General features: G+C 39.6%; 9 protein-coding genes across 15 annotated transcripts in view; 5 read left to right on the plus strand and 4 right to left on the minus strand.

The window, feature by feature from the left end:
* The first annotated feature begins 13,518 nt into the window (after positions 1-13,518).
* On the plus strand, positions 13,519-29,789 carry pcsk1 (proprotein convertase subtilisin/kexin type 1). Its single transcript, XM_063011650.1, has 14 exons — positions 13,519-13,831; positions 15,423-15,527; positions 15,807-15,932; positions 19,033-19,179; positions 20,323-20,399; positions 23,642-23,730; positions 23,900-24,072; positions 24,147-24,359; positions 24,539-24,639; positions 25,916-26,149; positions 26,585-26,742; positions 26,829-26,962; positions 27,536-27,697; positions 27,877-29,789. Exons 1-14 carry the CDS (start codon positions 13,646-13,648, stop codon positions 28,279-28,281), a joined length of 2,310 nt encoding a protein of 769 aa, XP_062867720.1. The 5' UTR covers positions 13,519-13,645; the 3' UTR covers positions 28,282-29,789.
* Positions 29,790-32,726: 2,937 nt separating this feature from the next.
* On the plus strand, positions 32,727-35,076 carry LOC134330850 (histo-blood group ABO system transferase-like). Its single transcript, XM_063012120.1, has 3 exons — positions 32,727-32,805; positions 33,421-33,483; positions 34,037-35,076. Exons 1-3 carry the CDS (start codon positions 32,772-32,774, stop codon positions 34,966-34,968), a joined length of 1,029 nt encoding a protein of 342 aa, XP_062868190.1. The 5' UTR covers positions 32,727-32,771; the 3' UTR covers positions 34,969-35,076.
* A 1,202-nt stretch (positions 35,077-36,278) lies between these two features.
* On the minus strand, positions 36,279-63,885 carry ell2 (elongation factor for RNA polymerase II 2). Its single transcript, XM_063011184.1, has 12 exons — positions 63,697-63,885; positions 52,442-52,492; positions 51,398-51,519; positions 51,134-51,297; positions 48,440-48,699; positions 43,096-43,220; positions 42,929-42,995; positions 42,065-42,623; positions 41,800-41,860; positions 41,481-41,652; positions 39,330-39,374; positions 36,279-39,229 (listed from the first exon to the last, which is right to left on the minus strand). The coding sequence occupies exons 1-12, from the start codon at positions 63,823-63,825 to the stop codon at positions 39,113-39,115; spliced, it is 1,872 nt and encodes a 623-aa protein (XP_062867254.1). The 5' UTR covers positions 63,826-63,885; the 3' UTR covers positions 36,279-39,112.
* A 10,284-nt stretch (positions 63,886-74,169) lies between these two features.
* On the plus strand, positions 74,170-78,134 carry glrx (glutaredoxin (thioltransferase)). The gene is made up of 3 exons (XM_063011161.1): positions 74,170-74,485; positions 75,842-75,964; positions 77,765-78,134. The coding sequence occupies exons 1-2, from the start codon at positions 74,279-74,281 to the stop codon at positions 75,953-75,955; spliced, it is 321 nt and encodes a 106-aa protein (XP_062867231.1). The 5' UTR covers positions 74,170-74,278; the 3' UTR covers positions 75,956-75,964; positions 77,765-78,134.
* rhobtb3 (Rho related BTB domain containing 3) lies at positions 76,066-93,887 on the minus strand. Its single transcript, XM_063011162.1, has 12 exons — positions 93,725-93,887; positions 93,210-93,483; positions 92,014-92,206; positions 88,399-88,556; positions 87,990-88,098; positions 86,219-86,605; positions 83,150-83,259; positions 82,934-83,036; positions 82,367-82,540; positions 81,694-81,860; positions 80,705-80,801; positions 76,066-77,884 (listed from the first exon to the last, which is right to left on the minus strand). The coding sequence occupies exons 1-12, from the start codon at positions 93,745-93,747 to the stop codon at positions 77,766-77,768; spliced, it is 1,914 nt and encodes a 637-aa protein (XP_062867232.1). The 5' UTR covers positions 93,748-93,887; the 3' UTR covers positions 76,066-77,765.
* A 493-nt stretch (positions 93,888-94,380) lies between these two features.
* Positions 94,381-106,616, plus strand: nudt2 (nudix (nucleoside diphosphate linked moiety X)-type motif 2). 4 transcript variants are annotated; one of them, XM_063011384.1, is made up of 3 exons: positions 94,381-94,404; positions 105,663-105,789; positions 105,874-106,616. In XM_063011384.1, the coding sequence occupies exons 2-3, from the start codon at positions 105,666-105,668 to the stop codon at positions 106,194-106,196; spliced, it is 447 nt and encodes a 148-aa protein (XP_062867454.1). In that variant the 5' UTR covers positions 94,381-94,404; positions 105,663-105,665; the 3' UTR covers positions 106,197-106,616. The 4 variants fall into 4 exon arrangements, with proteins under 4 accessions (XP_062867454.1, XP_062867451.1, XP_062867452.1 ...); XM_063011381.1 differs by lacking the exon at positions 94,381-94,404 and adding an exon at positions 100,617-100,635; XM_063011382.1 differs by lacking the exon at positions 94,381-94,404 and adding an exon at positions 103,115-103,220.
* Positions 97,551-100,931, minus strand: rfesd (Rieske (Fe-S) domain containing). The gene is made up of 5 exons (XM_063011380.1): positions 100,584-100,931; positions 100,422-100,462; positions 100,120-100,293; positions 98,209-98,243; positions 97,551-98,089 (listed from the first exon to the last, which is right to left on the minus strand). Exons 3-5 carry the CDS (start codon positions 100,277-100,279, stop codon positions 97,799-97,801), a joined length of 486 nt encoding a protein of 161 aa, XP_062867450.1. The 5' UTR covers positions 100,280-100,293; positions 100,422-100,462; positions 100,584-100,931; the 3' UTR covers positions 97,551-97,798.
* Positions 106,617-107,980: 1,364 nt separating the features above from the next.
* Positions 107,981-117,119, minus strand: ube2r2 (ubiquitin-conjugating enzyme E2R 2). Of its 2 annotated transcripts, XM_063011457.1 has the most exons (7): positions 117,094-117,119; positions 116,513-116,754; positions 114,039-114,242; positions 112,503-112,589; positions 112,314-112,411; positions 112,074-112,208; positions 107,981-111,262 (listed from the first exon to the last, which is right to left on the minus strand). In XM_063011457.1, the coding sequence occupies exons 3-7, from the start codon at positions 114,213-114,215 to the stop codon at positions 111,007-111,009; spliced, it is 753 nt and encodes a 250-aa protein (XP_062867527.1). In that variant the 5' UTR covers positions 114,216-114,242; positions 116,513-116,754; positions 117,094-117,119; the 3' UTR covers positions 107,981-111,006. The 2 variants fall into 2 exon arrangements, with proteins under 2 accessions (XP_062867527.1, XP_062867526.1); XM_063011456.1 differs by having other exon boundaries at positions 116,513-117,104.
* Positions 117,120-119,161: 2,042 nt separating this feature from the next.
* Positions 119,162-124,831, plus strand: part of ubap1 (ubiquitin associated protein 1) — a 9,675-nt gene continuing 4,005 nt past the window's right edge. For 2 of the 3 annotated variants that reach the window (XR_010015023.1, XM_063011927.1), the window contains exons 1-4: positions 119,162-119,295; positions 121,860-121,908; positions 121,996-122,120; positions 124,293-124,831. The exon at positions 124,293-124,831 is cut by the window's right edge and continues 268 nt beyond it. Coding sequence is in view for 2 of the 3 variants with exons in the window: in XM_063011927.1 (XP_062867997.1) it covers positions 121,869-121,908; positions 121,996-122,120; positions 124,293-124,831 (704 nt within the window). In the remaining variant the exon portion in view is untranslated. Of the gene's footprint in view, positions 119,296-121,807; positions 121,909-121,995; positions 122,121-124,292 lie in introns of those variants that run through there. The other variant, XM_063011928.1, reaches the window with a different exon arrangement.

Here is a 124,831-nt window from a genome sequence, read left to right on the forward strand (position 1 = left end):
GCATTAGTTTGGAAAAGGCCCTTTCCTATTCCAGCATAACTGTGTCCCGGTGCGCAAACCAAGGTCCATGGTTCAGCATGGAGGAACTCCAGTGGCCCGCACAGCCCTGACCCTATTCACCATGTTTGGTAAGCTATGTATAAGAGCATTGATTGTCAGCCAGGTCGTTTTGTACTACATGCTCAACCTCACAAATGCTCTTTTTGACTAAATGCGCACAAATCTTAATATACACACGACAAATTCTTTTGGTAAGCCTTCCCAAACAGATGGAGGGTGGAATAGCTGCAAGGAGGGGTTAACTTCGTATTAATGCCATATTTTTAATATGATGTCCAAGCTGTCCATATACATTTGGCTGTATATTTTACAAGGATCGTAATCCAGCAGTCTTTTAAAACCTTATAAAACCTAAACAACAAGCAAACGTAAGCAGAAAAGGGTTTGTATTTACAACTTGATGTCTGTTTGTTGCTATACAAGGGCTCCCCCTGGTGGTAACAGCTACACCCTTACATTTTGCTAAGCTGATCCAGTTTAACCAAGTAGATAAGCAGGTGAGGGTTACAGACAAATACACCGCCGAAGTGAAGAGTTTAGGACAATTTAAGATCCTGGACCAACAAGGGACTTTAGCATGGGTACAGTTTGTATTTGTTGTATATGATTCTCATGTTAACATCATGTTTCACACTGGTTACATTCATAACAGGAACGGTAGTTACTCATTACACAAGATTCATCAGTTCACAAGTTTAATGTCAATCACAGTCATGGACGATTTTGTATCTCCAATTCACCTCACTTGCACGTCTTTGGACTTTGGGAGGAAACCGGAGCTCCCGGAGGAAACCCACACAGACACAGGGAGAACATGCAAACTCCACACAGAAAGGACCTTGACCACTCCACCTAGGGATCGAACCCAGGACCTTCTTGCTGTGAGGCGACAGTGCTACCCACTGAGCCATGATGCCATGATTTTTATGTTACTTAACATTTATTTCACCAGGTATTGCACGTGTATGTTAGGAATGTGGAAATATTTGGCTTAAACTAATATTATTTGAAAGTTAATACAGCTATCTAGTATTTGAGGAAAATTTTGGGGAGCTGAATACTTTAAGAAGCTGAACATGAGGAAAGCTTTTAAACTTGTACAATAACCTGGTAGCTCAAAAACAAGAGAAAACTAAAGAAAAAAAACGGGGTCCATAAATGTGTCCTGTTTGATTGAGAATTGTTTTTAAAATAAGGAAAATTTAGTACATTTTATTTTTTGTTCCATAAAATTATTCCTTTATGGGCCATAACTATAGACAGTCATTCTCTGACAGTTCTGGAATTCGAGGTCACTGGCACCAAACTTTATATTATAGTCTCCACATGGGCACGAAGAATTAATATAGATTTTTTATTCAATATTTCACACTGTAAAAAATAATTGCCTGAATTAACATAAACTGTGTTGGCAGGTTAGTTATTAGTTTTCATTTGTTTGCAGATCTTCCAGAAGATTTTTCCATCATAAATTAATCACAACTTTCTCACCACCGCGACTCTGACCAGGGTAAATCGATTGAAAAAATAAAATGAATGATAAAGAAATCTGTCTCGGACTGCGTTCATTTTGCATTGACCAGACAGTGATGGTGAGATCTGGTAGTGGTGTATGTGTGACTCACCTCTCTCACAGCAGCCCAAAGTGCTGAAATGAATTCCAAACAGGGCTGAGGGGAAATCAATTTCAAGCTGCTGACAGTTTGGAGAGGAGACCTGATGGCCAGTTGAATGTGTGTGTGTTTGTGTGTGTGTTTGTGTGTGTTTGTGTGTGATTGCGATTGCTAGATGTGCTGAATAAGTGCAAGCTTCAGTGCTTCACGGACTGTGAGTCAGATAACATTTAGCTACATGAAAGCACTAGCAGCCATCAGTGTGTATTAACAGTTCAGCTCTTTATTGGTGTGTGTATGTGCAGAAAGGTCCTCCACACCACAGATAAGAGGCAAAAGCATTGTCCACCCACTGTTAACGTGGGTCTCTGCAAGGAAACTATCAGCAGTCACTAGATCTTGAGCACTTGCTATCTCTTCTAACCAGGGCTGGAGGTTCTGAGACTGATCTTGACACCACTGTACCTGAAGTTAGTCTTAACCTACTGGTATTAAACCTATTTTCTCTTGGCCTTAAACAAAATGATTGGTGGAGGGGCATGTTTACTACTGTTACATGATCTTTTATATGAAATATCCGTTGTAATCATCAGGGAAATTAGGATTCAAATTTTTGCAGCACATTCATGCTTAATACAAGATACTAAACAGTCCATGGTTGCAGTAGTGATTATCTTACCTATAATGCACCATATATGTTTAATAGAAGACAGATCTGGACTGCAGACAGGCTAAGTCTCCCACTAGCCAAAGAGAACCACATCTTTGTTGAAAACATGCAAACTGTAAATTCCTAAAGATAATTGTTGGGTGAAACAAAGCTGTGCAGTCTCATAAAGACAGGCAAAATAGAGAGCTAGCCAAAATTTTACTAACAATATATCCTTTATCCTACATGTACACCTTGCATTGACATTTGCTTCACTGATTTCACTTCAGAATTCACACCTCCTGATTATATGCATACTCTTTCCCCTTATTCTCTATTCATTGTGATGGTATCTAGTTTCCTCTGCTTAATATGCTAATAAACCTGTGAGCTAGGTAGACTGTGGGAAATTGAGTACATGTTAAAGTGGAGAATTGAGATCTTATTCCTATTCATAGGCCTACAGTGATCGGACCATAAGAAGGCATGTTCTGAATTACTGGCATTGGTACACATGGGTCTAGCAATTATAATGTCTGTGTTTAATTAGCTAAATCTTACACTAAATAGTATTTAACCTTTAATTGTAGTAAACATCACAAGAAAATCGTTCGGTCAGTCCGTCTGCAAGATGTTCCACATGTTTTGTGTTTGTCCACATGGGTTTTCTAATACTCTGCTTTCCTTTTACAAGCAGAAAGTGGATGGTTGGATTTTCAAGAAGGAAATGTTTAGTTACACAGATACAGTACTTAGTACCTACACACAGAAACTATGGAGAAAGGAAAATGCATTATTGTTTGTACTTTACAGGATTGTGTATTTCATAAATGTCAGCCTTTTGTCACTCATTCCTCTCTGAAAGGTGTCCGTTTCCATTATCTGTCGGTCTGAAAGGTCAAAAATGACGCTGGAACCTGTGAGGTGTTCACAGATGTCAAATGATCTGAACTGAGCAACCAATTAGCTGGCTGAAAGCAGGACTGCGTGATGATTTCTGTAATAGAGAGGAGTAGCAGAGATACAGGTGACCTTCTGTCAGCAGATTATGGCTTATATCATTGGCTTATATTATAATATTGGGACTTGGAAATGGCTCTGGTGGTTCAAAACAGACCACAGCCATTGTTTTACACAGTCATGTAAAATACTGGCATAGTGACGTGTTTATGGTTCCCTGGTGTGTTTTATTCATTTTGTTATTGATCTATTTTTTAAATGGAGACAGATAATCGCCAGAATAGAAAAAATGGATATACATACAAAAAATGTATATATATATACAGTGTATCACAAAAGTGAGTACACCCCTCACATTTCTGCAAATATTTCATTATATCTTTTCATGGGACAACACTATAGACATGAAACTTGGATATAACTTAGAGTAGTCAGTGTACAACTTGTATAGCAGTGTAGATTTACTGTCTTCTGAAAATAACTCAACACACAGCCATTAATGTCTAAATGGCTGGCAACATAAGTGAGTACACCCCACAGTGAACATGTCCAAATTGTGCCCAAAGTGTCAATATTTTGTGTGACCACCATTATTATCCAGCACTGCCTTAACCCTCCTGGGCATGGAATTCACCAGAGCTGCACAGGTTGCTACTGGAATCCTCTTCCACTCCTCCATGATGACATCACGGAGCTGGTGGATGTTAGACACCTTGAACTCCTCCACCTTCCACTTGAGGATGCGCCACAGGTGCTCAATTGGGTTTAGTCCATCACCTTTACCTTCAGCTTCCTCAGCAAGGCAGTTGTCATCTTGGAGGTTGTGTTTGGGGTCGTTATCTTGTTGGAAAACTGCCATGAGGCCCAGTTTTCGAAGGGATGGGATCATGCTCTGTTTCAGAATGTCACAGTACATGTTGAAATTCATGTTTCCCTCAATGAACTGCAGCTCCCCAGTGCCAGCAACACTCATGCAGCCCAAGACCATGATGCTACCACCACCATGCTTGACTGTAGGCAAGATACAGTTGTCTTGGTACTTCTCACCAGGGCGCCGCCACACATGCTGGACACCATCTGAGCCAAACAAGTTTATCTTGGTCTCGTCAGACCACAGGGCATTCCAGTAATCCATGTTCTTGGACTGCTTGTTTTCAGCAAACTGTTTGCTGGCTTTCTTGTGCGTCAGCTTCCTTCTGGGATGACGACCATGCAGACTGAGTTGATGCAGTGTGCGGCGTATGGTCTGAGCACTGACAGGCTGACCTCCCACGTCTTCAACCTCTGCAGCAATGCTGGCAGCACTCATGTGTCTATTTTTTAAAGCCAACCTCTGGATATGACGCCGAACACGTGGACTCGACTTCTTTGGTCGACCCTGGCGAAGCCTGTTCCGAGTGGAACCTGTCCTGGAAAATTGCTGTATGACCTTGGCCACCATGCTGTAGCTCAGTTTCAGGGTGTTAGCAATCTTCTTATAGCCCAGGCCATCTTTGTGGAGAGCAACAATTCTATTTCTCACATCCTCAGAGAGTTCTTTGCCATGAGGTGCCATGTTGAATATCCAGTGGCCAGTATGAGAGAATTGTACCCAAAACACCAAATTTAACAGCCCTGCTCCCCATTTACACCTGGGACCTTGACACATGACACCAGGGAGGGACTACGACACATTTGGGCACAATTTGGACATGTTCACTGTGGGGTGTACTCACTTATGTTGCCAGCTATTTAGACATTAATGGCTGTGTGTTGAGTTATTTTCAGAAGACAGTAAATCTACACTGCTATACAAGCTGTACACTGACTACTCTAAGTTATATCCAAGTTTCATGTCTATAGTGTTGTCCCATGAAAAGATATAATGAAATATTTGCAAAAATTTGAGGGGTGTACTCACTTTTGTGATACACTGTATATACTGTATATATATATATATATATATACTGTATATATATATATATATATATATATATATATATATATATATATATATATATACAGTGTATCACAAAAGTGAGTACACCCCTCACATTTCTGCAGATATTTAAGTATATCTTTTCATGGGACAACACTGACAAAATGAAACTTTGACACAATGAAAAGTAGTCTGTGTGCAGCTTATATAACAGTGTAAATTTATTCTTCCCTCAAAATAACTCAATATACAGCCATTAATGTCTAAACCACCGGCAACAAAAGTGAGTACACCCCTAAGAAACTACACCCCTAAATGTCCAAATTGAGCACTGCTTGTCATTTTCCCTCCAAAATGTCATGTGATTTGTTAGTGTTACTAGGTCTCAGGTGTGCATAGGGAGCAGGTGTGTTCCATTTAGTAGTACAGCTCTCACACTCTCTCATACTGGTCACTGAAAGTTCCAACATGGCACCTCATGGCAAAGAACTCTCTGAGGATCTTAAAAGACGAATTGTTGCGCTACATGAAGATGGCCAAGGCTACAAGAAGATTGCCAACACCCTGAAACTGAGCTGCAGCACAGTGGCCAAGATCATCCAGCGTTTTAAAAGAGCAGGGTCCACTCAGAACAGACCTCGCGTTGGTCGTCCAAAGAAGCTGAGTGCACGTGCTCAGCGTCACATCCAACTGCTGTCTTTGAAAGATAGGCGCAGGAGTGCTGTCAGCATTGCTGCAGAGATTGAAAAGGTGGGGGGTCAGCCTGTCAGTGCTCAGACCATACGCCGCACACTACATCAAATTGGTCTGCATGGCTGTCACCCCAGAAGGAAGCCTCTTCTGAAGTCTCTACACAAGAAAGCCCGCAAACAGTTTGCTGAAGACATGTCAACAAAGGACATGGATTACTGGAACCATGTCCTATAATCTGATGAGACCAAGATTAATTTGTTTGGTTCAGATGGTCTCAAGCATGTGTGGCGGCAATCAGGTGAGGAGTACAAAGATAAGTGTGTCATGCCTACAGTCAAGCATGGTGGTGGGAATGCCATGGTCTGGGGCTGCATGAGTGCAGCAGGTGTTGGGGAGTTACATTTCATTGAGGGACACATGAACTCCAATATGTACTGTGAAATACTGAAGCAGAGCATGATCCCCTCCCTCCGGAAACTGGGTCGCAGGGCAGTGTTCCAGCATGATAATGACCCCAAACACACCTCTAAGACGACCACTGCTTTATTGAAGAGGCTGAGGGTAAAGGTGATGGACTGGCCAAGCATGTCTCCAGACCTAAACCCAATAGAACATCTTTGGGGCATCCTCAAGTGGAAGGTGGAGGAGCGCAAAGTCTCGAATATCCGCCAGCTCCGTGATGTCGTCATGGAGGAGTGGAAAAGCATTCCAGTGGCAACCTGTGAAGCTCTGGTAAACTCCATGCCCAGGAAAGTTAAGGCAGTTCTGGGAAATAATGGTGGCCACACAAAATATTGACACTTCAGGAACTTTCACTAAGGGGTGTACTCACTTTTGTTGCCGGTGGTTTAGACATTAATGGCTGTATATTGAGTTATTTTGAGGGAAGAATAAATTTACACTGTTATATAAGCTGCACACAGACTACTTTTCATTGTGTCAAAGTGTCATTTTGTCAGTGTTGTCCCATGAAAAGATATACTTAAATATCTGCAGAAATGTGAGGGGTGTACTCACTTTTGTGATACACTGTATATATATACAGTGTATCACAAAAGTGAGTACACCCCTCACATTTCTGCAAATATTTCATTATATCTTTTCATGGGACAACACTATAGACATGAAACTTGGATATAACTTAGAGTAGTCAGTGTACAACTTGTATAGCAGTGTAGATTTACTGTCTTCTGAAAATAACTCAACACACAGCCATTAATGTCTAAATACCTGGCAACATAAGTGAGTACACCCCACAGTGAACATGTCCAAATTGTGCCCAAATGTGTCGTTGCCCCTCCCTGGTGTCATGTGTCAAGGTCCCAGGTGTAAATGGGGGGCAGGGCTGTTAAATTTGGTGTTTTGGGTACAATTCTCTCATACTGGCCACTGGATATTCAACATGGCACCTCATGGCAAAGAACACTCTGAGGATGTGAGAAATAGAATTGTTGCTCTCCACAAAGATGGCCTGGGCTATAAGAAGATTGCTAACACCCTGAAACTGAGCTACAGCATGGTGGCCAAGGTCATACAGCGGTTTTCCAGGACAGGTTCCACTCGGAACAGGCTTTGCCAGGGTCGACCAAAGAAGTTGAGTCCACGTGTTCGGCGTCATATCCAGAGGTTGGCTTTAAAAAATAGACACATGAGTGCTGCCAGCATTGCTGCAGAGGTTGAAGACGTGGGAGGTCAGCCTGTCAGTGCTCAGACCATACGCCGCACACTGCATCAACTCGGTCTGCATGGTCGTCACCCCAGAAGGAAGCTGACGCACAAGAAAGCCCGCAAACAGTTTGCTGAAGACAAGCAGTCCAAGAACATGGATTACTGGAATGCCCTGTGGTCTGACGAGACCAAGATAAACTTGTTTGGCTCAGATGGTGTCCAGCATGTGTGGCGGCGCCCTGGTGAGAAGTACCAAGACAACTGTATCTTGCCTACAGTCAAGCATGGTGGTGGTAGCATCATGGTCTTGGGCTGCATGAGTGTTGCTGGCACTGGGGAGCTGCAGTTCATTGAGGGAAACATGAATTCCAACATGTACTGTGACATTCTGAAACAGAGCATGATCCCCTCCCTTCGAAAACTGGGCCTCATGGCAGTTTTACAACAGGATTACGACCCCAAACACAACCTCCAAGATGACAACTGCCTTGCTGAGGAAGCTGAAGGTAAAGGTGATGGACTAAACCCAATTGAGCACCTGTGGCACATCCTCAAGTGGAAGGTGGAGGAGTTCAAGGTGTCTAACATCCACCAGCTCCGTGATGTCATCATGGAGGAGTGGAAGAGGATTCCAGTAGCAACCTGTGCAGCTCTGGTGAATTCCATGCCCAGGAGGGTTAAGGCAGTGCTGGATAATAATGGTGGTCACACAAAATATTGACACTTTGGGCACAATTTGGACATGTTCACTGTGGGGTGTACTCACTTATGTTGCCAGCCATTTAGACATTAATGGCTGTGTGTTGAGTTATTTTCAGAAGACAGTAAATCTACACTGCTATACAAGTTGTACACTGACTACTCTAACTTATATCCAAGTTTTATTTCTATAGTGTTGTCCCATGAAAAGATATAATAAAATATTTGCAGAAATGTGAGGGGTGTACTCACTTTTGTGATACACTGTATATACAAGCAAACAGTACAATAAAGCTGGTATCCAAGCGCAGGGTCAGCCTGGCAAATGTTAAACAGGAAGTTCTTAGCAACATCACTGATTCATTGGCTATTTGCTATTTTTAACTCTGAATCTCATATCTTTCCATTAGCTGCATTGCTTGCACGGGCTTTAATTAGTGCCTTAGTCATTTCCTATAGAAACACCAAAGCTTCCCTGTCTTACTGCTTCAGAGACCACATGACCATAGAGATTTCATCTGTAGCATTTCCTGTGAATGCATTTGCTGCGGCTTTGATGCAACTGAGAGTACACATTTGAGTTTTTTAAACTAGAAAGGGGGTTATGTGAGCACATGAATCAATACAGATCAGTCAGTCATTTCAGGCCCTGTTCACATAAAAAAAGTTTCCACGCCCAAGTGGCACAGCGGGATATTCCACTAGCACGCCAGCGCTGAGATTCTGAACACCCTGGTTCGAATCTTAGCTCTGCTACCAGTCATCTGGGCACCATCTAGCGCACAAGTGCCTGCAGGCAAGGGAAATGAGTGGGTGGGGTCTTTAAACGCTGTGCAAGGACCCTGGTTAGTGGATAGAGGCGCATGGGCTTAAAGAAGGGGTCCGCTAGGACTGCACATCCATCAGAGGGCACAAGAGCAGCAAATATACCCTCCTCGAATGCAATCAGGGATCCACAGCGGTGGAAAACAAATTGACTACGCAAAATCGGCAGAAAATGCATAAATAAATAAACTATAAAGATTGTTTTAGGATATACTGTTTGATTCTTTGTTTGTTTTTTATTAAAATTTAAGTTGTACATCACCACTATGTACACTGCAGCAGCGTAATACATCATTTCTGGTGACGGCATATTGTTTGTGGTGGTTCACAGTACCACCAAGTGGACAAAAAGTCCTTCAGCTTGCTAAAATGTATAACTTGCACCTGTAACATCACATCCTAGAGTTCTGTATACAGGACATACATTGGGACTTGCAACTTGTTGTGTCTGATCTAAACTGCTGGCCGGTCCATGCTGATGAGATGTCACATTTATTTTCCTCAGGCTTGCAGAGCCGCTGCGACACAGCGATGGAGACAGAAGGGTAAGGATGAGAGAGGTTGCCATGGTGACCGTGGATCCTTGACAAATGAAACTCGGAGACGAGAAGAAATGATGGCATGTGCGTGTCTAACAGTGAAGTAACAGAGGTATATAACCTGTGCAGAAATAAAAATAGAACCATTTCATTTCTTCTACTTCAGCAAAGCAAAGACCAAAAATATCACAAGCAAAAAAAAAGGTTGGGGGTGGGGTCTGGTCATGTTGCAGTATAGAAATACTGCTCCATCGTGACGTAACCGTTGACGTAAATCACTGCACCGAGGGTCAAAGCAAAGTAAATCTCCATCTCACTTTCCACCTTAATTGCTCACATCACTCCTAGACCAGCATAATGTACACACATTAGAAAGGGTCATGACGTCTAGAGTGACTCAGAATGATCTCTACCCTCTTAGACGAATTTCCATTAAGACTTGATGTAATGTGCCTTATTTTACACACCATTACACATTATTATTTCATTTCTTTCCATCAACCGCTTCATCCTAGTTTGGGTTACGATTGGTCTGGGAAACTCTAATAAATCTTTACAAATGAAAGAAAATATTATAGATCTAAATTATAGATTTAACATTTATTTATATATTTATTTTATACAGCTCAAGTCAAATGTGCACAATATGGCTTAAAGTTTTTGGCCGTTCAGGTGGCACAGCGGTAAAAACACATGCTGGAACACCAGAGCTGGGTTCTCGAATACACCGTATCGAATCTCAGCTCTGACTGCTGGCTGGGCTGAGCAGCCACATGTACAACGATTGACCTGTTGTTCAGGTATGGGTGGGATATTAAGCCAGATAGGGTCTCTCTCATAACTTATGCAGTTACGACCTCTGCTGGCTGATTGATGGCGCCTGCACAGAGACGGGGAAAAGAGTGCGGATCAGGGTGTGTCTCTCCATACACAGTGCTGCTCTGCATTGCACTCGCCAAAGTTTAGGTGACAAAATGCATACAGCTGCTGCCCATGTGTCAGAGGGGGTGTGGGTTAGCTTCGTTCTCCTCAATTAGAGCGGGGATCGGCATTGGTGGAGAGGAAGCATGACGCAATTGGGCAGTTGGACGTGCTAAAAGGAGAAAAAGGGGAGAAAATGCATAAACAAAAATATATTAATAAGTTTGTGGACATCTGATGCTTGTTAACCATTTTATTCCTCTGGTTAGCATTACTATTGCGCTTGCACCCCCTTTGCAGCTCTAATAGCCTCCACTCTTCTAAGAAGTCTTTTTACAAGTTTTTGGAGTGGTCTGCAATTGACTTCAATCCATCTCAAATCAAAAATGCCCAGTGGAGTTAAAGCATGCTTGACTAGACAGTACTGTTCAATTGTTTACTGTTATTCCTGCTGCTTTCAGGTTCATCCTGAATCACTTTTTGAAATGACTGCTGGATTTCTTCTTACCATCCTAATCAATAGTCAAAGAGCATGAAATCTCTGGGGGTAATTTGTTCCATTAACTTTCCATGTGTTTATGATCAAACTGGTTTTTGCCATTGTATTGTTGCTTTTTATATTCATGTCATTTAATAAGTGTCTCTTCAAACTTTTGGAAGCTTCATTACCTTCACCATGTTTGCTACTCATTGTGTAGCATTTGTATCTGTAATATTTCTGCTGGTACTATCCTCTGTAACATCCCTAATCTGTAATTTGTGTGGCCACCATTTAGCTTAAATTGTACTCATCCCAGTTCAGTCTAGCATGCTGGAAGCTCACTGACTGCTCTAATGTAAACAGTGTTGCCAGGTAGAAGCTGATAGCAGCAGCTGAATGTACTACCCTGATGTTTACTCAAGGACCCGTCTGATACTCCGGACAGCACTCGTCTTATCACGCCATGTTCACTACACTCACATTAACAGTACAGTTACAGTACAGTTCACCTAAACAATATACGTGGCTCATTGTACAAGTTCTTTACCCTTTATTTTGAAAGTGATGTGAAAGGCTGATCTCCAGATATTGAAAATGTTTGCTTGTAGACACAAAAATGCAGGTGGAAGTAAACAAATAATCTACATAATACATCCCAAAGCTGATCCCCAATGCTCACGACATCAAAAAGATTCTACTGCTCCTGTTCCACCACCTCATTCTGTACCATGACCAGATACATCTGCAGGCTCACATCAGCATTTCTATTGTCTTATAATGATGTTACTAAATTCATTCTGCAAATGGATTCCCAGCTTTCATGTGATGATTTGGTAACCAAATGCTTAATTGAAGATAGTATATCATGGGTAACAAGGTGGTGCTAAGAGTGAGCAAACATCTCAGTCCTTATAATAAAACGTTCATGCCAAACACTGAGAGAAGAAAAGGAAGAAACATCAAGCTAAAGTGGATTTCAGCAGTGATGATCACTCCTGTAACTGGTAAGAGACCTTCTTCAATGTGAGCTCAATTTAACTTTAGTAAATTGTAATCATTTTACAGTGTGCTTTCATGCATATTTTGCTCTATTAATTGTTTTAATCCTTTACGTCATTGTGTGTGTGGGGGGGGGGGGGGGGGGGGGGCATTAATGTGTGACTGATTACATGATGCACACTTTAATAACCCCACAGATAAGTCTACAGATAATTAAAAAAAATTTTGAAACAATTCCCAAGCTTGCTTGAGGCTTCTTGGGCTTTTATCCTCCCAAAAACACCCAGAGGTTGGGTTGGTTGCTCTATTTATTTATTAGGATTTTATTGTCATGTTTTACACACTTTCGTTACATTCATGCCAGAAATGGTAGTTACTCGTTACTATTCATCAGTTCACAAGTTTAATATCAAACACAGTCATGGACAATTTTGTATCTCCAATTAACCTGACTGCACGTCTTTGGACTGTGGGAGAAAACCGGAGGTCCCGGAGGAAACCCACGCAGACACGGGGAGAACATGCAAACTCCACACAGAAAGGACCCGGACCGCTCCGCCTGGGGATCAAACCCAGGACCTTCTTGCTGTGAGGTGACAGTGCTACCCACTGAGCCACCATGCTGGCCAGTTGGTTGCTCTAACTTGCCCTAGGTGTGAGTGATTGATTGATGAGTGACCATTTCTAACCAAAAGTGGCATTTCCATGCAGATGTCAGGCATTGAATTGCATCCTTTAGTCAGTGCCTATATGCATGCAAATGGTTATGAACTGGGTGGCACAGCTGGTTGGCTGGGTATCCAGCAGCGGGTTGATTTTGCCTAGAATTTCTCAGGTACGATTTCCTTCCACCTTCCAAAAACAAGCAGAAGGTTGCCTGTGAGGTCTAAATTGCCTATAGTCCTGAGTGTGCTTTGTGATCTGATGGATAGGCTGTTTGTCAATGCACTCTGTGTTTTAAGGAAACCATGACGAGCATAAAGCTGTTTGTGAAAATGAATGAATGAATAAATGTTTTAATAGGATGGGATAGAATGCCTTGAAATTCTTTCTTCGCATATCCTGGCTTGTTTGGAGCAGAGAGGGCTGAGGGCCTTGCTCAAGGGACCAACAGTGGCTGCATGTGGCTCTCAACGTTTCAGTTGCTAGCCCAAAGACCTACCCACTAGTCTACCACTGTTCTTTACTGAATAATCAAACCTAATATTTTTATTCTAATGCTTCACCTAGATGAATAAAGCTGTGGTTATTTATAGCCAGCTGAAAATTTGCCCTCCTCCTTCCCGCCCCTCTCCCCACGGGACCCGAGCATCCTACCCCAGGTACAAATTGACGTCAGAGCATGTTTGTAATTTGACGTGTAAACATCCTTCCCCCTTTCCGACTCATGGTTGGTAGATTTCCACGCCTGCTTCGGTTATCGCTCCATCATCATCCTGCCTGTGAATATACATGCGAACTGCTTTTAATAAAACACTACAGGCTTTTATTTATTTCTATCTTTATTTCTGTAGACTGTTGGTGTAATTATTTCTAATATTCAACCGGGTTGGACTGAGATCTGAGTGAAGCCTGGGCGAGTCGGAGCATCATTTCTGCATCGTTGCTGGTTCATCTGAGATGGAAGTGAGATGTCGGCGTTCTGTGGTGGTGATGCTGCTGCGTGCCAGTCTCGCATTTTTGCTGGGTGCGGTGTGCACCCACTCCGAGCGCCAGTACCTCAACGAGTGGGCAGTGGAGGTACCAGGAGGGGTACAAGCCGCCCGCACCATCGCCGACGACCTGGGCTACCGGTTAGTGCGACAGGTAGGAGGAAGGATGTCAAACATCATCTCATCATCTCACACTACCGAGTCTAAACTCACATTCATTCTGGTTTACTGGAAATAATCACGCATGGAATTCATTCACACTGCTGCTGTGTATAAACACTGAAGCTCTGCTGGGGTTTAACATGTATACAGTCCATTACTAAACCAGATCTGTGCATTATAGGCTGCTAATAACATCATTATTCACGGAGATAAAACCACTACATGAACAGATTAATGTGACTGTTGTCAGATTCTACAGGTTGATTCATTTTGTTGCGTTTCTCTTTGTGATGTTATGATCATAAAGTACAAATAGTGCTCGTTCCAAAAAGGTACAATGCTTTAATTATTTCTATTAGATAATAATCAAGAAAGAGACTTAGGGAAATCCTTCTGACCAATCCACATTCTACAGGTTCTACAGCACTTTTATTTGCAATATTTTATTTGTAAAAGTATTGGAACATCATTTTGGGACAAAAACATTTTTTAAGTATCTCTGAAAGAGAAACATTAATTATGACATGTCTATATATGTAAAATATGTTTATACTCCAAGTTAATTAAATCATAATAATAAAATAAATAAAATAAAATAAATAAAATAGACGTTGTACTGTACGTCTGTATATGTATAAATGACAAATAAAGGCATTCTATTCTATTCTAAATAAAGTAAATAAATGTTATGATAAGAATGGTATAATACTATTTAATAATAAGTAAAATAATATTAAAACAACTACAATAAGAGTGTTTTATTCACTGCTATACTTAACCCTTTATAATATCTCAAATGAAACAAATGCTTTGATCTTATTATTGTTCTGGGAGAAAACAATTATTGAAATATGCAAGTATTTTAAAGAAAAGAGGTAAAATAAAAAGAATAAAAAGAAAACAAAAATGTACACTCAAATGAACTGGTGCAGGATTTAAACACAAAAAATATATAAATCCAAATCAGTAAAATATATATATTTTTTGGTTAAATTTTATTGGTTTGTTTGTTTGTTTTTATAATGCCATGTTATTACATTTATTATATTTACGGCAGGAATCCGTGTTTTATGCTTGTTTTATTGGTCTTGTATTATGTATATGTTTTCAGTCTTATGCTATTAAGGAATTTGAGAATTATTTACGTATTTTCTTGGGTGACTATTTCTTTTAATGTATAAGGTATATATTTAGTTTGCTGTGTGTGCTGTCAACCGGCCGGGCACCTACAACAGTCAAAAGCACCTGCACAGAGATAGTGAACGATGGAGATGTGTTTGTGTTTATGTTCATTTATCAGCATTTTAAAGTCCAAAACACTTTTGTCTGATGTCATTTACGTATTTTCTAATCTTCTAATGTCAATTAATGACTAATGATTTTCGACCTTTGTCTCACTACATATTTATATTGGGGCAAACTGGAAGTCTTATATAAATGCCTAGGAGAATTTAAGAAAGTAAAATATAAAAAGTAACTCACGTTTCAATTTTGTTAAGTATTTGGGTAAAGCAGGGTAAGGTAAACCAGCTTCAGGTGCAAATAATTAAACCTCTCACACTTTTTTTCTCTTTTCTTTACAGATTGGGGCCCTGGAAAACCACTATTTATTCAAACATCACACTCATCCTAGCAGGAGTAAAAGAAGTGCAGATCACATTACTAAAAGACTGTCAGAAGATGACAGGGTAAAAATTTTTTATTACTGAACTGAACTGAACGGCCTTAAATAAATGGAGAATATAAGTCGTCATCTAAAAAATTTGACAACATACACAGAAAAATAATAGCAGTTTTAGTATTTCTTAAATACTTCTGATTTTGAGCACCAAAGTAGTTTTTGCTACTTTCCATTAACGGCACCGTCCTTATTTAAAATGTTCTACCATTTTGGTGTAAGCCTGTTTTTTACATGTTCATGTATTTAAGTTTTCTTATTTTAAATACTTCTTCATATTTCTTGTAAGGTTTCTTGGGCAGAGCAGCAGTATGAGATGACGAGGCATAAACGTGCTCCGCTCGGGCCAGGCTGTAAAGATTGCTCTGTGGATAAACTTTTTGATGATCCGATGTGGAACCAGCAGTGGTACTTGGTAAGTCCTCCTTGATTAGCTTGGATTAACTGCTTTGAGTGGTTAAATAGAGAACATATTTAGTCTCAGGTGCTTAAACCAAAACCATGGTTAAATTGTTTTAGGTTACTAATTCTGATTAAAGTGAGTCACATTAGTTACCACAGCAAAAACTTTGCACTTTTTCACCTACCTATAGCAGAAGTTCTAAGTATTTCTAACAACAAACAAACAGTGAACTGAGACAGGGATATAACTCATGTTTCTTTACAGTTCTCTATATTTACAATTTAATTTATAAGTATGTATACCAGAGCATCACGAGCATTGACATCAATATAAAAAATCATGATACAAACAAGACTACAGGGATTGACTTCCAGTCAGCTACAAAAGCATTAGTAATGTTCGGTGTTGGACAAAAGGCCTGGATCACAGTTGTGGTTTTAATATACTGTAGTTGTTAGATGGTGTAGAGATCAGAGCTATCCATTAATATGCCGTCAACAAAGTTAACCTGCCTGTGAGAATTCTAGTGCTCATTCACCTAGCCAGGTTGAGAAGCATAAACCACAAGTCCTGAGAACTTTTCATTATTCAAAAGTCTAGAATTAGAGTACTTTACACCACTTCAGCTAACATCTGCCACTGCAAATGGTGATACACTTGAAACTCATCCATAAAGCATCTGATAAAAAGGTCTTGAGCTAAAAACGACATTTCTATGAGTAAAATTCTCATTTAAAGCCAGATCTTTGTAAATAATTATCCCAAAATGTTTTGGGTTAATTCAGGTGCTTAGACATGCACAGATGTTTCTCTTGGTTACCAGTGGTTTTCTCCTTGCTACCCTTCAATTAATTATATTTGTGCCTGTTCTGTTCCTACTGTTGTTCAATAGAGTGATACAGTGTAAAAATGACTTGTAAACCTTTTCAGACTATTTCCCCCCCAAGCTTTTTGGAATTTTCTTAGATTGTAGTACTGTCCACCTAGAAGATTAAAGGTAAAAGCTTTACTATATGGGTAAGGTATGAGATGAGACAGATTTATATTTTACGAGCCTGATGAAAATGAATTCTGACTGTGTTCAGTTTGCTTACCAATTAAATTAGCTGAACCAATTAAGGATTTAAGGTGCTAATTCCTAATTGTTTCCTAAATAAATGTAATTGTTTCACAAACAGCTTGTGTTTCTACACTAGTTCCATTTTGTTCTTTTGTGTTGTTTAATGATCTGAAACAAAGGTGGGAATTCCTTTCAGTACCCCTGTAGCTGTGCACTGTATGACGTTCCTGTGCAGTGGTGCACAGAGGAAAAAAGCGGAAGAGGGTGGGAGGGAGATTGGATGACGTCCGAGGTGTTAAGGCACGATGTACTAAGGAGGAGGAGAGTCAGAGGCAAATATAGATTTTTATTAAGCAGGAACGAGAGAGAGATATATAGGATGAATAGATAACCCAGACAGATGTGGGATAAATATTCGGATGAATGGATAGATGGATTACTAAACAGATTAAAGGATGGCTGGATTAAAGGATGGATTAATGGATGGATTGATGCATAGTGTCTTGAATGCATTAGTGACTCATACATAACTTGGGTGGGTGCTAATTTCTCTGTGCAAATTACAGAGACAAAGCCAACGGAGACATGATGTGATCTGACAGATGTTAGCTACAGTGATGTGAATCGATACTATGTGGTGTGACGTGCCTCTGCATAATTGTCACCCTGAAGGATTAAACAAGTAAACAGTATATTTTGCTACACAGTTTACTTTTTTGAACACAAATATCACCCTCGTGACAAAGTAAGCAGTAAGCATGCAGCAAGGTGTAATTTTAGCAAACCATGTGCAGTATACATTTTATATTTTATTAAAAGGGTAATAAAGTGCCACCGTAGCCATTAACCAATTAAATATGACACTAATGAGATCCTTCCTGCCTTCCATTCTGAGCCTTTATGAACGATATGTTCTTTATTAAGTTAGTAACACTTTCTTACTCCCTTTGTTTAGCTCAACAGTGATGGTGACATGTTGACCTAATAGCACCTCAGCACATCCTCTTACAGAGCATTTAATTACCTGTCCTCATGCATCCTCAGGCATAGGGGGAATGGGTACTGGAAAGGTCAGCATAGAAGATATCAGTCGCTATTCACGGCAAACAAGAGGCGTTTGCTTCAGAGTGCCTAACGTAAATTCTCAAGAGCCTTTTGATGAAGGAATTCTAGGGTAGAGTCTGTGGTCCTTACAGCTATAGTCAAAAGTTTACATACAGTTGTAATTTTGCAACTTTTTATGGCATGGTCTTCTAATTCCTTGTTTGTGATAATGATCGACTACAGCTGGCCACTCTCCTGTCCCAATATACTAGTAATATATGCTAGTTTGACTGCGCCCATTGCAAAGCACATAAAACAGTGCTTTCTTCCGAATTTGTAAACAAAATTCATATTGTCACCCTAATTTTTGCATATTTGTCTCATTGTAAAAAAATATAAATACATATGGAAATCTTCTAGAATTAGAAGAGGTTTTAAAGCTATTGCTAAGGCTCAGGGACTCCAGTACACCACAGTGAAAGTCATTATCAATGGACTAATAAGTAAAAGATCGAATGTTTTGGAAGACATGAGTCCCAGTACATCTAACATACTAACAGTCAAATATGGTGGTGGTAGTGTGACGGTCTGGGGCTGCTTTGCTTCTGCAGGACCTGGACAATATCATAAATTATGAGAAAATGAAGAGGAATGTCCACCCATTAGTTTGTGACCAAAATCTCAAGCTCAGTTGGGTTATGCAGCAGGACAATGAAAGAGTAGTGGGCCAATATTCTTCCACATTGAAAAAAAAAAGACTAAATTCAATAAATGGAACGATCCTTTAAAAGCTGCACTTTGTGTTTAAGCATGTTGTATTTATCTTATATTAAAATTAGATGGAAGAGCTGAAACTGTGACAAATTAGCAAAAAATAGACCTAAAAATGTATATACAATACGAAACTAAAAATGTATATAAAATTCTGCATATTCCTAGTACTGTACAACCTACACTCTCTGATCCTTTCTTTCTTTCTTTTTTGTGTTTACATCTCACTTCCTTCAGCAAGACACACGGACATCACCGTCCCTCCCAAAGCTGGACCTGCACGTCATCCCCGTGTGGAAGAAAGGCATCACGGGTAAAGGCATCGTCATCACCGTGCTGGATGATGGCCTGGAGTGGAACCATACCGACATCTACCCTAATTACGTAAGTGCATCACCATGGCAACTCGCCACTCCACATCAACACCTAATGGCTGTTTCCATAGCGATGCCGACCCCCAGCCGAGTGAGCGATTATCTGGAGCGATATCGTGGGCCGTCACCGGCACGTGCGGAACAATCTGATGAAGCAGTTTAGTATCAGCAGAGAAGATTGATCACAGTGTAGTGTTTATGCTGAGCATGTGTGAAGCAGTGACCAAGATCAGTCATGGTCTTAGTAACGGAATTCAATTTAATGCCATCAGTGCCATCAAGGGATTTGAATATACAAATGCACTGATCTGACACTTGTATGAGATGCATTTCTGCAGGTTTCAGCAGATGAGGATTCACTTAAACATTCACTTAAACACACAACGATATGTACGAATTTGCAGGGATTTTTAGCTTCATTTTTTTTGTTCTACACAAATTTCTAGATTGAGAAAATTGCATTGTAAGATCAGTAATATCTTCAATGATTTGTTCTTTGTTATTCCACAATAGTACTATAGTTTAAAATCAATTCGTAATGACCCACTTTATACCAATAATAGAATAAATGATGTGCAGCAGAAACCTGTTTAAACCTGGGCAGTCAGAAAAGCTGCCCAAATGATTGTCATTAAAAAACACAATAAGAAAAATCTGACAAAAGAACCACAGAAAAGTCACTAATGCTTTAAATTTTTACTAAACGAAATGCTTTAATCCATGCCTCAGAAGTATATTTTAGGGACACAACAGCGACCACGCTGCAAATATAGTCCTAGCAAATATAGCCACTAAGACATAAGCAGACAAGGCCAGATTCAGAAAATACGCCGGCCCACTACCACTAAGATCTGGGGTTAGGATCCCAGCTGTTCTATTGGCCGGTTGGCATCTACACGGACATGACTGGCTATGTCTGAGTGGAGAAGGGTGAGGCAAACAGCCTATACTATAAAAGTTGCACTTAATGGTGCGCTCCCAAGCCCAGATACAATTACTACGGTCACGTCAGGAAGGGCATCCTGTGCCACATCAAATTCACAAACTAGAGTGATCCCCTGTGGCAAACCCTACAAATAAAGAAGCAGCCAATAGAAAAAAATGATTAAGCTGTCTTGATCAAGTATTTAACATAAAATCTCTTCTCCCCCAGGATCCTGAGGCCAGTTATGATTTCAACGATAATGATCCTGATCCTTTCCCCAGATACGACTCCACCAATGAGAACAAGTAAGTTACTTACCATCATTACTCTGTTTGTGACTGTATGCAGAATGGGCATCAAGCCATCTAGGATTAGGGAGCTGGTATCTAAAATTAGGGCAGAAATACAAGGATTGGCATTATTGGATGTGTTTTGACATGAGATGTTTTAAGGGCTTGCTGGGGGCCAAAAATTTGATCCAGTAAGAATGGTGGTCTGTCACAGAACCAGTGTAATGAATGAGTTTGTCTGTTCTAGCATAACAGGATTATATTTACATTCACTCATTCACTAGATTCTTTCATTCAAGGAGGACACAATCTAATCATCAAGCAGATACTGGTATTAAACAGCTGACCAGAAACCAGTGCAAGATGGTTTGAGGAATTAGTAAATGTCACCTGCCTGTTTAGCATTTCTAACCATTTGCCAGAGCATGGTAGGATGTTAATTGCATAATGTAGTCTGGAATCTGTCTGGAAGCATCTACACTGGGTATGTTTCCGCAGTATTTATTTTCGGTCATTGTACTGTCACATTTTCGGCATTTCACAGAAGCCTTTATCCAAAGCGATTTACAATACAGTTACAGTATACAGTCTGAGCAATTGAGGGTTAAGGGCCTTGTTCAAGGGCCCAATAGCAGCAACCTGGCAGTGATGGGGCTTAAACCAGCACCCTTCTAAATACCAGTCCAACACCTTAACCACTAGGCTACAGGTACTTGAACTAAATCCTCTCAAGCTTTTTTTTGGTAATTGCCTAATTAAAAGCGTAGTGGCCCAGTTAAATAAATCATGAATTTTATAGCACTATATAGAACTGAGCACTCTATGGAACTCTATGGAACTGCTCTCTCATCTGTCACCTGTCTGTTCAGAATGGGAATATGGATTTTATTTTATTTAAGGGAGTGTGTAGCATTAACAAATCTGGGCCAATTCTCTATAGCTATACACAGGTTAAAAGAACCTTGACACTTGTGAATTTGCTATGAACATGGAAAGGCAAACAACAGGCTAAGTGTATTGTGTGTTGCTAGGAAACTGGACAATGACGCCAAGCATAAGCTAGATCGGTGGTTATCAATCTTTTAATTCTATCGCTGCACGACCCTGGTAAAATGCGACAGTAAAATTGCTCATCCAAACCCGGAAAATGGCACAACCAATTATGATAAAGAGCCTTAGGCATTTAAGAGCTTACATATACTGAACAGTGCAGTTGGCGCTCTCTTTTAGGTGCTTTTAGCTAATCTAACATCTTGCAAATGCTGACTTTTACGTCCATTGAGGAAGCATGTGTGAGCCCTTACTCTCCCAGACTGCTATCTGTCATTAGATTTATATATATGCTAACCTAAAGACACATTACACAAGATACATCACAGTAACAAGACTTTCAGTTTAATCTATCATGCAAAGCTCATATTCTGATAAATTAATTATAAATCTATTAGCATGTTCGACACAATTTCTGTGATTTTTCTGGTATTATGAAGCTATTTAAACACCCAGAATAATTCTGCCGGTGTGACCTGATGTTCGTTAAGCCGCTGTGCAATTAGTACCCGACACTGGTGGTAGAAAAAATTGGAAAACATTTATTATTCTACCATCACAGCTGCTTTCAGCTTCCACCCACACATGCACTCGTGTGACTCATCCTGTGCTAGCTAGCTCTAACACACATCCTCTTACCCACCCATGTCATATCTCTCTACTGTCAATAGACTCTTTCTACCTGACTATAATTGGGTGTACAGTGCAGAATTAGTCAACAGTCCATTATGCACACAAGAGTTCACATGAATCGAAAAGCAAACCAGAGATACGACAAAGAGAAAAGACCGAATGATTAGTAATTAACTGTGAACAAGCCTACATTAGCATGACTTTGCTAACTGCCTCCTACACATGGCATCATGTTAATAAATGTTGGTAAATGGAACCTATTGCAGTTCCATAGAGTGCTATAAAATCAGTCTGATTTATTTAACTGGGCCACTACGCCTTCAATTAGGCAATTACGAAAAAAATAAGCTTGAAATGGTCCTGATTTCTGTCCCATTAAACTGCTGTGATAGGAGCTAAAACAGGCAGTTTATATTCAGACCTCTGGTTCATTCACAGCTACTAATCTTCAGTTATCAGAACCGTTTAACCACAGATCTGCTGATAAATGTGACACAGTCATTTGAGTTTGAGAAAGTAATCATGAGTGATACTGGTGTTGCATAACCATTTCCCAAAATATATAAATGACAATGTGAAAACTGTTTTGTGCTTCTTAATATTCTTCTTTTCTTGTTCTATATTTTAGGATCTGAAACATTAGCATGACATTTATACATATATACACTCACTGAGCACTTTGATAATCGGGGTACTGGGGGGTGACAGAGTGTTTAGAGGAACAGATGGGCTACAGTTAGTAATTATATAGCCAGAAAGTTTATCTGTATGGTGGATGTAGCTTATAAAATGATCAATGAATTAGCTTGATTAGTGGATTTACAGAATGGATGAAGCTCTGTGATGTTCAGTATTTTATAATCAATATTGGAAAACTCTTTGTCATTGTTAGTTACAGTAAATGTACAACAAACACAAAGAATCAATAAATGTACTACCTGATATGTGCAGGTACTCTGTATCGATGGAGTCGGCTAGATTGGATTGGATTGATGGACAGATTGGATTGGATTGAATTGGATTGATGGATTGACAGATTGAATGGATGAATCTCTTTGATGTTCAGTATTTTATAATGGACACTGCCTGACACGTGTAGGTACTCTGGATGTATGGATGGATTGGGCTGGACTGGATTTGATTTGATTTGATTTGATTTACATTTACATTTTCAGCATTTAGCAGACGCTTTTATCCAAAGCAACTTACACAGTGAGCGGAACACAATGAGCAATTGAGGGTTAAGAGCCTTGCTCAGGGACCCAACAGAGGCAACTTGGTGGTGGCGGGGCTTGAACCGGCAACCTTCTGCTTACTAGTCCAGTACCTTAACCACTGAGCTATCACTGGCACTGATTTAATTTGATTGTAATGGATTGGAATAGAATGGAATGGATTGATGGATGGATTGATGGACGGACTGGATATTGGAAATGTCTTTGTTAATAGTAGAAAATGTTCAACAAAAAAAATTTGTTTACAGGTAATTAAATTGTACAGGAAAAATGTAATCAAGCCAGAGTAAAAATGAATTAGGTTAACCAAATGTTGTTCTCCTGTGCTGTGTTCTTCAGACATGGTACAAGGTGTGCAGGTGAGATTGCCATGCAGGCAGACAACAACAAATGTGGAGTCGGAGTGGCTTACAACTCCAAGGTTGGAGGTAAGAGACCAAACCCTTTTGCATTTTACAATACGTATGAAGTGTTTATACTATCTCAATGAGAATCACATGGACTAACAAAAACATAACAATAGTCGTGTTTTTTTCAACAAAATAGTATGTAAAGTTTGGAACGATTCTGATCACTTCTCTGTTTATGACCTTGAAGGAATCCGAATGCTGGACGGTATTGTGACCGACGCCATCGAGGCGAGCTCTATAGGTTTTAATCCAGAACATGTAGATATCTACAGTGCCAGCTGGGGGCCTAACGACGATGGAAAAACAGTAGAGGGACCTGGTCGGCTGGCGCAGAAAGCCTTTGAATACGGCATTCAAAAGGTAAAAGATTTATTTTTATTATTCTTTTGTACATTATGTGCAACTACAACATTAATAAAAAATTGTCTCCTCAGGGCCGGGGTGGAAAAGGCTCCATCTTTGTTTGGGCGTCGGGTAACGGGGGTCGTCAGGGTGATAACTGTGACTGTGATGGCTATACGGACAGCATTTACACCGTCTCCATCAGCAGTGCCTCGCAGCAGGGCCTCTCACCCTGGTATGCTGAGAAATGCTCGTCCACCCTTGCCACCGCCTACAGCAGCGGCGACTACACCGACCAGAGGATTGTGAGTTCTGGACACACACTACAATCAGTCCAGATTAAGAAAGCCTGTAGTTACTACATTCCAGACTACATTACACCATCACTGTAACAGGTTTAGAACATGTTATTCACTGAAACCCATTAATACAATCTGGCAACCCTGCATGCATTAAACCCTTGGTTTCTCTTGCTTTGTTGCAGACTAGTGCAGACCTTCACAACGAATGCACAGAGACCCACACTGGAACATCTGCATCTGCTCCACTAGCAGCTGGCATATTCGCCCTGGCACTAGAACAGAAGTATGTTCATGATTCCAAAGTTTAATCTTTAACCTACTTTAAACAAGCATCCCAATAAACGTTATACAGTATATAACACACATACCTGCCAAATTATGGGTTATATAGTGAACAAAGGCAGGTGAGAACATTATGATTTTAACTGCAAACACAATACTGAGCAACTCATTTATCAGTGCCATCCTCCAACATCCTGAAAAAACTACTTCCCAGTCATAACCACAATCAAATGCCACAGTATGTACAGGTACAAAAATAAATTGTGTTCAGTTTTATAAATACGAATAAGCTCTGGACTTACCAGATCTATGAATGCTGAGGTTTCACAATAATGCCAGCCAGTCTAGTCGTTCCTCAAATGCAGATGGATAAAGATCCAGAAATCCAGAGCTATAGGTCTTGGTAAAGTGTACCATTCAGAGTATGTGGCATATCACTATGATGTAGGAGTGTTGTCAGATCAAACTGATGGGCACTTATTCTGATGGACAGATATTTCAGGAAAGCACATAGAGCACATGTACATGTCAAACAACTCATCTAGGTTAACTACCTCTGCAACCAACTGCATAAGAATACTCTGTACATCCCCCTAATGGCAGGAGGGCACATGGAGCAACAAACCCTATACCTTACCTGTGATTTTACAGTAAAAGTCAAAAATATACATAAACTTATAAGGGACATCTGATACATGATTGGAACACTTCTTTAAGTAATTTAAGTAAGTTTACTTTTCTAAAAGTCTAAAAATAAAAATAGGGTTACTGAGGGTCTGGTTTCCCCTGAATCACTGGGTGCAATCAAATAACACACCACACAGGAAGCTAATCTGTCATGGAAAATACATAAGATCATTAAAATTATTCTATTGCAGAAGGTTCCATCAATTAATTTTGGGCATTGAATCAAGTTTCTTATCCCATACATGCTTCATAATCCATAATCTTGTTCTCTGAGCTTCTTTGACTTACCATTTTGTGATTGAGCAGTTGTTCCTGTTAGACTATTTCACTTCCCCAAACAACAATAACTGACAGGCTGGAAAGATGCCAGGTTAAAATGTCCCTACATATAATGTCAAGGTTGCCTTTAGAATTAGCAGTCCTGCTCCAGTACATATAATCCATACACTTTATTCCTCATGACCACACCACGGGAACCCACCAAATGATCATTTTTATCATGTTATTAATATAGAGCTGGTTCAGAATCAATACAGTACTGTTTGGCTGCTCAGAGCCCAGCGTAAATGCATGTGTCCTCATGTCTCTAGTCCTGATCTGACCTGGAGGGACCTGCAGCACTTGGTGGTGTGGACGTCCGAGTACGACCCGCTGGCAAATAACCCCGGCTGGAAGAGGAACGGCGCCGGACTCATGGTGAACAGCCGCTTTGGATTTGGTCTGCTCAACGCTAAGGCTCTGGTGGACCTGGCGGACCCCAAAGAGTGGAAGCACGTGCCTGAGAAGAAGCAGTGCATTGTGCGAGATGACAGCTTCCAGCCCAGGTAAAGTACTTTTGTTCACAGCCGTTTTTGTTCTGCAATGGTCACCATTTGATGAATTCAGTTAAAATGTAAATATTTGCATTACACTGGATGTTTGTTTTGAATAAGGTTTTATCCTATTGATCAGGTTAGTATAATGTTTGTAATGTTTCCTTGTCTCAAAATAGACAAGCAAGTCCCCACAACATTCACTTTACCCTTTACTGTAGGGGTCTAGCATTCAGATCTGTACCATTTTCTTGGTGTACACATGTACGTATTTGTCTTTGTCCACAGTATGTATAAGGATCACTGATCTTGCATATCATTTCCTCTCATCTTCCTCTCAGATGCCTTAGAATATTACAGGGCATTAACTGCTGTTTATTTAGACTTTTCCTTTTATTTGTCACGTCTACATTCGTCTACAAGCACCTTATTCTCATCCTGTTACAGGCCTCTAAAAGCAGCAGGTGAGATCAGTATTGAGATCCCCACTAAGGCATGTGCAGGCCAGTCGAATGCCATCGCCTCACTGGAGCACGTGCAGATGGAGGCCAGCATCGAGTACACCAGGAGAGGAGACCTCCACATCACACTCACCTCTCCATCAGGTAAGTCTTACTTTCATATATACACTGCATTAACATCATTTAAACAACACTGCTACAATTACTAAACACAAAGATTGTCTCTTCAGGTACTACTACAGTGTTACTGGCTGAGAGGGAGAGAGACACATCATCCAACGGCTTCAGGAACTGGGCCTTCATGTCTGTACACACCTGGGGAGAGAACCCTACTGGAACCTGGATCCTGAAGATCACTGACACTGTAAATACCAACACTTCCTCCTTTTCTATATAGAGGGTTTTTCATCTACCTGATTTAGATTCAGGTTTGTGAATAAGGAAATCTGAATGGAGGCCACTGAGTGGTCCAATGTCTGAGTGGTCCCCAAGGGGTCATTTTAAATAGGTGGGTTTTATTCTAAACTCCTGTTAATGTAGTGTTATGAAGCTAGGCTTTATCTCAATGTGAATAAAAGTGTGGAGAACTAGGTGTAACTGAAATGAGCTGGGAAGCCACTGCAACCAGATTCATGTGGTTAATTAAAATAAATTGATTAGTAGAATTATGAATGAGGATTTTGCATTTTAGCTTTTTATTGGAAACAACATACCTCTCTCTTTTACATTTTCAGCATTTAACAGCCAAATTTGACTTACAGTTCTGTGACACTGTATTGTCTAAGCAATTGAGGGTTAAGGGCTTTGCTCAAGGGCCCAACAGTGGCAACCTTGAACGGGTGACCTTTTGATTACTAACCGCTAGGCTACAATTGCTCTCTTATGTATAATAAAACAGCACAACAATAGCAAATAATGTCTTTTTTCCAATCTCCAGTCAGGGCGGATGGAGAATGAGGGGCAGATATTAAGCTGGAAGCTGATTTTACATGGAACATCTGATAAGCCGGAACACATGAAAAAGCCAAGAGTTTACACCTCTTACAATGCCGTTCAGAACGACCGCAGGGGAGTGGAACACATGGAGGACATGCTGGCGGTAAGCATTCACATTTATGATTCAATAATCTACTGTTTAGGCACTTTTATGTTTTAGCAATTCAGTGTATTACACATTTTCACACAAATAAATAAATACAATTATTGAACTGAACATGTTTGGTTACAGAGTTTGACTCTATAACATTAAATCATACATTCTCTTGTGTTTCCTTTTAGGAGGCTTCACTCCAGTCGAACAAACCTGAGAAGTCCCAACCACTACCAAAGGTTGCTGCCCTCACTCCTGCCCCTGTTTCATTCCCGGAGGAGACGCCTGCTTCATACCAGGCTGATCTCTCACCAAATATAGCACTGATACGCCTCCTCCAGGCAGCTTTTAACAGGCAGACCCCTGCCATCTATCCCCACTCAGTGGCTTCCCCTGACCGAGTGGATTCCCGGAACAGGATCGTTCCACAGAAGCTGTATGAGGCCATGGACTGGCTTAAGAAGGACACCAACCCTAAAAACAACCTATACAACGACTACACCGATGACTTCTACAGAGCTCAGGCTTACCGGCACAGAGACGACCGGCTGATGCAGGCTCTGTTTGACATGCTCGGAGAAGAACGTCAGTGATGGGAGAAGGGAAGGGAGGTTCCTAAGGAGTAGATGCAGGGGTTAAATAAATAAAGTATCAAGAATCATTAGGGTAGCAAAAAATGGAAAGGGCAGGTGAGAAAGATGAGCGTTTTAGAACCAGGCACAGAATGAGAAATATTTACAAGCTTATTATTTCTAAAGCCTGTTCGTACTTATCGGTATCTGTGTCAGTTCCATCTACTGTGCTGTGAACTTTCTAATATGAACAGGTTCTCTTTTTTTGACCAGCAGTTATCTGACAAATCATGCACTTTTTTACTCTAGGATCTGTATTGCCACATTCACTTCATTTGGGAGAGTTTAGTTTTTGTTTGTTTGTCAGTCACTGAAGAAATCCTTGTTTAAGGTCAAAGGTAAAGTCCATAGCCTGTGAAGAGTAACAGAACACTTAGCTATTGAATTAGGGACTTGTTATTTACATCTGGCTCCAGATTTAAAACTAGGCTACAGGGCATGAGTAATGAACTAGTGCATGTATAAGAAGGACTCCACCAACTGCCCCTCCATCCAACTGATGTTGGGCAAACGCCAACTCCCAGACACTAATTGGGCGACACTTTTTTGATTCCTTCTGCTGTCTGGTGCCTTTAGGGTACTTTATTACAGACCTGTTACTTGGGAATGGAGGGCTAAGCAGAGTTAAACACAGGGTGGCTCCAGTGCCTTAGAAGTTAAAAGTGATCTTAGCAGCCTTATTTGTCTTTAACTCTTTTTAAAGGTGTGTGCAGTGAAGAACAACACCAGTAAAACACACTTTTGTGGCTGCAGATATGATATCACTGGCTGCAGGTGTCTCGGAGCAAGCACATGCTTGCCTGGACACTCCCAGATACTTCTGACCATTTGAACCAGTCTGAAACGGGTTTAGTAGTATGTATCATACTTGTTGGCAAACTGAAGGTGTTAGGAAGGTTGTTAGGAAATCAGGTGATCTTTAATGAGCCAAAGCAAGTTGCCAGCTGTTTCCACTAGTTTTAATTGCCATTTCTGTTGCACTAATAGGAAATGCTTAACAAGTCACATATTGTAAATTGTATCCAGCATGGACAGGTACATCTGCAGGTTAGCATTTAAAAGGTCAACAACTGAAATGCTTGAACTCCCACATGATGAGAATGTGGCAATTGCTTATATCTGGTTGAACCGTGCTTCTGGTCCCTTCTACCTATGGCTGCTTACACCACGCTGCTTTCATTCCCACCTACTTCGGCATGTTTGGCAAATGAATATTTTCTCCAGAAATGAATAGTGTTCTATTTATTCTAAAAAAGATTATGTTGCTTTATTACCATATTCAGGACCTCTTCCCTTCAGTTGTTACGATTAATCAGTCTGCATATTAATTAGCCTTTCTTACTCATGTTAGGAAAACAATCACATGGATGTGTATAAAGGACAAGTTTAAAATGAATACTACTGAGAGAGGATAGAGATTACAATCATTATGAATTTATTATTATATTAAATAAATATAAAATATATTAAATACAAGCACCGACTTGGCTTTTAACCTTTTTAAATCTCTAGAAAAAAAAGTAGAATTTTTCCAAACGAAAAATTAAATCACATAAATTAACAAAAGCTTAATGAAAGAGTGTAAAACAAATTTTTAAAAGGAGGGTTATTGCAATTTTATATAATCTGTGTTTTAAATTTGTAATCCTCTTGTTTAGTTGAGAGTGCAGTAAAATAATTTCTACTTACAGTTAGTCAAAAAAAGACATAAGTTTCTCGTCTGATCTTAGATTAGCAAATTAATGCTTTAAATATGCTTTAAAGATGACTAAAGTGGTGCTTAAAAAAACACAACAAACCTGGCACGCTAAAACAAAACCGATTAGCATTAATTTTCAACTTTATACTGTGTACCAAAAACTGTTGCAATCCTTTTCCAGTCCTCTGGTTGACTAAATATGTACTATATTGAGTTTAGGTGTTTAAAAGTATTGTATAAAAGTAATTATTTAAAATAGATTATATTCTTTTATAGATTATATAGAATAATTATATTAAATTATTATTATTATTATTATTATTATTATTATAGTGTTAAAAGGATTAGTTTCTTCACTCATTCACTTTCATTTGACAGGTGCAAATGTCTCCACAGGACAAGGGCATAATGTTCTAGTCTTTACTAATTAATACCACTCACGGTGGTGCTTCATAACAATGTTGCTGTGCATCCTCATCATATTCCATCATATTCCATTACAGCAGTTTACAACAGAGATTTTGGGGGTTTTTTCCTGAGCAACAACAATCATGAAAAATTGTGATTTTCAACATTCATTTATAAAACAGACCTAAGATACAACAGAGCTGTGTTCTGCACATCCACAGGCAATCTAGTCTCAGCTCTACTTAAATCTTACAATTTACTGCATTTTATATGTTCAAGTTCAAATTAAAAGGTATTTATGTATTCCAATATACATAACAAAGTCAGATACTATAGATGATTTTCTTTGCATATGTATATATGAAAAATCTATAGAATCCTACTTTACATTGAATTATTATAACCTGCAATTAGTCCATTTTGAATGACCTTTTCTGTTTGCGCTTTTGAACTATTTGCAAAAACCAACAGACCCAGTTGTTGAACTAAAGACATTTCTGTGGTATTTTAAATCCCGTTTGAAAGCTGCACTGGTCTCATATACAGTATGTTCAGCATCAAATTCAGTTAATCATTTTACCAAAAACCTTTGTCATGTGGTATGAAAGTTACTCTAACATCTTGATTTTACTCAAGCCTTTAAGTTTTTAGCTTTAAGTTCCCTGAGGTGGCAGCATGGGGTGCCTGGTTCTGAGATGGATGGTAGTACAGTACCACTTTTTGCCACCTGAGAGAATCGAGATCTGAGGGGATGAAGAATGTTTACACACTGTAATTTATTAATTTTTTCTGTGTAGTCAGTGTTTATATGTGGACTAATTAACTGACGCCTTTGTCCAAAGTTGTTTACAAAAGCCAATATAGTTTCGATTATGTATGAATATACTATATGGATTTTAATATCATAATAAACGTTAAAGTTACCTTGCAAGCAAATGTTTGGTCGTCGTCTGTTTAAAGCTGCATGTTGCTTTTAGGCAAAACATATATATGTTGCCCGATACACAACAAACTGTGATGCTCTGTGTATTCTGACACCTTTCTATCAGAACCAGCATTCATTTCTTCAGCAGTTTGAGCTACAGTAGCTCGTCTGTTGGATCGGACCACACAGGCCAGCCTTCGCTCCCCACGTGCATCAGTGAGCCTTGGCCGCCCATGACCCTGTCGCCGGTTTACCATTGTTCCTTCCTTGGACCACTTTTGATAGATACTGACCACTGCAGACCGGGGACACCCCACAAGTCACCCACCCAGTCGTCTAGCCATCACAATTTGGCCTTTGTCAAACTTGCTCTAATCCTTACGCTTGCCCATCTTTCATGCTTTTATATATATATATATATATATATATATATATATATATATATATATATACATATACACACACACACACACACACAAACACACTTCGGTTCTAAAAGAAGGCTGTGTAATGGCTGAGCTTTCAGAAAAGTACCAATTATGTCGTCGTGTGAAAACAATACTAGATAAAGAAACTTCTGGCTTTATTATTAGAAAGTAAAGCTTATTTTTTAACGCACTGACATCGCATAGCACATAATGCTATTAAAAAAGCCAAACGTGCCTTTTGACCTTCAACATGGTAGCTATTTTCCCAGTTGTTGGGTGCCATCTTGTGACAAAAATTTAACTTACATCCTAACATTTTATTGCTAAAAGTATGTCGACGTCCCTACTAGTTATTGAGTTCTGCTAAAGGGTGCATAAAATCAATTACAGAAAAGAACATTTTCAAATTTGCTTCACAATTTGTGGCAACAGTTTGAAAAAGTGCAAATGCCATGAAGAAATGCTTTGAGAAGTTTGCTGTGCTTGGCATTACAAATGCTCTTTTGACTAAATGGACACAAATTCACTTGTAAAAAGCCTTTTAAAGAAAGGACAGTTTTGGAATGGGATATCTAACAAGCTCATGGTCACGTGTTATACACACATTTGGTCATATAGCAAAGTGTAAACATCCAGAATTTAGTCATAATTCCATCATTCTACAGCACAATCCAGGCCATTAAACTAAAAGAACCAGGTACAGATCTGTTTGATGTCCTCCAAACCGTGATCTCTTTACTTTTCTCGCTACATTCTTCACTCCGGTAGCTTCTCATCTTGATTCATTTAACATCTGGCTGCTCTGTGTTAGAGCAAATGGATCAGATTCCTGAAGGAGGGGAAACAGAAACAGAGCGAAGAAAACAACACGGCAGCAGGGAAGTAAAAAGGACAGCAAAGAGGCATTAAAGAGAGACGAGAGAGAAAAGATCAGGACCGAACTTAAAGCAGACGTCATAAAGTGGTGAGAAGGGGGTAAACAAAAAGAGACATGGCACTGTTTCCATACTGCAGACGGCCCTCAGGTCAGTGAGGTCATTTTCTCTTTCTTACCCACCCCTTTTCAGACTTATATACATGTGTCATGTGTTGTATTCATTTTCCAAAATGCAAATACAATGTTTTCATCCTATTATTAGCATAACTTTATTCCTTCACAGCTCATGCCAGCACCTAGAGCTGACATTAGAAGTCACTGTTGCAGTGGCAAAAAGATTAGAACCTAATTCATTCTGCATTGGGCATAGTCAGTTGTTTCTGTAAGGACCTGACCATTCTGCACCACAGAGGCTTAAACCTGACTCTTCACAAACGTAATAATGGCATTTAAAAAAGTTCATGTGCTGTGTAAAAATTTGTGGTTAACCTTGAGAGGTAAAGCTATGGGAGGTTAGGGTATGCCACCTCCAAAAAACTGAAAATTGAACTTGTACTTTTACTACACCCTCCACATTCCTCAACTGCAAGGTTATTTGACATGACAAACAAAAAAAACCTATCGACTTAACAGAAACAGCTGGTGTTCCTTTCCTCACATGGTCTTAGGCCTACACAGCCATTAGAGTAATTTGGCTCTGACTTGTAAATGATTGCAATACAAATATTTAACATTTAACACATTTTAATGGTTTATGTTCCAGTATGTTACTGTGGGAACCAGAAGCTGCTCATTGTGCTTTGTGGGTTTATCACCAGCTTGATCTGTAAGTACAGAATTAAGCTATTTTTGTTTTTCCCCTAGTGACTGCTTCATCCACATTTGTGTTGGATCTTCAACTGTTTTGAACATATAACATAAACTGAATGGGGCATGGTGGCACAACATTAGGGTCCAAGGGGACCTGGTTTTGATTCTCAACTCCATTCACATTATAGGTTCTTTGGGCACACCTTGGAGTGAATGTATTTGTCAGGTTCTGCAATGAATTGTAACCCTGTTCATGGTGTATTTCTGTTAACTGAACACATTTAGAGGACCATGCTTCTCTTTCCATGTACATCTGCTGCACATTGTGGTGCCTCAATCACACCATAGAAGTTGCTACTGATGAAGCAAATACTTTAAACTCATTTCAGCCTCCTCCCCTCAGACACAGCCTTTGTCTGTTAAGCGCCCAGTGGCACTACCTAGACTTGACGGCTGTATTAACTGTAGTAACTGTTGTGCCACCCAAACACCCATTTCCCAAAGTGTAATGTGAAACTGTGTATTTTTGCAAAGTATTAATAACGTGTTTCCAATTATATTTTATTCAGACTTTTTCTGGGGGAGGAGGATACCTGCACTTTCTATTACTTCCATCCACCTGTTGTCAGCAGCGGAGCAGAAGGGATCAGGATTAGAAGAAAAAGACTTTCCTGTAATGACTCCCTGGGGTGTTCCTCTGGTGTGGGGAAACAGCAAGTCGGCAGCCTGGCGCAGGGAGCAGTTCACCCATCTAGAGGCCCGCAGTGGCCTAGTGGTCCTCGCAGTGGGAAACTACAACGTCTTCCTTCACCGCCTCCTCTCATCCGCTGAGCTCTACTTTCTTGTCAACTTTTACGTAACATACTACGTCCTGACTGACAGGCCACAAGAACTGGATCCTCCCCCTAAGCTGGCATCCAAAAGGGAGCTGCGGGTCATTCCTGTAGCCGAGATGCCAGGCTGGAACAGGCTTGGCCTGCGACGCATGGCTTTGCTTGCAACTCTCATCAAAGAACAGATCAACTTGGAGATGGATTATGTCTACTGCATCGATGTTGACCAGGTTTTCACTAACCCTGTGGGCACAGAAATCCTGGGCAAGTTGACTGCCACACTCCATCCAGAGTTCTATGGCAAGCCTCGACACACTTATCCCTACGAGACGAACCCAGACTCACAGGCCTACGTTGCAGGAGGGGAAGGAGACTTTTACTACACCTCAGAATTCTACGGTGGACTGTGCTCCAGGGTTTTAGCCATGACCCAAGCCTGTTCTCTGCTCATTCTACAAGACCAGGACAGAGGTGTTCAAGCCCAAATGCTGGAGGAGAGCTACCTGAACCGCTATCTAATCAAACACAGACCCACCTGCGTCCTCTCACCCGAATACAGCTGGTGGGATTCACCACAAGTCTCTGAAGTGCCCACTCACAGACTGCACTCTATACGCAGACAGTGTTTTTCAACAGGAAGCTTCGAGGGAAATTCAGATCTGTGCTAAGAAAACAGGCCAGTACACAAATACAGGCAGCACAGATTAAATTACAAGAGTGAAAGAACCCTGGAATGTACGGAATCATCATCTTGGAACATAGTAACATTATAAGGAAAGAGTTTTGCGCCACTGGTTGCACCTAGTCTATTAAAATTGCTTTATATTTGTTGCCTGACTTTTATAACAGCCGCCCATATTACAGATGTCCCACTGTACCATAGTTTGGTTGAAGCATCTTCATTTAGAGTTCACTACTTTGTCAAAACTCCATAAATCTCTTGCAAAATAAAACACAGCGCTCAACATTGTTCTCTCTTCTCAAAACTGATTTCTTTCACCAGAACTATACACACAGCTTTCATATGCTGAGAGTTTTGTCTTCATGAGGCCATGTTACATATACACTGATCAGCCATAACTTTAAAACCACCTCCTTGTTTCTACACTCACTGTCCATTTTATCAGCTCCACTTACCATGTTGAAGCACTTTGTAGTTCTACAATTACTGACTGTAGTCCATCTGTTTCTCTGCATGCTTTGTTAGCCCCCTTTCATGCTGTTCTTCGATGGTCAGGACCCCCACAGAGCAGGTATTATTTAGGTGGTGGATCATTCTCAGCACTGCAGTGATACGGACATGGTGGTGGTGTGTTAGTGTGTGTTGTGCTGGTATGAGTGAACTCTAGAGTCAAGCGCTTAACTACATTCCATTTTATTGTCCAAAACCTCCATCCAGAATATAATAATTTACATTTCTTTGGAACAACGTTTTAGCCAGGGTGTATGAAGACTTCTACGAGGGTTCTTCAAAAAGTTTCCACACTTTTTTTTTTAACTCTTTGTATTAAGAATTTTTTAAGAATTCTTTTCTACATAATCACCTTCCTTTGTGATGCATTTTTTCCAGCATCATACCAACTATTTAATGCCATCAGCAAAAAATTTATTCGGTTGAGCGCCTAGCCATGGATGCAGCACTGCTTTCACATCATCATCACATGAAAATCTTCTTCCCCTTAAAGCTTCTTTGAGCGTCCAAAAAGATGTAAATCAGATGGAGCAAAATCCGGATTAAGCTTCCGTCTCAGTCTCTCAGACACGATCGATTACTCCTCCTCCTACTACACCCTCATCGCTTCCAACCAAAATATAAAAGTGCAGAAACTTTTTAAAGATCCCTCTTATTAATATCCATGAGTGTTCAATAAAGTTGATGTTAGTGTTTCCTACCATTGGCTACACAATGAATATGTAAATGAGTATTGTAAAACCAGCCATGCTAACAAACAGATCAAAAAAAGCTGATAAGCATCAATATTTCTCAAGTTCACATTTTATTGAACTGATGTAATAATGCACATTTTAGTTGAAAAGGTTGGAAATACTTGAGAGCAAATTTTGGTGAACCTCATTCCACTTTTACTTCACAAGTGTTCAATGGTTTTTCCCCAACTTGCTTTGCATGTTTTCTCTTTAATACTAAGTTGTAACCAACTCTTAACTCTTTCTGTAAATGATTAGTGTCCAACACATTTAAATGGTCTCTTCAAAATGGAATTCGAATGCGGGCCATAGATGACCAAGCCCCCGATTTTAATTCTGAATAAATATCATTTCTGTGACGGCACGATTCCTGGAAAACAAAACAAAACAAAATCTTCTAACATAACAAATGCAGAAGAGAAGAGTTTGTTACGGGGTAATCAACTCTACAGCCCTGAAATCCTAACATTTTGAGAAATTTGCTTTCCATACGAACTGGGAGGGCACACACAGGGCAGCGAAACTCCTCAAATTAACCATTACAAGCATCTGGCTTTTTTCCATTGCTTGATTCATTACTGGGAATTTATTTAAGTACCAAAAAAAAACTATAAAATAAAATCCCATAACCCTTTTCAATCATGCACCACCTTGTTAATGACCTTGTTAATAGAACTGATTAAAAGGCTTTTACACCCATTTATTGAGAAACAGGGTATCAGGCCTAACATTTCTGAGTCAGGGACAGCCAAATACTTATCATCAGGATCCTTAAAGTGGCCAAATTTGACAATCTGCCCAGACTTAATACTCATAAACACATGATTCAGAACACCACAGAATGGGTTGATTATTCTAATTAATCTCGTCCCATTAAGCTCGTCCCATAGCAAGGTAAATTTCTCAACAGAAGCTGGTACAAGGTAATACTTAAGTAAGAAAGTAAAGGAACAGGAAATAGTTCTATATCCAGTAAGACTTCACACGTCTGTAGTGACGTTCAAAACGTTTCGATCGGACAGCAGGTAAAGCAGTACACGCATTCAGATAGTCATCAAACTATTTTTCCTCTCTCTGATCTGGATAAAAGCAGAAATAGAACATCGTGATCTGTAATGCTACTACCATTTTCTTTAAGGAAACTTAAATTGATGCAGTTTATTTGAAATCAAAACAGATTTTTCTTCCTTTGGCAAATCATTCCAACAGGTTTTGTAAACAAAGTTTCCCTTAAACTTTAAGCATCTTCTTGTTAAAGGTATTTCATTGAAAATAAATGGTGTTTCTGATCACTTCAGTCGTGATTTCCATTCACTTGCTTCAAAAATTAAATCGTGAATTCAAAACAAAAAAATAAAACAGCTGGTTATTCATAAATCATAAATAATTCTAGTTTGAAACTTCTGGAATAATTAAGAAGAACACATTTGAAATTGTAATACAGGCTGACCTCAGTGTTTCTCTCTTTAATCCTTTCAGATCCCAGGTTCGTTCTCTTCTGATCTAACAAAGGTTTTGCTTTTGAGGGGAATCGGATTATGGGAAAAAAAGATTTACTTGTATTTCTATTTGTTAGCCATTCAGGGTGCCATATATTATATATTTATATTCTTTTATAGTAAGCATGGCTGCCTTAATAATTTTCCTATGCATTCAACGCCATATATGCATTCAAAAGCGAAATAATTACTTCTGACCCCCCCTTTAAAACAAAATCGGGTTCTAAAAGGGTTAACAGCACCTTGTGTTTCTAAAGGCGCTGTAGAGAGAACACTAGCCATCCTCTGTCCTTATCTTTCAAATTAAGAACATGTAACACGAGCCAGTTTGATCACGAGTGCTCTGGCGTAAAGACTGTAGCAGCTTTTTTTGGTTTTCATTTTCAATTTTTTTTTTTAATATCTCCTTTACGTCAGCTCGACCTATTTTCTCACACGGACCCGTTCATCCACACCTAGCACTCACACGCATACGCACTCATCTATTCTTAATTAGCCGTACACACTCGTACATCTGGCAAACACAACCCCTCGCTCTAGTGCCGTCTGGCCTCTCACGTTAGCGTATAAACACACATGAAAGCATGCACCCTCCACAAACGTCGTGTTTAACACGCCGCTACGTCCCGGTCACCTCTCCCAATAGCTCAGGCCCCTGGGAGACTCTTGGACTCCGTGTTCTCGTGTGTAAACGAACACATTAAGGCACCATTTGCACAGTAAGCAACAATACTGAAGGCAGGGTCCTGGGAGGAAAGGAATCTCATGGCTGCTGGTTCCTCACATCTGGTTCAATGTACCCCTCTTTTTTTTTCTTTTTTTCTTTTTTTTTTTTTAAATACGCACTGGCTCAGCCGCCCTGTGCAAAAGGCTTCAGGAGGTCGAACAGATAGTTTATTTAAGGCCCCCGGCATTGCATCGCATCCAGGAAAGATCATCTACAGACTCATTCTTACTCCTTCCATTCAAAATAAATAGATCTTCCATATTCCTTTTAAATACAAGTAGCTATATATAGTATTTTCTTTATACTGATACATTTTTAATTCTTAAGTCGTTTTTTTTTGGTTATCTTTTTTTAAAGTTCAAAGCAAGGAAGTGTTATTCCTCTGGACGTGCGTGACATCACTAGCGTGAAGAGAAGCCTCTTCTCAAACATGAAGGCAGTGGTCACAGGGAACAACATCTCAAAAAAGACAAGAAAAAAAAAATAAAGGAAAAATAAAGAGAGACAGGGGCAGGTGAAACTGAAATGAAATGAAATGCTGTTCTGGTTAAGTGTGGGATGTGTAAGGAAAATTAAAAGTAATCCAGGCAGTTTGATCCCTGGCTCCCACTGACAGTGGTGATTAGTCTGTGAAGTGATTGGCCGCCGGCCTCCGACCGGCTAAAGCCAGGACTGCGCCCGCCGCTGGTCGAAATCAGCAATGAGCCGCTTGATATGAGCCAGCTTGTTGTGCAGGTACTCGCAGCGCTGCCGCTCATCGTGGTAGTTTGGGTTGTGCTGCAGGCAGACAAACAGTTTACATTCGTTATACGGTCGTCCTAAAGCTTGAGCGGTATTTCATGAGGTGTTTTTCACTTTGTGTTTGGGGTAAACTCACTTGTTTCACATTCTTGTATTCCTGAAGGACCTCTTCATGTGCCTCCTATACAAGAAAAAAAGATGCATTTTAATTTTAACGTCATGTTTTACACACTTTGGTTGCATTCATGACAGGACAGGTAGTTACTGGTTATTCATCAGATCAAGTCTTTCTGTGTCAAACACAGTCATGGACAATTTTGTATCTCCAATTCACTTTGGACAGTGGGAGGAAACCCATGAGGACACGGGGAGAACATGCAAACTTCACACAGAAAGGACCCGGACCGCTCGACTTTCTTACTGTGAGGAGACAGTGCTACCCACCGAGCCACTGTGCCACCCAAACTGTTTATTACAAAGACCCCATAAGGTAGAGTGCGCATCCCTAGCATCTATAAAAATTACTTTTGAGACACTTTTTTAAATTAGGCCCCTAACAAGCAGTCATAAACATGACATAAACCTACATAGTATGGTCGTGCTACCAGCACATGACCGAGTCAACCACCCTGTGATCACAAGATTGTTTACAAGCCACAAGCAAGTGATTGATTCCTGGACTGATCAGTATGGACTCTCACACTTGGGCTGAAAGAACGAGGCGTGGCCTTCACTCTTCACACTTCATGACAGCTGAATTAACCAGAGGAGCACAAGGCAATGAATAACAGAACCAGCAAGTCATTCTTTTATTGGACTATATAACTCATCCATCATGTCTGAGCATAATTTTTTCACTTAATATTTATGCCACTGGGTCTTTCAGAAATTGGAATAGTCGTTGGCTTATTGTCTAAACTTGCTCACTGTTGTCATTATTAGATTGCTTACACATGTGTACTTATGACCATCCCTAAAACAAGCAAAGGAGAGTTGCCGAAACAACCTTACTACAAAGAAAAAACAAAAATCACAAGACCACACACTCGTCTTTGAAGTCTCATGACGTGTCTCATGACATGTCCATGTCTCATTTAGGTTTGGTCATCTAAACATCTTGTATGTACAACTGATGGAACAAGATTACAAACCGCCTGCCAGGTTTTACAGACTTGCTCAACAAGTTCTCAGTACTGTGCACCCAGACATGCAACAAAATTCTAGGCATGGATGAACATGCCAGCTTTAAATTTTTTTTAAATATGCGCATTTGGGGTGAATGTCAGGTCTGTTATGTTCATTGGGGCAGAACTGCATTCTTTATTTCTTACTGTCAGTGTGGTAAAGTAAGAGGAAAATTCAATAGGTAAGAGTTACTGAGGGCAGTTTGTTTTGCAGCCAGGTTGCACTCGCTGATTGTCTCTAGGGCCACAAGTGATTTCGTTTTCAAAACACATTTATCACAATTTACCGTTTGATAAACTAACATTTGATATTGAAAGCTGTGTATGTTGATATCCCCTTAAGCAAATGGCCCAAAATACAAATAACAAACAATAACGATTTTTTTTTTTTATTCAGAGACAAAGTATTTGAAGGCTCCGAAATACGATTTCTGTAGGACAGCGGTCCCCAACCTTTTTCGCACCACGGATCGGTTTCATATAAGATATAATTTCACGGACCGGCGGGGTGGGAGGATGGTGGCGGGGTGGTAAAATACACTAGACCGCGGTTCAAATTTCTGCTGTCGGCCATCTACACATTTATATTTGAGGTGTTGAGCAGATGCTTCTATCTACTGACTTACAACTGTGACCATACAATTCAAGCAAGAGGGTTAAGGGCCTTGCTCAGGGGCAACTTGGCAACAGTGGGACTTGAACCAGCAATCTTCTGATTAATAGTCCTGAACATCCTAGCCACTGGGAGATGCACTTGTCGGTGCGCGCTACATGCCAGTCCCAAGCCCAGACAAAATAAGGAGGTCTGCGTCAGAAAGGGCATCAGGTGTAAAACCAAGCCAAATCAGGTTTGCGGATAAGAATAATCCGCTGTGGTGAACTCTAAATACATGAGCAGCCGAAAGGAGGGATGGAAAAACGTATGTGGCTACCAAGTGAACTGTGTCTGTTTTTACTGCTATTAACGGGCTAATAAGCCATTTATAAGGTTTTATAAGGTGTTTTTTCCTCTTATTACAGCCACCCTCCAGCACAAGCTGATAAAGTTAGTATTAAGTAGTAGAAGAAAAGTTTGAAATGTCTCAAAGTTCTAAAAATCCAACCTGGAACTTTTTGCTTCCAGGAAGCAGACGTCTGCACCGAGCATCTAGAAGTGTGAAGCGACGTGTGATGCCTTCCACACGAGCGTGAAGGGAGCGATACTCATCGTACTCGGCATTGAAGTCGCCCTTGTAGCGCTGCCTCTGATCCATCGACACAACTGCGGTGTACTTACTGCAGAGAGAATGAATATAAAAATCCTGAGACACTAACAAAAGCAGCATTTGGCTAAAATATCACAAATGTGTATTTATTAAGATCAGTGAGATCAGGTCTGAATAAAGCAGGGCACAATCAGAGAGTTAAAAATAAAGAACTCACGCTATGTAATCAGGGATCACAGGGGTCGACAGTTCGGTGACATCAGATTTGCTTGTTCGGTCTATTAAAAGAAAAACAATTCATCATCACATTCATTAAATCATCTACAGGGATGGGTTCAACCAAAGTCTGACGCATACACAGAAACCTTGACACAAAGCCGAAACACACTGCAGATATTGTCTTTATCTTATATTAAAGTAGTTGGAATATCTTAAACATTTAAATGTGATTATATCTGTTTATTTAAACCCTAAACTCTCACCTTCTTTGTGTGATTCTCTGTCTGACACTGGGCTGTTCACTTTGGCTGGTAGGTGGATTTCCTCTGGCTCAGAGCGGTGCCTCTTTTTGGGCCTCTCGTCCTCCTCGGCCTCCCGGTGTCGCACTTTGTCCTTTTCCTCTCTCCTCTCGCGTTCCTTGTCTTTGTGCTTCTTGGACTTCTTTTTGGGCTTTTTGCTACTGCTGGCTGCTGGGGACATGGCCGTGGGCGGCAGGAAGGTGGAGCTGGGGGTGAGGACGCTGGGAGAGTAGCGTTCCGTCTCCTCCCCACACGTGGAGCTCTGGTCGAGGGGAAGGTCCTGGGTTCCGCGGCCTTCCGGCGTGCTGGGCGAATTGGAGTTGGAGCCTGAGGAAGGGTGGGACACCGGGGGTTGGGATGAGGCACCTGGGCAGGCTGCGCTCACCGGAGGGGCAGCTCTCTTCTCCGCCTCAGCGGCGGTTCGGCGATCCGATGAGGTCAGAGCCCCTCGGTTGCTGAGATGGGAGATACGGGGTTTCTTGGGCATCAGGGGATCAATGAAGTCACCCTCAGGCTGGCGTTTCTAAACGAGAGAAAGGAACCGGAGTTAGACCTTTGGGTGTAACCCTGGGTCAGGTTTTGTTGATTGGACCCCTAATTAGAAGGACTAATATTAGGTTCAATACCAATACAACACATCCTAGTTTTTCTTACTGGTCTACATTACTGCCTTGTCTGTTATATTAAATTTTTTAAATAAATAAAACATAAAGACTGTATATTGGAACCAAGCTGTATTTGTTAGAGTTTATTTTTAGGAAGAGAGAGCGCAGTCAGTCAAACAAAATAAAATATACAATAAAAATCTGCTTGGTACAGTTCCCATACCTGTGGTGATGTTGGCTCTTTGGGAGAGCTGATGGAGGACAGAGAATCTGCTGGCAGGCCCAGTTTACTAAAACAAAATAAACTCATTTAAACAGCAGAAACAAACCATTCGCACACAATTAGTTAACGAGTGTTGGCTGCTGTGTTAATATTGTAAACAGCTTTACCGGGTGAGTATGCGGTCGATTTGGACTCGATCATCCTCAGTGTAACCGGGCCAGTCCCTCTGAACCTCACGGTAGATAAAGTCTTTTAAAGAGTACGAGTTATCCTTCGGGTTCAGATTGGCCACCTGAAAAAGAATTAAATAAATAAAATGATGCAAATTTGTGCTTTAATGTTTTAGTGGATTCTGTAATTCTTCACACTTTTAAGCTTGGACTGTTTAAGCCAAGTCCTCGTTTTTAGCTTTCGAGAGTTTTCCTTTGTCACAAGATGGCACCATTTTCCATGGTACACTAAAATATCTGCCATGCAGTGAATGTGGGATTGTTTTTTTCCCTGAGACAGACTAGTGTCCTGTCTAGGGTATATTCCTGGATCTGGCACAATCACAAAAGAAAAGAAAGTGGTACATGAAAGTATATAAACTGCCCTTGAACGTTTTATTGGTATTTCAAACATACCTTACTTAAAACTAATCAACAAAAGGCCGTAATTTATCAGACTATGCAGCTAATGTTCGCCAAAGTGCGTAAACTGTATTTGTTCTTCTTTAATTAAACATCAAGACTCTAAAAAGCAAAGTTGAACACTCGTTTCTTTGTCATTAAAAACACAATTAAACCGAGCATGATGAAGCTGTGCTTGTAAGATGGTGCGACTTACAATTGTGATACAATAAGATATTGTTGATATTATAAGATATAAGAGATGCAGCCCGTTAATTGCCAGTCCAGTACCCTAACCACTGAGCTACTACCGTCCTATTCTACAACTTTGTTTTGGAATAGCTAGTTTAGGGCCCTATAACATTCATAGGATGTCGCCACCACAGATGTTCGAGGTCTCAATGTTGCCTGTTAAACCCTGTCAAACAGACCCTTGGAATTTAATCTTTAAAGGATCAGCCATAAAGAATGGAATAAATGGAGCTTGTTCATACACACCACGGTCAATGAAGCTCAAAAGATTTTAACAAAATATCAAATAGAGGGTCTTAATGTAAATAAGAAAGTACAGCTTTTAACACTATATATAAAGAACATATAAGAAGGTTTTACTGTCATTATGGGTGATCAAGTGTAGATTGATCGGTCAGCTTTCAAAATTATTTCATTGCTGGGCACAACAAGGTCATATTTATGAACTTATTTAAATATTGTTTACCATGACAACCATTTGTGTTTCTGCTCCATTTAAGTTTTTGTTTGTTTGCTTATTTGGATTTTGTACGTCATGTTTTACACCCTTCAGTTACATTAATGACAGGAATGGTAGTTACTCGTTTCACAAGATTCATCATTTCATAAGATTATATCGAACAGTCATGGACAATCTTGTATCTGCAATTCACCTCACTTGCATGTCTTTGGACTGTGGGAGGAAACCGGAGCACCTGAAGTAAACCCACACGGACACGGGGAGAACATACAAACTTTCTCAAGACAGAAAGGACCTGGATCGCCCCACCTGGGGATCAAACATGTCAAATTTCTAGGGAAACTGGACTTAGCTGATTGTCAGTCTGAATTATTCATCGTGATCTGGCGCAGCAACAGTGAAAACTGATCGTTTGCCAACACTACAGGCAAAGGTACAGAGGTCCTATTTTTAACTGACAGTATACACCGATCAGCCATAACATTCAGACCACCTCCTTGTTTCTACTCTCACTGTCCATTTTATCAGCTCCACTTACCATATATAAGCACTTTGTAGTTCTACAATTACTGACTGCAGTCCATATTTTTCTCTACATACTTTTTAACCTGCTTTCACCCTGTTCTTCAATGGTCAGGACCCTCACAGGACCACCACAGAGCAGGTATTATTTAGGTGGTGGATCATTCTCAGCACTGCAGTGACACTGACATGGTGCTGGTGTGTTAGTGTGTGTTGTGCTGGTATGAGTGGATCAGACACAGCAGCGCTGCTGGAGTTTTTAAATACCGTGTCCACTCACTGTCCACTCTATTAGACACTCCTACCTAGTTGGTCCACCCTGTAGATGTAAAGTCAGAGATGATCGCTCATCTATTGGTGCTGTTTGAGTCGGTCATCTTCTAGATCTTCATCAGTGGTCACAGGACGGTGCCCACGGGGCGCTGTTGGCTGGATATTTTTGGTTGGTGGACTATTCTCAGTCCAGCAGTGACAGTGAGGTGTTTAAAAACTCCAGCAGCGCTGCTGTGTCTTGTCCACTCATACCAGCACAACACACACTAACACACCACCACCATTGTCAGTGTCACTGCAGTTCTGAGAATGATCCACCACCCAAATAATACCTGCTCTGTGGTGGTCCTGTGGGGGTCCTGACCATTGAAGAACAGGGTGAAAGGGGGCTAATAAAGCATTTAGAGAAACTGATGGACTACAGTCAGTAATTGTAGAACTACAAAGTGCTTCTATATGGTAAGTGGAGCTGATAAAATGGACAGTGAGTGTAGAAACAAGGAGGTGGTTTTAATGTCATGGCTGATCGGTGTATATTAACTATATATACATGCAAGGTTTGAAAACTGGCATGCAAACCTAATAATCTAAACATAAGCTGTATCCTGTGAGGTCCTGGTTTCAGGTCCGTTTGAACATGTGTAACTTCCTGAGAAAAGTTCTAACAAAAACATGCTGATATTTTTAGAAAATGCAAAGAGACCAGAACTGAAAACATGCTAGTCAGTAGACTGTGACTTGCAATGTCTATAGTTACACAGGGAATGTGTACCCTAGCCTGGCAGCAGTACAGATATATGAACCAGTCGGTTCTTGGCACCTAAAACACTTTGTATTGTACAGATCAGATGCTAATTTAAGAATCAGAATCAATACATACACACACTGAGCACTTTATTAGGTACACCTTTCTGGTATGTGCCTTTGATTATTTAATCCCCCCCCCCCCCCCCCATACCCATAAATAAGAGGGCAAAACCTTTACTATAAACAACCACCATTGAAATCTCAGGTTTAAATACAAAAGCTCTGCTCTGGATGATTCATGATGATCATAACGTGGACTCTGCGTACACGATACAGCTCTGTGAGACTCCACATCTGGAACCGTTTGGCCATACAGATCAGTGGTGCAAGAAAGGCGAGGTTTATGACCAGAAGGTTTATGGTGGCTGCTGGAGCAGTGCTGGTGGACTAGTAAGCACTAAAACTTGCAAAAATTAAGCATAAAACACAGAGAAAATGCCAAGAACAAAGCGAGCCTCCTGACAAAATAAAGCCTATCGCTCATGTAAACGGAGACGTGCGCTGGCTAGCGGATGATTACTGAACTACTGGTCTTGGTACGCTTCTCGCAGGAATTTTAAACATTCAGACCAGATTTTGTATGTTAAATCCGAAATCGGTGAAATAGAGGTCCGTTAAATTGAGGTTCCTCTGTATGTGTGTATATATATTATATTCATAGTACTGACAGCACTGCAAGTATGCTAAAATAAATCAAGATACAAACCCCACCACAACAAAAAAAAAAAAAAAAAACACACACATATTGCATAATTACCGAGGCACGAGTCACCATCTAATCTCACCAAATGCAAAAACAACTATGTGTGCACACACGTACACAGACACACAAATAGACCAGAGTGTGTCCAGAGCCAGCGAGACAAATCGATATAGTTGCTTCTCACTTTCCACAGCAGCGAGGGCAGAGTCTCAAATTCCCCTGTCAGTCAGTCCTTCCCCCATGTCTAAACAAGGAGAAAGACCTGACCTGTCATTCCTCAAGATTTGTGCTCATGCCATCTATACGCTGCCCTGGGATACTGCCGCAGTGCCTTATACACGTGTACGTGTGTGTGTGTGTGTGTGTGTGTGTGTACTGAAACGAGCAGGAGGAAGTGAAAGAGGAGCTCGCTGAGATTTTCCCCATTTTGTGTTTCAGCTCAATCCTGAATTTAAAAATAGGTTAAAGTAAAACAAAACACCAGATTCCTTAGAAGTTTATGTACACACGGTGTATGACACACGAGTATACGTGCTTTATCTAGAAGAGCGAGTTGCTACGTGGAAGGTCCAATTTGTTGTTTAATGTATAGTCATGGCCTACAATGAGAGGAGATCTGGGACAGGCAGGAGGCTTTTAATTATATCATTTCTTACTTCAGTAGAGTACAAAGTCCTCCAGCTTATACAGCACAGCATAACCCCAATAGCAGCTAAACTAATCGAGCCGGGCATACATTGTATTGCTCCGTCTATAATTAAGGCCCAACCTAATTCATGGCCGTGAAATGAGCCTTACCTCGTGTAATACGCAATTTAATGTGGTTTGTGTTTAGCGATTAACCGTTTTCATTCACGTAGAATTTAAGTGCCTCATGTTTATTATTGTAGCCTAGTGGTTAAGGTACTGGACTAGTAATCGAAAGGTCACTGGTTCAAACCCCACCACTGCCAGGTTGCCCCGGTTGGGCCCTTGAGCAAGGCCCTTAACCCTGGCCCTTAACCCTGAATTGCTTAGACAGTACACGGTCACAGTACTGTAAGTCGCTTTGGATAAAAGCATCCGCTAAATGCTGAAAATGTAAATGTTCATTTGCACTATGAGGCATACTAGCAATCCTACGGCAATTCAGTTAGTAATCTCTTAGTCAAAACGTCCAAGATGTCGACGTCTAAAGCAGCTAAAAACACGACTCTGGTAAATGAGTTTGAAAAACTCACAAACAGTTCTGTGGATGAGAATTTTCGTATTTGAGACGGAGCCTCGCACTGTCGCTGGATGTTCTAGGTTTACATTCAACTATTAAGGTAGCTGTGCTGTGTATTGTAGCTTCCATTCATTCTATCGTTCAATTTATGAGTATAATTTAATGACTGCCGTGAAATGTGACACTTTTCTTGAAATCTGTGCTTTTTAAAAATCATAATCTATAATCTATATTTATTTATTTGGGTTTTTACGCCATGTTTAACACGTGTGTCATTTAATGGCAACAAAAGGTATTATGTATGTGTCTACTTTATCTGGTCTCTCTATAATCTATATAATTGTAATCAGTCAAAAAATTGTGTCTATTACTTTAAGTAGGTAGGTAATGGTCGACATGAGAACGTTCTGACATGCAAGCACACATTATTGTAACACTAAAGTTTTACAGTAAGCACAAGTGGCGCGATGATAACAGTACATGAATGCTGGGTTACAGAAAGCCTAGTAAGGCTCTCCATATGTGATGACGACTCAATGTGGGAAAACAAGGCGCAGACGCAGACTGGACACGTGTCACGTGGTCGAGTCCTTCACTTTTTTATCACTGATAATCTACTCTGCATGCTTTCAGAGCTACTATTCTGCCACTCACATAAGCCCTGCTGTATCATTACCTGCTGTAAAGTGCTTCCCAGCGAGTTGCGGTCCTTCTGGCTGATCCCATCTCGCTGCAGCCTGGCCAAAACCTCCAGCTTCTTGTAGGAGCGCAGAGCCAGCAGGTGGATGATGCGCTCCCGGTATGGCCGCTGGGACACCGGGTTGTTGGTAAGGCACTTGCGGATGGTGTTGGCTGGGTTCATGGGGGTCGACCGCTTTCTCTCCGGAACTAAGTCCGGGGCGGAGGGGGCTGGCTTTCGGATCTGGACCTTTGTACCTGTGTTCACAGAAAGAGAGAGAGATTAAAGGCTAAAAGAACTTAAAGAATGAACCAGCTTTGGCTGGCAACCAACCACCGCACTGTGGGTATTGGAAGATGTCTAACTTATCAGATAAGCATTATAAAGATGTAATTCACAATAAAAACAACAAACAAGCAAAATGAGGAGTAAAAGAACAAAAACATGCCAATAATGCCTGGAGAACAGCTGCTACAAGTGCTGACTCAACGGTCCTGTTCCTTTTCTTTTGCTTCCCCACTTGGCTGCTTCATGCAAATGCTACCCTCCCCATCCCCCAGGTGCAGAAAGCACACTGGCAGTGAAACTGACTTTTCTAGTTAATGGCCCTGCACCCTGCTGTGGTCAGAGGAGCTGGGGCCTCCCCTATTAGAGAGGGAGCAGAGGTTCCTGGTGAGACTACATTGGTGTTTTGTGACAAGTCCTTACAGCCTTTTTTGCACATTTATCTCAGTGGTTAAGTTAATAGACTAATGACCAGAAGGTTGCTGGTTCAAGCCCCACCACCATCAAGTTGTTACTGTTGGGCTACTTCAGTTGCATGCATTGCATTCAGTCACAATTGGTTAAAAGCATCTGCAAAATTGAATTTTGCACCACAAGACCATCTCATTTAACAGCTTATGCTTGATCTGGATTACTGCCAAGCTGCTTTAGAGAAAAATGAGCTACACACAAATCTAGAAATGTAATCTAAACAAAGGTGTAAGGTGTTAAGCTTCAGCTAAAGATCTTTAGAAATGAGCAGAACAGCCAGAGTACATGTGCAGCTCTAAATTTTCATGGGCTTCTAGGGAAAGCCATACAGGACGTGACAAACCAGTAAGTTTCATCAGGTTTCAGTGTGGAAATCCCAACAACCTAGCACAGAACAGTGTGTGTAAACAGAAGCTGATACGCTACAGGAAAGACCCACTGACACCTTTTATGACAGATGATTTAAAACATTAGCACAATGACAGGACACCAGAAGGAAAGCCATGCATCCATCCAAGCCATTGTGATCTTTCACACTTGTGTGAGCGTGTGTGTGTGTGTATTAGGATATTTTTTCTGGAAATGAGCTTTTCTTTCACACATGCACATTTTACACAAAAACGGCCCTAATTCCACCCCCATACACAATGTGACCTCTAACCCTCCCACCAACAAGTTTAACACTGGATTATTTATCAGGTGTGATTTAACTTTACTGTGATTAAAGGCTCATTATCAAAGTGATTCACTGCTAATTACTAATTTAATCAATGATTTATCACTACAGACTTCTTACTGGGCTACCAAAAGCACTTTTTTTTTATTTATTATTTTATTTACTGTTTTAAATGACAGAGCAGGAAACCGATTTGATTCCATTTCACAGTGTTTGTAAAATGATGTTTTCTGTATCCATCCTTATGTTTTTCATGACGGCACTTCATGAAAATATATATAGCAGTTAATAATATAATTAGGGCCCTAATAAATTGACGGGAAATGTGCTTAATTTTACAGACCTCGTTTTCCAAAAATCACAGATTTTACTGATTTTTAAAGAGAAGAGCCACAGTTTACACCAGTCATTAAATTACACTCATAAATTGAACGATAGAGTAAATGGAAGCTACAATACACAGCACAGCTACCTTAATAGCTTACCCTAGCGGTTAAGGTACTGGACTAGTAAGCAGAAGGTTGCTGGTTCAAACCCCACCACTGCCAGGTTGCCACTGTTGGGCCCTTGAGCAAGACCCTTAACCCTCAATTGATTAGACTATACACTGGAAGTTGCTTTGGATAAAAAGTGTCTGCTAAATGCCGAAAATTAAAAAATGTATATGTAATAGCTGAACGTAAACCTAGACGTCCCGCAACAGTGCGAGGCTTTGTTCTGTCTCAAATATGAAAATACTCGGCCGTGTTTTGACACACGTCCACAGAATTGGTTGGGAGTTTTTCAAACCCAGTTACCTGAATTGCCGTAGGATTGCTAGGACGCCTCATAGTGCAAATTAACCAGTAGACATGAGGCACTTGAACGCAACACGAATGAAAAATGTTAGATCGCTAAACACAAACATTAAAGTTTAAATTTCACAGCAAATTGCATATTACATTATGCTTATGAATTAAGTAGGGACTTAAATATAATATAATAATATCTATAGCAATACGGTGCTTGTATCGTCTCCCTCCAGTTTGACCTGTACAGCCCACTTTGGTAGGCTTTGGCTCTGATCAAGAGGGGTAACTGAATTTAGCCACACAGGTACTTAGGTACAGTACAGAACACAAGACAGTTGAAACAATCACTAAACGTGGGTCACAGATTCAAAAAACATCATACCACAAGGGTACCCTGCAGTGGAAAAATGGGCACAGATTGGCATTAGTCTAAGTTTTATGCTCTATAGACCAAACAGAGCAACCTGCCTCTGAACTGTCCTCCAGGTTTGATGACCTTGGTGCTCCTCTTGCGTGTGTCCTCCTCAGCCTGGGTCATACGCTCTCGGGTCACCTGGTACGAGTCGCTGGTTGCACACACTGTGATTTTGTCCTGAATGGCCCCCAGAGAGGACAGCCGGGGGCTTCCGGAGCTGGACGGAGCAAACAGCAGCGTCAGTAATGAGACGGTTCGTAATGCCAGTAATAAGATACTTCACGTCATACTGACTAAGTCGGTGAGTTGCATCTTACCTGGGCGTATACTGCTGGATGCATTCAAAGCTTCCCTGAGGATTATCCTTGCCAACATTGGACAGGTAAAAATCGAAGATGTGAGCTCCGTCTGAGACGTCGGACTTTGGAATTTTAATACGCTGCAGAGCCGTGAAACAGGACAAGACAGTAGTGGAGATTTTATTACCATACCAGCACCTATGGCTATATACAGGCTATATATTTAGTACCTTAAGAAATAGGTTTGTTTTACTATTAATAACCATTATATTAATGTGGGATAGAAATAAGACAAGATAAACTGTCCTGACCGGTTATCCCTATAAACTTAATCCAGTAAAACCCACCCAGAGAAATTTTAAAGCCCAACATCTGAACATTGTGGTAGAAGAGAGAGAAAGGAAACACTCCCAGCACAAGCACATAACCACAGGCTAGCGTTAATGGCCTCAGAGGAGCCAGCTCTGGCTCGGTGTACAGGGACAGAGGTTAACCAGCTATTTTTAATGGAGAAACGGTGAAAGCTAAAGCATTTCAGAAAACCCCCATGGGTAAAAACATACAATTAAACACAGAAAGACATGAGAACGTTCTGACATGCAAGCACACATTACTGTTACACTAAAGTTTTACAGTGAGCACAAGTGGTGTAATGATAACAGTACACGCATGCTGGGTTACATAAAGCCTAGTGTGGCTCTCCATATGTGATAACGACTCAATGTGGTAAAACAAGGCACGGACGCAGACTGGACACGTGTCAGAGAGGGCGTGTGGTGACCCGGCTCTCCTTGGTCATATGGAAGGTTGTGCAAGACGCAGCGGATTGAATTGAGAATTAAAAACGACCAGATTGGGAAAATAAAAGTAGGAAAATGCAGAAAAGCACTTTCAAGGGATGAAAATTGAACTGTAAAAACGCATGTTGTGAAATGCATTTTGACCTGTATTTTAATGCGTTTGACCCAGAGTTGGCGTCACACTGTAATCAGCCCGTGGCTGAACCTATAATTACAAAGCTACAACTGGAAATTAGTCTGAGTAAGAAAGGTCTACACTTACCCCTTGCAGTTTTTGGAAATGTATTGTTGGCTGCTGCGAGGACGGTGCATTCTAAGGGTAAAAATACATAAATACACATAAATCAAAGACTGAAAAAGGGCAGAGTAAATAAAAGTACTCATTTTAGGCAAGCAAACCCAGAAACATGCTCTTGGAGCTGACCAAATACAAGCGATCATGAAAGTTGGAATTGAAGAGACGTGGGAAAAAAGGTTTCTCAATAAAACCCTACATGCGAGATCACAGACACATTGAATTATTTCAGGATTAACATGAGTTATTTATTTATTAGTATTTTAAGGTCACGTATGGAATCAATGGAATCAATGTCAAACACCTACATGGGTCAATTCACCTAACTTGCATGTATTTGGACCGTGTGAGGAAACTGGAGCTCCCGAAGGAAACCCAGACAGACACGGGGAGTGGAGAACATGCAAACCCCACACAGAAAGGACCCGGAGTGATCCACCTGGGAATCAAACCCAGAGCCTTCTTGCTGCAGAGCAAGGCACCGTGCCACCCAAACAAGAAAGCGGTTGTATGAAGCATTAAGGCAAATTACATTTGCATTAACCCAGCAAACTTTTAATATTTTTTATAACTGCTTAAAAACATTTCGATTCCCTTTTACATTTACACCAGTATACAGCGCTCCGGGTTCCAAATTACTGCGTGTACATTCAGCAAGCTCTCTGCTTACTATATACAGACAGCAAGCATTCAAGGGCACTCGGGATTAAATGTATTTAGAACAGCACAGACACAGAGGCGAGAAAGGATTTGTGGAAAGGCTGTACCAACACATACCTTTACTTAAATATGTGCTCAAAAAACAGAAGTACAGGTCTAAGTTTGGGAAATTCTGTTATTTTAGATTTAAAATGATCTTAGATTCAAGATTTTATAATCCTAGAGGTTTTTACATTGTGGATTGTCCCAGATACAAAAACGCCTTTCAGTATTTATATAATCAGATATCAGTATTTAATAGTCAAACATTCACTACAATCAAATCTGCAATCTGCAAAACAAACTGAAACTATTTTTAAACTTGCTTGCAGCACCAGAACCTGTCGCAGTTTAAACATTTACACACGTTTCACTGCTCCAGCCTCCACATTACTTTCCTAAATCTTGAGAAGAAAAACAAATGAGCCGAGCCGGCGGCTTAAGCGAGTCTTTAATCGTCCAACTTATAACAGTCTTACGCAAACACGCCAGCAGCCTTCGGTTATAGTCAAATGACAGCGAGGAGCTTCTGCAAAGGCTTGTACAACCAGATCAGTTTCACATTCCCCAACATCCAACCTCCAAACTCAGCCATGCTGCACACATCCGCCCAGCATCGATCACGTTACAGAGCGGCAGGGAGGACCCGGCCCGGACAGCCCACATAAGGGCCACATAGCCTCAGCATTAATCTGGCTGGATTGAAACGAACACACCTTCTTAAGCACTTCGATTCAAATCGGCCAGGAAATTTCACAGCACAGAGTGTGCTGGCGTTCAGTTCAGCGTTCAGTCTGAACCACGGTCGTCAATTTTGCCTGAACTAAAAGCTTATACCAGCTTTCTCAAAAATAATATTCTGACTATGTTGAATTTAACAAATGCAAATTTAATTTGGAAAACTAACCTGGCTAGATGTGTTTGTTTTTGTAAAGCCATGTTTGTTTGTTTGTTTATTGGGATTTTAACGTCATGTTTTACACTTTGGTTACATTCATGACAGGAACGGTAGTTACTCATTACACAAGACTCATCAGTTCACACAAGGTTATATCGAACACAGGCATGGACAATTTTGTATCTCCAATTCACCTCATCTGCATGTCTTTGGAACGTGGGAGGAAACCGGAGCACCCGGAGTAAACCCACGCAGACACGGGGAGAACATGCAAACTCCACACAGAAAGGACCCGGACCGCCCCACCTGGGGATTGAACCCAGGACCTTCTTGCTGTGAGGCGACAGTGCTCCCCACCGAGCCACCGTACCGCCAGTAAAGCCATGTAATCAATGTAATTTTTGATATTCATGGCAGGATTTAGTATTTTATGATTTTTATTGGTAGTATATTTTGAATATACAGTATTTTTAAAATACAATTACTTCAGTCAATTAAACAAAGGTAAGGAGAGTAAATGAATTATAGATTCTTGTCAGAAATAGAAGCATTTTTTTTTTTCTTAATTTATTTCATTTCTTAATTTAATGGCAGTTACTCTGGATATTAGCTGGCGGTCATAATAATGTGACTTGACAGTGTGTGTATATGTTCTTAATCTTAAATTATTGAGGATTTGAGGATTATTCCTGTATTATCTTGGGTGAGGATTTCTATTAATGTACTGGGCACATGAAGTCTTTATCTTTCTTTGTTGTCATTTGGGCATCATTCAGGTTGTTTTATGGTGATCGGTGTCTGAGATTCTTCGCAAATCTGGAAACCTGGAACGCCTGCCGATTCAACCAAAACACACCTTAGATTAAAAGCAGCCAGGAAATTTCACGGCACACAGTGTCCTGGTGTTCAATTCGGCGTTCAGTCGTCAATTTTGCCTGACCTAAAAGCTTATACCAGCTTTCTTAAAAATATTCTGACAACATTGAAATAATTTAATGATTAAAATTCGAACAATGAATAGTTCCACAATTTATTATGGAATATTAAACTGGCTAGATTTGTTTTTGTTTGGTTGGTTTTGTAAAGCCATGTTATTGCATTTGGGAGGACATTCCCGGCAGGAATCTGTGTTTTATGCCAGTTTAATTGGTCTTGTATCATATACACACACGTTTTCAATCTTATATTATTGAGGAATTTAAGGATCGTTTCTGTATTATCTTAAGTGAGGATTTCTTGTAATGTATTGGGCGTGTGTAGTCTTTATCTTTCTTTGTTGTCATTTGGGCATCATTCAGGTTGTTTTATGGTGATTGGTGTCTGACATTCTTCGCAAATCTGGAAATCTGTCAATCTGGAACGCTTGGCTAGATTAAACCAAAAACACACCTTCTTAAACAGCACTTCAATTCAAATCAGCCAGGAAATGTCACAGCACACAGTGTGCTGGCGTTCAATGTTTTTATATGTTATATGTTTTCATTCTTTCTGAATTTGAGGATTATTTCTGTATTATCTTTGGTGATGATTTTAATTTTTATTTATTGGGCATATGTAGCCTTAAGTCTTTCTCTGTTGTACTTTGGGCATTCATTCGGGACGTGTTTTATGGTGATCGGTGTCTGACGTTCTAAAAGTGTGGGGTCTTCCCACAGTATTAAGTCCTTGTGTGTCAATCTGGAACCTCTGGCTAGATTAAACCAAAACACACCTTCTTAAGCAGCACTTCGATTCAAATCAGCCAGGAAATTTCACAGCACAGAGTGTGCTGGCGTTCAATTTAGCGTTCAGTCTGAAACCACGGCCGTGAATTTTGCCTGACCTAAAAGGTTATACCAGCTTCTCAAAAACATTCTGACGATAACCAATAGTTTCACCATTTATCATTGAAATGCAGTATTAGCTGCCTCATACTATCTTACATGCCCCTGTCTCAGTGATTTCCCGTCCATATTTCAATGTCAGCACTGAGGTCAGTGTATAACCACGTAAACGCTGACGTAAATAGCAAAACAGTGTGTGTTTTTTCCCCCCCCAAAACCACATGAAGCATTACGAGTGTAGCAGTCTAGCATGGAGTTCTTGTGTGCATCAGCTCAGGCTCAGGTTTCCCAGTTGATCAGTCACATTTAGCCCACGCCCTTCTGGTAATGACCACTCACCATGTGTGAGTGTACAAGCTGGCCGTCAGAGTGATGCAGCGTGTACGTATAATACGTTTTGGATGGAGATGACTCAAGCTTTTGCATATTTCTACAGGGTGACGTGAGTGAAAAAAGGTTGTGAAACGTTGGCTTAAACAGATGCAAAAAACCAGCATACTGTCGGTGAAGATGTCCAGACATGTCCAACCAGATCAAATTCCAGACATTATTTTACATTATAACAAATAAATCACCCCAGGGTGAACAAAGTATTTCATCTATGTAAATATCTTCCAACTAAAACTGCATAAAAATATTAATGCTATGTTACAAAACCAACATAATTAATTTATGAATTCTTGTTATGTTCAAAAGGAAATACAATAAAAAAATTTGACCGTAGGGCAGCTGAAAGGGAAATTTACACTCAATTCCTCAAACTAATCTCTCCCTCATGTCGACATCTGGCCACCACACAACCCACCAAAAAGCAGCGGTATCTATCTAAATGATCTTTCCAAAAGAGCTTCACAGTATGTTTTCAATAAACACAAATATACTCTGTAGATCGACTTCTGGAGCAGCTTGTTTGTTTATATGCATGTGCTATTTCTCTATAGTTCATTGGTGAAGAAAGACACGTGCCTTAACTGACCATATGGGAAAGTAGCTCAGCACTAGTAATCAAAAAGCTGGTTTAAGCCACACCACCAAGTTGAGCAAGGCCCTTAAACCTAATTCACTTGCATTGTATTCGATAAAGGCTGTAAGTCACTTACTTAGGATAAAAGCATCTGCTCAATGTGGAATATATATATATATCCAACTACAGTTTACCCGAGCCGCTCAGGTGGCGCAGCGGTAAAACACGCTAGCACACCAAAGCTGACATTTCGAGCTCATAGGTTCGAAACTCAGCTCTGCCATCCGGCTGGGCGGCTACATGAACAACAACCGGCTGTTGTTCATACAGGGTGGGAGCTGAATAAGGACCTTATAAACGATGCAATTATGACCTCTGATTGATGGCGCCTGCACAGAGTCGAGGAATAATCGGCTTGATCAGGGTGTGGCTCTCCGTACACAAAGCTGATCCGCATATGAGCTCGTGAAAAGATGCAGTCGGCTGTCTGAACACGTGTGTCAGTCTCGCTCTCCTCAACCAGGAGTGGAGATCAGCATCAGTAGAGAGGAAGTGAAATGCAAACATGTAATTGGCTATGACTAGATTGGGATGAAAATTGGGGGGAAAAACTACAGTTTACCCAAAGCAACACACAATTGTGACTGATTACAATAACAATGCAAGCAATTGATGGTTAAGGGCCTTGCCCAGGGGCCCAACAGTGACAACCTAGCAGAGATGGGCTTAAACAATCCAGTGCATTCACCACTGAGCTACCAATAAAAGCTGTTCTTTGTAGTTCTGTCCAGCTGCCCAACACCAGACCAAGACAGTAAAACAAATCTGCTTATCTAGACTTTCCCCGGGGCTCTATAAAATGTTCTTGTAAAAAAAAAAATATATATTCACCATCTTAAAAGTGGTAAAGGAAACATATTTAAAGGTAACCAGAGCTACCTTTGAGAAGCTTGCTTTTTCTATAACCCAACATTCCAGTTTGTACTCAACTGGTATTTGGTTAAACACCACAGCTGTACATTTACATGTCAAAAAGACTGAGTGGACTAAGGTGTTCCAGCTTTAGTTCAGCATGTCGGAGACTGAAATCAGTAACAGTGTACAGATGGAGTGTTGTGTAATACATTTACACAGCACAAACGTTATCTACGAGCTTTAATCTTAATCACCTCAAACCAATCAACTATAACAAGACACACACTTCTATCCAGTTCGGTCTATTGTTCGTGTCTGTAATAATACTCATTTATGACTCAGCAACATGACTCGGCAGAACTCGACGGTGTCAGCGAGCAGCACACGTAGCACGTGCTACCTAGTGTTATCTACAGACTAAATGTCAGTTGCGTAGCGTCTCAGGAGGGTATTATATTCATTATGGTCATTTATTATGTTCAGCTGCTGAACTAACATAAATAAAAATATCAGGACCATACCTGGTTTCACATGACTAATATAATAACCTGTATTAACAAAACTTTAAATGTGTCGCTATAAGTTTGTCAGTTAGTTGAAAACGATTTGGGGGAAAATGCAAAGCAATAAATAAAACTATAAAACAGCAAATGCACCACAATGTCAATTTTTAATATTTTTTTTTTTTTTTTTTTTGGATGCTGCCAATAAAGGTTTATTATGCACGCATGTGAATTGAAAACAAGTCGTTAAACAGTAAATGTTTTACATGTACGCAAAGCTGTTCAATACCAGGGTGGCACGGTGGGTAGCACGGTGGGTAGCACTGTCGCCTCACAGCAAGAGGCGGGGCGTAAGATCCCCAGGCAGGGCAGTCTGGGTCCTTTCTCCCCGTGTCTGCGTGGGTTTCCTCCGGGTGCTCCGGTTTCCTCCCACAGTCCAAAAACATGCAGTCAGGTTAAGGAGACACTGAATTGCCCTATAGGTGAATGGGTGTGTGTGTGTGTCTGCCCTGCGATGGACTGGCGCCCCGTCCAGGGTGTTACTGTGTGCCTTGCGCCCATTGAAAAGCTGGGATAGGCTCCAGACCCTAATTGAATAAGCGGTTAAGAAAGTGAGTGAATGAGTGTGTGTGTGTGTGTGTGTGTGTGTGTGTGTGTTCAATACCAGACCCAGCCACATTTGCTTTTTGATGTACAGTAAAATTTATTCACAATCCTAAACTGGCTATAAATTAGGCCCCGAGTCTATAGAACTCGTTCACTAATTGGAATTTCTGCTTTTTCATTCATATCAAACCCCAGATTAAGGAATTTACCAATAAAAAGTACCACAACATCTTCACAAACCTTTATTGACTGGATCAACAACTGTCCACTGACGTCCATATAGACGAGTTTCAAGTAAAACTGGTTCTCCTGATTTCTCAGTACAAGGAAACAGTGTTTGGAGTAATTCTTCATTTGCTACAGGTATGACGTATTAAAGGTACGTTTAAGGACGCCGGCGCATTTCTTTAACACATATTTAACTCTTGTGAATGCAGCCATGTTTTGTGTTTAAACCCAAATCACTATTCGTACTATTTCAAAAGTAAGCAATCGCCACCCAACCAAACGAGCGAAGTGTTTAGCCTGACAACTGCAGCCCTGTTAATCTCACTAACCGGGCAGTACGCTCCAACAGAATCCTCGTAACCTTCAGCTGAGCAAAAAATATCCCATCTAGCCATAAGTAAGTCAATACTTGAACCTTACAATGTCATTGGTGCACCACATCAGTCATACCCATTGTGACCATAACAGGTGTGTAAAATCAATTCAAAAAATAATTCTATGCTGTCAGCTTTGGAACAAGAGCTTTTACAAAGGCATAGATGTAGTGAGACGTCATTAAAATGTCCTGGGAGTCCAGTTGCAATTAAAATTATTCAACGTCCTTGTCAAATTAGGTTTATAAGCAAATGCTACAATTTTTCAGCAGCTTGCAATCAACCAATCAAACAAGAACAATTTAAACAGCTCAACAACTAATGTGAAACAAGTGGTTTCTCTCAATTCAATACAAAATCCCACATAAGACTACACATTTGCATATTAGGTGTTGTCTCAAGGACAACCTTATGTAACCAATCAACTGGACTGGCTAGGGGTTTGTTGACCGTGATGTTTGACTGCATGGAGTCAAAAGAGTTGTAAAAAAGTTAAGTGTACAGATAATTAACTTGCACAAACGAGGGAAAGGACACAAAAATATAGCAAAGGCGCTGCATATTCCTACAGATACGGTTGGAATCAACTACAGTTGGCTATACTACCTAGACAAGGCTGAACAAGGAAGCGATCACCGGCTGCCACAAGATTCCTGAGGAGGCAGGTGGCCAAAAATCTTCAAGCGACTGCAAAAGACCTGCAGCAAAATTCTGTGGCAGCAGACATCGAGGTTTCAGTTTGAACAGCAAGGCGCATACTACACATTAAAGGTCTACATACCCGAACCCAACGACACGTATCTCTACTGGACCGAAAGCAGATGGCTTTGAAGTGACCACTTTTTTTTTTTTTCAAACCACTTTGGAGTGGTTGGCTCCAAAACGCTCAAAACCATATAAATAAGGGAATAAGCTATGGTTCTTCAGGAACACTGCCAGAAGCTGGTGTCTGTCTATGCATTATGTCGCAGCACATAACAGCAAAGAGGTCTCTACAATGTACTAAAAATGACTGCAACAGTCATTAAAAGTGGCATATTTTTAGCTGAATTCAGAAAACCACTTGTTAATAGTTGTGTCGAGCTATTTTAATTGTTCTTCTTTATTGTTTTACTGCAAACAGCTGAAAGTATTTTCATGTTGCTAATAAACCCAATTTGCAAAGAGGGTTTTGATTGTGAAGGGAACATTATGAGCCTTCCCACCACACACTCAAGCTTATTTTAAGTCAAAGTGATCCACTTGTAAGAACATTGGTTAATGTAAAAATATTCTTCCTCAGGTCGTCTTCAGTACGAGTACAGCTGAGTGCAAGCTGAATGAAGGCCTGCTGCTGTTGTGGCTTTAAGTCATACACTGCCAAGTAAGCACTTTTACAAAAATCACACAATGCAGCTGTTGAGAGGCCATGAAGCGATTTTCTCGTCCACAATAATGTCCACTCATTGTACTAACAGGGCTATTGAACGGACGGAAACGCAGAGAAGGACCGATAACTTTGATTATAATGACAGATAGCTGGTGATGTGTTAGAGCACTATTCAAATGAAATGGCAATATTCAGAGTTGACTTGTTAGGTGAAAAGTTTACATTACAAAACTCTATTTGGTACCAGAAACTACATAAACCCACACCTAAAGTATTGATTGACACAATTTAACCCTAAAATGTATTAAATAATATAATACATTGATAATGGGAACACTAGGGACGTTGTAGGCAAGTGGTTAAGGTCATGGATTAGTAATTGGAAGGTCGCTGGTGCCAGGTTGCTGCTGTTGGGCTCTTGAGCAAGGCCTTAATTGTTTAAACTGTACTGTACTGTACACAGTACTGCAAGTCACTATGGATAAACGTGTCTGCTAAATGCCGAAAATGTAAATGTAGTTCAAACTATCTTTATTGTCAACTTCAACTAGCTGAGCTCTGCTATGTGTGTCTAAAACAACGAGTTGGCCAAGATGCTAAATAATTTAAACCACGTATAGTGCAATTGTACAATTTGGGCTCACTTGTAACTTTCTATTAAAATCACTAAATAACTGACTTAATAAGCAAAACTAATAAAAAGCCACTAATAATGGTGAGCTACATGGCTAAAGATGTGTTTTATAACCTGGCTAAATAGTTAACATTTAGAAATAGGCAAACAATATCATTTTGGAAAAGAGTATATAATATATAGCTAAATAAAATGTTCTTCTTGATTAACAATAAGAGAGAAAATGTGTTTTTAAACATACACACAGTAGTTTGAACCTTTATTTTGCAAACGCTAGGTAGGTAAGCTCAAATGTAAATAAAAAATAAATAGAATTAGGCCTGCTTAATCAGCCTACTAGGTTACAAATAACAAACTACATGGAATTCACACAATTCTTTTAGACATTTTAAAATGTATTGCAGTTGTATATTATATGTATATAATAATTGGGGATTCAAATTTAGCTGTTTTTAACTACTAGCTTAGTAAATAACTAGCTTACTAAACACTAGATAGATAAACTAACTAGATAAATCTATGTTAAAATTTGAAATGTAAGAAAAAGGTACTATTATGCTAGTTCGTTAGCGAGCTCAGTGCTAACCCAGGAAGGTTAAGTTAACCAGACTAAAAGAATTAACCTAAGTAAACTGACAAACTAAATTCTCCTGGGGGTGAATGAAACGATTTAAAAACATCCAAACATGTTATTCTAGTCAAAATATCGAGAACTTGTAGTATACACGGAATACAAAGGCACTAGATTAGTTAGCTGCGTAAGCTTAGCTATATTTGGAGAACTTTCTTAGGCCGCATGTCAATCCACTTAAATTGTATACACAGTGCACTACCTAGGGCGCATACGGTTATTTTAAACCGTATCTAGTGCACTTGCGTAGGGAGGACGGAGATCAGATTCAATCCACTGGTTTATTTAATAAGTTCATAGGACACACTGAATACAAAGGCATTAGTTTAGTTAGCAACGTCAGCTTCGATATATTTGGAGAACTTTCTTAGGCTGCATGTCAATCCACTCAAATTGTATACACAGTGCACTACCTAGGGCGCACACGGTTATTTTTAAACCGTATCTAGTGCACTTGCTTAGGGAGGACTGAGATCAGATTCAATCCAGTGGTTTATTTAATAACCGGATTACTGAACATTAGTAAAAATAGTAACATACGGGTTAAATTATGCACTATTTTAGCACTCTGTTTAGTTGGCAGACTGGTGTTTGAAAGACAGGCGCACTCTTAGCTTAGCCTGCTATAACCTTATTATATTCATGATCCTTTTTTAAGCAGAAATGTTTATCAAAAATGCACGTTAAAATGCGGTCTTGTTTTTGTTTCTCTCTCAGTACATCTGTATTCGGAATGTTTTTTTATTTCAGTGAACACCAGCTTCTAAGAATAAAATCTAACCTGCTGCCTGCTATCTTAATAGTAGGAGCATGTAATGTAATGTAAAGTAAATTACTAGGACTTTACACAGACTGATTTAAATAGTACAAGTTAATGTCATAATAAAAACTAAAGTTACTTTGTCCTATAGTTAAGCATCATGTTAATTAAACAAACTAAAAGCAGCCGTTTTCTATATTTGCTTTATAAATGTGTATAACCTGGATGGATGTGAATCTAAAGTTTGATAGGCATTAAATAAAAACACCTGCTAAATGTTTAGTAAGAATTTTAACCTTCTTTAAGTAACTTACAAGCAGTAAATTAAACACTTGCATGAAAATAACACAGAACTCACACATACATGCTTTTATTTCTACTTTTCAAAGGTAGCTTGTTAAAAACAGCTGTTTTTCTATATTTGCTTTATCAATGTGTATAATCTAGATGGATGTGAATCTCTTAAAGTTAATATGAATGAAATAAAATACTGATTCTTTATCCTAACACGAGATTTATTATTATAAGCCAACCAGGCATCTAATATTAGGATTGCAGAGCTGGCACAGACCGGAATTCAGCTGACTCAAGCTGCACTTTTCAATTCAACACATCCATCATTATAAACCCGTTTTAAAACATAACTGCAAAAAACAACAAGAATAAAGTGTCACCACTTCTTTAAGAACATCCACACTAGTAGATTTAAAAGGCAGCTTTTCTTTATCAGGCCAACAGACTGTGCGTGGCACGGCTGGGTCTGAGCTCCAGAAACAAGTCGGTTTAATCAGCGGTTTAATTCTCCAGCACGGACTGACCTTACAGTTCTGGTAGCTCTCCAGAGCTCGGATGGCTGTCTCGGTTAGTTTAACGTGTAAAACGGTGATTGTTTCGGCAGTTCGGCCGCAGTTCAGTCCATATCTCCGATCCTCGGAGAGAGCGGCCATCTTTACCAGGCTGCCACCATCGTCCCTCTGACGTAGCGCTCGGATATCAGCCCGCAGAGCCCGGCCTGGAGGAGGAGCTGCTCCGTGGCTCAGGGGTTCTGTTATTTACACCACTGTTCCCAGTGCAACTACTGAAAGTTGATCAGCTGGTACACATAGCTGTACACTACACCTGTTTTATTTTTTATTTTTATGCTGTATGTATGCTGAATGTAACACACTTGCTCACATACTCACTCATGTTTAGCTTGAGGATGTTTCTGTCTTCTATTGAAAATGTATGGCACATCATAAAAGGTGGATTAAGCAGTTGGCTTTAACACTTATACAAGACCTTGTTGGTCAAGGGACCAACAGTGGCAACCTTGTGGTGGTGGTGGGGCGTAAACCAGCAATCTTCCGAGTACCAAATCAAACCCTGCTCTGTACCACGCAACCTCCGAGCCACTAGTCTCGCTCGACTTGAGCCTCCACCCAGGACTAAAGGAAGACGAGCATCAAGGCTCTTCTCTGTTCTAGCACCCAAGTGGTGGAATGAACTTCCTCTGTCTGTCCGAACATCCGAGTCTCTTGCTGTCTTTAAAAAACGACTAAAAACCCACCTTTTTACTAAGCACTTAAACTGACTTGTACTTATTTACTAACATTTTTTTTCCATTTTCCAAAAAAAAAAAAAAAAAACACTTTGGTTCTAACAGGTTTCAGCAGATTTGTGTTCTTTGACTGTTGTTTACTAAAACTTAAGAAATGAAATGTTTACTATGGAAGCACTTCTGTAAGTCGCTCTGGATAAGAGCGTCTGCTAAATGCAGAAAATGTAAATTTAAATGAGTACCAGTCCAGTACCTTAACCACTAAGCTACAACTGCCCCAATAGAAGACAGTGGAGGTGCTTTGTGGCTCAGGGGTTTGGTTATTTACACCACTGTTCCCAATTCACGTACTGAACGTTGATCAGTTGGGATGTTCACTACACCTGTTATTGGTTTTTAATGCTGTATGTATGCTGAATGTAACACACTTGCTCACATACTCACTCATGTTTAGCTGGAAGATGTTTCTTTTTATTGAAAATGTATAGCACATCATGAAAGGTGGGTTAAGCAGCCAAAGTCTTGTATCAGTCTTAAAGTCAGCCAGTCTTGTATAAGACTTTTGCTGCTTAACCCAACTTTTTCATGATGTGCCATACATTTTCAATAGAAGACAGAGGAGCTACTCTGCGGATCAGGGGTTCGGTTATTTACACCACTGTTCCCAATACACCTACTGAACGTCGATCGGTTGGGAGGTTACCTACACCTGTCATTGTTTTTATATGCTGTTATGTTCAGTACCCTAAACACTAAGCTATAATCTGCCCTGTTCGTTCTCCTAACCTTCATTAAATTGACAGAAGTAATTGTATAAATATAAACAAATAGTGAATTTGATTTCTGCAACATACTTACAAAAGATGGGACAGGGCATGTTTACCACTATTTAACATCAACCTTTTTATTAATAACATTTTTATACAATACTTTGGCTGAGTGTAATGCTCATACAAGACTTTGGCTGGCCTTAACACTGATACAAGACGCTGGCTAGCTTTAACACTGATACAAGACGTTGGCTGGCCTTAACACTGATACAAGACGTTGGCTGCTTAACCCACCTTTTCATGGTGTGCCAGACATCTTTAATATGACACAGAGTACACACACTTTATGTCTATGAAGCCACACTGCTTTGTGTACACAATAAAGCCTTACATTGTCTTGCAAATTATCGTGGACTTCCTGGGAAAAGACGTTGCCCTGGTAGTAGCATATGTCTCTCTAAAAGATCAACATACCCCTTTGCATCAATGGTCTCATTACACTGTGCAAATCACTCTTGGCTTTTGCATCTTTTGCTCATAATGGTTTGAACAGTGGTAGTCTAGTGGGTAGAGCTTTGGGCTATCCATTGAAAGGTTGAGAGTTTGAATCCCAGCTCTGCCATGCTGCCACTGTTGGGCCCTTGAGTACAATGGTTGACCCTGTGCTCTGACACGAAAAAATAATTTTGTTGTACTGTACAACTGTATATGCATATATGACAAAATAAAGGTGTTCTTTGTCTTAAAAGGGTCCTTTTTGTCTTTCTACATCAGTTAAAACACAGCATCTACTCCTTCAAGGAATTTAGAGATATTGTCTGAATGTTTTTCAACAATAGGCTACAGAGACAAGATGCCTATCCACATGTAATGTATTCTTGCTGCTTTTCTGCTGTTTTGCTGCGACATGCTGCTGTGACAGGCAGTTAAATGCTGTTTTTCAGGCTTTTACACAACAGAAAATGAGGCAAACCCCTGAGGCTTTTATACAGACATGCACATGTGCGCTATCTCACTGAGTCAGTACTGACAGTGTGGTCATGTTTTGGTGTGGTGCACTGAATGGTCTCAGACTGGGTGTTGGGGGGGCTGTGTGAATCCATCAGATTAGGCAAGGCTTACCGAAAACAAGCTGCCACACCTTAAACATAAAGCTCTGAGTTTAAAGCTGATGAGTGTCCTTATGATGAGGTGTGGAAACACAGACATATGTATCTAAAGGCTAGGAGTAAGAAGGTCAAGCATAGGGATTAGGACTTTCTACACAAGAATCAGAAAATGCTAGAAATAGGATGTGTGGTATGTTTACCAGGAACAAAATTACCAAAAGAAAACCATTAAAAAGGGTGCCATGGTAAAAACCTTGGATTGATCCTCTTTCCAGTCACTATATGTGATGAGTTTTCCACGTTCTCTCAGTGTCTGTATGGGTACTTTAATTTTACTTCCGCCTTCCAAAACTACACAGAAGGTTTGCTTGCTTCTCTAAAATGCCCAGGTGTGAGTAAATAAGTAAATGTGTGCTGCCCTCTCCAATTAGCTCTACAATACTTGGAAATAAACTTTAACTCCTGTACATGTTACTCTAAGGAAAACTGGTTGATGTTATAAAAGTACTGACAATACCATCAATGTTTTAATAAAAGGTAAAAGGGACGTTGTAGCCTAGTGGTTACGGTACTGGACTAGTAATCAGAAGGTTGCCGGTTCAAGCCCTACCACTACCAGGTTGCTGCTGTTGTGCCCTTAAGCAAGGCCCTTAACCCTTAATTGCTTAGACTGTATACTGTCACAGTACTCTGGATAAAAGCATCTGCTAAATGCCAAATTGTAAATGTATACTCTGACTTACAGTATGATGCTGTTAATATCACAACCATCATATTCCCATTTCTCCCACCTTTAAAATCTTGTTTACGTACTTTTTTAGTTTCTGTCATATAAGGCTGATGTGTAGAGTCTAAACAATAATTTTGTTGTTTTATAGTAACAGTGAAGAATAATCAGTGTTACTGAGATCCACCTTGTCCACGTCCTGAATTGTTACTCTTGTGTTAGATTACCACAACCTGACAGTTTAAAATTAGGATCATATGGTGGAAAAACAAAGACGTTTTGATTCATTGTCTTTTTATGTTAACTGCTGGACTCCTTTAAGCATCTGTCAGGAGAACAATAGTTAAAAACCAAGATGATTCAGACATGTTAAAGCCTGATCACATTTCCTGTTTTGATCTCCTTTTCTTTGTTGACATGAGTGCTCATTGTGGCGAGTTGTTACCGCAGGGCTGTTGCAGCTAAAGCCGGTGCTGCCACCGAACAAAGCCTGCCTGCCTGCCTGCTGGGTGATACAATACAGACCAGATGAGATTTTACAGTATTGAGTTTTCAGTCTTTGCTAAGTCATTTGTAGCTATAATGATTTAGCATACTCTAGTGTTAGCATACTCTAATGATTTAAAGTGGATTCAAACAAGCTTTCAACTGTTTAATATAGTTCCAGTATATATATGTACTCCACATTTACAAACAGTTTGTATTAATAAACAAATACGATCGTTATGAAGAAACTCTAATCAAAGCAAGCTCTAGATATTGATACTGTAAATAAAAACGTTCTTGTTCAAATTGCACTTGGATGCATTATTATTAGATTTAGATTAGATTAGATTTAACTTTATTGTCATTACACATGTACAGGTACAAGGCAACGAAATGCAGTTTAGCATCTAACCAGAAGTGCAATAAGCAGCAAGTGCAGGATACTGTTATAACATTCACTACAACTGGTTTAATGATCCTCAAGTAAAGACTTTGTGGATCTTTAAATTGTCACTAGATAAAAACACCAAACACACATTTTCAATATGCGCTTATATACTAATGATGATGTCTGTAAGTGTACATACTTTTTACTATAGTTGAAATTATTACTGGTGCCAGTAAAGCAGCAGGGGTAGATGTGTACATGTGTGTACATTTGTAAGCGCTGAATCAGGATATGGTTTAAGTTATCACTACGTGTGAGAGGGAACCATATGTTAAACTGCTTAAGAAAATAGGTGAGAGGGACACACATGGTATATAAAGTGTTAGACGAGATGGGATTGGACTTGCTACCTTCAGTGTCTTAAGAATTATTTAGCCTCAGCTCAGTTTAGTCTATCTTGATGTGTGAAGAATATATGAAACTACAATTACACTACATATGTCAGGCCACTTCTCTAAACTTAATAAACTAATAGCTACTGGACACCAACGTTCACTCTGAGTTTTAAATGGCAGCGGCTTCAACTGTGTGTTTATTTTCATATCCAAAGGTTTTACACAAAGAGGAAATTTTGAATGGCTTCCCACTCTTATACAACTGCAGCAGATTTTATTACAGTGGATAAGTGAAAAACATTTGCTTCCATCATCTTGTGAGGAATGCTGTCCCAGCCCTGTCTTTAGTATACTTCTATTTTACTAAAAACCCTTTTGAAATTAAAAATGGATAATAGCACATTAGGTATGGTATGGGTAGTTCTGTATTTGGGTCTTCAGGTCTGATAATACTAAAAGTATGTGTAAGTGAGGCCAGGTAATGCTGATCTTTTTTTTACAACACCAAAGTCAACTATGGTGGTGGTAACATAATGCCATAGAGATGAATTTCAGCAAGAGGGAGGGCCAAACTGGTCAGCATTAGATGGAGAGTTAATGGCAAATATGCTCTCCTCTGCCAGAAAGATAAAACTGTGAAGGAAGTTTGTCCTTCATCATCCTGCCAAAAGAACAACAAAGTGGTCTCATAAGTCTCATTTAATGTCTATTTAGAGTTCTAAGCTTAAATTCATTAAAGTTCTGTGGCACTTGCTGTACATCACCATTCACCATAAAGTAACATTGTGGAAATTGGAGAGATGCATTGTTATAAATAATAATACACCAAAGTTAAGACAACTATGTGAAAAGAGTTTGTAGAATAAATATTTTTAAAGCACTGAGCAACTACATAAAACACTTAACCCAAAACACATTAGCTTCCATTCTACATCTTTCCTTACTTAGCACATTAAACACTGTTTACAGACTGCAAGTGACCCCAAATACATCCCAGAACATGCCAGGACACATATGGAACAGCAGCCTTCCTGGGATTAAAAGGCTCTGAAACATCAAGACCTGGTTAATGTTTGACAAATAGAGTCAGTCAAACCGAGCGCCAGCTCCATTAAGTCCTTATCTCATGAAAACACAAATGTTTGAGCTGTATCACTTAGCAGACACAGCTGGTGTGGCTGATCTCTAGAACTGGACAGAGCCAGGTAATTCCTGTCTCATGTGAAAGGAAAGATACACAGTGTGGTCTGAGTGAATGTAAACAAGAACCATAAAAATATTTGTTTTACAGTTAAAATTTATATACATTTGTAAATGGGGTGGTGAGGGGTTGTGTTATGTTTAAGAACATATGCTAATGTAAATATACATACAGCAGTTTAAATTACTGAAAGGGCAACAACTTTTTATCTGTCTATGTGATTAGAACCAAACCTTAAACAAGCTTTACTGTGCCAATCTTAGAGCTCAAGCCAGTGGTTATATAATAATACACACACAAAGTTGAAAACGTATCATTTATTAAATGTAATTAATTTGATAGACTTGCTTGCCAACCCAAAGACAAAAGCCTTTTTTTCAGGAAAGAGATTACCCGGATTTCTGCATAGATCTGAATAATGGCTTTCTCTTTGCATAATGGACATTCAGGTTGAATTTATTCATGCAGCGGTGGATTGTATTAGGTGGCAATAGTTTTCCAAAAAGTCCTGAACTCTTGTCTATCACAAAAGCATGACAGTGTTCAAGCACGTTCAGCAGTGTTTTCTGGACTTACCCTGCATATACTGAAATTTCCCTACTGTGGAATCTTTTTTTACAGTTTTGTTTATGAAAGATGGTAAAAACTCTAAACTTTTTGGATCTTGCATTGAGAAATGTTCTTTTTATGTTATTTTTACTGATTGACAACTGACTTAAGTGGTAATCATGGCCATGTTTTCTTGCCTTTGGTGGATTCTTCTTTTATACACAATAATGATACCCCCACCTGTCACCAAGTCACCTGCTTATTGTGAAATATTTCAGAGCTTAATAACCTGATTAATTTTGTACCCTGTCCCATTTCAGACATTCTCTGTTAAATAATGATAAATGACGCCAGTGTGTATCATTCCTGATGGACCCTAACTTGATAATGATTAATATAAAGTTGATTTAGTGCCAGCTTTATGGTTGTATGCTCTACAGTGTAACTATACAGCAGTATGCAGCTCTGTCCTGTGTTCTCTGTCATGACGCAGATGTGTAATTGCGTTCAGGTCAGAATGTTCTGAACAGTAAAACATTAAGTGCAGTTTTTTCGTCAACACTAGAGGGAGACAGAACGCAGCACTACTGATTAATGTCTGGACAGATTTATAAACATACTGTATTATTTTAAGATTTGTCAAGAAAAAAAGGAAATACAAAATACTGTCCTGATTTGCTCACAGTCTTAAAAACAATGGTTGTTTAGTGGAGACGATGGTTCATTTGCATGCTTAAAGGCTTATTTGCATTATTAAATGTAGGCCTAATTATCGTTGGGGAAAAGAAATAGTGCAAACCACATATAATGTTTGTCCAGGGTTCATCTCCCTGATCAAACTATCTCTTGGATCTAATTTTTTTTTTTTTTCGTTTTTGTTTCATTTCTGACAGAAGATCGTAAGTTTTTGAAAACTTTGCATTGCACATACAAAAATAGGGGCAAATTTATGGAAATTATGGTTTAAATACGTGCGTAAAGTACGAACGCATCTTACGCACTTTGCGCAACTTAGGCAAATTCGAACTACGCTAAAAACGTAGGTCAGGGGCGATGAATTGGAGCATGCGCAGTGGGGCTCTCATTTCGTGTGTTTGTATTATGATGGATAAGTGCGCTTTTCATTTGACTTTGTGCTTATAAATGTAAACAGAATAGCATCTATTTTATATTTTAAATGAACAAGGACAATATATTCCGCCTCTGTTTAAAATGTACATATTTATTCACCAAGCAAACACAACTACGGTGGTAACAAGATATCTGACCGCTTTAAACATCTGAATTTAGAGAGCAGGGGGGTATTCCAGAAAGCGGGTTTAACAAACTTTAAACTTAACCCTGAACTCCGAGTTGACTTATCTCACCGTGTCATAGCCGGAGTTTTCTGTTCCAGAAAAGCGGTTCAGGGTTAGATTACTCAACTCTGAGTAGATTGAACCCAGCAGAAGCGCGTTCACGGTTAACTATAAACAGGCATTCTCAATGGAGTGGCGATAAATGGATTTATCATGGATGTGAATGAAAGAAAAAGTAGTCCGTAATATTTTACACCAATAGAAGTGTTCATTTTAATGTTTGCATGTGCAGATCATGAAAATGTTTTGAATGTAAAAGTAATACAGCATCGTCCGTAAAAAAAAGATGTCGCAAATGGCAAAAAAAAAAAAAGTTAGTTAAATGTGAGTTAATGCGTGAGTTTAAATTCAATAAAAAAAAACTTGTTGAAACATAATTCAACATTTATCAGAAGGACAGGGCAAAATGTTTAATATGTCAGTTTATCACGATTTTACACGTTTTTTCCCTTTCATTTATTCAACCTAGGTGTAATCCAAGTGGAATCAGATGCACATAGCAGCAGATAAAAATAAAATACAAAAACTGTCTATGTTCAAGGCATGTTTATTACATGTAAATCATTGGTTTGTAGTGCATAAACTGTGGAATATTAAGAACTGCATTGGTGCAGTCTGAACACTTTTTATTGCCATCTCTCCAGTGATTGGTGGAGTGGTTTTGAGCCTCCTGCAATTGTTAGTGATCTAAATGTCCCTAGATCCTGATGAATATAAATAATGTTCTTTAATCCAAAAAAAAACCAAAAACCCACTGTTGAAGGACGATAGAGAAACCATCTCCGCTGCCTCAGAGTGGGATGATACTGGGAGGCCTATAGAGGTACAGGATATGTTGAACATAGAGCATGGCATTTCATTTGATCTACCATGATAATGTGTGTGACTGTCCTCTAACAGAATGTGATGGGCAGTCCCGAATCAGATGAGGGACCATCCACATCCAAAGCTCAGCTTAGAACAGTAAATGATCTATACAAGGTCCATCTGGAGAAACAAATTGCAAAGTGTGATCCTCAGGTGGAGCATATAAAACAGACAAGGCTAGAAATTCAGTTGCTTGAACTTAAGATGGGTGTCAGTGCGAAGGGTGTATAAATATAAATGTTCTTACTAAAGAATAAGGACAAGGAAATGAACTCGTTGCACTGTTTTATTTTCAGTGATCATGCACAGAGCCTGACCATTTGGCTTCAATATTTGTAATGTGGGTAGCATCACATAAGATCTGATGGAGAACAGTAAGTTGCAGAATGTGTATTAAATGTTACTCTGTTTTATTTAAAACATTTGTTTATTTTTTAAGATAATGGTCACTACCTGTACGTGGAGGGATATTCTGTCTGCTGTTCACCTAATCCTTTTCATTTTCTGCTGGTGCTTTAATGGGAATGTGGGCTCCATCCATGCAGCCACTAACCCTTGGGAATCCTTAAGATGGTGCAGAGCAATTTTTTTTTATTACTTTTCAGTTTTTATCTTTATTATTAAAGACAAACCTGTTATTCTGTGGCATTCATCTTTGATGTTTATTACAGACAAACAAGAGTTTCAGTGCTAGGCATACTTTTTGGATGGACCAACATACAAAAAACGGAGAGCAATGCATAAAGTTCTGCAAAGAAGTGAGGGCTGATCCACAATGTAATATTGCAAATGTGTAAAAAATAATACTTGAATAGACCCATAACAGGGCAGTTGCAACATTCATCGATATGTAGTAAAATCATTCTTTGACATAATTTTGCAAAGACTTTCTTGTGTACAGATAGGGTTTTCATTCATTAATGTGACTGTATATATACATATATAGGCCCTGTTTTAAGTAACAATCATGTTTGGGGTTAATTACTACAATTAATTTGAAGCACAAATTATTTTAGCTTACTAAACTGTGTGTGTGTTAAAGGTATTCTATATTAATCCATAACATTCCATTCATAATGTTGTAATTAATGCTATAACAAGCCTTTTTATTAATATTGTGATTAATAATGTTGCAACCGTCCCCACTCTCCCCGAATTGACTGACAAAAAACGGAAAGGTTCGCAGAGAAATTAATCGGGAAATGACTAATCTGAGTTTAATGACTCGTTTCCGATTAAGATCTCTTCGAATAATTAGCACGTCGGGATCCACTGGATCCTGGATGAAAGAACACGCCGGGTTTGCATGAGAGAAGTGTGTGTGTGGGTTAGGTTTAAGTTAACCTGCCAGCGAGCAGGTTAGCTTCGGAGCGTTAGTTGCTATAGTAACTGACACAGGCTCTCTTTAATCTCGGTTTCTGGAACGGAAAACCCCGAGTTTTCCTTAATTCTGAGTTAACTTACCCGGTTTAATCACTTAACCCGCTTTCTGGAATACCCCCCAGCTACTTACAAAAATGTCTGAATTACAACATTAATATGATAGAGTTATAAATACAGAGTGCTTATAAAAAGAGAAGATGTAAACTCACAGCTGTGATGTATTTTATGTAGTTAGTGTACTGCACAGAGTGCACACGTCTTTATTGTATATCTTTCATAATAATAATAGTTAAGGTTTATGAGTTATTTGGGTTGTAGTCAGTATCTCAGCTGTGAACTAGTTGATTAGGCTTGGTATTGACACCTTTACACAGTATCGCACATTACCAATACCGTCCTGTAAATTATGGGTGGTGTTTATTTACAGTATTAGAAGGGCGGCTTGTATCTAGTGCACTTCACATTTAGGGATCTACTGTATTTGGAATTGAACCCACATCAGATCAGAAGGCGTGTTTTTCCTGGAAGTAAATTTCAGCCAGTTTATTCGTCCTGGTACTCGAATAGTCTCAGTGTTTTGTGTACCGTAGTACAGAACCGAGTCGGAACAGTGTAAGAGAAAGCAACATGGCTCAGGAGTTTGTGAAAGCGCAGATTAAAGGAAATAAAGTGGTGGTGTTCCAGAAGCCGTCGTGTCCTTACTGTACTCTGGCTAAAGACGTGCTGTCCAAATACAAGTTCAAACCTGGACTTCTGGAGTTGATTGATATCAACGGTCGGCAGGACACGGCAGATATACAGGATTATTTACAGCAGATCACAGGGGCTCGGACTGTGAGTTTACTGTGTGTTTATTCACTTCAATAATAATGTTGGTGTTTATGTTTCCATGAACCAAGCACGTAGCCATGACCTGAACACGAACATTTCATGTCTTATTAACAACTAACACTTGCAAATCCTAACATTACACAACTCAATATTATAAGGGAGGTATTTTAGGCATATCTAAATATTGGGAGATATATTTTACATAAACCTAAATACAGTTTGGTGTTATGTATGAAGCAGTCATTGTGCTTTGTCATGGACTGTGTTTCCTGGTGGCCAAAGTTAATATAAAAATGATAATAATGTAGTCTGCATTTTATTGTTTAAGGCTGTATAACAGTTCTTTGTTCCCAAAGTCAGTCGAAATGTAATATAATAAACATTTTTGTGCAGTTCTTCAACATTTTGTGACAACTTGAGCAAACTGCTTGCTTCTTCGGCACGGCATTGAAACCTTAAAATGAGGGTTAGTTTCATAGTAAACATTAAAATAAAATTACTTTCTCTTTTTTATATTAAATTAAATAAAAGTATTTTTTTTATAATTATGGTTGTAGCTAGTGGGCTGTACTACATTTGCAGTACAATGTCCTACAGAATAGGTACAGTAATGACTTTTATTTTGTAATGCAATCGAAGTTCTTACTACAACCTTTAGCTTTCTGTTTTCTGTATTTATTAATATTTAACATCATTTAATATACTGCCCCAATGTATCTGGAAATAAGGTTTGTACAGATTGGTGTCCTGTCCAGTGGTGTGTTTCTACAGTGCACCCAGTGATTCTGGGAAAGCTGGACCCATCATGACCCTAACCTGGATAAATTATTCACTCACTCACTGTCTTAACCGCTTATCCAATTAGGGTCGCAGGGGGTGCTGGAGCCTATCCCAGCTTTTCAATGGGCGCAAGGCACACAGTAACACCCTGGACGGGACGCCAATCCATCGCAGGTCCACACACACACACATTCTCCTATAGGGCAATTCAGTGTCTCCAATTAACCTGACTGCATGTTTTCGGACTGTGGGAGGAAACCGGAACTCCCGGAGAAAACCCACGCAGACACGGGGGAACATGCAAACTGCACAAAAAGGAACCGGACCGCCCCGCCTGGGGATCGAACCCAGGACCTTCTTGCTGTGAGGCGACAGTGCTACCCACCGTGCCGTCCCTGGATAAATTTAATAAAATTAAATATAGATGTATCACACGTGCATATTAAGTTCTATTTAAGGAAAAAGACAGACTTTAGATACAAAAGAGAGACCCTGTATCTTGTCTTTGAATTGCTGGCTGGATTTTTTGGTGCCAGATGTTGCTGGTGTTAAACTGAATGCATTGTTTGTGTTGTACAGGTGCCACGAGTGTTCATAGGTGAGGAGTGTATCGGAGGAGGCAGTGATGTGGAGGCACTTCACAAAAGTGGCACACTCGAGGGCAAGCTGCAGAAAATTGGAGCTCTGCAGTGATAAGACGATGTAAGTCTCCCAAATACACTATACACTGGTACTGGTGTGTCTCCATTAAACATCAAACAAAAATATCTATCTGAACACACTAGACCTCAGAATTCACTTCACAATGGGTTCCCTCTAAAATGCCTTTATTCAGTTTGAGATGAAGATTGACAGAACTGTACTACACTAGACAGCCAGAACAGGCTACAGGCTCAACAACCTACATCATCTATAAATACTGCGTGAATGCATATTATACATTTCCCAAATAAAAAAATCAGATGTACATGTTATAAAAATAGTAAAATCACAGTAAAATTATAATCTCATGGAAAAAAATAACAATCTGAGGTGTTATTCAAGTTGCTTTGCAAAAGTAAATCACAGATCAAAAAGTCTTCCTGTGAAGGTGCGTAATAAACCATGAAATAAACGTTCATGTGATTGACATCTTTTGACAGTATGTGTTGACCCTACCCTGTTTAATACAATTAAAGTTTATTGCAGCTTTTAGTAAGTTTATGCTTCGGAGTTACAATTATGCCATTATACACCTGCGTTTGAATGCAAAATCTGAGTTTGTATGTTAATATTTTGAATTTGTGTCATATCTGATCTTAGTGTTTGTAAATCAAAAACATATCATAGATATATATAAACCTTCTAAACACATACATACAATTCTTTCATTTATTAATTAACAACTGTATTTCCAAGTAGAAAATTCATTGCATAATCCTGGGTATTTCATGTACAACACACACTCCACCACTTAAGCCAGCGAATACACACTTACGTCATGTCATTCTTTAAATATAACTTAAGAACGCTGTTTACCTAGATGCTTATCACCCTTTTGAAAAAAGGAACTCTCCCCTCTGTTACTGAATTAATATTAATACTAAATTAACCGAGTATAATTGGTAAGCCAATTTAGTTAATTAACCTCAGCCATCCCTGTAGAATATAAATCTCACTTTACTTTACTAAAACAAAGGGCTGGTGTGGTTGCAGATTGTTATACCATCCAGGGAAAAGAGCTGAGAGAAAAAAGGTGAAATATCTGGAAAGAGTTCAAAAGTACTGGCTCCAGGACTCCACCAAACCACAGCGAGAATAATCTCTGAATAGATTTAACAAAAAAAAGGAAAAAGATCAAATCTACCTGCCCTGATTGTTTCCCAAAGCCTATATAACTTTTAATGCTATGAGTTGCTATTTAAGTAACACAAGTTTAAAGTTGGAAGCTTGTTATTAATTAAAATTGGTTTTATACACCTTATAAGATATGTGGGGTGGAAATGCCTCCATTCAGTAATTACCAAGGGTGTCCACATACATACTTTTGTCCATCTAGTATTTTATTGTATTTTATTTGGGACACCTAAGAAAGTGTAATCCTTTAGACGCAAAAAAGGAATGCACACCAGTGCTTCTCTCATCGGCTTTACTGTGAGGCAGAATCACAGTTGGGAAGATAAAAATAGTAATATTTTAATATTAAAATCAGATTCTTGCATTCAAACTCATTAATAATAGCATTTATAGTAACTCCATGTTTTGCCTCCAGGCTTTCTGAATGCATGTCCAGCCAAGTACACTCAGCAGTTAGTTCAAGGTTATGATAGTCAGAAGTCTGTATTTGGAGTCCCAGTCCATCTTCATGTAAAAATCCAGATCCTTGTCGCACCATGAGAGAGTCTGTATTCATGGCACAGTGTCCTTCCCTTGTGCTCCTGTCACCAAACTCTCACAGTTTCTATAGCCACAGTGCATCAGAATTATGTTTGGTTGTGACTCTCCTCTTCTTCCCTCCTCAAGGTCACATAATGCTGCAGCGGGATTTGCGTAGCTGGCGTCTGCTCTGCTGATACTCGCTGAGCTCCTGCAGGTAGCCTCTGGAGGGCCAGCGCAACCGTTCCACCTGTTCCCGCTCCTCATCTGTCCAACAGCAGCACCGTGACCATGCAGAAAACACAGCAACACAAAACCTCTCTATTCTCATACCCACATGCAAGAAATACAAGCAACACCCCAAACCCTCGTCATATCCATATGTGTACCTAAGTGCCTGTTTACCTGGCTGCCTTATGCTTATTCTGTTTGCACTTTTTAGCACTTAAATTTCCAATTGCATGTCTGCCATTTTGAAGTAAATAAATTGTAAACGGAAATAAACTGTAATCAGAAAGTTGTGTTATTTTGTTTTTTAAATTACTATTCAGGATCTGTTTCCTTAACATAATTGATCAGATTATTTTTGTAAGGATTGACAAATCATACCTAGCAGCAAGTAAAATGCAAATTAACATTAAAAACAATGAATTGTTAATCTACTTCGGCTTGTATTTAAATGAAAACAAGATATTATTCACAAGATATTGTCGTCTTAACATTTTTGTAAATACACAAAATACAGTGATGGTCATTTTAAATAAATACTTACAGTCATGTGAAAAAGTTAGGACACCCCATAAGAAAACCAAACTAATGTCAGAGGTTTGAATAAAACTCCAGTGTCCTCTAACGATGGTCTAATCATTGCAGCTGATGTGGCGCACCTGATTCTAATTTTATACATTTTAAGTAGTAATAAAGGGCGGCACGGTGGCTAAGTGGGTAACACTGTCGCCTCACAGAAAGAAGGTCCTGGGTTCGATCCCCAGGTGGGTCGGTCCGGGTCCTTTCTGAGTGGAGTTTGCATGTTTTCCCCGTGTCCGTGTGGGTTTCCTCCGGGTGCTCTGGTTTCCTCCCACAGTCCAAAGACGTGCAAGTGAGGTGAACTGGAGATACAAAATTGTCCATGACTGTGTTCGATATAAACTTGTCAACTGATGAATCTTGTGTAATGAGTAACTACTGTTCCTGTCATGAATGTAACCGAAGTGTAAAACATGACGTTAAAATCCTAATAAACAAAGAAACAACTAGTAATAAATGTGGGGGTGTCCCAACTTTTTACTCACATAAATTTACATTTTTGTTCATTACATTTAACTTGTGTTTAAAAGTAATTAAAAAAAAAATTTTTTGTATATATAAGCTTTATCTCTCAGCACATTTCAATAGAAGCTCAAATGTTCATATGTTTAACTGTTCAAAAAGACAAAGGTGTTCATGGGGTGTCCTAACTTTGTCACATGACTGTATATAACTTTTACAAATGGTAAAGATTAATTTGGTATATAATATGTTTGATTATTCATTTAAAGACAAATTCAAATACTCAACCGAATGTGTTACTCAATTTGAATGTTTGGATGATAAACCTAATCACTGATTTGCAAAACACATTTTCTTTGCTACTTTGTTTTTTAGCTGCAGCGCCACCACCACCAATATTTTAGCACAAGTATACAACTGTGCATTTATCATGTCTAGTGTTTAAAAAGCTTGTTTTATACTGTGATCATTTTTGTCAGTTGTTAAATCTGTATTTGCAAAAACAGTCTAAAACATTTGGTATTTCCCTGATTTATGCTTTAATTATTTATAAATGATGTAAGATCTTTATCCCAGTCTCAAAAATAAACACACTCCATCTAAACTGATGGCACCAAAAGTTTTAATGCCTTATAAATAAATCGATTAATCATGCACAGTCCAGGCTACAAAAAAGTTTGTGAACCCCTGAGTTATTTCACGCTCTACAATTCAGAGATGAGGCCTTCTGTATTAAAAACGTCTGGTTATGTTATTTCATTCAAACTGTAATGTTGTTTAAGGCTGTTTTGCTGCCACACAGCCTTAAAGTAGCAGTAATTAAGGGAAAATTGCATACAATAGGTATCAAGAAATTGTCTTAACAAATATGAAGGGATAATGAACCAAAGCTGACCAATAAATCATTTAGAAAGAGGAAGTAGAAACAAAATGTGCGTCCAGATCTGAACCCTGTTAAAATGGTGTTGCATGGCCTGAAGAGGGCAGTTAAAACAATAAATCTGATCAGCAGATACAGAAAGCTTTACTGGATTTAGACAATGTTTAGTCTATAATCTGAATTAGTATCAGATCACATTTTCATGGGTAAGTACCAAAAAAGCAAACGTTTGTGGACACCTGTAATTGACAGTTATTTATGGCAGACTAATTTGGCCACTGTCCCAAAATGGCAAAACCTGACCCGAGTCCCACAACTCATGTGAGAGAAACCTCACATTCATAAAAGACTTATTATTCAGTCAGAGAAACAAAACAGCTGCAGGGTCCGGGTCCTTTCTGTGTGGAGTTTGCATGTTCTCCCCATGTCCCCGTGGGTTTCCTCCGGGTGCTCCGGTTTCCCCCCACAGTCCAAAGACATGCAAGTGAGGTGAATTGACACTAAATTCTCTAAGACTGTGTTCGATATAACCTTGTGAAGTGATGAATCTTGTGTAATGAGTAACTACCGTTCCTGTCATGAATGTAACCAAGGTGTAAAACATGACATTAAAATCCTAATAAACAAACAAACAAACAAAACAGCTGCAGAAATAATTGAAGATTGTCATAATATACAAAACATAACAGGGTTCACAAACCTTCTTGCATCCATGAATGATGTAAAAACCCTGGTGTATTCCTGAATGTGATATATCCGGTACCCACTGGAGTTGACCATGCATTAGCATTCTCTGCAGGTTTTATGTTCTGTAACAGCTGTTAGGTCTAGTTCACGCCAATCTGACATGTTTTTTAGCTTTTAACAATGACACTCAGTATGTTGTAATTATTTAAAACATGCACCCAGGTGGTCTCTCGGACACTCGGACAGCTCACCTGATAGCTCCAGGAAGTCGGGTTTGTGGCTGAAGATCAGGTAGTTATTGGCGATAAAGTGGAGGAGCCAGACGTAGAGCTGGTCAGCATTGTGACACTAAAATTATTGGAAAAAGTAATACAGTGATCTCTTCTACAAATACTGCAATACGACAGTGAAAGAGGTGAACGTGTGTACGTTAAAAATGAAAATACTGAACATGATTAACTACTAATTTCTGATGATCTATTTTTACATGTTAGGTACATTCAATAGATGCAGATCATTAGAATATTAGTATAACTAATGATACTCATTTTTTATTCCACTTTTGCATTCGCATTGTTTTATTCCAATCCAGTCATATCAAATTGCCCAGTTGTAATTTCCTCCGTTGCAAACCCCACCGTGACCCTCAGACATGTGTGCATGTTTCCTGACAAAGATAGGGTCACAGAGAGAGCAGTATCGCATTTCCATCCACTTAGCAGAGGCCACAGAAAGAACCATGGTCAGCCTCGCCCCTCTGACTCAGTCAATAATGTCTGTATGGGCGCTCGGCCGATCCATAGTACATCTGAGATTTAAACTCAGACACCAACAGTGAGGATGAAACTCATTTTTAGCCATACCATTAAGGTCAACAGCCACCTTAAAGTTTCTATAGGAACACTATGCTACCATCTAAGAATTTGTTAAATCTGCCAAATTTTGACAGAAATATAAAGACACTTTTTAGACTTTAGGATTCCACCGAACCACACTGAGAGCCATAATCTCCAAACAGAGGAAACAGTTTAATAGATTTGCCCTTTCCTGTTTTATTCGTTGTAAGATAAATAAAACCATATTCATTTAGTTTAGCCTCTTGACTTATTAGTCGGGCTGGGCAATGTTGTGTTAAATCTTAGCCTGACAGCCTTTTTGAACAATGTAAGGTCAGTAGAGGTCAGCACAGCAGAGCCCCTGTCCTGTTGATCAGTGAGACAAATTTACAGTTCGAACCCACCTTTGCTCTCTTCAGCAGGCGTATCACGCTGATGCTGGTGGATGCTAACTCCCGGCTGGGCATGTTTTGCAAATAAGCACATACACACACCTCACAGAGGTGCTGCAGACGCTTCACCTGGTACATCTCTGCACAAACCAGTACAGCCATAGCCTGCAACACACTGGCTAAACACACACATACACACATCTGTCAATCATCGTCTACTCTTCATAGCATCCATTACTCTGACAGCTGATAGATTGTACATTTGTACTTCTGCTCATATTTATACAGAGGCAATCAAATCCAAATCAAGTTTCTGTATTGGAATTTACACGACGCTGTTGTGTTTGGTTCTAGTACAACATTCATCAACATCAATCAGGGCTCTGCCGTGACAGAACTAGTGGTGTAATGATGACAGACTCAACATCACTCAAGTTAATCTTGAGATAAAGAGCCTTGAAAAAGGTAATAATCCCCTAAGCTGTTTTTAAATATCACTCTGACATTGCATATTGCATATTTTCAGTCACCAGTTTGAGTGTGCATTATGTGTAATGATTACATTTTTTCAAATAATATTTGTATTCACCCCTCTTTTTAATAAACAATTACTTTACCAGCTTAATAAATGATCTTATAGACAACACTAGTGTAAGAGAGACGAGCAGTAAGTGCTGTGGCGCACCTGGGCAGCAGGTGTCGGTGTAGAGATACTCCAGAAAGGCCAGGAAGGTATCGGAGGAGACGCCGTGGATGGGTACCACCCGGCTCCGGGCCTCGGCGTACTTCCCACTGAACATGGCAGCCATAACATCACACCGAGCCACGAGAACAGCTCTGTGTGCAGGCAGTACACTCCCTAAAAGCAGACAAAAGACTTCTATGTGTACCATATACTTTTTTCAATATGAGATACACCTCTGTACAATTTATCTGGTGTAAAAAAGAAATCAGTATTTACACTACATGGACAAATTTATGTGGACACCCATTGTAGTTCAGGTTCAAATTGAACTTTGCCAGATCTAGTGGTCAAAAATCCAACCAGATTTGTGCCGGAAGCTTGTTGAAGACTATCAAAAGTCTATAAAAAGAGCTAAGGGAGACATAACCAAATATGAGGTGTGCAGTACAGTATTTTGAACAAAAGAAGTACTGTGTGTGTTCATAGCAATTGCAAAAACCACTAAAATCCCAAGACTCATGAATCAATCATGAAATAATCTATAGGGACACGATTAAAAGCACTTGCCTTGCACCATAAAAATGACATCAGAATAGAGGGGGGAGTTGAAGATGTGCCCCAGTGTTTGAGGACCTAGCTGGGAACGGGAAGTCGATACGTCCCTCGAAACCTGTGACAGAAAGACACACAGAAGATAAGTTCACTATTGTATTCCAAATTACAAAGACTTTTAAGCAGCCCACAACATTTCCATTTGCTAGCAACTGTCCCTCGTCTTGGTACCTTCTCTTTCCCGACGAATGAACGTATTCTTTCCATCAGCTGGGCCACTGCTAACGGGTTCTTGAGCTTTTCCGCCAAAGCCTCTTCCAGAAACTCCCATTCCCAGGCTCCTGTATGGAAAAACACACACGTTTGCACTGAGTCATCATGAAAGACTTGCTTGGGGAGAAAGTTTGAATCTCACATATGTGCTGAATAGAGAAAATTATTTGAACGACAACTCTAGTGTAAAGTCTATCCACCCCTCAAGCCCCTATTTAAAACCCCAGCTAATATACAGTTGAAGTTGAAGAGTGAAGTCCAACATGCTTATGGTTAGGTGACCACATACGTTTGGTTAAAGAGTGTATAGTAAATCGCAATTTATTAGGCTGCACACAACTTGGGATCTTAGTAAATCAGGGTCTGTGTTTGACTTAAGCTGTTGATTATGATTGACTCAAGCTTTTCTGTGCCTATATAAACAGGGATAACTTGAAAGCACTGTTGCTTGTAGAGAGGAATGATTGGAGTATAGCTGTTCCTTCATGGTGAAGTATGCATGCGCTAGTCTGTGAGTCTGTGGTCTAACTTGGCCTACGAGGATGTAGTGCAAAAGGCATGATGTAGACAATGCAGTGTAGGGGGGGCAGGGATGTAACGAAGTCTTAATACCTGTTTTGGTTGCGCTGGCTGAAGCAGAATGTGCGTTTAACGTGTGGACATTTACATTTATGGCACAAGACGACTTACAACTGTGACATCATACAGTCCAAATGATTTAGGACCTGGTAGTAGTGGGGATTGAACCAAAAACCTTCTGATTACTAGTCCAGTAGATTAACCATTGACCTACCATTGCCCCTAAAATATTCAGCTAACATGTCATGGAAAATGCCATTCCTTACATTTACATTTACGGCTTTACACAACCGATTTTATTATTGTAAGTGACTTACAGTTGTAACTGAATGCAATCCAATCAACTGATGGTTAAAGGTCTTGTTCAAGGGCACAGCAAAGGCAACCTGGCAGTGGTGCGGCTCTAACCCATGACCTTCCAATAAATAGTAACTTGTCGTTGCACCTCACAGTATTTATAATCTATATTCTGAATAGACAGAGGACTGTTGACATTGTCACTGTCATTTGATGGAATAACCGTCCTTGAAGCAAACAAAAAGAGTGTCTGTGTAGAGCGTCTGCGCAGTGATGCTATAATTCAGGACATCATGATCCCACTGGTGCATTCTTTTACTCGTAATACTGATTAATGTGTCTGTCTCTCATTTAATCCCCTCAGTCTTAAGGCCAGACTCTCTGATTCAGCTGCGTCTACATTCACTTCTGCGTTAATGATTCTGGCTTATAGCGGCAGTGATAAATATTTCCTCTCAGCCTCGATCTTGGCTTCCAGCCGCTGCATGGATACGGCTAAAATCAGAGAAGAATCATAATTACGTATTCAGCACCACAGGTCTAGAACCGCTGCACATCCCACATGGAGACAGAGCTCAGCCTCTCACCCCGCCCACTTTCTTCCTTTTCTTTATCTCTCTCTACCATTCGTCTCTGTCTCTCTCACTTTTCCCTCCCCTTCAGTGTAAGTTTGTGTTTATGTTTCTTCCCCTTCAATCCCTCCTCAGCTTCAGAGACCAAGGTTACAAGGGTGCACACACACACACACACACACACACACACACTTGCACATTTGCATACACACGCACACACTCACTCACTCACAATCGCTCAACCAGCCATATAAATCCCTCCGAGTAATGAAACGGCGAAACAAAAGTCCCTCTGCAGTGCGTGAAGCAGAGGAGATAAGGGAGGCAGGCCGGCGGTATTTTACTTTCACCAGAGAGCGCTTTAGTGAGGAAGAATACTGAGAGAAGCCGAAAATGCATCTTTATAATATGCACCATTAAATAACTAATTTCCTTCCTTGTTTATTTTTAATGAATGCATATTGTAAGCATTTAAAATAATAAACATCTCCATAGAGGTCTGTAATTAATCTATTACCTCTTAATTCACAACAACACACACAATCTGGTGAAACAACAAATACAAGCAATAAAAGGGAACAATATTTAGTATAATAATGATCATTGTATTCATTGATTTTGACTAACTAACTGCTTCGTTCTGGTCAGGGTCCAAAAAGGTGGATGTATCTTACGCCCTTATAAACAGAAACATAAAGCAGCCTGTCCTGCCCCCTCTACACCAATGATCTAACAGATAGGCAAGGCAGGGCAAGTTTATTTGTATAGCACTTTTCATATACAGTGGCAATTCGAAGTGCTTTACATAAGGAAAAATTAAAAGCTTTAAATAATTCCTGAGATCTAGAACCTCAGAAAGGCTTTTTGTAAATATAGTTACAATTAAAAGAACATGAGGCTCGTTTAGTAGCACTGTCGCCTCACAGCAAGAAGGTCCTGGGTTTGATTCCCAGGTGGAGCGGTCCGTGTCTGCGTGGGTTTCCTCCGGGAGCTCCGGTTTCTTCCCACAGTCCAAAAACATGCAAGTTAGGTGAATTGGAGATACAAAATTGTCCATGACTGTGTTTGATGTTAAAACTTCTGAACTGATGAACCTTGGGTAATGAGTAACTATAGTTTGTCATGATTGTAACCAAAGTGTAAAACATGACGTTAAAATCCTAATAAACAAATAAACAAACAAACAAAAAAACATGAAATTAAAACCAACGAGATAAAGTGCTTTATATAAAGAATAAATAATTAAGAACATAAAAAACTAAAAGGAAATATTAAGTAAATTAGCTTATAAAAAGTAAGTGCAGTAAGAAACATAAAAATAAAGGGTGAAACATAAAAATAAAGATAATAAAACATAAAATAGCTTATCAAGGCTAAAGAGCAGCACTATAAGAGTGCAAAATTAGAGCTCAATCATAAACACAAGAAAAGAGAAAAGTCCACTAATGTCCACTAATCTGGGTTTGCTAAATAAGCAATCAATTAATCAATCAGTTCAAGTCAGTTCCAGACGTCTGACAGTTTTTTTGGAGTTAAAAAACATACATTATGATTATAATATAAAATACCGGGTGCTCACCTCTGTAGAGAAACATCAGCATCTCCCACATGCATATACACAGCAAAGTGTCCTTCACCACCAGCCGGGAAAGCTGCCCGGGCAGGTGCCCGTCTGTTTGACACAGATCATCCATACCCCCATCCCAGGTGGACAGGAGCGAGTGGGGTCCGTCCCTCTCCCTGCAGGCGCATCGGGACATGGGCCTCTCCCACGCCTGTCTGCGCACCAGGAGCTGTTTGAAGTACGGGCTGACGGCGCTCAACACGGCAGCGTGCGCCCAGCCAAGCTCTTTCCCAGAATCCCCGGCATAAAAGACCACATCAGCAAACTGGGCGCCACGCTCCAGCAACCACTGCAGGTCCTGAGAGAAGCTGGACTCCTCCACCCGGACTGGGGGCAACCGAGCTGTCAGGAAGACGGACACACGAATTAGTGTGAGCCGAGTTAATGTAAGTGAAAGTGAAGGGAACGGGTAACGAGCCAAGAGGGACAAATATGCCAGGGAAGAGGGATAGAAAAATAAGACATGCAAGAGAAAGTGTAATCAAGCATAGAAGATTCATAACGTGCATAAAATAAACAAACAGTACACTCGATAAATTTGGCTGTATAGAGAATGTAAAACATAAAAACTCCAGCAGATCACATCTGGCAAATACACCCAGACTTATTGTAATTAGACTTCTGATAAATCATTGCTGTACCATCATCCATCACTTTTTATAAGCCTCTCTTTTTGGCAGGCTTTCCAGGAGTCAATAACCATCATATTGAATGGCCTAGGCTGTATAAAAAGAGCTAAGTGGTGCTGGACTGGCATCAAGAAACAACGCCTAAGCACTAAGGCTCCATTATTCTGGCTTTTTCTCCATATACCATCTAATATTACGACATTTATTAGCTTGGAACATCTAAAATCAGGGTTTTTTATACATTATATAAACAAAAATATGTGGACACAACATCACATCCACATGCCATTGGTCTTGGTGCAATATAAAAGCATACTTTTCTTCTGGAGAGGATTTCCATTAGATTCTGGTCCCTGATTGCAGGGATTCTCATCCACTAAGCCTACAGACATTAGTCTGCATTCCCATTACTCTCAAAGCTGTTAGACAGGGTTAAGGCCAGGGCTCAGGGTTTGTCACATCAAACAAAGGTATTATTGACTCCAGGCTTGTCTGTTAAGGCCTGGTCTACAGTTGGCCTTTCCATTACTACCAAAGGTGTTGAATAGGGTAAAGGTCAGGACAGTTGGTATTTACATTACTGCCAGAGGTGTTAAATAGGGTAAAGGTCAGAACTCTTTGCAGGGTTTTGGAGTGTTTCATATAAAAGTCGTCAAGTCCTAATAGATTCAATTTGCACCAGAAGTTAACTTTTAACGTCACTGTTGTCTATAACAGGAATATAACAGTAAGAGCACTTCCATTTGCACACACACAGTTAGTGTCGTACAATACAATGTAGGTTATGAAATCATATTATTTATACAAATTGTGCAGTTTAGTGCAGTTTGGTCCTGTTTGCACCCTGGTTGTTGATGTATCTTGAATTTAAGTCTCCAAAATGTATATCAACAAATTATTCCCATTGGCCAGGTCCTACTGAACTGTGTTCCTTATAAAACAACAGAGTAAAATAAAGACATATACCAATAAAAAATCTCTATAATTTTAATGAGAAATATAACTGTCTATGTATAATTTAAGTCTATGAGGAAATATTTTTTGCCATCGTAATAGCTGCTGTGTTTTCAAATTCTGCCCTTAATTTTTTTCCATACCTGGTTGGTCCAAGTGAGGAGGGCGGGGTTCATTAAACCTGTTGCCCCGTCTCTTATCAGGTCTCTCTTTAGCCTTCTGCTTCAGACACTGAATCATGAAGTATTCAAGCTAAACAAGTACAGACATTAAATGGTTGTAATTTAGTCAGTACACATACAAACACATAAATCATACATTACCTATAAGGTCAAACGTATTTAGACACCCAAATTCTTGTATTAAGGCAGTTTGGAAGTTGGAAAGGAGTGGCACAGATTCAAACAGCCAAATTTTTCTCTATGCAGTTGTCCTTATCACAATGAATGTAAAAAAATATTTGAATCCGCTAATCAGAAAGGATGTCCACATACTTGTGGCATTATAATGTACATACTTTATACCATAATCTATTTGCATGAAGACTCTTACCACGCTGCCGAAGTAGCGACCAACAAAGAAATTGTTGAGAGAAGGTAGCTCCAGGTATGTGGCCCCAAGGTCTCTAGACAATTGGAGCCCCTCACCATGGGGGACACAGCTGCTCCAGTCTGAAGCACACAGGGGACACGTACATGGAGGCCCTTCATCTGCAGCGCCAGTGCAAGAGAGAAAAGAAAGAAGATATAAGGCAGTTAAATGCGGTAAAAGTAAATAACACACATACCATTAATGTTTACATACATAATGTCTGGATATATGTCCCTTAGGTCTTTTGACCTAGATGAGCCACTTTTAATAACCAAAAGAAAAATGTTTGTTCCATACAGCCCACATATTTCCGAACTTGGAAGGTCATTCAAAAGCTCAACTGTAGTCATTCTAAAATAGTTAGTTTGTATTTTGGGTTACTGTCCTGTTGGAACACTTAACTGCATCCAGGGTTCATTATTCTATTCACCTTTAGGAGCATAATACTACCACTATCACGCTTTATAGTGTTTTGGGGTTGGAATGACTTACCTTTTTCTCTTTAATTATACGATTGGCCAATGTGGCCAAATAACTCAACCTTTTTGAGTGACTGACCACTAAACTTTCTTTTAGAAGTTTCTTGAAGTTCATTTAAGGTGCTAATTTTAAAGGAAAACAGCCCAGCAACTGTAATGCTCTGTGTATTCAGACATCTTTCTATCAGAACCAGCATTAAATTCTTCAGCATTCTGAATTCTTTGAGCTACAGTAGCTCGTCTGTTGGATCGGACCACACGGACCAGCCTTTGCTCCCTTCATGCATCAATGAGCCTTGGCCGCCCATGACCCTGTCACCGGTTTACCACTGTTCCTTCCTTGGACAACTTTTGATAGATACTGACCACTGCAGACTGGGAACACCCCACAAGAGCTGCAGTTTTGGAGATGCTCTGACCCAGTCGTCTAGCCATCACAATCTTGCCCTTGTCAAACTCGCTCAAGTCCTCACGCTCGCTTATTTTTCCTGCTTCTAACATAAAATGTTCACTTGCCGCCTAATATCCCCCCCCCCCCGCTAACAGGTGCCGTGATGAAGAGATAATCAGTGTTATTTATTTCACCTCTCAGTGGTCATAATGTTATGCCTCATTGGTGTATCATAATATCATAAGTATACAGATTTTATACATTTAATTTAGATCTTAACATCTGTAACTTTTTTTGGACATTTTTTGGACAAGGACTTAAATTTATTCACGCTCCAGTACAAGCTAACACATCTCCACTCATGAATAAACATCACGTTTCAGAAGTCGTACTTATGCAAACATGTGGGACGAAAAAATCGCGACTGTTACGTCAGAATGCAAACACAAATATAAATCAGCAGACGCAAGCAGGAACCCGGTGTGCTGTGTCTCGGTGAGACAGAGAGAAAAAGATAAACACTAGTGAGGGGTAAAAAATGAGAGGGGAAAAGCTCAAGGGGAAAAAACGGCAACAGTAAGAAAAAAGACAAAGAGAAAAAGGAAGAAAAATCATTGCACTTCAGAATGTGAATCATATAGTCAGGGGCCCTACACGTCATATATTACTCCAACCCCACCTTCACCTTCAGAACGTGCTACTTGGGCACACACCAACCTTTTTGGACCCCATCCCAATGATTTTATGGTGTAATACAATGATTAAAGGATTGATAATAACACTTCATCTGGTTTAATACGGGAGGAAATTAAAGAGGAGCTGTCAGTTGGAGTCTGAGTTATTGGACACTTGTCAGAGGGGACGTGAGGTGATCCGGCTCTCCTTGATCAAATCTGAGGGTGTGCAAGCAGCAGCGGATTCACAGTCCGAAATTGGAAATGAGTAGATTGGGAGGTAAAGGGGAAAAAATCCACAAAAAAGAAAATAATTCAAGGATTTAGCAGCACTGAGATGTGATTAGTACTCAAAATTCTGTGATTTTGTCTTGTATCAAGCTGATCTAAGCCTTTTCTAGTTATTAAGGCATTCGTCTTTATGCTTTGCTAGTTATCCGAAAAGGAGTCATAACATATAACATCATCTAATAATCCAACATAGTTATGAGGGCCCCTGGTGGCTGTGGGCAACTAACTTCCTTTTAAGGTGGCTTATTATGTAGAGCCTAAAAACTGGCATCTCAACATCAGACTGAGAGATTCGATTTTAAGTCAAAAGAGCCTCAAACTATTTTGGAGAAAAACATTGCTCTCTCTTTTTCTGAATGTTTGTGTCTTATCAGTATTGATCTACAAAGGATCACGGCATTTCATATTGACACAGTATTGACGGATGACAGGCTTACAAGCAGTCTGAGAGCTGTAAAAAGTGTATTGTGTTACCAAATGTATGTGGACATGCAAGCAACACAGTTCCTTGGATTCATTATTCCAAGTTTTGGATTAATGAGCCATTTACTGCTAACAGTATTTACCCTTCTGGAGAACTGTTCTCTAGATTTTGAAACACATCATACTGCGGTAGTTTGTTTCTGGTCCGCCACAAGAATATACACGAGGCTGGGCATTGATGTTGGGTAGTTAAGCCTGGCTTATAGTCAGCATTCCCGTTCACATTAACCCTGGTACAGAAGACCAATGTTGCTCTGTAACACAGAATCTACCAGCTGGGAACTATTTCACTCTCTGTTTCTTATTAAAACACAAATTAAAACACAAATTTAACTTTTTAAGACTAAATCTAAATTATATGGCCAAAATTATGTGGTCATTGCTTGTAATTATTATAAATAAATGTGCTTTAAACACACTTATTGCTAATATGATAAATTAATTACAATGTATTATTCAAATAAATCATTTGCTTCCAACTGGCAACAGTGTGACTGTGCCCACTTGTGCACAAAGCTGCACAATTATCCTACCATCTTCAGCATTCAATAACAGTAACAGTATATTCTCCACGTTTGCCAATGATCTAGCACTAACCTGGCATACCACACTAATCCTGCCCTCTCATGAGTCTTTAGGGGTAAACACCACTGCAGCACTAGATTACTATCAAACCCTGATGGGTTATATACTGAAAGGTCAGCTAGAGAGCATACAGAGCCGCTGCTGTTCCACTAATTTCACATAAATGGTCTCTGGGTGCATTCAGTTTAAATATTTACTTCTGGGTACCTGCAAATATGCCAACTACGTCAACTACACATGCAAAAACAATTAAGCTTGGGTTAACATTACAGGCCACGTACTGTTATACTGTAGTACTTTTGTACTGTACAACCTTAAATTGTTCAGCCATTACTGTGGTCAAATACTCATGAAGCCAAAGTGTAACTTCACTTATACTTTGTACTTTAGAAGACCCCCACGCGCCCTTACAGTCACAGAATGAAAATAAATAAAGTAAAGTAAATAAAGAAAGAATATATATCATGTATTTCTATATATATGGCATCCTCTCCCTTTTTTACCTTTAACAGGAGGCCTATAATTTATATCATTAATCTTATGGCCCTATTTCCAATGGATGTGGCTAATAAACCTGAACTCAATAATTAAAAGGGGTGTCCATATATCTTGGGCCATATAGGGTTCAAACTCCATACAGTCAGCTGTATAGGATCAGTAATCCATCTCTCACCATTCAGCCGAGCCCCCACTGCAACCAGGATAACGGGCATACCCCAGTGCCGCAAGAGGGGGCGGAGACGAGGAGCATAGCCGTTTCGCACCTGCTGGAAAGCCAGTTTGTCATTGACAGAGTACTTTATGACCACGATATCAGCCTGTTCCAAAACACTCCGCACACTGGCCCAGTCGCTGTCCAACAAGTCCTGAGGGCAGATCGAAAAAGCAATTAGGCAAGAGTTTCAGCATCTAAGTATCCATCATCGGAATCTCCACACAGAACACATAAATCAAAATCTATCATATAATTAGCATATACAGCGAGGAGAAACAGTGAGAAACGAGGAGAAACTGGGTTCTGGGTACCTAAATACTTTCAGTGTGTTTCTCCACATCACATTTTGACAGAAAGTTCTTTAACATTGTAAATCTAAGTTAATAAGTACTTATAAATGTTAATAAACACATTTAGGATTCACCACTGAGTTAAGTGAAACAGTTTACAGAGCCCCTACTCCTAAGTACCCCAGAGCCCATGTGGCTATATTTATCACAGTGGCGTTACGGTTTCTCATGTAGAACTATCTATGGGCACAAAGATCACACACACATGTAACAGTGGTTTCCAGTCTTGGCCTGTATGGACTAGAAATTCTCCAAGCTCAAAAATCTTTTCCCAATATTATGTACAGTAGATGGTGAGAGACCTAAATTATCATGTTCTTTTTTAAATGATTGGCCATGACCCATTGTTGCTTGCAAAGACTAAGCCATCGAGAAATCTTCCTTTTATATCAAATCCTCACTTCACCAATTCACCTGGTTAATGTGGAATGTTTTAAAACAGTGTACCTTAAATACCTAAAATAAACTCTTTACTGTTATTTTCCCCATCCCAACTTTTCTTGAATCAAATACTAAATTTGTTTGTAATTAGAATATACAACTAATTATGTCAGCCAAACAGTCAGATTCAAGAGAATTAACAAAACAGAATTAACAGATGTGTGTATTTATTGCACTGTCCCAACTCTTCTGGAAATGGGGTTTGTAGTTACCCCTGAAACCATACTTACTCACTCACACTTTTTCCCAGTGATCTTTCAAACCATACCAACTAACTTCACTTGGTGCACCATACTCACACTCACTGCACCTACCTCCACCACATACACCAGCTACTACACCTCCCCTCCCTCTTTAACTCACCCAGCTGGAGCAGTCCCGCACCATCACCCGGACATCTCCGAACACTCTGGATTGGTACTCCATAAAAGCTGGGTTTAGCGGGTGTCTGGATGGAGTGGTGGATGTGGGGTCCAGCTCCCTGGCTCCACGGCCCAGGTAGCTCCATAGGAGTCCTCCTTGCACCTGTACTGGAGGGACGGACTCCTCTCCAGACCCCAGTCCTCCGGGACACTCGCTGCCCAGGGCCACTATGTGGATGGACCTGCAGACAAGACTGGGGTCTGGACTGGACAACCTGTGTTACAGAAGAACAGGTAATAAAAGGGATAAAAGATCAAGCCATTAGTTGGACAGACTATTAAGGAATCCCCATGTTAGGGGGTGTGGGTGCCTTATTAGACATTAGAGACACGTTGCAAAAGCAAATGCGTTCTATATTGTCATTGAGGGAGTGATAAATATCCAGGTCTTGCATTATTACTATTATTATGGGACATCAATAATGCAATAAATAGCAGAACATTTGAAGCACTTACATGGTGCCCTGTGCTGTAAGCATGAATCACGTCCTTAAGCGCCACGTTTTCCCATCACACGTTTTTCCGCAATCAAGCTCGGCCGCATAAATCCATCCAAATACCACATTACCAGCCGAACCGGTCCAGTTTCACAGCCTTGATACTGGTTCATTAAAATCCTCCAGATGAGACGGTGCTGTGCGCAATGCTCCAGCGATCAGAGCCCTTAAAATCCCACAAACGCTCAGTGATCAGAACCGGTGATCCCGCAGTGCGCGGCGCAACTTCAACCCAAAACAACGTGCACAAAAAAATCCAGCGCAATTGTCTCCTCACAGCATGAACTCAGATCCCGTCCGATCCCTGTGATTCTGTTCTGTAGATAATAATCAGAAATCGGAGCTGAATGATCCGACAGCACCGGGTCTGGACTCAATGAGTTGGCGCTCCTGACTCAGCACACTCCGACTATTGCAACACATCCAGCCTGAATAACAGCACAGCTGTAGCACAGGAAGCCAGGTCCGGTCATTACAGCACCGTGCTGTCGGGGTTTCAATAAGAACCAAATAGAACCAAGGATCCGGTGAATAGAGAAGCTGATGATTGCACTGAACAGATGTGGACAGCTGCAGAAAACCCAGACAAGAGCAAAACAAGAGCGAGAGCGAGTCATTCAGACTACACACACACTGCAGGTAGAAAGAACACAGGTACACATTTTCCCCTCACACACACAGATCCAAAATTTTTGGCACCCATGCTTAAAGGTGCAATAGTCAGTTTCTATTACTGCATTTACATTACATTTACATTTTCAGCATTTAGCAGACGCCTTTATCCAAAGCGACTTACATTACAGTATACAGTCTGAGCAATTGAGGGTTAAGGGCCTTGCTCAAGGGCCCAACAGCAGCAAACTGGCAGTGGTGGGGCTTAAACCAGCAACCCTCTGATCACAGGTCCGGTACCTTAACCACTAGGCTACAGCTGGCCCTGCAAATAATTATTATAATTATATTTAATACATTTAAATCATTTGTGCTATCAGTCAGCTGGGCGCCTACACAGATATGTATTAAAAAGGGTATTCCTGCCTTGCGTCCGGTGTTTTCCCCCAGTGCACAGTGGCACCTTGGCATTTACATTTCACATTTACAGCATTTAGCAGACGGCTTTATCCAAAGCGACTTACATTGCAGTTACAGTATACAGCCTGAGCAAGTGAGGATTAAGAGCCCTGCTCAAGGGCCCAACAGCAGCATCCTGGCAGTTGCTTGAACCAGTGACCTTCTGATTAGTAGTCGGTATCTTCAACACTAGGCTACTGCTTGGCAATGGTGGGGCTTGAACCAGAGACCTTCTAAACACAAGTTTATTACCTTTAGCACTGCAACCAACACCCTATATAAACACCCATATGTTCAAAAGTTTGTGGACACCCTTCCTAATAAGTCCAGCCTCAGTCTCACCCGTTGCTAACACGTGAATAAAAACAATCATATAAAATAAATTATATGCTGAAGCAGTCACAAACGCTCTTTTGAATGAATGAGGACAGATTCCCACAGACACACTCCAGAGTCTTGTGGAAATCCTTTCCAGACGAGTATAAGTTCAATTAGAATGATCATAGTTTTGGAATAATATGTCCAACAAGCTTATAGTCTTACATATAGTTCTACATTTTTCTGACCCTTTGCCTCTCTACTATTTGACTAAGCACTGGAAGTGATTGTAAAATGAATAAGTGATTTTATACCATGGTGATTTTTTTAGGTCAGTTTCAGCAGCATTGGGTCGTTATATATAAAAGCAGCATTATTTCTGCATGAGAGCATATTCACTTTTACCCCAAAGCAATCCTTGACCGACTACAGGTCTATTGTACAAAAACGATCAAAAAGTAGTCATTTTTTTCTGCTGTATCAGTGTAGAGTGTAACAGAGCACCCCATTACTCTTCCAATCCCTGTTAGAGACTCTTCGCTCACTTAACTAGATTCATGATCGATACAGTTTATTTTAAGCTTTTTCACGGTCAGTACATAATCAGATTTGTTAAAGTGCATGATGTTGGAACGCTTGGGTGGCGCATCAGTCTGAAACGCTAACCCAATATCACAGAGAGTTCAAGCTCCAGACTTTTAATCTCAGTGTTACTACTGACCTGGCTGGGTGCTCAACAGGCAAAATGGGCCATGTCTGCGGGAGTGACTGTCACATAAAATCTGTGATGTAATATATAATTCATCATAATTTGACCACATAAAGTATAAATCAAATCAAATTAAATGTTATTTAATTAAGCTTCATTGTGAGGGATTCAGCTTGTTGCTACTCCAACATGGTATCTACTGTCTGATCAAGGTGTCTGCCTAGTTGTAGCCTAGTGGTAAGGTACTGGACTTGTAATCGAAAGGTCGCTGGTTCAAGCCCCATTACTGCCAGGTTGCCACTGTTGGGCCCTTGAGCAAGGCCCTTTACCCTCGATTGCTTAGACAATATACTGTCACAGTACTGTAAGTCGCTTTGGATAAAAGCGCCTGCTTAATGCTGAAAACGAATGAATGAACTTCAGTTTAGTGTTCCTTCATTTGTGGTCTGTAGGAATTCGCCACTGGCTGGTGAAAAGAAGAGCTGCTGACTGCTGAGACTGCTAAAGTGCTGGGATAGAATATTAGAATACTGGACTGTTCTGCCATGCATTGGCAGCCTTATGACGTTTTCTTGTTCATTTCCAATTAGGTGTAGGTTTTGACACCTGTGTTTTGGTAATAATCATATAATAGTGTCTCCTACTGCTGAGTAAAGATTAACTATAAAAACAACATATAAATTATTCTGTAGGAAAAAAAACATGTTGTTCCAAATTCTATCTGTGAGCCAGAAATGCTGTGGTGTAAAAAATTAACCTCATATTCAGGAAAAAGGATTAGTGTTCAACATCCACACTGTGGCTAATCTCTCTTTGGGTTCTGCCTGAATAGACTGCCAATGAACGGCAGCATGGCAGCATGTCCTTGAAGCGCTTCTTTTACACCTCCAAAGTGTCACATCAAACACAAAGACAACCATTTAATTATGAGTTTATCAAATGTTTCAGTTAGAAGTTTTGCTTTTATTGGGCATGTTTATCCTGGCAGTGTTGGAATTTCAATGACTTCTGCAAGTGTTCTTTTTCTGAAACTAAGTAATTGGAACACATACTACTATGTCTAAAAACAATTTCAGCTTTTTTTATAAGGTTTTCTAAACATATTGGTGGTGTAGAGAGTTTTATAATGTCATTTAACTTAATAGCACAGCTTACAAATGTCTCATTAATTATTAATTAGGATTTACTACAGCTAGTGACATCTCTGTGCTCATATACTGTAAATTGGGCAAGTTTAATTAATCTATTTATTAAGTAGTCAGATAAAACATGTATGGTGGGAGAAGAAAAATGTAAACCCAACTACATTGTACCACTGACAAGCATTGTTGTGGTAATATTTCATTCTGGAGCTGTTTTACTGCCAAAAAAAGCTGGGGCGGCATGGTGGCAAAGCTGGAATAGTGGGTGCTGGGCAGCAACTTGGTACCTAAGAGTTTGGGTTTGATTATTGCTCTTTTCGCTACAGAGGCAGATTGAACTCTTAGCTCTTAGTTCTTAGTCTAGAACCGCAACTTCCTTTATAATTTATTATTAAATCACAGAAACATAGAAATTCGACTGCTTTACCACCAGATAGCTCAGACATCTACATTTTTCTCACTTAGTCTGCGGGCATCTGTTGGTAAGCAGTGGAAGGTCTATTGTGTCATGAATTTCAGCTTGCAATAACTCCAAACAGAGCTGGTTTAAATAAAAAAAAATCATAATCACCTTTATTATCAGTAATTTTTCAGTTTGTAGAATTTAATATTAAATAAAAAAAAGTATTTGACTCCCTCGGTTACATTTCTGACCCTGAAAATAAATAAAAGTCCTCTATAAACTATGTAAGCAGAAAAAATTGAGGTATTGTGTTACTCTGTACATTTGTATGTAATGCTAGGTTATAATCAGCAGCTCTCTTCTGATATGTTGTACCAGACAGTTAACAGTTCATTCATCGGTCTTGTCTGAATCCTGCTGAGCTTTCTTCAGCTGTTCTTTGCCCTCTTCGGTCTGGTAATAGTCCGAATCGAGCCACCCTGGATATGTGGACAGGGTCACAAAGATGTTCCCGTCCACCTCGTTCACCTTGTGCACGCGTTGCTTTATGCCTTTGGAACACCAGCGAGGCGGCTGGTCCTTTCCTCTTTGATTGGGGATCTTGTAAAGTCCTTCTCCTTCTGCCAGACTGATCTTGTACTTGTGCTTCGGACAGATAATGCAAAGCTTGTTGGCGATTTCCTGCATGGAAAACAATTTGATAGATAAACAGTTAAAAAATAAATAAAACCAAAGAAGCATTTTTGCCACCATCATGATTAGTGTGTGCATTTAAAGGTAACATGCTAATAGATGCTCACCTCAATATCTCCATTTAACAAGGCTCCGCCTGCATCTGTGGAGAACAGGTTTCCATTAATACAGGACCAGTGTGAAGGGTTCATTCAGGCTATTAGTATTTTTAACACGGTTCATACTAGTCTGCCATTGCCACATGCTCTGCACCTTCTCAAGAACTTTCCATCGTTCTTCCTCAAGAGGCGTTCACATAATTCAGACAGACGGCTTTATCTGAATGACAAAACTCCTGTCAGTATCTTTGGACAGCTTCTCTGTTTTCTCAAAATCTTTTTCTAGCTCTGAGATGTGACATTTGGCTGTGTGTCCAACCGTCCATTAGTGATGGAAAAAAAACGTCACCCTAAATAAATGAACTAATAATTTATATCTGTTAATTGAGATGTCTGTCATGGCAGCCTTGAGATTTTTCAGTAATTTCTTTAACATTTTCTTTTCTGTGACTGACTGATTAAAGCAAACACTATTTTGGCCATTCTGTAAATTTGCTGAGTAAAATATCCACACAGCAATTAAGATTATTTATTTGGTGGTGTAGATCGTTTTGTATTTCTTTAACTTAATTCATTCTTAGCAATTGTGACTTATATGGGCTCGAATAAATATGGCTGGTTTTACAGCACACATTAAAAACAGCATTAAACAGTGGTCTCTTGCCAAGGTTGGGAAAGAGGTAAAACTGCAATCTTATGTTTGGAGGAAATTTTGTCTGGATGGTCATATAAAGAATAGAAACCAAACAACGTTTGCCATAATTTAGATGCTCCTGGAATATGGTTGACTCTGTCTTTAGTTAAGTAAGCTTTATGGTCTAAGAGGCTGCTGGGAAAGAAAAGCCTGCTGCTGCTTTTTGTTTGTCTAAAGGATCACTTCCTTGTATTAGATCAGTATTAAAATGCTCATTTTTTTGTGCAAGCCCTTTCAAACACGGGGCGAAACGGCAAGGCTCCTCACTGGAGGATTAAACCCAGGTCCCCAGTTACCTTATTGCTGTGCGGGCACAAGGCATCAGACAATCATACAAACATTCACTCACACATGTTTGATACAAGCAATCCAGCCTAAGCCTAATGCTTTTGAAATAGGGGCTAGTTCTGAGAAGAAATCTATGCAGATGTGGAAAGAACATGCAACGCTTGTCACAGGCATAGACCAAAGGATCAATGCTGCTGTACAGCACCCACTTTACCAGCTGTGCCAAAAATGGCATCACACAACTGTTTGAAATAGTACAGGACTGTTTCAGAAATAAATGACTTTAAAAGAGAACTACTGAAACTACTTCTAATCTCTGGAGTCCCCAAAGGCCTGTTATATCATAGGCCTGATACTAAAAAGCTCTTAAGCATGGTCTTTCATTTTTGCCCCATCAATGGCACAGAAAAAAGCAGAATTTATAGGCTAAACAGGAGCCATGACCATAATTGACAATCACATCACCTATAACGTTACACCTTGGGTGAAATTAATGTACATAGTAATTAATCTTTATGACATGATTGTCTTCCTGCCTGTCAAGATGAGCCAGGTTGGTGATGTAAACTGTAGGTGCCTACGGCTGATTAATGAAGACACTCATGAAAGAACAGGAGATTCATTTATGCGCTTGTATTTTTCCCACTCTTATCATATTGCAATTCGCCGTCACATGTACCACCACTGCACTGGCTGAGGAGAACTGAGACTATCACGCAACTGCTGGGCACATACTTTCACTGCAGTTGTACAGCAGCAATGAACCCCTTTTAACCGCTTCTCCCTCAAACACAGCCTATTGTGCCTGTTAGGGTGCCCGACCAGGTTGATAGCACCGCCTGGGATTTGAACTCGAGAGCTCAAGATCCCAGACACCTTAATACCCTATAGGAAATAAGTAAATAAAAAATAAGTAAAGATTTCTTTTAGTGACTTACGGTAGCAGTGCTGATCCATGGCATAGAAAACTCCCTGGTGATGAATCACAAGGATATCTCTCTCGCCAACTGTGATGTTGGTGCGTTTTGCCTGGATTAGGTCTTTCTTCTTGCCCACTAAGAAAGAGCTACCAGGTTCACCCGTTTCCACAGGCGTCATTGTGGGTACAGTGTCTATTAGAAAAAATGATCTAACATATTTTGTTTGTCTGGAAACACTTAACCAAAACACTTTTTTCTACATTAATTTATTTTTTAAATAATAGACTACAATGTAATTAAACTGAAGTCAAATAACTAACCAGAGTTGTGGCAAAGTCCTGTTAATGGCTATCAAAAACAGCTGATTGAAGTAAAAAATAAGGGATATAACTTGGTTAGTTGTTTTTTTCCCCTCACAAACGTATGTAAAATTTACTGTATACATATATTACCAAAAATATATAATAATATTGTGTTTTCACCTTTAGATGGGCTTTACAGTTCCACAGGCTGCTGCACTGGACGTCGATGAGTGTAAGTGGCTTCTAAGCTGGCCTGTTATCACTGGAACCGTGTGAAGTGCAGTTTGTCCTATCAGCTCTGCAGATCAGACTCTCCTCAGCACGTCTGACTTTATCTCACTTCCACACTCTGAATTTACTCTAAACACAATTCTAAATAATTTAACACAGCATAATAGCACTAATAATTCAGACTAGCAACATACTCTTTATTTGCCTGCCACATATTTGTAATTTATTTACAAATAACTCTTACTATGTCAGCATGTGACCACATCATTTTACAAGTCTTAGAATTTGTACAGTTTTGCCCAAACTCTTACCAAAAATTTACTTTAGTTTTCTTATTAAATTTTACAATGGTGCATTTGTAACCATCGTTATCAAACCCAAGCTCTAAGACCAATAATGACAGTCATTGAAGCCAATTTGAAGCCTTGGTAAATCTTATTAAAAGTTCTAAGCAACAGCTTCAGTTCATTCAATTCAATTCAGTTTAAAGAGATTTATTAGCATAACCGTTACAGTAGTCAACTGTTACTGTGTATGTGTGTATTAAATATACAATATTGTTGCAGGTTTGTCTACCATGAAATACTTGAATTGATCTAGGTGTGAGGGAGTGTGTGACCAGATATCCCTAACAGCTTTGTGATGACGTCTTTGACGTAGCTGATAGAGTAACAACTGCACAGCAACATGTGTAATATGGACTAGGGTTTGAGCCTTCGCTTCAGTGATCTGCCCTACTTTAAATTGCTACTTGGTGTAAATGAGTAAATGAACATGTCAGTGTTTGATGCCCTGATGTATTGGCAACCTGTCCAGCATGCATTCTTGATTTGTTTCCAGTTTTAAAATAAATAAAATGGGCCCACAGCATCACTGCAATTGGGTTATTTTGGTGGCATTGACAGGGTGGCCACCCATGGTGCCCCCTTTTTGGGTCAAAATGATTTAAATTTGTTGCTTGCCAGCAGAGCCAGGCATGAAGCAGGGTTTTTAATCATTACTAGAAGTTGCCAAAACCCATGGTGAATTCTGACTACATAATAAATATGATGGATAAAAGAAAGTTGGGCAGCGCCGATGTTTATAAATGTCAAAAAGTTTACAATAAATTATTGCCATTAAAACAGGACAGCTTCTTGGATACCAAACCAGACAGCTTAGCTGCCAGCACAACAATCCAATCTTTAACTGGACTTTATCCCAGCAAACACACAACTACCACGCAACATTTTTCCTGCTTTATTTTCAACTTTGTGTTCACCTGTCTGAAACAATTTGGAGATTTTATTTTTAATGAGCAAGTTAAAATGTTTCTTTTTTTTTATGTTATAAATGTGATAGCACAATTTTAAACTTGTAATGCTATAGCCGCTCAGGTGGCGCAGTGGTAAAAACACACGCTGTTCGCCAGAGCTGAGATCTCGAATACATCGTATCGAATCTCGGCTCTGCCAACCGGCTGAGGCTGAGCGGCCACATGAACAACAATTGGCCTGTTGTTCAGATAGGGGTGGGATTAAGCCGGATGGGGTCTCTCTCTCAGACTAGTGCGATTACGACCTCTGCTGGCTGGTTGGTGGCGCCTGCACGGAGATGGGAAAGGAGTGCGGTAGAGGGTGTGGCTCTCCATACACAGCGCTGCACTGCACTCGTCAAGTGTAGGTGATAAAATGTTCGATTGCTGTGCACGTGTCGGAGGGGGCGTGGAGCAGCCTCGTCCTCCCCAATCAGGAGCAGGGACCAGCATTAGTGAGAGGATGATTGACGGGTAGAAATTGGATACGCTAAAGTGGGAGAAAAAGGGGGAAAAAAAAAACTTGTAATGCTATTAGCTAAAACAATTATTTTATTATGAAGCTAGGCTATATAAGATACCACTTTACATTGTATTTTACTTTAACAAGAAATTACAATGTTACAGATGCCAAAAACTGTGATTATAACAATATTGTTTTTACGTTTACGTGATTGTGTTTGCTGGGCTTCAGTAGTGATTTTTGGCAAACCCAATGGATCTGCAGATTCTAAAAAACATTTTACTTTTAGATCAGCTAATTGTACTCAAGTTCATGTAAAGAAAAGTTTCAAATCATTGGAAACCGTGAAGTTTAATTTAAGGATTTCCTGCCATGCTGAGTAAAAAGGTGTTGAAAACAGTGGGAAGTGAGAGTGGATGTAAATTTAACACATTTAGCATGGGCAGGAATATAGAGTTACTATCATTGTTCTGGCTATGACAACCTCACCAGCCTCCACTTTATACTTTTTACAAGAATGTAGAATTAGTGCGTGTTTATTTAAAAGGTGAGAACGTTTGTGTAGACTTGAAAAGATTGTGTAATAAACATGTGAATATAATAAGACAGTTTCAATCTGTACATTAGCAATTTGTTTATCTACCCTACTAGCATAGTGAACGCGAAGAACCATTAAGCACTATGTAGGGTGTAGGGTGTAGGGAGGACGTGGGATTTAGGACATAATCACCGTCACAACTCAGCGCCTGCGCAGAAGAAGGTCGGCGTAACCTGCATGTAGCTACCAAAACATCTCCAGTTAGTCTATGAATTAAATAAATATTGTTCAGTAAGTACATATAGCGTAAGTAAATGGTTTTAATTTAGTAAAAAGTTTAGTCTTGCAGTGGTAATTCGGAATGAGGCTAGAATGAATGAACGAAACCGACTAGTACTCATTAGCTAGCAGTCTTTAAGCTATTTTGACCTAAAACTGGTACTAAAAGTAAAGGAAGGACCTCTGACCTCTGTATGTTTGCCCATAATTTTGGCAAATGTTGATCAATTTTCAATATTCTTTTACTTTCAATTCAGTTCCACTTAGAATGACATTTTTGCAGTGATTATGATGCTACCCACCACATATTAAGCGTGAAGCATCAATACTATTTAATGAAATCCTAATTTCACAGTGATATTTTCATAATAACAATACATAACAGCTTTAAATATGAACAATAAAATGCTCATTTATGACCAAATTCAACTCAAACGGGTGAAAGCCTATTGTTTAGATAAGTTGTTCAGGACAGATACAAATAACAATAATACAACCCATTCCTTTATACTTAATCAGAAACACAAATCAGATTTTCAATGTATGGTTGGTTTAAAATAAAGTGATTCACATTGGGCATTCAAAAACCCTGTCATTTGCATTACTTGACTCATGAACGACAAAACTATTATGCATTGCAATCTGCAACCAAAGCTTTTTGTGTCAGGATGGAGTCTGGCTGCATGTTAAACTCTGTACCTACAATAATGTTCTTAGGAAAATCACTGCATCTATTTTTAAATAAGTACATTTGTTTAAATCTTCTCATTGTTGCTTATTGGCATTTTTTTGTTTAAAATCTCCATTCAAAATGCTGGACTGGTTTTGCTCTTAGTGTTTAGGGCGTAGCACTGTCGCCTCACAGCGAGAAGGTCCTGGGTTCGATCCCCAACTGGGCGGTCCGGGTCCTTTCTGTGTGGAGTTTGCATGTTCTCCCCGTGTCCATGTGGGTTTCCTCCGGGGCTCCGGTTTCCTCCCACAGTCCAAAGACGTGCAAATGAGGTGAATTGGAGATACTAAATTGTCCATCACTGTGTTCGATATAACCCTGTGAACTGATGAACCTTGTATAACGAGTAACTATCTGTCGTGAATGTAACCAAAAGTGTAAAACATGACGTTAAAATCCTAATAAACAAACAAACTACACATTGCAATCTGCAACTAAAGCTGTTTTGTGTCAGGATGGAGGCTGCATGTTAAACTTAGGAAAAGCTAAGACTGCATCTCTATTTTTAAATAAGCACATTAGTTTAAACCTCATTGTTACTTACTGGCATTTTTGTTTAAAATCTCCTTTCAGAATGCTGGACTGGTTCCGCTCTCTCTTTATGTTCATCTTATTTTACAAGCTGTTTCCATTTTTAAATAATTAAGCATGAAGTCTAGTGGATATAACAGTTTTATTGATATTAGACTTATTAGTTAATAGTTTGACCTTTAGCCAATGACTCTTAGAATGAACTCAAATATGAGAAACTCGGATATGAAATTCAAATTGCAGTTGTTCGTGTGAAAGAATTTTGAAAATTGATCAATATTTGCCAGATTTATAGACAAAGGTACAGAGGTCCCTTGTTAGACACTAGAATCTTTTCTTGGGTGAATATTAAATAAGAGTCTGCAGGTATTTTTGAAGGGTCTGGTCACTTGAGAAAACAGCTTTCAGTGACACTAATGAAGTATTATTTGCTTACTGGTGGTTCATTGAGGTTTGGATTGTTTTCCAGGTGTGCAATTGTACAAAACATGTCAAATATGGAATTTCTACTGAATTTAGACTAAGGGTGTCAGGCTTTAGTCTCTTTTAGAAATGGACCTCATTAAACACCCCAGATAGATTGACTTTTTTTTGCAGTTTCAACCAATATTTGCTACGTTTACTATTTTGTCTATTCGCCACACTATAGTACACTAAGTACATCATCTACATTTTCTTCTACATATTAATTCATAAGGATGTATGGAAAATGTCACACTTGCTCAAATAGATTATAGACAAAATATTTAATGTCTCTTTATTTTTGCTGTCTGTGGGTCAGCCGTTATCATGTTCACTCAGGTCTTTATGCATGCTGTATTTAACATGTGAATTATGAGTAATATTCTTCAGCCCAACATTTAATGAATCTCTGATTTTGTTCCAAAATAGACATTAGTCCTAATGCTACATTAGTGTATGCTCATCACCCAAGCCGCATCATACATATAAATGATCTTTAACTTTTCAGTCTGATGTGCCTTTGGGTGTTCCTCCTATTAATCAATTGTCGTTTTTGAGTGATTTTAAGAAAATTACCTGGAATCTATTTTTACATGCAGTGTTTTAGTTTTTTTAATAATAGATATGTATTTCCTTAGTCCCACGCAATGAGTAATGTGAAATAAACTATTATCGGTTTTGGTTCATAACTAGATTATAACCTAATTGAGGTTTTGGATTTTCATTTTCAGATCATGACACTGCGTGCATGTGGATTTATAATATTCCGGCGTCTGGCACAGCTTTCTTACCCAGACAACGTCGAGTACCTTCTTTTGCAAACCTCCTATGGAGAACACCACTGGACCCCACCAAAAGGTGCAGTAATGCAATTACCCAGCTACTATTTGCAGAGGCATCACATTGTAGCATCTAGGTGACTGTTTTGTGTCTGACCTTTAGGTCACGTCGATCCTGGAGAAGATGACCTTACCACAGCGTGGAGGGAGACCGAGGAGGAAGCAGGATTAGGTCAGGAGCACCTGCGTGTTGTCGATGGTTTTCTGCAGAGACTGCATTATGAAGTGCGGGGAAAGGAAAAGGAGGTTCTGTATTGGCTAGCTGAGCTGCAGGATCCCAGCACGAGTGTCAGACTGTCGGATGAGCACCAAGACTACAAATGGGCAAAGGTAGAGGAGGCGTGCAGGCTTGCCAAGTACCAGGATTTACAGGACACGCTGAAAAACGTACATCAATTTCTGGAGACAGGAGAAAAGAAACTGTGACTCCTGGGGCAATAATAATAATAATATATTGTACAATATGTAGTTTTGTACAAATTTTACACCGTCACCAAAATTGAAAAACAAAAAGCTTTCTTCGAACGAAAGTGCTCAGGTCTGAATGTTTTAATATGAAAAAGGGTGTTGAAATTTTACATCTTATTTGCTGTAAAATGCTAGATCAGTGGTTAGATCCTGGACTAGTAATTCAAGGTCACTGGATTAAGCCCCACCACTACCAGGTTGCCTCTGTTGGCTCCCTGAACAATATAATGGGTTGAATTGTATTCTGTCACAGATTTAAGGTGCTTTGGATAAATAAATGTCTGCTAAATGCCATAAACGTAAATACAGTCAAAATAAAGTTATACCTGGACCAAAAATGTCATTGGTTCTCATCTCACAATAAAGATATTAATGTTATTGGTCCAGTCTTCTACTTATCTGTTGTTCTACAGTTTACAGATATAGTTCTGAAGATCAGTGATGTGAGAAGGTCTTCAGTATGAAAAGTATGTGCTGTAGGCTTAGAATGCAGTGGGCCTGAAACATAGTTCCATTCCAAAGGGACAAAGCTGTTTAGACAATGTAGGTGCACAACTGCATGAATGTCATGATTAATACTGTAATTTGTAACTGCTCCGAAGAATCCGGTTCATTATGTACAGTATGCCTACAAAGTCAAAAATGGACCAGCCCCAAGCTGCCTTCGAGGTCTAATAAAACCTCGCTCTGTACCACGCAACCTCTGAGCCACTAGTCTCGCTAAAATGTAATATGATGTATGGAATATGGACCTTACATAAGTGTGGTTATGCATGAACACAAAAACACTTCACACACACAAACACTGAAACAATTTATTTAAAATAAACTGTGGATCAAATTTAGATGATCAGCTTCGTCCCCCATTACGACCAATATTGATTAAATGTGCTGGAAATAAACTCTAAAATACCTTTCTCCTTTTATGGGCGTTATCAAACGGCCAGATGGTTAACGGATACACTAGTGGACATGCCAGGTCTAATATAATGGCTGGTGAAAGTGGACAGAAAAACACAAATACAGAACTTCTATGCCCATAAATTCATCACCAGCAACCTTTTTTTTTTTTTTTGGTGCTGCCCACTTATTTCTTTAAGTGAAATGTATTTTTTTTCATGTACTAAATGTGTTTCACAGCTCCAGGACTTCACACTAATGGGTGCTACATGGTGTGTACTTTTACTGTTAATAGTGCACTAATCGTGTGTGGTTTGTAAGACCAGGTTTGTCTTTTGAGCTCTGTCTTTTGGAAGCATAGCTTGGCTCAGAAATCCTAAACTTTTGAACACCTTTAAGACATCATCATTGCCATCATTTTCATGTTTGTAAGGGTCGCAGTGGGTCCGGTTCTCCTGGAATCACTGGGCGCAATGCAGCAACACACCTCGGACAGGACGCCAATCCAACTTGGAGCCATTTGGTCACCCCTTCCCCCAAACGCAGACAATCCGGTCTGCATGTAGATGCCTGTCTGGCTGGCTGACCGATAGCACCACTGAGGATTTAAACCCTGGATCCCAGCGGTAGTGGGCTAGAGTAATTTACAGAGTCGTGGTACAGATTTCTCAAGACTGGTAATCTGGTTAGAGATTAAGGCTATCAACATCAAAACTAGTTGCCCAAATGTTAAGACTTGTTATTAAATGGCGATCAAATAATTCGCAGTTCTAAATGAAAGACCTGATGATTTCATTGAAGGATCCTACACACACAGAAATAAATCATGGTCAAACAAGCACTATCTTAAATGACCACACCGGACATGTTTTTTTTAATTCCAATGCATACTTCGAATAATAATAGAAGTAGATCCTTTTTGCAGTGACTTTTTTCATTACATGAACATTCGTTTAATGCGATTCTGTGTTACACTACAATAAGAGAAACAAAACAAACTTAAAGCAAACCATGATGGAATCGTTAAGCATCCACCTTAATAAGGCATGGTAAAGGATTGCAGTTCATGTCCATTACGTGTGGTTATCTTAAACGGTGTTGAAAATTCCATAAACACACTCGACACACAAGTAATAATAGACGATCCATTGATCAGACAATCCATGACCGATCAGAGTCACAAAAGTTTCTGAGCGCATGAGAAGTCCTATAGAAGGGAGCTTCAGTTTATAATGCTGTCCATATGCAGCGTTTGCATTTATTTCCACAGTAAAACATCCCCTCATGAGCAAGTTTTTTAAAATCCTGCTTTATTCCAAGAATTATGAAGAGGTTAAAAGGTTGTCTATTAGCTCCAGCTAATGATCAGAGTGCTGAGTGTTGTCGCTCATAATTTCTGTGTTTCGGAGCTTCTGTGAACAGGTACACATACATCAGCGTCCTTGGCTAATTTGCTGGGTTTCAGCGAGGGCGTACCTGAGACCCTGTGTGCAATAAAGTCCAAATCCCAGTCTTATTAACGAGAGCACATCGTGAGCCTCAAGTCAGAAATGACATTTTATAAAACACATTTAAACAAACATCCATGCATTTGAGAAAAAAAAAAAAGAAAGAAGGAAAATAAATGCAGGCTTTGCTGTGGCCTGTGGACGAAGCGAAATTTTCAAGTAGGGGATGACGGGACTCACTGAGAAGCATCCTTGGCAGTCCATCATTTCCGACCCCATACCTCAAAGCTTAGGAAATAAATTCATATCCAAACTATCAGAACAAAGCCGGCTCTGATGTTAGAGTAAAAGAAGGTGAAAGACACGAGATGGTTACGATTAGGTGCAAATAACCCACTAATTAATGCACATAATGGATAGCTGGACTTAAAAGTGTCAACCACAAGTGTGTTCTAAATCACAACCAAACGTGAGATGAAGTCATCTGTACTAAAGCTTTCAAGTGTAGCTCTGATTCTGGTATTCATGCTGATGCTGAGATTGTTTGCATCTCTACTGCTGTAGCACCTGAATGCACCTTTCCATCTCAATATACTCTAACATTTAATGGCTCGTTTGAAGTGTTTTAGTTCTAAAACGTAAGACACGTGACACTCACATGCAGTCAAAATGCCTTTCCTTCTGGATTCCTAAAGTCAACCGTCACCTTACTTCTATATCAAATACTTACCTGGAAAACTTAAAAAGGAAAATAAGAAACAGTCACACGGGACGTTAAAATGAAGGGGTTACAGGACATAGAAGGTGTATAAAAACGAACTGTTGTTAAAGCAATGGTTAGATAAAGAAATAATAAAAAGATCACCCAATACATGTTTGTGTCTGCTTGCTTCTTTTGAGGTGCACTAAAGAGCTTCTTAAATGTCCATAAGTCTAAGTAATTGATTTTAACACCTAACATGATTAACAATAAGTAGGGTCCACATACTTTTGGCCATTAGTCAATATGTCTAAGTAGTATGAAACAATGGTAACTAATTTAACTGAGTTACTAGAGTTAAATATTTAAAAACATTGTTATAATATAAAACCTGGAAAGCTTGGACTAAGGACCACTTTTATATCCCACTTCTTCCAACTACTTACATTTAGGGGTTACTCTGCACCCAAATTTAGACACTACTTCAACTACTACTCCAACAACCTGTTAGAAAGGCGACTGTACTTTCATCTATCCATGACTGTGTTTGATATTAAACTTGTGAACTGATGGATCTTGTGTAACGAGTAACTACCGTTTCTGTCCCAAATGTAACCAAAGTGTGTAAAACATGACGTTAAAAACCTAATGAATAAAAGCCAATTACTCTCACTCACTCATTTTCTTAACCGCTTATCCAATTAGGGTCGCGGGGGTGTGCTGGAGCCTATCCCAGCTTTTCAATGGGCGCAAGGCACACAGTAACACCCTGGACGGTAGCGCCAGTCCATCACAGGGCAGACACACACATACACACACACACATTCACCTATGGGGCAATTCAGTGTCTCCAATTAACTTGACTGCATGTTTTTGGACTGTGGGAGGAAACCGGAGCTCCCGGAGGAAACCCACGCAGACACGGGGAGAACATGCAAACTCCGCACAGAAAGGACCTTGCTGTGAGGCGACAGTGCTACCCACCGAGCCACCGTGCCGCCACAAGCTAATTATTTATTTGAAATTTTCGATTCACTCAACAATCGGTTTGGGCTGAGCCACCCAAACTCAACCGTGTTCATATAGTGTATTTTAAGGTTGAGTTTTATGATTTGTGAGCTAGAACAACAAAGAAGCAAATGTCAGACCACAAATATGTCTTGGCTGATCAATGAGTTTACGATTCAAGGAAAAGCGCATGTTTCACATTAAACATTTGCTTAATTATTCCTTTAACAGGGACAAACATCAAAAGAAAGTAAAAGAGACAAGACCAAGACAATGCAAGACGATACTTAAAGACAAGCTAAAGCAGGTGATTTAAAAAATGAGAACATAACTAAGCTTGAAATAACTGGACTGAGAAGCTTGAGTATCCAAAAGCCCTGAGGTTCTGAGACAGGCTGGGGATAAAAGACGTCTGTAGTAACTCTAATGATTGATCCTAAATCCTCAATCAGGAATCAACAAAACAATGTCACGTCTTAAGCGCCTCTTACAAAGAGTTTAACTACAAACCATGGCGTTTTGTTCTGCCATTCGCAGCGACTCCTTACTGGGGCTCGAAAACTCAGGGCAGGAACGGCTCACGTTTACGGGGTGGATGCAGACGGAAAGAAGATATTCTGGGACAAACAGTGAAGGAGGACAGGCAGACAGAGAGACAAAGTGGAAAACGGTGCAAAGGGGAAAGGGTCACGGAGGCTCAGACGTAAGGAGGTCAAGACTCCTCGTTTCCGGAGTCGTCCTCGTCACCGAAGCAGTCTGCGCTCATTTCCCCACCCAGCCCGCCAGCCTCCACGTCGTCGTCGTCGTCCTCCTCTTCCTCGATGTCGTCGTCGTACAGGTCGTCGTAGAGCAGGTCGGAGCTGCTGTCGTGGGAAGGCACTTTGGTCTGGATGCAGTACTCGGCCAGCGTGGTGGGCACCTTCACGCCGTCCCGCTCTGCGTCTGCCTTCGTGGACAGCACCTGCTTTCTACACAGAGCGGAAAACAACAAACAAAAATTGTTTAAATCAATGTACAGATGTTGCTAATTCCAACCCACTTAGCCAAAACATTAGAACCACTTCTAAATGCGTGACATGCCTAGTTTGCAACAAATGTGCATGCTAAAGTCAGGGAAATATTAAATACTAAGCTGAGGTAGCTGCTCATTGCAAATTAATTTCATTTATTTAACTTATTAGGATATTAACGTCATGTTTTACACTTTGGTTACATTCATGACAGGACAGGTAGTTACTCATTACACAAGATTCATCAGTTCAAGTTTTTGTACTATGGGAGGAAGCCAGAGCCCCTGTGAAAACTCACACAGACACGGGGAGAACATGCAAACTCCATACAGAAAGGACCCGGACCAATGTGCTACCCATTGAGCCACCATGGGCAGACAGAAAGACATGAGTGACTTTCATAAGGGCAGACAATTGGGATTAAGCATCTCTGCTGTGCCAACAGACAATCCACAAGCTGCTGACAGGTTGTTGGGCGGCCAAAACCCAATGATACCAGAGGACAGAAAGGCTAAGAGAAGAGCTACAGTGGCTTAAATTGCAGATCATTTTAATCCTGGTGAGAGCATTGAGCCCTTCAGTGTATGCAATAAAGAATTATGTTGGTCCTCCCACCCTCAGACACAGCCAATAATGTATGTGTATGCGTTTGGCCAGCCGATAATTCAAATTTGAGAGCTTGAGATCCCAGCAATGGTGGGATACATTCTACTGATTTGACATGAGTAAACTGGTGTTTGTATAATTAAACATGCAGAAGTCTTCGTACCGGATAATCTCAGCATACTCCTTGTCCTTCCCTTTGCTGTCTCTCCATTTGCGAAACATGACCGACGCGTCCACGTTGGCCGGTGAAAATGTGTTTGGCTCATTCAGCAGTGAAATCACGCTCAACAGAATAGTTCTACAGATACAATTATATATAGAATTAGAATGCGTAATAAAATTCATGAAGATTCATGAAGATTCTCCTCCCAGACAGAAATCTGCACACTCCCTGAATAAATACCTGACATTCTGAGTAGGGTTCCACCTCTCTGAGGGTAACTCTCCACTCTGAGGGTCATCCACAGGAGGATGCAGGATGGAAATGCACACGTCACCATTCTGAGTTTGAGACACAAGTCACGTTATGGTTATAAATACAACAGTCTGGACAAGCTGGTAAGTTAGGACGTTGTTATACTGCACTGTTTACCTCGTAAATGTTCGGGTGCCACATCTTGGTCAGGAAACGGAAGGTTGGAGGTGAGTATGGGTAGTCAATAGGAAACTTTATATGGGCCTAAATAAGAGAAACATGTCAGGTACAATTCTCTAGTGTGTTTTCTTCGTCATTTCCGATAGCTGTGGCCGTAATGTGTAGACCAGTTAGCTTGAACCAATAGAATGAATAGAAATAAAAAGATATTTACAAAACATGTCCACATGAGTAAATCTGACATGACAACTGACTGTGGCATATTAGAGGAGGAGCACAAGGCTGTTTGGGCACAGATAGCACTATCAGGGAACATTCAGTTCTGCCTACGTCACCAAACCTCACTTCTGACCTTGCCAAAATTTATGACATTCCTTTAAATTTAAATTCCATTAAGCACTTTCTAGGGGGCATGTTATCATAACACTGCATCACTCTACATCATGTTAAAATGTTAAAATAAACAGAATGCTGCGAGAGACTCTCGGTCCGTCTACGTTTCAAAATTTCTATCTACCAAATGTATAAATATCTGCATGAGGATTACATAACCTGGAAAAGAGAAGTGAGAAGAAAAGGGAGCTAAAAGTAATTAAAGACCTGACGGTACATAAATAAGTCTCTTATTACAGCCAGCAAGCCTGTGGACCTGAAAGCCCACTGACACACATCTAAGTAAATAAATAAATCATTTTATGGTCATCAAGATCAACTTGATAAGGTGAAGTAAGGTAATGCTGGGCAAAAAAGTGATGTTAGTGCACCCTCTTGTGCCAGTTTGACATCCAGCAGTCAGCTGATCCACCCTTTAGAGCTCAGTAAGCAAAGTGTCACTGTACAAAGTTCATCCTGGGACAGATTATACAACCATGCAGTAGGTCGGTCTAAGTAACATGGAAAGAATATTACAAAACAAAAAACAACCCATCATTTGCTGTAAAAGGGTCACACACGACCTGATTTTGTATGATTTATGGACACAAATTCTGGTGTGGGTTTTTTAAACACAGTTAATAAATTAAAAAAAACACACCAAGAGCAAAAATAAACAATCTACAAATAAATCAAAATCAATAACAGTAGAGGAAGTGTATAATAATGTGCGTTAGTCTCCTGTAAGATCTTCCATGAGAAATTGAAGGCTTTTACTCACAATATTATTAGAAAAACCAATCTAATGTTTAAGGACTTACTGCTATTAGCACCGAGAGAGGTCATAATTGCACTGCATTACCTGCCATTAGAGTTACAAGTGCATGGCTTTAAAGATCCCAAAGCTTGAAAAACTTGAAAAACAGTAAATTTAAATATAATGGTGCACTTAAAAAATTGTAAAAATACTTAAAACATGTATATAAATAAATATATTCCTATTAACTATATTATATTTCTTAACTACATTCAGTATATTCATTAGCATTTTAAATATTATCCACAATCTATCTGAGTCGCATTGGTCACCCACTAATGGAAATCCAATCCAATTTCAGCTTCATCAGTGATGATCAGTGAGCAAACGTTTCTGGTTCCTACCTTAAAGTAGCCACCTTCGTACAGTGTGTTTGGGGGCCCGAATATGGCAACCTCCCAGTTGTACAAGTCTGACTCCTCCACCAACGTAATGCGAAAACCCTCCACTGGCTCCTCCTGTAATGACTTGAGTTCCAGCATTAGGGCCTTTTGGGAGCTGGGCATCTGCTGATGAGCCATGGCAGCTGTGTTTCTGTCACCTCACAGCTAGGGAGAAAGAGAGACAACTTTAATATGTAAAGAACAAAGTGTATGGTTCTCACAATGTTTATCTCCTGTTGGGTGCTGCAATAATCTTCTAATAGGACTTTCAAAAAATTTAACACTAAGAAAACATCCAGGGCAGGGGTAGCTTAGTGGTTAAGGTACTGGACTTATAATCAGAAGGTTGCTGGTTCAAGCCCTGCCACTGCCAGGTTACCACTGTTGGGCCCTTGAGCAAGGCCCTTAACCCTCAATTGCTTAGACTGTATGCTGTCACAGTACACAAGTCGCTTTGGATAAAAGGTGTCTGCAAAATGCCGAAAATGTAAATGTATGTGTGTATGTGTATATAATAATCACAACTCTCGTACCATTATGTTGCACATGTTATATGTTCATTATTATGTTCAGTTCTTGCACAACTTTTCTTTGTCCCTTTTGTTCACTTTAAATTGCTTCTATTTTTTTAAATTATATTTCATGTTTTTTTGTCAATTTTAAATTTTAAATTGACACTGTTTATATTATAAAATATTTGTTTTTAGTATAAATATATTTTGTAATTACAAATGTGGCCGAGCAGTCACAAAAGCATTTCACTGCCAGTTGTACTGTGTATGACTGTGCATGTGATAAATAAACCTTGATTTGATATACTGTAGTATTATAATTAAATTTAGAAAAACAACAAAACATTACAAATTACATACATTACATTAATTCCCCCAATAAAGTTTTATCTTATCTTATTTGAACAGGTTTGTCAAAATGTTGCACAGGACGGTTTCCTTAAAACATCAGTATCAATATATCACTTAGATTGTGTCATTTGAACATAACATAAAACATAACCAGTTATATATGCAATATAGTGTTTGTATTTTTATAGTTACATAACTCACAAATGATCAGTAACTGATGAAAAAACATTGCAGTGTTGCTGCTGTATAACCTAACTCAAGAAACATCAGATGTGTATTTATCCCTTGACATGACATGTAATTTTTCATGATCAGTTTGTGTACTTTCTAGCTTTATTGATTAGTAACATCAGTATTCCAGAATAATTGTTGATCTGTCAGACTGCAACAGATAATACTTGAGGAGGGAGGTATCTTCCTAAATGAAATGTGCTCTAAAACTAGATACAATATAATATTTAGGTTGGTTCCATGTGAATACTGTAGTATTATAATTTTATTTAGAAAAACAACAAAGCATTACATTTGAACAGGTGTTAATATGTTGCACAGGACGGTTTCCTCAAAACATCAGTATCAATATATCACTTAGATGTAGTCACTTGAAATAAAGTTTGTTTAAATTTATTATAACTAGTGTGTCAAAATGTTGCACTGGACTGTTTCCTCAAAACATCAGTATTAATATATCACTCAGATTTTGTCACTTGAACATAACATAAAACATAACCAGTTATATATGCAATATATAATCTAATCAATAAGGGAGACAGCTTGATAAATGATTGGTAATGCTTAACATATCCAGTTGCTTTCAAATAGTAAAAAGAACACTTTAACCTCAGTTTGTTACATTCAGGAATAATGAAACTTGTTCTAAAATAAAACAAAATGTCATATTTAAGTTGCTTCCGTGTGAATACTAAAGTATTATAATATAATTTAGAAAAAACAACAAAACATTACATTTGAACAGGTGTTAATATGTTGCACAGTTTCCTCAAAACATCAGTATCAATATATCACTTAGATTTAGTCACTTGAAATAAAGTTTGTTTAAATTTATTTATTTTAATCACAATATTTAGTACCTGTTAAGTCCTGCACTAATTTTCTGCATTTTCTGCGTGTTATTAACATGATAAATGGTTCTACACAAAAATATTACAACAGTAATGCTAAAAATATCCAGTTGCTCTCAAATAGTATAAAGAACACTTTAACCTCAATTTGTTGAATTCAGGAATAATGTTCTAAAATTAAATACATATTTAGGTTGGTTCCATGTAAATAGTGTAGAATTGTAATGTAATTAAAAAAGCAACAACTAAACATTACATTACAACAGTTGGGCCCAGATGTTGCACAGGACTGTTTCCTCAAAACATCAGTATCAATATATTACTTAGATTTAGTCACTTGAACATAACATAAAACTTAACCAGTTATATTTGCAATATATAATCTAATCTAATATCATTTGTATTTCTGGTGTTTGTATATTTATAGTTATTTAGCTTACAAATGATCTGCAACTGATGAAAAAACTTTGCAGTGTTGCTGCTGCATTACCTCTTTATAGCTCCTCAGGAAATATGAGATGTCCTCGTAGATCAAACTTCTTTCCTCGTGTATTTCTCCCTCGATGTGACATGTAATAACCGAGCTGAATAATTCTGGAGGATCAGTTTGTTTACTTTATGTAGCTTTAATGGTTAGTTGGTAATGTCAGTATCCAGAATAATTGTTGATCTGTCGGACTGCTACAGATAAAACTCGAGCAGGGAGGTGTCCTCAGTGATATAAAACCAGATCTATGAAATATGAGCAAATCCACAGCGACAGTTTAATATTTATGTCGATATTAATGTGAATTAAATGAGAATATTAGCTGTCAGCAGCGCTTCAGTCCGATTCTCTGATCCACAGCTGATCCGCTGCTTGTTTACATTCAGTTAGCTTAGCCAGCTAGCTACTGCAGCTTCACAATCAGGCTAGAAAAACACCCATAAATCAAACGCCCCCCCCGATTAAAACCGATCAGACATGATTAAACGGACAGATTTTCCTCTAAACCACGATATCATAACTAACAATAAAAGCGAAAGTCTGTGTCATAAACACAACGTGCATTAAAAAAATAGTGCTTTCACCGTTCAACAACAATCGCCCTGTCGACGCTTCCGGTTAGCGCGAGTCGTCACATGGGCCCTTCTTGCGCCATGACGTACAGTTAGCAAGAGTGCTAGTTTATTTATTTATTTATTAGTTTATTAGGATTTTAACGTCATGTTTTACACTTCGGTCACATTCATGACAGAAACAGTTGTCACTCATTACACAAGATTAATCAGTTCACAAGATTAATGCCAAACACAGTCATGAACAATTTTGTATCTCCAGTTCACCTCACTTGCACGTCTTTGGACTGTTGGAGTAAACCGGAGCTCCCAGAGGAAACCCACACAGACACGGGGAGAACATGCAAACCCCACACAGAAAGGACCCAGACCTCTCCACCTGGGGATGAAACCCATGACCTACTTGCTGTGAGGCGACAGTGCTACCCACCGAGCCACCGTGCCGCCCTGACTGCAGGTTTAAATGTCAAATTTTGCTTTATTCATTATTAATGTTGTGTCTGGTCAGGACCACGGTGTGACCACGGTTTATCACCTTAAACACAGGGCACTAAGCAGGAATAAAGTCAGGAAATGGTGCCAATCAATTATACTTACAGTAATGGAGGACAAACAAAAATTTAAGTTTTCATTTACGGCATTTAGCAGACACTTTTATCATAAGTAACTTACAGTACTGTGATAGTATATTGTATAAGCAATTGATGGTTAAGGGCCTTGCTTAAGGGCCCAACAGTGGTAACCTGACAGTAATGGGGCTTGAACCAGCAACCTTTCCATTACTAGTCCAGTACCTTAAACACTAGGCTACAACTGCCATAAGTAACAGAAGGTTTTTAAGTATTTAAGATTAAGATTTACACACATGTAGGTTAAGTGGTAGCTCAGCAGCTAAGGTTATCTAGACTAGTAAAAAGGTTGCTGATACACGCCCCACAACTGTAAGGTATCATTTAGTTCATGTTTCCTTAGATGATGAGTAAACACAGCAAACCCACAACCAGCATTCAACATTTTTGCAATGCAAGTTACGAAGAGTTTGGTAACAACATTGCATATAAACATGACCACGGGACAGTGGTAGTCAGTATTGTTTGTTTGTTTATTAGGATTTTAACATCATGTTTTACACTCTTGGTTACAGTCATGACAGGAACAGTAGTTACTCGTTACACAGGATTCAGCAGTTCACAAGGTTATGTACAGTAGAACACAATCTCCAATTCATCTCACTTGCACGTCTTTGGACTGTGGAAGGACACCAGAGCACCCGGAGGAAACCCACGCAGACACAGGGAGAACATGCAAACTCCACACAGAAAGGACCCGGACCTCCCCACCTGGGGATCGAACCCTTCTTGCTGTGAGGCGACAGTGCTACCCACTTAGCCACCGTGCCGCCCTGGTAGTCAGTAAGCAGAGCTTAAGTCGATCAAGTGGACGGTTGTGGGTTCAAATCCCATGTAGACACTGTTGGGTACATTGGCTGACCGTTTGCTCTGACCCTAGCTTCCAGGAAATGCATTCAAAACACTTTTCATTGTACTGTACATGTGTAAATGTATATATGACAAATAAATGCATTCAATCTGCTCTAGGGTGGCTTGATGGGTAGCACTGTCGCCTCACAGCAAGAAAGTCCTGAGTTCAATCCCTAGGTCGACTGGGGAGTTTGCATGTTCTCCCCTTGTCTGTGTGGGTTTCTTCCGGGAGCTCCGGTTTCCTCCAACAGTCCACAAACACATGCAATTGAGGTGGACAGAAGATACAAAATTGCCCATGACTGTGTTTGACATTAAACTTGTGAACTGATGAATCTTGTGTAATGAGTAACAACCGTTTCTGTCATGAATGTAACCAAAGTGTAAAACATGACGTTAAAACCCTGATAAATAAGTAAATAAGATAATAAACATTACTCTTATTGTACACTCGTGTTCACCCCATGTGCATGGGGCGGGTCTTTTGACATGGGTGCGTCTCAGATTGATCAAACCGGCTGTCAATCATTCGGGGGGCGTGTCCATCATTCGGGGGGGCGTGTCCTCAAACTGCAACTAGCCAAGGGGAGGTACACAAACCGAAGATGGCGTCCCGCGATGAAGCAGGAAAACCGATTTCACATTCACTAATGTTTCTTTCGCGCAGGTTTTGAGCGGATTCTTTCACTCTGAAGAGGACTGAGAACAATTTCGGTGATTAAAGACAGAGCAGGTAATGATAACACGTACAATATTAGTCTGACATGTTTAGTCTGGGCGGTGGCAGAGGAAGCTACTCTTAGTTAGCTTTCACTGTCGGCCTGTTTTTTTTCCCTACCTGTTTTCGTTTTCTGTTAGATGATTGGCTGGTGGTAGTATTTTATGTGCTTTGATTGGCTACTTTTATTCGCCAATATCGTAGTAGAGGCGGGATCTTCCGGAATATGGGTAGTACATAACACAGGCCTGGCAAGCTAGGTGACGCTAGTTTGGACTTCGGTTTTGAGCCAAATAGCAAATTAAGCGAATCATCTGACAAGTTATTATAAACACAGCTTGATTCCGACTAGATTTGAAAGAGATGTTTATTTAAATAGTTTGTGAATTATAAAGTGATGCTGTTTTAATGCAAGTCATTAAATGTAATATAAAAAGGAAACAAGTTGGACCAGCCTGGCTTGATAGGCTCTGATGTCACTCATGTAAACTAATGAGTCATTTGGTGGTGTTGACATTAAGGCTGAACAATGTGACTATGATCACTGTATGATCACTGTATGATCACTATATGATCACTATATGATCACTATATACGCTTAAAGCAGACGTTGACATATATTAGTCAAGAGACGTCTATTTGATAGCTTGGGATTTTAAGCATCAGTTTTGTGATTGAATATTCAGACCACATACACATGGTTTGTCAAAGGCACTAATTACAGTTTTTGTGGGTTTAAAAATCTGACAACCTAATCTAAGTTCTTAGTATATCAGCAGGGGTCTGTTTTTTATTAAAGTCTTGAAACAAACCCAAAGGTTCAGCTGTCAAGGCCAAGGTGATGTAAAGCTTGCTTGACTGTGGGCATTAACGTCAGTGTTTCAGCAGATTTTAATTCAAGACAGACCTATATTTTAGTTGTGCTTGAATTACATGTGATCACTACATAATGTGACAGGCTGTGTCATCTTTTGTATAAACAATTTAACTGTATTAACAATGTCAGTAATTGTATTAGTAATATTGTGACTGTAGCAAGTAACCCATTTTACAGGAAACGTTTTTAAAGCAGTTTATAGTAATTTCCTACTAATTTTCTAATTATAACACTTAAACATGTCTTCAAACGTTAAGCACATGTCTAAAAGTTTAGATCCACTGTTTTATTGAATGAATTAATTTTGTGATTGAATATTCAGACCACAAAAAACACGAATTTAATTGGTTTTATAAGTTTTTTATATGTAAATATAGGGTTTACAGTCTGACGTTGTCTAGGTTCAAATAGCTATTTGTTTAAATTATTGTCTGTAAGTGTATCAGCTGGGTCTTTGAAACAAACCCGAATGCTCAGCTGTCAAGCCCAGTGCGACGTAAAGCTCGCTTGACTGTGGGCATTAACATCAGTGTTCCAGCCGATTTAATTTAAGACAGACCTATATTTTACTTGTGCTTGAATTACATTTCTTTATTACATAATGGGACACTGTGTCATCTTTTGTAAAAAGAATTAAACTGTATTAACAATGTCAGTAATTGTATTAGTAATATTGTGACTGTAGCAAGTAACCCATTTTACAGGAAACGTTTTTTAAAGCAGTTCATAGTAATTTCCTACTAATTTTCTTATTATAACAAATAAACTTGCCTTAAAATGTTAAGCACATTTCTAAAAGTTTAGATCTACTGTTTTGTTGGATGAATTAAATTAAAGTTACATGTATTGCACATTACAGAACGGAGTTCATTTATTTACCATTAATAGCAAAGAATAGTGAATTATATAATAAGCTTTGTAGACTGAATCCTGAAGCCTTAATCTAAAGGTAAACATTCATCCATGATAAGGACATTTTGTTTTAATTAATTGACGTAAGAGTAAAGACTTTTGACATTCTATGTAAACATGTTTATCTGCCCTTGCTGCCATGTATAACGCAGCAATCTGGCATGTGCAGTTGAAGCACACCCACTTACGCTTGTCACTATTAATGTATACTCACTAAACAGCTGTTTGAGGGTTAAAGTCTAGACTGTTTATGATAATAACTCGTGGTCTAACAAAGTAATATTTGCTGCATTTGTCATAAAATTACTGCTTTTATGTTGATTGATGTCTCTTCATGTAGTGTTTGTGTTTAGTTATACACTATAAAAATGTGAGTAATGTAAACAGACAGGATAGTCAGGATGTTAATTACTGCTATTTACGTGAAACTTAAATGTCAGCTGACAAACATTTTATAATCATGATGAATCCACTCACAACAGACAGATTTTGACTGATTAAGGTATTTCTAAATGCTTTGGTCCTGTTTGTCATTAAACATTGGAACGACTTTTGGTAAACAAACTACCCCTTTACAGAGAATTGGGTCAAGATTAGAACATGTGCTTGTTTGATAAAACTGAGCATGTTTTTGTTAAAAAAAATCATTAAAGTGGGTGATATTTTAAGCACATAAAGCTCTTCAATGACCTGTGATTTGTATTTTTTTAAACACTGAGCTAGTAATTAATGAGGGCTGCCTGGCTGAGCTAAATCATGGTTACCTTTTTCTTTCTATTCGATGTTTCAGATTCTCTAAATGGCTGCGAGGAAGTCTGGATCAGATATCCACAACAATGGTGAGTCACCTGCTCAGATGTCTGTATGCCTGTCGAAGCAGTGAAAACGTTTGAGCTGCTGATTATTTGTTTTTATCTCATTTTTAGGACCCATCAGCTACCTTGATGACGTTCCCTTCAAGCTTAATGAAAAGTTTCGCTGCCCAGCAAAAGTGGGACTACCGATCGGCTTCTGTCTGCCGGACTGCAACACTTTACTGTCAGAGATGCAGGTTAGTTCATTTTTACATTTCATATACAGAAGCATTTTTAATATTTAGATCTGTATTTCCAGAAAGGTTTCAGAATCTATCTGAAGAATTCTAGACCTTTTGTGAAGGACATTTGTGGACAGAGTTTGTGGTTTGTGTTTATACTGTACGTCATGATTAAAACCTTTATGTGAAGTAGCACTACATTACTTTTATCGCCAAAAGCTTGCCAATAGTGCAGCCTTAAAAAGTCAGTTTTTTTTTTTTTTTTATTGTTTGGAATTTTGGAGTTTTACGTTCTTAAAAACAATTACATTGTGTTGCATTTTTACTGTTTATCGGTTGTGAATGTAATACCTTTTTTTATCACCTTTTTTTCACCAATTGCTTATTTTCACACTGACAATTCAAAAATGTGCAGAATTAGTATAAAAGTCATTATCTACATCTCTTATGATTAACTTAAAGCCAACATTGAGTTAAATAATGATAAAACAGGGTGGAATTAGAGATGGACCGATCGTGGTTTTTGGCACCGATTCCGATCTCCGATCTCCTTTCAGGGACATCGGCCGGTTCCGATCGGGGGGGGGGGGGATTAGCAGTAAATAAACTTAAAAAGAGCCTCACAGTAAAGATAAACCGGAGCAGCGCGCGCGTGTGTGTGTTTGTGCCTTTAGAAGAGACGCTCTGTTCACAGTATCGCTATAAGTGATTCATTGATTCATGAGTTGATTCGTTTTTATCACCTTTTTTTCACCAATTGCTTATTTTCACACTGACAATTCAAAAATGTGCATAATTAGTATAAAAGTCATTATCTACATCTCTTATGATGAACTTAAAGCCAACATTGAGTTAAATAATGATAAAACAGGGTGGAATTAGAGATGGACCGATCGGGGTTTTTGGCACCGATTCCGATCTCCGATCTCCTTTCAGGGACATCGGCCGATAGCCGATTCCGATCCGGGGGGGGGATTAGCAGTAAATAAACTTAAAAAGAGCCTCACAGTGAAGATAAACCGGAGCAGCGCGCGTGTGTGTGTGTTTGTGCCTTTAGAAGATAAGCTTTGTTCACAGTATCGCTATAAGTGATTCATTGATTCATGAGTTGATTCGTTTTTATGTGAAGCGTAAGTTTCTCTTCTCAGTTATCTCTCCGTGTTTACTGTTATTAATTAAATGTCGTGGTTTTAAATAAACACCAGCTACTACAGAACATTCTGTGTGACTCTCTTACATTAAAAAGCTTCATTAAACTGCTATTACCACAGATCTGTAACCGAGTCAGACTCGTTCCGTCTAAGGAGCTAAAAGTTTTCTAAAAGTTCAGCAGATGATCCTGAACTAACGAATTTGGTAATGAATAAACTTTTGCCTCTGATTGGCTCTGTAACGTTTTCTGTTCTCATCTACATCACAAGTAAGAACCGCTTACGATTTACCAAAGTGAACCAGGAGTTTATATAACGTGCTGATAGAATCGACTCAGATGTGACCGGGTTGAATTATCTTTTTAAAGTAAATATTACAATCAGCAAAATTACATCGTAAGAGCTTTCACGATGGTTTCTGTACGATGGTTGATGAATGGTGATGTGATGGTTGGTGCTTCGTAGCTCAAAGTCTGGATCAATCCACTGAGCTGTTAACTTAACGTGATCTTTATATATCACACGATCGGATCGGCTACTTTTAGGAAATATCGCCGATAGCATATTTTGATTAAAAATCGGCCGATACCGATTCGTAGCCGATCGATCGTCCCATCTCTAGAAATAATCAATAGAACCCTGCTGTTGCTTTGGAACTCGTTAGCGTCATCGACCACTGAATGATTCCATTTATTATACAGTAAGTGCTCTCCTCATGTCAATGTTTGTAAGCTCTCAATCATGTGCAGATGTCTGACTGACTGATAGCACCGCTGAGATTTAAACCTCGGATCTCAGCGGCGTGTGCTAATCTGTTATACCGCTAAGCCACCGGAGTACTTTAGAAAAGCCAGTACACCTTATTTCCTATTATTTATTTCTTATTTTTCCCTTTTTTGCACTTTTTGGTCTATTTAAATGCACCTACAAAATTAAGGGAAGTTAAAAACAAACAGATAGATTAACAGGTGAAGATTGTTGGATGGTTAATTAACATTTCATTATATACTCATGTTGTATTCTCTCTCCCCTACAGTACGACTTCTCTCTGGAAAAGCGTAGTGTGTGCTGGGGAGACGAACTGGCCAAAGCACGGGCTTCTGAGGCTTGGGAAGCTGAATCGATTCTGGCGGAGTCTGAGAAAGACAGGCAGGCTGCCCTACAGGACTCTGATGCTGGGCTAGCTGGTGGAAAGAAAGCCAGATCTGCCGAGGAGCAGGACCTCCTTCCTCCGGCGCTGAACCCAGTCCTGGCGGGACTACGGCACAACGCCATCCTGACACCGCTTCCTGCGCCGAGCTTTGGTCCAGCGCAACCAGCAGCTAGCAACCCGGCTCCTCAAAGCCTTAATCTGGCTGATTTCGAGCGTGAAGAGGACCCCTTCGACAAGCTGGAACTCAAAACTATAAATGACAAAGAGGAGCTTCGCAGTATCCTCCAGAGCCAGCCGCAGTCGTCCATGTCTGTTTCAGCTTCTGATCCCTCTACCCAGGAACCAAACGACACACCACATGTGCAGTCCAAAACAGCCATCTTCCATAAACCCAATGGGCTGGTGGGACTGCTGGACTTGAA

This window comes from Trichomycterus rosablanca, chromosome 16 (genome assembly GCF_030014385.1).
Source record: "Trichomycterus rosablanca isolate fTriRos1 chromosome 16, fTriRos1.hap1, whole genome shotgun sequence".
In the NCBI taxonomy this organism is placed as follows: Eukaryota; Metazoa; Chordata; class Actinopteri; order Siluriformes; family Trichomycteridae; genus Trichomycterus; species Trichomycterus rosablanca.

What these genes read in the sequence shown, in the direction of transcription:
- pcsk1 (XM_063011650.1), top strand. Translation starts at nt 13,646, where the DNA reads ATGGAAGTGAGATGTCGGCGTTCTGTGGTGGTGATGCTGCTGCGTGCC. An exon ending in GGAACCAGCAGTGGTACTTG is followed by an intron (nt 15,933 to 19,032) that starts GTAAGTCCTCCT and finishes CACTTCCTTCAG; the next exon opens with CAAGACACACGGACATCACC. An exon ending in GACTCCACCAATGAGAACAA is followed by an intron (nt 20,400 to 23,641) that starts GTAAGTTACTTA and finishes TGTGTTCTTCAG; the next exon opens with ACATGGTACAAGGTGTGCAG.
- LOC134330850 (XM_063012120.1), top strand. Translation starts at nt 32,772, where the DNA reads ATGGCACTGTTTCCATACTGCAGACGGCCCTCAG. An exon ending in ATACTGCAGACGGCCCTCAG is followed by an intron (nt 32,806 to 33,420) that starts GTCAGTGAGGTC and finishes TTTATGTTCCAG; the next exon opens with TATGTTACTGTGGGAACCAG. An exon ending in GTTTATCACCAGCTTGATCT is followed by an intron (nt 33,484 to 34,036) that starts GTAAGTACAGAA and finishes TATTTTATTCAG; the next exon opens with ACTTTTTCTGGGGGAGGAGG.
- ell2 (XM_063011184.1), bottom strand. Translation starts at nt 63,825, where the DNA reads ATGGCCGCTCTCTCCGAGGATCGGAGATATGGACTGAACTGCGGCCGA. An exon ending in AGAGCTACCAGAACTGTAAG is followed by an intron (nt 52,493 to 63,696) that starts GTCAGTCCGTGC and finishes TTTTACCCTTAG; the next exon opens with AATGCACCGTCCTCGCAGCA. An exon ending in ACCTGGAGGACAGTTCAGAG is followed by an intron (nt 48,700 to 51,133) that starts GCAGGTTGCTCT and finishes CTGTGAACACAG; the next exon opens with GTACAAAGGTCCAGATCCGA.
- glrx (XM_063011161.1), top strand. Translation starts at nt 74,279, where the DNA reads ATGGCTCAGGAGTTTGTGAAAGCGCAGATTAAAGGAAATAAAGTGGTG. An exon ending in AGATCACAGGGGCTCGGACT is followed by an intron (nt 74,486 to 75,841) that starts GTGAGTTTACTG and finishes TGTGTTGTACAG; the next exon opens with GTGCCACGAGTGTTCATAGG.
- rhobtb3 (XM_063011162.1), bottom strand. Translation starts at nt 93,747, where the DNA reads ATGCTTACAGCACAGGGCACCAT. An exon ending in TGCGGGACTGCTCCAGCTGG is followed by an intron (nt 92,207 to 93,209) that starts GTGAGTTAAAGA and finishes ATCTGCCCTCAG; the next exon opens with GACTTGTTGGACAGCGACTG. An exon ending in GCTGATGTTTCTCTACAGAG is followed by an intron (nt 83,260 to 86,218) that starts GTGAGCACCCGG and finishes TTTTCCATACAG; the next exon opens with GAGCCTGGGAATGGGAGTTT.
- rfesd (XM_063011380.1), bottom strand. Translation starts at nt 100,279, where the DNA reads ATGACGCCTGTGGAAACGGGTGAACCTGGTAGCTCTTTCTTAGTGGGC. An exon ending in CATGGATCAGCACTGCTACC is followed by an intron (nt 98,244 to 100,119) that starts GTAAGTCACTAA and finishes TGTTCTCCACAG; the next exon opens with ATGCAGGCGGAGCCTTGTTA. An exon ending in TGTTAAATGGAGATATTGAG is followed by an intron (nt 98,090 to 98,208) that starts GTGAGCATCTAT and finishes TTTTCCATGCAG; the next exon opens with GAAATCGCCAACAAGCTTTG.
- nudt2 (XM_063011381.1), top strand. An exon ending in CCACTGGACCCCACCAAAAG is followed by an intron (nt 105,790 to 105,873) that starts GTGCAGTAATGC and finishes TCTGACCTTTAG; the next exon opens with GTCACGTCGATCCTGGAGAA.
- ube2r2 (XM_063011457.1), bottom strand. Translation starts at nt 114,215, where the DNA reads ATGGCTCATCAGCAGATGCCCAGCTCCCAAAAGGCCCTAATGCTGGAA. An exon ending in ACGAAGGTGGCTACTTTAAG is followed by an intron (nt 112,590 to 114,038) that starts GTAGGAACCAGA and finishes TCTCTTATTTAG; the next exon opens with GCCCATATAAAGTTTCCTAT. An exon ending in AACCCTACTCAGAATGTCAG is followed by an intron (nt 112,209 to 112,313) that starts GTATTTATTCAG and finishes TTGTATCTGTAG; the next exon opens with AACTATTCTGTTGAGCGTGA.